The sequence below is a fragment of the Diadema antillarum genome, unplaced genomic scaffold, assembly GCF_040938485.1.
Source record: "Diadema antillarum isolate AM-2024a unplaced genomic scaffold, OU_Dant_1.0 seq00000031_RagTag, whole genome shotgun sequence".
In the NCBI taxonomy this organism is placed as follows: domain Eukaryota; kingdom Metazoa; phylum Echinodermata; class Echinoidea; order Diadematoida; family Diadematidae; genus Diadema; species Diadema antillarum.
Genome location: NW_027271147.1, coordinates 92102 through 225000, shown reverse-complemented (window position 1 = coordinate 225000; position 132899 = coordinate 92102). Strand labels below are relative to the sequence as shown.

The following is a 132899-nucleotide window of genomic DNA, read 5'->3' as shown; positions in this document are numbered from 1 at the left end:
TTGTCTTCCATGGTGCATTTCTTTGCAACACCTATGATGGATTTCATAGAATGCATGCAGGGCGTGTTCACCCTTTTCCAGCTTGCGCACATACGTAACGCAGCTGGAGAAAGTGGGAATGTTTGGGACGTGATGAGCCATGAGTAATCGGTGAGCCATGCCGCATCGTATCGCCATGGTGCTGTCTACATCAGCCCCACCTGTTTTGGATGGATAGGGGAGAGGGTGGCGGATTGACGGGTGAATAACTGGCACTCAATGTGCTCTGCTACCTCTGTGGTACAGGGGTAAGAGGGAGATTAGCATATCTTCCGAGATGACGCAAGGGTTTTCGGCCGTGCGATTAGGTAACCGAATATGCAACAAGTTTATCGGAGTCAGAACGGGAGAGTCGAATTGAACTATGACTGAGAGGTTTTGATTGACACGCCGTGGGATTGTTGAAGGCGCATTAAAAACGATGAAGGATAAGTGGATCTTGCAGCACTAAGATACTGCAAAGTGTGTGTGTGTGTGTGGAATTTACCCCTCAAATATTTCATGTTTTGGAAAACAGCAAACAAACCAGTGATAACAAAGATGCTCGTAGGCACTTGAAGATCGTGTGAACTTTGACAAACTATAGGCATAAAGTGATGGCTATATCAAAATAGGTCTATGTATTGCTTGTAAAGGTATGTTAGTAAATTACTTGGGAGTTAATTCAAGCTAAGGGCTTATTATCTTTCTTTTTTTATTTAATGCAAGAAGATAATTTGATGACTTTGAACCAAACAGTGGTTTGTGTTTTCTCTACATCAATTGGAAAACTTTACAAAAGTATTCTAGAATTCGCAAAATTATTATTTTTTTTTTTGGTCTTTAATAATGCACATAACATGCAAGCTATGTTAGCAAAATGAATAATCACCATCACTACAGTTTTGGAGGTGTGCCCCATTTTAAAATAGCAAGTGCTCTCAATATTTAGCACCATTGTTATGAAGACATGACCTCCATGAAGTGTTAATAGCAATAATTCCTTTGTTTTGTACAGCAATGGGCATGGTCCATTGTTGCCTTTGGTTTTCTCTTCGCATTTGTGCTATTTTTGATGCGGCCAGTATCATAGCTCCTCATTACCTTGATTTCAGAATAACTAGGGGCCTCATCGGGCAAAATCTAATCATTTTTTGGCCTTTCTCCAGCCAAATTTGTCCTCTGAGGCCCATGAGCAGGTCAACCAAATTGAGTTACATCGCTATAATGACAATGCTATCTACTTTTTTTGTATCAACCTTTTAAATCCAGTTGGCACTTTCGTTGAATCATTTGATTTGTTTTTTATATTAGTTTAGTGTGCCTTTGGTTACCCATGACATAGACACGTGGGGCTACAATGAATTTGTCTTTCCGTTTATGTCATTCTCTCTCACTCTCATTGTCTATCAATCTATCTGTCTACGCTTGTATCTATCTATCTATCTATCTATCTATCTATCTATCTATCTATCTATCTATCTATCTATTTATGTATTTATCAATCTATCTATCTATCTATACTAGCAATCTATCTATCTATCTAGCAATCTATCTATCTAACTCTCTGTCTATCTATTCATCTATATATAAAACATATCTCAGTCTCTCACTTTCTGTGCAGTTCTATATCTTTGCAGTTAGATGTATCATGATGTAGAAAAAATTGATAAAAAGCAGCTGTCAACTTTAATACTACTTGATAGTTTTTTCCATATTTCTCAAAATAAATAATACATTTTAGCAATATAGAATACATGATTTTTTTTAATGCACAAAGAAACAAAATTAAAAAAAAAATCACAAAAACCAATGCAGCAAATGTCATGATTAGTGTATGCAGATTATTGTAGGTGTAAAAGAAAAACATGAAGAAAACCTACAAAGAGAGTGAAAGCTTACAGCACCTGTTTCCATGAAGGACATCAATGACATCATGGATGACCTCACATCACATGACAAGATGGTGACCTCTTGTAATCCATGTAGTATGCAGATGTTATCCAATCTCTCGTGCAAAGCATCACTGAAAGTTTGTTTTGTTTTTTAAGTAGAAATCATTGAGCTTGTACTGAAATGATGTGCCCCTGTCCCCTCCTCTTTACCAGCTCATCTTAAGAATTGCAGTGAGATTAATAGAAGGTGTGATCACGCAGGAATTGTTGTACATCTGCTATGTTTTAATACTGTAAACTGTTCTTTTTTAGTGTTTTATCCTATTTTTGCGTCTGAATCACCCCTCCGCCCTCGTGCCGTGCAAATGATTGCCAGGTAGGGAGGGACGAGTACACCGTTATGGGCAAATTCATTGACACTGTTGTCACGTAAACAAGGACAACTGCCTTGTTGATGACTGTACTCAATGTTCGTTGGATGGTTGTGGTAAGGTTGCAGCACTGAAGATACCCACAGGCAGTTCAAAGGCAGGTTTACATTCAGCTGTATCCCTCAAATTGTCAGATTTTTAGATACCTTTCTATAACTGGGACTGGTGGTAGGCCAACATGCAGTGTAGACTCACTTCAAAACAAAACATAAATTCTAGTTAACTACAGAGTTTTTGTATAAACTGCCCCTAGTTCTTTCTCTCTTTTTTATCTCTCTCTCTCTCTCTCTCTCACTCTCCTGTCATGTATGCATAATTTGGTATAAAGCCACTTTGCCTATGACCAGATCAAACAGGCAAAATGGTAGTAATACTAATATTTTATGAGTACTCTGGAAAATCAATCTTGAGAATCATTGTTTATGATGCCGTTGCTGTGGGTTGTCAGACATCATGGAGCTAGCTTTATGTATACTGCTGTGCAAGCCCTGTTTTCCTACATGATGCATCGTATTCAATATGTCTTTGAGAAAGATGGAAAAAACATGCAAATTAGCCGCCGACAATCTTTGTTTCAATGCTCGACTTTATATACAGTGTTGGTCAGTTCTACTATGCACATAGAAAAAATTGAACTGCCTGAATGCACAGGCCACACTAAAAAACAAAAAACAAAAACAAAACAAAAAACAACCCACACATATATCATTCAATACTTTAATCTACTGAAAGCACAAGGGCACGACCGATTGCATGCCATGTCCCACAAATACCAGCACTATGAATAGTCATTCAGGTTGGGGCTAATGACAGTGATGGTGATAAGAAGATTGATATGGGATGAGATGCTTTGGTGCCAGGGGGCACAAAGGATTTTGATTTTATGATAATGGGAGAGGCCCCCTGGGAAATTTGTTGAATGCCCCAATCTAAGTAGGCCTACCTGACTTATTTGATTTCATACTTTTGCAAATTGTCAGAACTTTTGTCAATTTTTTTTTGGTCCTAAAAATACCATGCAGTTATTTATCTCAGTACAACAGCAGATGTAGACATAGTGTGGTTATTTAGTTTCAAGGTTAGGGGCGGAAATATGGATTTCATTCAATATGTAAGGGGCATGATAAATAATTATGCAAATAATATATTGGCATTGATCTTTATTTTCTAGAGGAGTAAAATCAGCTTTAACTGAGAGACATGGTCTTTTACAAGGTGAGTTGACAATAGTTGGATGGAACTGTTGCTTGACTCAAAGTCTAGATGCAAAGTTTAAGTTTCAAAATGTGAAAAAGAACCCCCCCCCCCCCAAAAAAAAAAAAAAAAAAAAAAAAGAGAAAGAAAGAAAGGAGTTGACAGAACTTGGAAAGTTGAAATAGCCTCACACTGCTAGAACTAAGTTTAAATTCAGGAGTGACGACTTGTTTAAACACAAATCAAGCCCACAGTGAGTTGGAAAATCTGTATTACACATACACAAATGTGGGGAGTAGGCAGTTGTTTCGGCTCATGATTCATCCCAGGAATATATCACGCTATGATGATGTGAATAACATTTTTTTCTTTTTTAATCATGTCTCAAAATAAAAGAATCTTGGCTTGACTTGAGGATGATAAGCTAGGTTTGGCTGCTATGGAAGTTGATATTCCCATTGCTAAGTTGTTGTTTTTTTCTTTTTAACTGACTGTCAGCTATAAACGATTGTTTATCATGGCAACAACCCTGATAAAAACAAACAAAGACCTCTCCAAGGTAACCGAGGGAGACTTGAGTCGTCACCCGATAAAGGTAAAATAAGAGACGGCAGCTGGGTTTTAGACATCACCTGAAACCAAAAGGAGATTTAGTTGTAACTTGCAAATGACAGCAAGTCATCCCACAAGAGGAAATCTCGTCTTTCTTTTGCGGAAGAACCATTACCGTGACTACCCTTGAAAGGTCTCATAGCTCTAAATAACCTTTTAAGAGACATCTGTAAGATATTAAGAAAACAAGCAAAAGAAAGTTTTTTTTTTATCCAAGCAGGCAAGCATATTTTATGCCACATATAAGATTTTCAAGGAATGTTTCTTTCCCCTGTAGTTGTTTTGTTTTGCTTGGGACCCTTAAAGAGTAACTGAACATTTGATTAGGTTTTGGTTTTCATCCCTAATTTACAAGATGGTTGTTTTTTGGGTTTTTTTTTTCCTCTCTCTCTCTCCTAGATGGAAATATTTGTTTCCATGTTTGGAGGAAAACAAGTCCATCCTTTTCTTTCTTCCCCTCCCTCCGTAGGAGGCTCCTATACTAGTAATATACGAAGTAATGAGGCCCCAAATACTAAGCTCGGCTTACTTGGGATCCTCCTGTATGGTACTTTGATTTGTTTTTTCTTTTATTATATCCCTGCTTTCTCTCACAATGATTTCCTTACCTTTCATATGTGCAAAGTCAGCCATGATTAATGATGAATCAATTGTATGTTTTTGAAAGTGATTCATTGATTAATTGGACCATGCAGAAACAATAAATGAAATGAAACACACCCTTTTGATAACTTGCCCTGGATACCATTTGCTCGAAATAGCGTCCACAGTTTGGTAGAAATTATAAATGTCAAGACATTTCTCAAAAGTTTAACTTTTAGTCACTGTTGAGAGTTCACTCATTCCATTTCCTTTCACCAACTTCAAAGATCAGAACAGGAGTTCAAGTTTGAGCCGTTGTTCAAGCACTGCTTAAATTATAGCTTTGTATCTTTTAATTTGTTTGCTTCTTCTTTTAAATGTAGTTTTGTTGTTGTTATTGGCTACCAAAACCACATTCTAGTTATGAGTGGGACATAAAGAGGATATTCACATCTGCAAGAGACTTTAATACACATTGTAAATCAAGAGGACAGGAAGTGTTTAGACTACTTGTTGCCATGTCAACAAGGAGTTCGATTTCATTTGACACCGGATTTGGAGGATGTGGCTGTCGAGTTTAGGCAGGATATATTTTTTTTTCTTTAAAGATTGGTGACATGTTTAACTGCAAAGTCAGCAAAGTATGCCCCCCACCACCACCCCCCCCCCCATGATATTTGTGATATAATTATTCTTAAAGCTTGACTTTCAGCTGTATACAAGCAGTTGATATTGCTTATGACTAGTTTAAGACAGAAAACATGAACCTTTACTACCATTGGGGTTAATTTGTGTAGTTTATGATCAATAAAGAGCTAGCTATTCTAGCTGTCTGGATGGCTCCTGTGATATGGTGTGCACTTAGGCTCGGAGTACCAGAATGGATGGCACAAATGTGGGGAATTGTTTAGGAATAGGCACCCAGTCATCACAATTTCTCACCAGACGATTCTCTGCTTCCATTCTGCTTTGCAAGTTCAGCGCCGTTTTCTGATTCTGGGTATTTTCCCGAGATGAGAAGAAAAAAGAAAGAAAGAAAGAAGTAAAATGGGCAGCTGTTTAGAACTTGGGCAGATGCAGACTGATACAGTGTGCATTTTGCTGCTGTACGTTTCTTACGTCCTTTTGGTGCTAACCTCACAAAAGCACACCAGTCTTGGCACAGGTCAGTCAACACGATACAGGCAACATTATGCATTTCTCCTTGAGAAACTGACCTTTTTCCATCGCCTCCATGCAGTAGTCAGCCCCTACAAGTTTCATAGCATTACAAGGTGTCTCAGTCGGTGGACGCGCCCAGTCGTCCATCCTTCAAATCTTACGAGAGGAGACCGAGCGAGACACCCACGGACGACTGACTTCACGGTCTACTTCCATTTTAGGGTTCTGTTTCCTCTCCACGCCAGGGACGTGTGTGCCATTTGATGCCGATCTCCGCACACTTGATCATGAATGTAGCCATCAGCTGGCACTCTTGTGTCAGAAATGCAGTATTTGAGTATCTAGATCCATCCCCCCAAATGCTTTACACTCCTCAAAGGAAGGTACTGTTCATACAGGCCTTTTTTATTATCATTTTATGGGGGTATGAGGGTAGGGGTTCAAGTATACTCCTTCAAATTTGTTTACTTATTTACATTTGTAACTGTCATTACAGAGGTTGCCATAGTAACTGCCAACGTTCTTTCTAAAATATGCAGGAGACTTGCCTGGCATGGCAGCAGATAATGTAGACAACATAAAGTCCAGCAGTGACTGAGTGAGCAAAAACAGATTCCATTTGGTAATAAGTAACAGAACTGGTACATCTTAAATCCAGGAACACTTATCACCATTTCATTTTTTGCATACTTATATTCAAAGCTACTAAATATACAGTACCATACCATTTCGCCACTGCAGAACTTGAGAGATGACAAAGTCCATAGACTTTGTACAGAGGTAACGCCTTTCTTTTATTCTACATGTACCTGATGATTAGCAAAACAGATAATCCACCATATGGAACAGTGTCTCACTTGGGTGCACCAACTTCAAGTTCATAGCACTTAGCGGTTTCTTACAATGTCAACCTCTACATATCATTCATATATTTCACACTATGGAGTAGTTGTATTTTGCATGGGTTTTAATAGACAAATCAGAATTATTTATATTATCTGTTGATATTTGCTAGTCATAATTGTCTTATTTATGAACTATAAAAGCAGAGATGCACACATATGATGTGACAGATTCCACCCCTCCCCCCCCCCCCCCCTCACACACACAGCACAAACTCTGGTACATGAAAACATATAGGGCAGCAGTGCATGGCTAATTGTATCTCATTTATACAGGGCAATTAGAACACTCCTAAAGTGCCCTAAATTCTGTATAAACAGACAGAGTGGTTCTGAAGTGCTCCAAAATTATGCCCCTATTTGAGGCTCTGTTCAGGAGCGCTCGTAAAGTGCTTTACAAACTCTCTATAAACAGTCACCAACATTTGGAATACTCCTAAAGTGGTATGTAGCGGTCGCTGTTCATCAAGTGTAGGCCTATATGATATATGTTCGAAGTTCATACAATTTGTATGCTTGCATACGTTACCATGACAGAGTATGCCTCCCTCAGTCACTTTGTGTACTGTAAAACACGATATTTTCGCGGCATGAAATTTTCGTGAATTGGAGTCGATGATACATTTCGCAGCATGAAATTTTTGCGAGTTGCTTCTAATATGCAGTGCATATAGTGTAGACAAGAACTTTTGTGTGCATTTTAATTTTGTGAATCGTGGCTCTCGCAAAATTTGCAAAATTAAAATGCACGCGAACATTCCTCGTTTAACAGTATACTGGTAGTCTTATGGACAGTGACTCTCTTTATGAACAAACTCAAGCTCAAAGGAGCATATTAAGTGGAAGCACTTTATGTGCAAATGGGGTGTTGGTGACATTTGAGGGGTATCCACAACTAGACCAGGCGCAAAGTTGTTATTTTCACGAGGTTGTAATTTTCGTGAATTTTGCAAATTACTGTTGGACCATGAATTTAACAACAGGCAAAAACGTCGCCATGTGCTAGGGTAATAGTGCACTTAGGATAGCTGTGGTGTCAATTTTGCGAAAACAGCATCTCTTGAAAATGTCTGTAACCTCCTCATTTGCGAAAATATTTATCGACATGAAAATAATGACTTATACAGTACATGCCTAAAAATTCAGTGCATTATATCAAAATTCACAAGCAAACATTTCTTAGTTGATAGTAGGAAGGGAGTGAGGGTTTGTATTACAAGACAGTATAAAAATGTTTCTTGACAGCGATCTTTGTCCCAATTACAAAAGTGTAATGCACATACATTTAATATGCACTCTTTAATTTACCGATATCAGGTAAGGTCGCATGTTAAAAAGGGCTTCCTTTACAATCTGTTGTTCTTGGTTATCTCTTGTAGACACACCTTATCATCAAACAATACCCAATTTGTACTGGGTAGTCAGGTATTGGTTTCTGGTAACCAGGTAATAGGGTGTGAATGATGTTTGTGATGTTGTAATTTGAGTGGTTTGGAAATCCTCAAGTTTGTTTTCAGGCAAGAGGAATAACATTAACGAGCAAACAATCTGGTTTTGGTGGTAATCTTCAAGATTTAGGTTGAATTTTACCAGAAGTGGAACAGTGTAAATGAGAAATCCTTTGATTTTTCTTCCTTTCTTTTCTTTTGGCAGGCTTGGAAATGTGTTTCTTGTCTTTGTAAGTTTTGCATCTCTGCTTGCAAGAATGTAAAACATAGATATAGATTTATGATTGTCTGTTGTGGAAGCGGACTTTCTTAACAAATGTCTGCTTTGATCAATGTATTTTCCCAACTTTCTTTCATGGAATTTAGTGAGCATAGTGATTATGATAATATTAGCTGATTATTTGTATCAACTTGTTTGTACCATTCATTTACACTCCCTGTAATTCCGTGATTGCTTGTCTATTTTTCCCAAAAAATAATGCGAATTGGACCAATAACAGTTGATTTTTCCAGTGAGTTTACATTTCATTGTAACAAGGGACTGGTTGCTATAAATTTTGTCTCAGCTCTTTCATGAAAGTATATAATCCACAAGAGATACCAATGGACTCAGTAGTCTGCAGTAGCTGCATGACAAATTCTTGCAAAAGTTTTAGTGACCAGAAAGTCACCACAGGCATCTGAGTGTACATACTTAACTGTGATGAGTTGAATTATGGGATTAAAAAATATGTTCCATTCACTTGCACACCGTACAAGGCAAATTATCATGATTTGTTTGAAAGAGTGAAAAAAAAAAATTGCATGTGGAGGGAATGACAAATAATGGTTTTCACGCACGCACACACACACACACACACACACACACACACACACACACACACAAATCCATTTTCAAACACAGTTAATTTGAACTCCTTATTCTGTGTGAATCATGTCTACAGCAATTTATATTACTCTGTCAAAGATATTAAGAAGGGTTCTCTCATTTGTCATCCCATCACTTATGAAGCTGTTAAACATTAATCTGAAGGATGTTCTTACCCCTTGGGGTATTAAGTCATGCTACCTTCAAGCTCAATTCCATTCCCCAGACAGAGAGAGTACGGAGCTAAGTCTTTTCACCTGTTTCCACAAAGACCCAAGGATACATCAAGGCAGAATATACATTGCAACTGATTCTTAAAGTAATTAGCAATGTCGCGTTCTCTTTCTAGATTTCCAGAGTTAAAGGTATTGTTTACCGTTGGGAGCAGTGATTAAAAATATGTTTGATACTGAAACATTAATCATACTGATACATTTGTTGTTTCTATCCCTAACTGACATTTTAGAGCTATTTTGAAGCACTAAAGCCGAGTTTTTGTTTCATTTGCAAATAGTAAAAAATGCCTTCAAGGCTTGGTGCACATTGTTCAGAAAACACACACACACACACATACACACACACACACACACACACACAGACTGTCATACACACACAAAAGTTTCAGTGGTGGGAAATAATGCCATTATGTCTTGCAAAATAAAAATATATTTCGCAAACTTCCCTCTTTGATCTGATAGATGCATCTTTTCAGATTACATTTAGCAAACTTCCTTTTTCGTTAAAAGAAAACGACAAACAAGGAAGACCACATGAAAAACATTACCAATAAAATGTTGAACCCAACCGAGATTTTTAGCTTTATTTAGTGGATTATAATTGACAAGAAGTATTCATTTTAAATGGATTTTCCCCTTGTGTCTTTCAGTGTGTAGCAGGATAATGGTGTTAACAGGAAGGCCAGACCAAAAATCTTATCAATACTTCTGTTTCAATTAAGCTGTCAGTGCTAGAATGTCCCAGATAATTTAAGATGTACTAATTCCTGTATATGCTGCTACTCATACTTGTTACAACAGGAAAACTTGGACCCCCAGTTCCGTATCATATACAGTTTATAGCAATATATTGGCCAGCACTTAAAATGGATCAAATTACCTAATATTGCATTGTAGGATATAGTTGTCTCTGTGTTGTGTGCATGGCTGTCATGCAAGATATTTTAGGGCCACAGAAAACAACATATGGCCTGGTATTATGAGCTTTGAGGAAATAACAAATCATCTACATCCAATTCCTCTCTCAATTTTGTAGCTTATTCTCATGACAATTTTATGATACCACCATATCTCGTGAAGAGCAAAATATAATATGTGCTCACTTTAGATTTAGTGATGTGGGACTACACGCGGAGTGTGTGGACAGACCTTGCTTTGTAAATCTCATCTGGCCAATAAAATAATGTCATCTTTTCCTCGTCTTTACAAAGCTGTTACTTACAGACTGGCAACTATGATATATATTGAAACTTTAACTCATATTTGATCAAAACCTTGATGTCCACATTTTAAGCAATCATTTCAGTACCTGTGCATGCAAGTCATACAAACTTCTCACAAAATGTTTTATACGTATGTTCTATGACACCGAATATTTGATATTGATATACTTTCAGTTTGAAAGCGCAGTGTTCAACATCCTAGTGTGAGCTCCTAGTAAAATGAGCACTGTTTCTATTAACCTGGAAAACAAAAGTGATAAGAGTTTATGGGCAATAAAAGATTTCAAGTTCTAATCATGCTGTAATTTCATAGTACAAGTATATTTCAAAGGTACGTAGGAGAAATTTACTGGTATTACAGTATGTACTTGTATCTGTGGCAGCGGCACCGGCGAGAGTGTGTACACTGCCATGGTGCCGTAAAGATAACCACTTATTGTGAAATAATTGAACGTACAATGGATATTGATTGCATTGTGTAGTAATGGACACCCTGTCGTACAGGTGCCAGCAGTTGTAGTTTATCTCAAAACTGTTTGTGGGTAAGTGTGTTTTCAGTGTGTGTGTGTGTTTGTGTGTGTGTGTTTGTGTGTGTTCGCAATAAGAAATCTATGAGGTTTCATTCCCATGTTTTGTGTTTAATGACTGTCTGTTATGGACAGTTGCTGGTTGTGCACAAATTAAGAACATCCCCTGCATGTGGCATATATATAATGGATGTTTTTGAAGGTTATGACATTTTGCAGCAAAACGAACTGATCATCACTGTATGGTACATAGAAGATGGAAAGAGAGACTTTCTGTTTGACATTTTTAGCAAAATATGATGCCGAAATTACTCAGTGCCATTTTTGGTGTTCATAGAATTGCATCAAGCCAAGCTGTTTAATATACTCCCTCTCCACATGCATTTAATTTTTAGCGTATTTCTTTGTGACACTTTTACATACAAGTGTTGCCCTTGCAAAGTGCAATTAGCAATGATGAAAATTGCCTTGTGAATGTTGGTAGCTGGCTGTAAAGACTGAATACTCTACCACCAGAGTTTCCATGGAGAAACTATTTTGCTAGTTACATTGAAACTTTGAATACTCCAAAGATCATGTTCATTGATGTAAAAAGTTCAGAAAAATAGTTAATAGTAATGTCAGTGTACTCACTTATTTGACTAACTATTAAGCCTTCTGATGGAGGAATGAAGTAGTTGTGGTGTCATATGCACTGTTGATGCTTTTGGTGGATTTTTTCCCCCCTCAGGGCATATAGCAGCTTTTCTTTCCCATCTATTTGCCAGTTTCTAAAATACACTGATATCAAAATTGATATGCTATTAAAAGTCAGTACATGCCAGCACAGGTAATTCCATTAAATAGATCCATGTTTATACTCTGTACAAGCTACGTACACTTAGATCCGTGTTTCATCATTTTAGCGGGTATGCATATCTTCTTGCTGAAGCACTTTTATGGTGCCTAATTTAATTCTTAATTGCAGACAATATTTTATTGGACAGAAATTATTTCTGTTCAGCTTTCCTCCCCCATTTTACTGCCTACTTGACGCTCGATGGTTCTCTTTATGGTTGGATATCACAGCAGTATTTGGAAATGGTATCATCCTTTTTGGAATAATGCAAAACGTCTGAAATGGAGACTACAAGTCTGTTGACCAGATCAGAAGTCTGTGTGTTTTTATCCTGAACCAAACACTCTGGAAGTTTATTTGAATGAGGTTAGAATATTTGACTTGGAATGCACAGTTTTCACGTGGGAGGCTTGACTACACTCAATTTTCACGAAGAGGAAATATGTATTTTGATATTAGGCAAAGTGTCATTCAAACAGAGGCTTCTGACAAATATTTTCTGGATTGTAGAGGGACGTATTTGGCAGGAGCAAATAGCAGCAGGCCTATCAACTCTCCTTTAAATGCATGTTGGGGAAGAGAAATGAAAAATGTTGACTTTTGTTTGAAATTATTCCATACAGAATCGTGCCTTTCCTGCAGAAATGCAGCCATTCAATGAACAGTCAGACCACTCTTTCTTTTTCAATCAGTCAATCAGTCTATCTATCTGTCTATCTGTCTACCTAGTCTATCAATTTATTGATCTGTCCATCTATAGCTATCTTTCTCTGTCCATCTGAGTCAAGTCTGTTCGTCTAAACGTTTATCTCCATAAATATCTGGATTACATGTTGGAGGATGGTGCAGCTATTTTCAAAACTATATGTACTGGGTAGATGGAATTTGCAAGTGGATCTCCCGAATTCGCACAAAGCCACGCATCGCTTCGAGGGGAGCTCATTGTCGCCCCACACGAATTTGAGGTTTGGCCAAGATCCAGCCATATCGCTGCCTCCGACTCCCAACCGCAAAGGAGGGAAAGATTTCATTCTCAGCCAAGTCTATACCAGCCAGCTGGTTCTCAGTCACTGTCTGTCATGACGTACACGCTCCTCATTAATGTCTCGCCAAAGTTTTCCCCATGTGTAGATGCTCATGGCTTTACAGACCGCAACATGGATTTAAAGAGAGAACAGTGGCAGATCCAGGGGGTGGGCACACAACCCTTTGATTTTGTATTCATTTTTTTTTTTGAAATAAAAGAAATAGAAAAAAAAGAAGAAAATAACCAGGTGCACCCTTTTAATTTTTTGTTTTTTGTTTTTAACAAAAGTATACATGAAATGGCATGATGATGACTATGGATATGAAAAAGAAATCCCTACTGTCCCTAGTTAGGCGATTGCAGTGGCACCAGAAAATTGCGCTTAATTCTTTGTTTTGTTTGTATTTCTTGTATTTCTTGTGCCACTTCCGGTTTCATCAGCTGACAAGCAAAAACAAAACTGCTTTGTCCCCCCCCCCCCCCTTTACAGAATTTCTGGATCTGCCCCTGGAGAAGTGGGTGGGGATACTACACTTTCTTGGCACCAACAGAAAGTTCCTTATAGAGTTTCATACATATCTTATAGATGTTTTTTTTTTTAAGATAGCTAGATAGATATTGTAGATAGATATCATATCTTAATATCAATTGATGAATGTCATCAAAACTAGCTGAAAGGAAAAGCAAAGAATGGATAAACTAATAGACGAACACTAGACCACGGAAATTAAAGCAAGACTGGACCACTGCTCACTTTAAAGAGATGGTACAGTATTGGTGGAGATGAGAATTGGGCTTCTAACTTTTTGCGAGGTACTAAGAAAACACTTGAAATAGTACAGAGCATACCATTTTAAGAGGAATTCAAAGTTTATTCGATGAAAATTGGGTTTAGAATGACTGAAACATCCAAAAACAAAGTAAAACAAAGCGATCATAATAAAATATGGGTCCCACACTTTATTAGAATCGCTCTGTTTTGGATGTCTCAGCCATTTCAAAACCAATTTTCATCAAATAAACATTGAATTCCTCATGGAATTACATGCTCTTTCATATTTCATAAGAGGTTTCTCATTATCTCACCAGAAAATGCTAGAAACCGGAAATTAGGTCTCAACCAAAACTATAAGATCCCTTTAAATTTGTCATTGCTGATAACTACTACACTTGAAGTGTTCCAGGAACTTTTCACAGAATAGAACTGCACAGCATCAGTATAGATGATATGCTGCATGAGTCCACTAGCTACATTATGTACACTTTGTATTACCTGAAGAGAATGCGCATGACCAAATGATTTGGATCCCCACAAAACGTCACTTTTCTGAGAATCATACAGTTGGTTTCCGGGAGTAATACTTGTATGTGCCAGTTGGCAATTAGCTTTCACGTCTCATGTACCAATAAAATCATTCAGAAGTCTTGAAACAGGAGGAAGTGCAAATGTAATGTGCTCTTTAATTTGTTTTTCTGTCTTCCAGTGCCAGCAGATGCTTATTTTAATCCAGTACTTTCACTGTTTAAAAGAGAACAGAAACTATCCCATGTTATACTGATGACTCTTGAAAGTATGATCTTGGACATTGTGTGTCTTCACGTAGTGATTTAGGTAGTAATCTCTGTATTTTCTATGCTTTAGCATTATTTGACATGTGTGTCCAAGTACAGATACTCATAAACATTAGCATGATGCCCAAATAGAGTGTTTTATTTTTTATCATAGATAGTGGATAGAGGCACAGAAATTTTTAGATTTTCAGGGTCATAAAAATGTTTCCAGTGGATAAAGTAGATACTTTAATCTACATTGTATGTGTTATAAAATTGCTTTACAACCTGTTTTGGCAAGGAAATTACAATTACGTCGCTTCTGAGGGTCACTCAGTGTGTGCAATGTGTCAAGGGAGGCTGTCATTGAGTTGTCATCCTAAGTTGTCAGAAATGCTTGCAGGTTGTTGGCGGCCGACTTGTCAAGAAATCCACACATGGTTTTTTATTGCTGCCAACCAAGTCAATGCAGGACTCGACTGCCACACGGAGGATGCTAGGCTAGTGAAAGTATTGAATCATTGATAATGAGCTCCAGACCTACAATTGTATCTCTGCTGAAATACTCTTAAGCCTGTCGGTGCCACCAGTGGCCAGTTCCTGCACGATATCATGGGAATTCTGAGATGATGGTAGTGAAAAGGTTAAGGGAGGTCATGCACCTGTTTTTCACTCAGTTACTGAGGGCAGCCAGCCAGCCTGGACTGGGTGACTGGCTGTAGCTCCAAGGGTCCGCATGAACCGGCAATTGAATGGCCTGCTGCACATCCAGGGACTGTTGATCACACCCTCAGTCGTTCCACGCCAGAGATGCAGGGATACACAGAGACTTGCTTGGCATCCGTATGGCCTTTAGCCCTCCTTGCTCATATGTACAGTTGTAGCCTGGTGCTATTTGCTCCTTACACATTTACTTACGATTTTGGTACATTTTCTCATGACATCATGATGGTTAAAGACAGTACGTTCAGATATGTCTAGTCTCTCTGATGTTTTTGTTCCCTCCTATCAGTAAACTATTTCTTTCATGCCCTAGCAGAGGTATGTTCTGTAGACGGGTCTCTCTGATTGGGTGATATCATTATTGTCACCTACTGATGTTCATGTGGCATGTTTTTATGCATTTCATGATGTTCTTACTTATTCATACGATTGAATTTGAACAGTGCTTACATCATTTATTAGTTTAGAGGAATGTCATTCATGTAATTTGCAGTTTTCATGCAAGTACTATGTGTCATAACGCTTTCACATTAAACCTGCATTTAGATGTAGTATTTGAATATTTGCTTTTAGCATGAAGTAAGCCACATAATTAGCCAAAATTGTATTGATTTAGTTTATCGTCTTCATACTGTAATTGGCTGGTTTACTAGCAAATGAATGTGCAAATCTGTGAGTGTTTTCCTAAAGGTGTGATAAAAAGCAAAACAAACAACAATCTTTTTGATCAGTGCTCATATTTGCATTACATGCTGTTTTGATGAAATTCTGATTGCCTGTGTAATTCAATGCTATGTCAGGCAAGTCTCGGGCAAGTATTTTGATTGTCAGAAGAAAAAAAAAACTTGCCATGAAGGTATACATAGAATCGAACATTATAAAGTAAACTGGTCAATTTATCGTCTAGACAATTTGTGTTAATCATTTCTTATGGATAATTCTGTTTGGTTTTTTGCTTGCGTTAAGACTGTTACATAATTTTCTTTTACATGTATTTGAAAGCCAATCTTGTATATCTATCATCATATTGTTCATATACTAACAAATCAATGTAATATTGTTCTCTCTCTCTTTTCTTTGCCCATGTATTACGATATGCATGGATTCTACCATTTCATCCAACCGATTATCTAATATTCTGCCCCCCTCAGATGCCAAATTGGGTAAATAGAAGGCACTGCACAAATTAGTTTTGTCTCGTACCTCAAACACGCATCACCCTTTAACCCTTCCCGCTATTAATTGTAACCAGCATCATCTGAAACTAATGCATTCTGTGCATATTTCATGAGTGAAGTAACACCACTTACAAATAGCTTGCATCATTTCAGGCATGCAATATTAAAAACAAAATGTACGTCATTAAACATGCATTTTTCAGTGTCATGACATCATTTCTCAGTGATTTCATGTTAGGGTAGATACATTCACATACTTCCCATGTTCCTAGTCTAATATGTATATACATTAGATCCAAATCTTTTTTTCTTTTTTTTTATGTATGTCAATTGTTGCAGTAAAAAAAAATTAATTATAATTAAAAAAAAATGAATAACTTTTGTTTCACACCTGGGCAATATAACACAGAAATTACCAGTCAAGAGAATGTCACAGCGATTGATTGTAAATGATTAATTTATTTTGATCGGTCACTTTGACCTAGCACTTGAATAAGTATTTGATCATATACTTAAGGATACTGCTTGCCCTTTAAAATCTAGACCATATCTCTATAAATATTATATAGACAATGTCTTTCTCCTTGTATGATCTTGGGTATTATTATACAATAGATGGCAAATGCATCACCCTTCTTCAAGATCAAAGTTTTGGGATCATCATATTCACATTGTGTAGTGTGAAGCACATGCTTCCATGAACAAACAGTGCTATACGTTACCTCACATGCAATAACCGCAAACATGGTCCACCTAACCCCTGCATTGATAGTGCATACACCCCGCAGAAAGTGCGCTGCACCAACATGAAATTGAACCTGAGGCTGAGTGCTCCCTTTATCAGACCCCCTCCCTGCCCCCACCCCGCTCATTTTGTTTTCAGCATACGTAAAGTAGTGTCTGCCCATCAAACTACTTGTTTCCCTGATTTGAGAGTAGTAGCCCCACCCAATGTTTGATTCATCAGAAAGATTTTCCAAGAGGAAAAAAGCCCGCATTTACAAGCTTCAGTTTAAACCCTTGCCAGAGAAAAAATGCTGAGTATAGTGCTATAAGGAAAGTTTGAACAGGAATAAAACACTTAAACACGTAAACAAAATCTGATGCATGAAGGATATCCTAAAATGCACATTGTACTCACCTGACCTGTTACATGATCTTGTACAATGCACTGATATTGCTATTAACCACCATGCAGATTAAATAGACAGATCATGAGCCAAGAGAAAATGTTATGCCGCAGAAAAGTGGTATCGGAAATCTGTCATGTGAGAAACTAGTTAAATACTGATATCAATCGGTGCACAAACAAGCTGTTCCTCTCTTGAATCTGGCAGAATTGATTGAATTCTTTTGAAGAAGATAGCTTAAATGCTGATGACTTATTATGCTAGAAATCACTAGCAGGATGACACACATTTGCTGATCTGCTCAATATCTTGAATTCATGAGAATCATCAAAAATATAAAGATCAAATTTTTGGCGTAAAATTAATTTCCTGTGAAAAAATAAACATGTTACTCCATTCTTTTTATGTCTTCCCCTCCCTATATCACTATAGAAAAACGGCTATACCATGTCTGTAGGGCTCCCTATTAAAATGCTATTTTGATATCAAGGAGTTACAGAAAAAATGTGATAGAAGATTTGATGCAGTTTCAACTGACAGAGGGAACTACATTTGTTGATATGACAACTAGCCCCAAAGTTGCAATGGGCCACAAATGTAAAACATTTTGGCAGACTTGTTGATATTGGTGACTCAATATTCTGGTGTAACAATTAACAAAGGTCAGACCGTGCCTTAAAGGTTTTGCCAATTAAGATAGCGCCCCCACGTTATATTTTCCGCCTCCTCCATCCTCCTCCTCCCCGCTGCCTTAACGTGAGATTAACTCTCCGAGGTATGCCCTTCCCTCGCATAAATTGATTCGCACTTGCTGTAAAGCTGTTAGAGGTCACCGCCCTTCTTCCGACCTTATGCCGATAGTTTTCCCTCCCGTGGAAAAGACTGCATTTTGCGCTTTCCCCAGGATGCTGTGGATGTTTGTGGGCGTGGCAGTTTTGATGATGGAGCCATCACTGGCAGATGCTTTCGAGTTTTTAGGGTTGTTGTGATGTTTTCAAGCAGTTTGCAACATTAAAGGGGGAAGTCATATCAGAGAGAGCTAGAGAGTTGCTCGTCCACATCATCAGAGCAGATGATTGGCAAAATTTTGAGCAAAGTTGACCTAATATGAAGTTTCAAATGTGTGTCCATATTATACTTTATATAACATTAAATCACAATTGTGTTTGGAAGAATTTGTGATATTGAATGTAAAATTTTAATTGAAATTGAATTCTAAAACAATTTGACTTAAATTGAAGAAGTTTATAAAACTTTGGTTGTCAGTTTGACATTTTAGTCACAGCACCCCACGTTGACCTTGAAAACCGACTATCATGGTCATCACAGGACTATATCTATGTCAATTCTTTTTTAATTTGTGCATCCTGGAAGATCCCCCCTCCCCCCCCAAAAATGTAATTTCTTTGGAATCTGTGAGGGGAAGTTGGTTCCACCTTTATGGAGAACATGTTAAAACATGCAATTTCCTCAAGACTTAAAATTCTTATTGTAATTTCTGGCCATTGAACCAAGCAGTGAGAATCAACCTCAATCTATCATTGCTTTTGAATTTGCATTTTAATACTGCATTGAAAAACTGCCAATCATTTTTCATAAGATGCCTGAGGGAAAACAAAAGATTCATTATGTTTAACATACCTCCATCACATCCTAAATTGAATTCCTGTCACCATTTATATACGCTAATTCCTCAGCGCAAACAGTGCTTATATAAATGTGAATATGTGAGTGTCAAAAGCCAATTAATCTTCATGCAGCTCATTTGCCAATTATAACCTATTCATGTTAAGCAAGTGCAATTTATCTCTAACTGCTTCGCCACTGGAAATCGAGGCAGTTCATTCCATCATCTCTGTTTGAGGGCCTTTACATGTACCATGTGATTTTATTCGTAATCTACTCTTTTCTTGTTTGTTTGAGAAAGGAAGTTTGAAAGAAAAGTATGGACACCAACAGAGTAGCTCAGTGAGAGTCATGAAAGCTACCTAGATGTATTGTGACCATTTGTTATCTGTTTCATTGCTCCATTGATTCATCAGCAATGGAAGACTTCAGCCGTCATGTCTTGTGAACAAATCAAGATTCAAAACCGTGATTCATGGGAACGACTTTCATATTTACCCACGCCGATGAAAATCGGCAGGGGGTTATGTAAAGGGTTCCGTATGTTTGTTTGTTTGTTTGTTTGTTTGTTTTTGTTTGTTTGTTTGTTTGTTTGTGTGTTTGTTTGTTTGTTTGTTTGTTTGTTTGTTTGTTTGTTTGTGTACAAGATAACAAGAGAACGGGTAAACGGATTTGCACGAAATGTTCAGGGGATGTCTGGATAATGACAGGAAAGAATCGATTAGATTTTGGTGATAATCGGTTGACCCTTGCAAATTCTGTGCGACCTTTAAGTTTTGACCCCATGGTATAGTGACCACTCCGAAAATTTCCCGTTTCTCACTTTGCGATTTTCCGCTACCATACGAAAACATAAACTCCCAAACGATCGGACTTCGCTGCTCAAATGTTCGTAAGAATTCCGAAATTTACGTTTAGGCCTATTTGAAGGACTATGTCCTTCTGGATTTATGAAAGTTCGTTCTCCGTCGTCACAAACTGGCCCGTATTTTGATGATTTTTCAAATTAAAATTGATTGTTTTTTTTCGTTGGAGGAGCATTTGCTCGGTCGCAGTCACACTGCACGATATGCGCGCTCAATGTCAATGCGTGTGCAAGGCCGCTGAAAATGCATCGCGCTCTACCCTGTTGGTGCAAAATAGCATCGGGGACGTTGCGGCGCTCGTTGGTGACCGAATACTGGTGCAGTAGACATTTGCATTTAACCCTTGCATTGAATAATTCCCGTAGACACTAATCATAGGGGTAATTGCCTAGGGGGTACGTAAATTTTGTTTTTCTTTTGCGCTTTTGTGGATACCATCAGAGATCGTACACTCATACGACCTTTGATATCAACACACTCTCGGCTTGCTATGAGCAAAATATCCCGCAAGAAAATGGCGTATTTCTCGATTTTTAGCGCTTTTTCGGCGACCCGTCGCGTAGACAATACTCTTAAAACTGGACTTAATTCGCGCGCGCTTGGAAAAGTTCCGAATCTGCACTTTTGACGGTGGAATTTGGGATTTTCGATGGATTTTTGGAGGAGACTAAAGGACTTTCCTGTGGTGAATGAGTGTTACCGTATGTGAAATGATGTGATTTGCGTGTGATGTGACTGTAGAACCAAAGATCGTACACTTCAGTGTACGATCTTTGGTAGAACGCACTGGCTGGTGATAAAGGACACTGGCAATTAAGTGACCGAATTCTGGTAGATGACCGAATGCACAGTATGTTTACCCCGACTTTGTACAAGGCGTGGGTCTGCCGCCTTTGACGGCCCCTCTCTAGTTGTGTATGTGGTTAGATCCTGGAAGATGCTGCAGAAAGTTTTGAAAGAAGACAACAGTCAATCCTGTTGCAAATTACATTCAATTTGATTGGAGGAAGATGCCATTTGTGCAGTCATGGGTACCAGAACATTACACCTTCATTGTTTGTGCTTTGTGTCAAAGTTCAGTCATGTTTTAAATGGCCTGAATGTTGTCTTTAACTCTGAAGTGAGTTATTGACAAATTGAAGAACCTTCCACTCGAGATGAATTAGTTTTAGCAAAAATAAGGCCTAGATTTGTAAAGCATCCAACATAGTTTTATAGTAAAATGTGCAGTGTTCAACTCAAACTCAAAGCAGATATATACTTGAAAATTATAAAAATCTCTGAAATTTAGGCAATTTTTATCGGAACTATTCAGAAAACTATAAATTCCCTTTCATTCATATAATGAAATGAGTCTTACTTTACCAGCATGATTTATCAGATTCCCGAGTCCTGAATTTTGCTGTGTTCACCTGGATGAGGGTAGTCACTTGTGAAAACTTGTTCGAAAAATTATGTCTGGCTTATGATATAATTGGATCAAAATGACCTGTATCCAAATATAATAGGTTTGCCAACACTGGTGACCCCCCCCCCCCCCCCCCTGCTTTGTGTGTTTCACTCAAACTTTTCCCCTTTTGGGGGGGGGGGGGAGGGGGAGAGTATTGGAAATTTAAGCTTGGGCTTATTTTTTCGTGGCTGTAATTAATTTGATGCCAAGCTCCACATATCTTGTTAGAAGGTCCATTTTCATCTTTAGAAAAAAAAAAAATCACTGGGAGATTTTGAAGTAATTGCAGATACTAATTTGAAACTGCAAGAGCCTACTGATAACATTTACATATTAATATGTTATGGATGCTGTTTTGTATTGCATACTCTGATTTCAATCAACTGTCTTTGGTGTCTTTCACACATTCTACTTCATTTTCAAATTACACTCAAATCACAGATGCACCCGCTCTAGGTTTGTATTCAGACTATGTTACTTAATGTTGAACTGGCCAACTATTTTCTGTTTCCTTTTTTTTTTCTCTCTCTCTTTTCATTTCTATTTGTTCATATGTGTGTTAATGTTTAGTATAGTGTATTGCTCTTCTTTTTTCAAAGTCCATTTTTAGAGGCCTAACACAGCTCTGTGAATTTTATGTGCAAAGCATCGATGACTTCGCAAAATCAACAAAATGTCAGTTGCCGTGGAAATACAGGAAAGAAAAAGAAGAAAGAGAGAATATGAGTCAATTTGCTGGTTGTGAAGCCATAGGCGATGTTTTGCACATGGTCGTTTGTGCATGGAGGGCCCTCAGCTTAATGCATGTCGCGTGCAAACCCCCGTCTGAAATTATGAAGCAAAAGATCATGGTTCAAACAGTGTGCCTCTCCCCTGTCGCAGTCTATTTGTTTCAAGTTGTAAGTTTGATTCTTTCTGTACATAAAATTTCCTCAGTGCAATTTGCCGCAATGTATTTGATGTATCAGTGTTCTTTAAGACCAGCCTAAAAGTCAAAGCAAAGTTAAGCCAAGTTAGACATGTGTGCATGAGTCATATAAATCCCCCTCCCCGTTTTTGCTCAGATTGCTTGCAAAAGTAATTTTAAAGATAGAGGGGGGAATGACGGAAAATTTTGCCTGAGAAATTTTGTCCAATAAATCTTACTTAACCTCTCTATTTCTTGGTGAGGCAGTGGTGAGGAAACTCAAATACTGTTCAGGTCAACTGAATTTCATGCAGAATGCATAAAATAAAGAAACATCTATTGGCCCAAAGGACCAAGAGAATTTTTTTTCTCTGAAAGACATATCTTGAGAAAAAAATGAAATAAATTGAATGTTTTTATTATGATAAGTCTGATATAAGGTAGTGTAAATATGTTTCATCAGTGGTGATACAATCTCCCTCTCTGAGATAAAAGCTCCCAAATGGTTGCCATATATACCAGGTCTGCCAGCTATATTTTGGTCAAATGCAGGTATCCATTCAAAATATTTGTGCACATGGTAACATTTTTTTGAGAATTCATATCATATGCATAATTGTTTGCACAGAATTAGTTTGTTAGCTTTCCCTGATATTTTGGGTTCTTCCACGATATTTAGAGGTAATTAAAAAAAAAAGTTTTGTACTTACTGCTCATAGCAACCCAGTAGCTCTTTTTCTTTGGATAATTTGTTTATTTTCTTTCTTTCTTTTTTAATGAAAACGTATGTTTGATTTTTGCTCTTTTCATCTGATGAAAAAGCATTTCTCTTCTCAGTGGACTCATATTAGATGGTAGATTTACCCGCATGAGGGCCTTGCAGAAGGCATATAGTGTTCCTGCATGATATACTTAATTGTAATTTGCATGTCTGTTTTGTATAGAATCAGTCAGTGGATGTATGACCAAGTGAATAAGTCACGCAAAGTTTATATTCAGTTCAGAGTATAATTGGAAATAATCGCAAAGTTCTATTCAAGCAGTTAAACAAAACCCGAATTAACAGAACAAGAAAAACACCAAACATATGCATAGAATATGCAGCAGGCATTCTTTGACCCCACCCCCTGTTTTGTGTGTTTCACTCAAACTTTTCCCCTTTTTTTGGGGGGGGGGGGGGAGGGGGAGAGTATTGGAAATTTAATCGCAAAGTTCTATTCAAGCAGTTTAAAAAAACCTGAATAAACAGAACAAGAAAAACACCAAACATTTGCATAGAATATGCAGCAGGCATTCTGACTTGCAAGCCAAAAAATGTGAGCGTGTGTGTGCCATACAGTATTGATAGGACTCGAGATTGAATTTGAATTTGGAATTAAACCTGCTCCAAACTCAAGTGGCAATAGAAGTACAGAAAAGTGTAATTTACTTCTGTCAGCAAACAACGACTGGGCGACATCCAGGAGGCAGACTTGTGTTGACGTATCTCGTCACGTTTATGTGCACATCTCTTTCCCATCCGTAAAATCAATTTCACAAATTGTAATGTTGCAGTGCTTTCCTCTATACATTGTACATGTCTGCAGTATGTCATCAAATAGAATTTCTACCCCATTATGCCTACTCTGATGCATTCAAGGTTGTTCTTGTTTGAACGTGCAATATCATGTTATTTCTATGTAAATTCATCAGTTTACTGTCAAAGTTAATATTGTGTGCGTGTGTATGTTTTGTTTCTGTTTCACGAATAGCTTTGCTCTCTTACTTTCAGTGCCTTTCAACTGTGTGTGTGTGTGTGTCAGATGACAGAAACATGACAACTGTTTATCATTGAGTTGCAAAGAGTACAATAACTTTTACTCCTAAATAATTTCTTTCATTCACTGGCAAGTTGCCATTTTTCATGATCATGTCACACATTGTATCTTTTGTTTTTCCATAAAGCTTTTCAAAGTGGATGATTACGTATAAATTATTTGCAGTGTTTATTCCATCTTTACCAGCTGAGTCAATATATTTTACGTATTTCTTTAATGTTATCATTTTGTTGTGCCTCCTGTCCAATTAGTTGCACCATTGATATGTAATGGTCTGATCTATTTCTGTATTGTAGAAATGAGGTGGGATGGAAAAGTAATGCAAGAATGTACAATTGAGTTATGATTGATACATTCAGATTTATATTCAAAGATGACACTATAAAAAAGGACTACAAGAGTATATTGATGTCAATAATGCCTGAGTACCATAAGGTAAAAAGTTAAGTTAAATATTACCAGTATCTTTATCACCCTGGTCTTTTGAGTAAAAGAAAATAAGAGAATAAAATGAATGCATGGTAAAACCTCCCCAAGGAGTGCTGTAAAACATTTTCTGAATGCCTAATTGGGCAATTTGTTCAAAAGAAGTTACCTGTAGCTGGAATTGAAAAATTAACTTGCCCATGTGAAACAAAATTTGCATCTTGATGTATCTTACTCGTATTATTGTCCTCAGCTTCCACTGCACAGCTGATAATTTGCATTCACCCCCAGCCCTCCTTGCGATGATATCCCCCATGTCGCGATAAATCTTTTCATAGATCATCACACTAAAATATTCTGTCCGGTATCTCCAGATTTCGCAGATGCTCAGTCATTGGGCGAGTTGTCATTGAATTATACCTGCCCATCTGCTAGTATTAAACTTGAATTACCCCGGGCAAGTGCATAAACATGTTCATATACACAGCATCATCGCCAACATACTTGACCATTTTTGCTTGCTCCCAGCCGCCTCCTTATGTCAATTAAGTCTGCAATTACGTTGTCACGGAACAAGCAAATGTCTGGCTGGCCTCATCTTAGTTAACACGTTAATTGGAAGGCAAGTGTCGAGCAAAACAATGACTCTTGCTGTCAGAGTGTCAAGAGGAGCACCAAATGACTGGCTGCCGCGGTCAACTTCATTAAGAACTCAATGGCACTCGTCTGGTGAAAGTGATCAAGTAATTCCCTATAGACACAGTGAGGATATCGTGCCATTTGAGTATTTAAAGGGGCATTCCAAACAATTCATATATAGATTCTGAAACTTTATACCCAGTATAACCAATTTATAGATGTTCAAATGCAAAAGTAGTTAATTATCTGGAAGTCTCCGTTAAAGTGATGAGAGAGAGGGAGTAAATTATTGTCTATCGTGTATGTGAAATTCAATCACCAATGCAGAGACCAACTTCAGTCATACCATGCCTCGACATTTGTGGAAGCCACCCGAGGTTATTAGTTGTGCAGCATTTTTGAACAACCTGGAATTCTCAGAATTGAGCACTGCAGATTAAGGAATGTGTTCATTTATTGGTACTAAATATTTGTGCCAATATGAACTTGCATATTGTATGTATGCGCTGATAGGTAGGGCTTTCACTCATGGATCCATTGCACCCTCCATCCTTTTCTTGGGTGATGTTCATTATTCTGAAGATCATAACATGAAATAATGTTTGTTATTCCAAAACACACAAATTCCCCTATACCTAGGCAGATGTTCCGTTTATAATCCAAAAATTAAATAGGGTTCGTTAATCCAAATGTTTGTGGTGTTATTTTGAAGGCTCCCTAGTTGGAAAATGAAAGAAGGTTTGTTATTCTCAAGGTTCATTAATCCAGAAATAAAAAGAAGATATGTATACTAAAGAACCTTTGGCATTACGAACCTTTTTTCATTTTCACATTAACAGACCTTTGGAATAATGAACCTTATTTCATTTTCAGATTTACAAATCTTCGAAATAAGATATCTTATTTCATTTTTGGATGAAAGGACCTTCAGAATAACGAACCTTGAGAATAACAAACCTTTGGATGTTTGGATGAACTAACCTTTGAAATAACAAACTTTCGGATGAATAAACCTTTAGATGAATGAACCGACAGAATAAAGAACCTTGAGAATAACAAACTTTAGAATAACAAAACGTACCGGTATTTCATTTTCCGATTAACGAGCCTTGGGAATAACAAACTGTGACCCTTCTCTCCGCCCTGAACAGCTCCCGGGATGAATTATCTGACGGCGGGCAACGTAGACAAGGAGGCGGTCGGGGAATTCATGAAGGAGGTTGGCAAGCACCCAGACCTGGATGAGAACACCATCGCCAAGCTCCTGGCCCTCGAGGCGCAACAGCACGAGCACCACTCCCGCGGATGGTACCGCATCAATGCCTCCCGTGCCATCGCCGGTCGCCAGAGGGTGTCGCCCCACGTCGACCCCAACGTTCTCGAGGTACGCCCTTCTGTAAATCCTGTGCATGGCTGCTGAACAGTCCAAGTTGAGCTCCAATGAAAAATAGCACATGATCACAGATTAAACCACTCCCGAAATTGTTAAGCAGTCCCATTTTGCAAAAAATTGGACTCACTGAATATATTGTATATACAGTACCATAATCATAAAACTAACAAGGACACAGCAAGAGTACATTGAAGGTGAGATGAAATGGGGGGGGGGGTGGAAGAGAGAGAGAAGACAAATGAAAAAAAAAAAAAACAACTTTGCAGACCTCAGGAACTTTCCTTTGTAATTTTGTGTCTTTTTTGTATTTTTTTCTGCATTCTTCCTTTTAAAAGCATGTATGATGACTTGAAAATTTAGGACTTTTTTATGAACTATTAAACATTCTAGTCAGGAGAAAAACAAAATGGAAACACAACTAGCATGAATTGACAAGCTGAAGTGAAGCACAACCCTGTTTATCAGAGTAGAAAGACAGCAATTTTCCGTGAAACATCATCACATCTTGTCAAAATGAAAACAGAAACGATAACATCGCTCTATTGGCGAGGCAGCGCTTGAGTAAAATATTCATGATGCGACACCTTCCACGGCGTAAGGAGGAATCAGCCACATCGCTCTCCGTGCTCACATCATACCAACCAATCTCTTACGAGCCACAGATGGTTGGTGTGGATTGCCTCTGGATAGCTTTCTCGTCAAAGTCTAATTATGCCTTTTGAAGCACTTGATTGCCATTTACAGAAATGAAAACAAGCCGAAGACTCAAGCTTTTACCACATAATACACTGAGGAAGACTTATCAATACACTGGGAAGACTTAGGCAGTATAGTGCACTCCTGTATTTTTAGGAACAGTGTGCAAAAATGGAGTTGAAAAAATTTGTGAGGCCGCAGGGCGTGCCGGAATTGTCATGAGGTATAGCTAAATTATGAAATGAATGCAACAACAGATCACAATCTTGAGTGGAAATAAAGTGACAAAACATCTGTACAGAGGCGGCAGAATAACAACTTAATGGGACTTAAATGTCCACTGACAGTGTGTTCCCTTAATCAGACTCTGGTCTAATGGATCATCATGGACTATTATCTGTTTCAAACTAATGTTGTCCTTCGTGCTTGCTTTCCCTACCTGTTTGTCATTTTGCCTCTGACAAAGAATTCTGCTAGAATCAGAAACTCAGGCCCCTTTTGACTCCATTTGACTCCATCTGCTTGCCACTATCAGATTTGAAGCAGTTTTCAACAGCCTTTTTGCTACATTCATATTACTGTTCATTAGGTTATCTATTATGCTCATTTTACAATGATATGTTTGACACAGGCCTTCCTTCTAAATTACAGTGTAGGTCTTTAGGCTGTTAATGAGGCTACACTGCAGAAATGAATGAGATAGATTCATTTTTTTTTTGGTTAATCTTGTGCAGGGAATTTGAGATGCAGCGTCTGTGTTTAAAGCAATGCAACCACTACAATAACGAGGTCAACCATCTTAAATGGATTCAAAGTAAACATAAAGTTGAGTTGGTTTTGTCTTGTCAAAATGTCCGCAGCTGTACCACAAGATCAAGAACAAGGAGGTTACAACCTACAACCCCGCTTCGGACCTGTCGAATGGCGGCACCCGCTCGGTCGTGGAATTTGCGGCAGCCTCCGTCGCCGTGTTCGAAAACGAGAAGAAGGTGAACATCGTGGTCAAGCGCTACGGCCTCATGAGCACTCAGCACATGGTCAAGTACGTATACAATGCTTCTATTCTAAATCTTCCTTGATACTCCAGTATGCGATATGACCGATGTATATCTGCATTGGTCTTATTGGCACTGTTGTGTGTTTGAGGTATATTTAAAGGCATACAAAAGTGGCACCTGCTAAAGGTTCTCTTTTAGCCTGTTGAGGATGGACTGATTTTGCTACAACTCGCATTTCCCACAGACACTTGCCCGAGTATGCTCGGGACTCATCTTCAACGGATTAATAGTGGATGTAAATGAATAAGTCAGCAATAATGGTTACTTATGCACAGCAACAACAATAGAATCAGAGTTATGGCTTTGTTCTTACTTAACACAGCTACAAAATTTAAATATTTACAGACAGATGTCATTTCTTTAGTTTAGCCAGCACAGTTCAAAAGATTTATTTTTGTTTCTCTTTCTTGTTTTCATTTTGTGGTGAGTCTTCTGTTTTTCAAATTTTGTGGCTTTCGCACAGCATCTCACCAATGATTTATTTCTGTAAGAATTCATCAATCTAACGCAGTGTGTAATATATCATATTGGCACTCATGGAGATGTTTGTGTAATGGCCAGAAGAATGCATTATGACAGGCAGCGCAGTGCCAGCTTAGAATGGTAGAGGCATGAGCAGCCAGACTCAGTGTCTGCGCATTTATCATACCGAATAGATAATCAAACGAGTTCAGACAGACGGTGAAAATGCCAGGCACATTTTGTGTAAAGACACCATGTATGATACTTTCCAGGCTTTATGCAGGACTTTTTTTTTTCTTTTATTAAAGGCACTCACCATAGCATATTTACCACAAGATTTGGAAATTTTACATTTGTATTATGTAAACTGATATCGAAACAAAAATTATGATGATTTGTGTGTGTGTGTGTGTGTGTGTGACATAGGACAACCTTCTATCACAATTCTGTTTGATTCAATAGTGTGTATCATCTCCATTTCATAAAAAAGGCATGATACTCCAAATATCTCTTGGGAGAAGGGGGAGGAGGATGGATGGGATAACTGCTGATGTTTTCTCTTCCCCCCCCCCCCCCCCCCCACCACTTACTGTCCCAACCAGGGAATAATGCAATACCAGAGGGGTTGTCACATGCGGTATAGTAATGATGGCAATATAATCCCACAAAGGAGAGAGGATAGGGTTCAGTAACTGCCGCACTGTCTCCCCCCCCCCCCCCATCTCCGTGATGGAGGAGGAAGAGTCTTATTTCTCACGATCACCCCGCCCAAACCCCATACCCTCCCCCAACCTCATACCCTCCCAACCAAGGACCGATGTAATACCAGAGTAATTTTCACATACGGTAAAGATGGCAGTATAATCCAACAAAGATGAAGAAGAAGACAAAAACAAAAAGAATGGACCTAGCAAAGGAAGTGATATCCATGGTGATACTCGAGAGCTCCGAGGCTTTGTAGATCTCATCAATGTTCATCACATGACTAGTCAAGAGTAGCAGAGCCATGCTCTGTAGGTTTGCACCGCCATGATGTCATTGTGATTGATGAAAAGATGATTTTTTTAATTTTTTTTTTAGCTATCTTTTTATCTCTCTGCTGAACAGTGAATGATGTTGAGAGAATAGGTCCATTAAGGCCATTGTAAGGGAGTTCTGTTTGCAGTGTGATGCCACAGTTTGAAACAAGATCACATCTTTTGTTACGATCGAAACGAGAGTGAGTGAGTGATGATTTTGTTTTTATTTTTGTTTGTTTTTTACAGTTGTGATAGCGGAAGAGCTGTAAGAGAGTGATGCTACAGTCTGTAGCCATGTTACGAGCTTCAACAAACCTTATCAAGCATACCGAGACTAACTTGCAATATATCTCTCTTGTCCAATTTTATATTCACTCGTGACGTGCCCATGACTTTTGCCAGTGTATTTCAAATTTTGGACACCCGACTTTCATGATAATTGCTCATCATAGCTTTTTTGTGTGTGTATGTGATGAGTTTGGTGCGTGATATCTCTTGCACATTTATGATGTTGTGCTATGGCAAATAATTATATGAATTAAGAGCCACTACGAGTTGCCCAATACAGCGTGCCGTTTTCTGATATCATCATGCTTTATAGTCAAGGACGTGGAATGAGCCGCGACGCTCTTTTGCTCATTGCTCGACGCCACGGCATTGCCATTAATTCTGTTATGCATGGTGAACCGCACACACAAAGAAGTAATGGGATAATGCACTGTAGTGCGTGGCAGTGATGCAGCTAGATAGACAGGGTTTGGCCTGTATATATGATAAAAGCATTTGCCATTCCAATCAAATATAATGTGCTGATGGCATTATGAATTTCGTTGGGGTTGCTGAAAAGTAAAAAAAGCTCCCATGATCAAAAATTGTGTGTCTGTGTCAGAAAATGGTAGGAGAATAAACGATGAAATTCATACACTGTATGTATGTTACGCAGTTGCTGTATATGTACATGCACAACTATACAATCAGGGGACCTACCATGATGGAGTCAGTTTTGTAACTCCATACATGGTTGATGTGTACAAATGTCCTATGCTTTTTTGTGTAGACTATAGACTAGCTTATAATGTATTTGAATAGTGTGTGATAATTGCCAGAATACACACATATACACACACACACTACACACACAGATGCAGAGAATATAGACCCACCATTGTCATTGTTGCAGGTAGTGGGTTAGTACAATGTCCAAAGCAAATGATCGTTGGGGACATAATATTATCAGCGGAATCATAATTTTTCCACCCCATTACCCCTCTCTCTAGGTTCGAGACATTTGATGGCACTGCGGAGGCGGGCCAGGACTACATCGCCAAGAAGGGCCAGCTCATCTTCGAGCCCGGCGAAACGACAAAGAACATCGAGATCGAGATCATCGACGACTACGAGTGGGAGCCGGATGAAACGTTCTTCGTCAAACTCCAGGTTGACACCAAGGGAAACGCGATCATCGGCAAGAAGAGCATCATCGAGGTCACCATTATCAATGATGATGGTAAGGTGGCTGTAAGGGTCAAATAAAAAAAAGAAAAGGCCATGATTCAATGCTGATAGAGACTTGGGATTATACTTATACCTATTCATAGAATCTCTATGAAAACATGATGTATAGGCAAGAAAGGCAAGCATAATGCATGAAATCATCTTGTCCTAGGTTTAACAAAATTAAAGATGCACATTAATTCATTCAATTAATTTTCTGTGGTCTGAGGAAGAGGACCTGCCTTAAAGTGCATTGAATTCCAGCTTAATTGCACATAATGAAATGAAGCCCCTGAGCATTTGTTTCATAATTTGTATTAAAAGTGGCCAAACAACCCAACTCATGATCAGTGCAATATCGCAGTGCTGTGAAACAGTTCTAGTGGCCTAAGCCTTTGAGATAGCTCCTTAAATGACTCTAAATGAGTATAGGTAGAGATAAAACTAAACAAGATCTACATGTGCATGGTGTTATCCACCACTCAGTGGATACTGGTACTCATATCAAGCATATTAACTATGTGCCCAGGCATTTTGCTGTAACTTGCTGTATTTTTCTTTTTAAATAATCATCAGTATTTTGGCTTCTGGTCAATTCCTCCAAACTTGACCCATTTGTAAGCTGGCCTGCCCACTCAGGCTTAACAATCTGCCTCAGTTCAACCAGGAGTCCATGGTGACACAATGGGGTTTAACAGTGATTAGGTAATCCCCATTCATTGACAGTTAATAGTCTCTGCACATCTGTGCCTGACTGGATAAGAAAGCATTCCAAAAGAGGCAACGTCGGTGAATAACGCATACTTGTTGTTAGGGTTAAAGCCTGTCATGCCTCTCAAATGTCTCTGTTTGTCCACATCCCTGAAATTTTTTTTTTTTTGTCTCAGAGCCCGGCACCCTGGAATTCACCAAGACCAGTTACATCGTTAAGGAGAGCATCGGCTCGGCCGTGCTGCCGGTCATCCGCAACCAGGGCAGCGACGGCAAGATCGAGGTCAAGTGGAAGACCAAGGACATCGAGGCGGTCAATGGCCAGGACTACACCGGTGGCGAGGGCACCCTGGTCTTTGAGCACGGCGAGCGGGAGAAGTTCATCGAGATCCCCATCATCGACGACCAGGAGTACGAGAAGGACGAGAGCTTTGAGGTGGAGCTGAGCGAGCCCACCGGCGGCGCGCAGCTGGGACGCCTCAAGAAGACAGTGGTGACGATTATCAATGATGACGGTGAGTACTTTATCAAACTGATGTGGCTGATCATTGACAAATTAAATTCCTTACTTCTGACCACCGTGGATTTACTCTAGACTGTTTCTGTATACAGAAATGTGGAAGAAAACCCTCATTTTGTGGAAGAAAAATTGCCTGTCTCGGAATTGAAATTTCCAGTGTGTGCTGACCACTTTGCAACCCTCAGAAAAAACAAAAGGCTCTCACACTTAAATTGATGTTAATGATAAAGAGACCACTAAATCTGACGTCAGTCATTTCTGTCTTACGGAGCAGTTGCTTTTTTTTATCAACATGTAGCCTATGTTCAGTTGATGACGCTTGCGTGTACATTTCTCTCTTACAAGCAGTGCCACTCATCTACATGTATTTAAAGCAGTATCCAGGCAATAAACACTCTTTAGAACTAGTTTTTCAGACTAGTTTTTATTACTATTTTTTTAAACAAGTTTTTCAGGCAAACAAATTAAGATGACTTTGTTTGACATCCATATTCTAGACCAGTTTTGCTTAATTTAGTTGGAGGCAGCATTGATATGTATTGAGATGTATAGAGCTTGTTTTTTGCTTTACGGACCAGAATGTTTGAACCAGTAAAAACAGTCGACTGCCGTATTGCACTTTGGTTATTCTGTGATGCCTTATTACCTTTAATGTTTGCCATTAATTAATTTCCACCTGAAATGACTACTCAATGTTGGGTTAATAATTGCATGTACCCTCATTTGTCAGCCAACTTCAGTGGTAGAATGAGCTGTGGCCCTGTGTTTGCAGTGTTAAGAAGTAAATAGCCATTAGAAGCCCAGTAGTTAAAATCCCTGATCATGTGTAATGGATAGAGAGGCATTTGACCTGAAAAGAGACTGTAATGTCACACCAAACAAAAGGGTCATCCCTGGACAAAAACTCTGTGAGTTCAGTTTTTTGTTCAAGTAGATGTCAATGAATACAACCCCCCCCCCCCCATAAAAAAAAAAAGGGAGAAGAAAAGACGTAAGAATACAGATCACCCACTTAACATGGTAAAAGTGTCATCCAAGCTGCATGTGAAATGGGAGACTTATTGAATGTTAGATTTTTACATGTCTTCACCAAGTAGTGGTGTTGTTTGTTTGTTTGTTTTTTGTGACCAAATATGCCAGTCATGTAACTTATCAACTTTCTAGGTTCTTGTCACATATGACAAATATTTGATGCAAAGTATGCAGGGTTTTTGTGGTAGATTTCACGTCCAAAATAACAAGAAATTCAGTGAAGACTTCTTTGTAGGTCAATTTGAATCTTGTTATACTATGACATCATCGATTCATTTAATTTTCATAATTATGCAGTTCTTGCCTCGAATATTACTATTTCATGCCAGCATGTGAAGCTCTGAACTACTCCAACTTTCCATTTGTTAAGGACGATTTGGATAAAAAAAAACCCCTATAATATTTACCCTTTTATCTTAATTTATTTTATCTATTAAAGTCAAGTTGAATGTGGTATGGAATAGTGCTTGAATGCCATGGGAAAGAAAATACAGAAGTAGATAAATGTTACACATGGCTTCAGTATAGCTGTAGCGCTTTTACCTGAAAATTGAAAGAGAAATAGTGCATCTTGTTGGTGGTGTTATTGGTGTTTTTGTTGTTATTGTTGTTCCCATAAACTGTGGTGAACTGCTACTCTTAGGTCATATTTCATGTGTGGCTGCTTTATTTATGTGAGGATGAAATGTTTCTGCTGGTCCAGGCTCCTGTATCATATTACAATGTACTTCCACTGACCCGTAATGGGTAAAAGGATAGTCGCACTGAAGATCTCTCATCTGCTCAAATAATAGTCTTGATGCCAAACTCCTATCTTTAAAGGATTAACCTTCTACCTTTTTTTTGCAAAATAATTAGAAGCCATCTTATGAAGTGTTCAGGAGCATACAGTTCTAGAGGAATTTGAAGTTAATTTGATGAAAACCGGGTTTGAAATGACCGAGATATCCAAATACAAAGTTAAACAAAGCAACCCTAAGAAAAGGTGGGTCCCACCTTTCAAGTTTCAGGTTTCAAGTTTCAAGTTTCAAGTTTATTTCATATTTCCACTTTCTCAGTGATGGGATTACAAAATGATTGACAATAAAACAAAAGTACAAAATATATACAACCATATCTTATGTTTGAAAAAAAAGACAAACAAACATTACACACAAATATAAATGGTCATTATCATCTGAGGATATCACAAATAAATGTCAGAAATATGATGGGGCCTACATAAAAGCAATGATGCTTGTAAAAACTGTAGGTTCCCGAATTTATAGGCGTGAAATTATACGAAGAATGGACATGTTTATCTCGACCAACTTAAATTGTACCAGTGCAAAAACAGTATTAAAAACTTTAATTGGGATTGCTTGGTTTTGGATTTCTCAGCCATTTAAAAAAACCAATTTTCATCAAATAAACTTTGAATTCCTTTTAGAATTATATGCTCTTTCACCTTTCATAAGAGGTTTCTCATTGTCTGAAAAAATAATCATTAAAAAAAAAAACATTGGAGACCTGGAGCCCCATCTCAATCAAGACTGTACCATCCCTTTTTAATGCTACTAATTGTGCATTCCTTGCAGATTACACTAGCATGCTGGACAGAGTTGTGAAGATCACCCATGTCAACCTCGATCGCCTCAGGATCGGCAATGCGACCTTTGCCGACCAGTTCCGGGATGCCATGAACGTGAATGGTGGAGATGTGGAAAATGCCACTGGATTTGACTACGTCATGCACTTCCTAACATTTGGTTTCAAGGTACAAACGGAAACTTGTTATTTCATCACAGGGAGTAGTTTTACAGAAGTTAGTTGCATTATAATATATTTTACACTTTTGAACCAACCTGAAATTATGTCCACCATGCTGAAAGATTCTGCCTTCAATCAGAGCTAGTGTCCGACCAACCTGTACAAAAAATAAAGTACCTACCATAATCCACTGTGAATGTCATCAACTATATCATGTTTCCTTTGCACTGTTTGGTCAGTAATAATCAGCAGAGTAGATTAGCTATCTTATTTGTACAAGAGCAAACAGATTTTGCATGTTACTTAATCTTGTAATGAATTTTACTCAGTTAACCAGTTGAGGATGAGTCCCGAGTATTCTCGGGCAAGTGTCTATGGGAAATGTGTGTTGTAGCAAAATCAAACCATCTTCGGGGAGTACTCCATGCGTAGTTTAGCTCACAGCTGCAGTCTTCTGTCGGTGTTAAGATGTTGGGAGGGGAACTGGAAGTTCCTGGCAAAGATATTTGTTTGCATTTTGTCTCTTTGAAGTTGACACTCCATGAGACATCGTAGAACCTTGTTGAGTGTCCTCAATATCCCAGTGTTTTAGTTTGACTGGAAGTGTGGGCATGAGCCAACAGTGGTCAATTTGCAGAAATCCACTGAACTCCACTTGTAAGCTTCATGACCAGCGGTCTGAAACGATAGCCCCAAATGTCACAATTTTCATTAGAACATAATGTATTTGACATGTTCCATCTTTCTACATATACACAGACCCTCAAGAAGAAAGTGCAGTGACAATACACTGTCTCATTGTCTCCATACGGCAAAGATCCGTTGCATGATGTTTGCGGAATATTTTGTTATGCGTAGTGCACCTTTTTGGTGAATTGAAAACTTTTATTTGTACCACATGCTCTTGGATAATTTATGTTTTCCTGTTTCTAATATTCTAAAACTGATATTCTGACGATCTCTTGTTTTGAACAGTCTGATATGTTGTCTTTGAATTTCTGTGACTACTTGGAGTAAATTGAGGTGACACCAATCTACTACAAATGTAAGTGAAGTTGTGTCATATTCTGACTGTAGCTTTTGCTCTCACCGCCCTACCTTGACGCTAGGTCATCTTCGCCTGCGTGCCTCCACCAAACTTCCTGAACTCGGGCGGATGGATCACGTTCGTTGTCGCCCTGGGATTCATTGCCATTTTGACGGCGCTGATCGGCGACCTGGCCAGCATCTTCGGGTGCCTGATCTCGCTGAAGGACAGCGTGACAGCCATCACCTTCGTGGCACTGGGCACCAGTCTGCCCGACACCTTCGCCAGCAAGACGGCGGCCAACAACGAGAACTCGGCCGACAACGCTGTCGGCAACGTGACGGGCAGCAACTCCGTGAACGTGTTCCTGGGCTTGGGTCTTCCGTGGCTCATCGCTGCCATCTACTGGGCAGCGCAGGTTAGTGACAAATTTTTGATTTCGTACGTTTCCTTTGCCCTTCTGCTGTGAAAAATGTGAGAGGCTGAGGTTAGACTTGATGTAGTAGAAATATGGGGGAGGGGAGAGATAGTGGAGGAGTTGGGAATCAACTGGCAACATTTTGTTTGTCAAGCTCAACCTTGATTATTGAGGAATGCATGAAAGTGTGTAATATGATGGTCAGCCAGTCATGGCTTCTTTGTTACTTACTACATGATGCATCTGCATTTTATGTTGCCCAATTCTGTTGCACGGAGCTCAAAACTCTTGACGACATGTTGTGAGTTGTGGCAATTCCACAAAAAAGTGCAAACATACATACAAGTTTCATACAATAGCATACAATTGTATGTTCACATATTGGAGTGTATCAGACTTTGTTTATATATGAATGGAATGGCACCCAAATGTAGATAATCATTGATCGCAATATACTCTTACTCCCATGCTCTTCCGTGCATTTTTGTACGTTTCCAGGATGACACCTTTGCCGTCCCCGCTGGCAGCCTCGCGTTCAGCGTGGCCACGTACACCGTCTGCGCCATCGTCACCATCGTCATCCTCATGATGAGGCGGTACTTCGGCTTCTTCGGCAAGGCGGAGCTCGGCGGACCGCCGCTAGGGCGGTACATCACCTCGGGGATCCTTATGTTCCTCTGGGTGCTTTACGTTCTTCTCTCCTCCTTACAGGAGTATACCATCATCAAAATATAAATAGTGAAAAACGAAATAACACCAAAAAGCAAAACAAAAAGAGTCGTTGACTGATTTAAGGAGAACTAGCTCTTCGCTGTATTCATTGCATCACTCGCCATCAGACTATGATAGAATTTTGCAGGGCAAGACGTGAGTCTGTGTTGCATGACTCAGAAACAATCATTGAAGCTAGGCTGGTCCGAGAACATCATCAATGTAACGTCTGACTCGATGAACGTCCTACATCAAATAATGACAAGGATCATCAATGAAGGTGATTAATGTCACTTCGTTGTTGTTTAGATATATTCTCATTCTTGCTTGTGAAAGGGATCCAGACAAAATAAGGGCATTACATTAGTTACTGTATACGCCATACATTTTATGAAGTTTTTATTCTCACAAATTCCGTGAGTCAGGCGCTATTCACGAATTTAACAACATGAAAAAAATATCAACTCTAACCCGAACGTTAATGTGACATGCATACATACATTTCTCCTTGCATTGCGCTACTTCCTGACTGCGGATTCAACCACTCGCAAAGTTTTTAGAGAGTCCCGATTCAAAAAAAAAAATGACTCGCTAAATATATGGCGTATACAGAAGATATTCAAGTTTTGTGCACATGCAGAAACCAGAAGAAGTGTTTTTTCAGGAAGTTGAGTCTCTGTGAGAGAGAAAGAGAGTGGGAAAAAGAGTGAGTGAGAGAGAGAGAGGGAGAGAGAGAGAGCAAAAGTGTAAATTGTATATCATGTGATCAATCAGAGAGGTTAGTCGGAGAGACTTTTTTTTTACTGACAGCTGTCTTGTGTCAGGAATGGTAGTAGTCTCGCTGTTACAAGCCTTCCAGTCTCCGACGATTTCTGAATTACCACTGGCAGGTAGAAGGTGTGAGTCTGTACTCCATAACTTTTTCTGCTTTTGTAAAACAGAGAATGTAAATAATTTCTTCCGCTTCCAGTCTCGGTTGGATCGGAATGCTTTCATTCTTCAAGTTAATGTTTGGTGGGGAGAACACGAAAATGGAATTGCATTTCACACTCTCTGCTGGGCTAGTCTGTGTTCTTCTGTTTTCATAGAACGAGAAGGTGACTTGTTGTACGTAGTGGGAGTTTTGGGGCTGTGCGCAATCCTTTCGTTTCTTGTTCACACTTATATGCAACAGTGAAATAGAACTTGCCAGCTTTTTTAAAAGGGCAAAAGATGATTATTATTGGTTTCAAAGATGTTAACGTGAACTCCCAAACAAACGAAACACTCGTGTTTGCATCAGTGGTATCAACAGAGTAGATTGTTTTTCATCTTTGCTTTGCAACTGTATAGATATTTATGTTTCTTGTGTTGTTAGCAAAGACATTGAAACTGTCAGTATTCCGTATTCTACTGCTGCGAAGTAAACGATATGTGAAGAAAACCGACAGTATGTGTTGCAAAAGTAAAGGAAGAAAGAAAAATGTAAATAAAATGCTTTCGTTATTGCTAGAGAACTCCTTTGCTGTTCTTACTGCATGCAATCCTTTTCATTGCAGATTCTGCCCCATCTTTATATGTTTCTGCTTGTTGCTCGCTCATGGTTTATAACTCTCCAATCCCTAATGTCCCTGTCATCTCAACTTTGAAATTAACAACTTCTCAGAAAACCATTTCCTGTCAGCTGAGTATTTTTGGTATTTCATGATACAGACATGAAATACCTGGAAAGTAAACAAACAGACATAAAATTGCACTCTAACACAGATTGATGAAAATAAGTTCATTTTTTTTTTCATGGAAAGTATATAACCCATCAATGATTTCTTGAATATACTCTGCTTATATATATCCAGTTTGTCAGATTTTTCAAAGTAGAGCAACATTTAGATTCCCATAATGCCAAGTTGGCATCACTGAAGCGAAATATAGAGACCACCAGTGCCAAAAAAAGAAAAGAATAAAAAGAAAAGAAAGTACATACTAAATGTATTAAAGTGACTGTGTATAAACTGTGTTGTGAAATCCTCCTCATTCATCTCAAGAGTGCAAATGTGTAACATTTTGCACTGAACTTTGTGCATGTGAAACTAGAGTGAGCCCTCGCAAGGTGCACTTGAGGAATGGCATACAACTGATGGGAATGGAATGAGAGCATTGTAGTGATTGGTTCATCAATTCAAGCGTAAAATGCAAACAGAAATGTAGCAGTCCTTCAAATAGTTCAAAGCCGCATGGCCTTAAAAAAAAAAAAAAACAAACCCAAAGTGTTGACGCTTATCAAGGGCAATTCACACTGGAGGATTTCTTCTGTAATGTTCAATGCTGTAAAGATTTGATGTCTGTTCCAAGGATCAGAGTAAGGGTAAATGCTTTCATCACATGTGTGCTCTTTGTTTTTATGTCTCCCCCTCAAAGATAAAGATAGTGATACCCATTAAATTTCTTCAGGATGTGTTTGGGATCAAATACCATTTCAAGATGTGTGATACTTGGCTAGTTTTTCTAACACCAGTATTTTGTACTCTTTTTAAAAAACCAATCATAACCTGATAACTGTTTGGACTCGTATGGTATTGTGTGGTAAGGGTTGTATGTATAAAAGTTGGTGTAATAATCACTTTATTTTATGGAGAGAAGTGCTAAATTGTCACTCAAGAATGGGAATGTATAAACTTCCTGAGAATTAACGGATAAATGGTTATATGATATGAAATGTCGAAGACTTGCTATGTAATGTTGACTTCCTCAATCATGAGAAGAAAATGTACCACGTTGCAATCTGCTGCTCAAAATTTGAAGTCAAAAGTTATTGCGATTATAATTTGTCAATGAAGCTTGTGAGATCTTGCTGTAGTGCCATCACATAGTACATGGCTGTATAGAAGATGAAATAAATTGATTTTCACACACATCTCCAGTTGACTTGAATTAGAGAAAGGGATGTGATCTTTTTTTTTCTTCCATTTTTTCTACATTTTTACACCCTTAAAAATGCAGACCACACGTGTCGCTTATCATCCTGCTCGTTGATGCAGTGTAAGTGGTATGAAGCTGCGAATCTAATCTTGTCGTGTCCTCCAAAAAAAAAGTCAGCTATGCCAGTGGCTGTTTTTCCCACGACTGTTCTTGATTCTTCTGAGTGTATTGAATATATGCAGCCTTTATCAGGGTTTATCATTTGTGAAAACTGTCCATACCTGTGGACTCTATGCTGTTTGGTACATCAAGCAATATCGTATGTGTGAGGTTTTGTAAATTGGCATGTTTCAAAAAGTTTGGATCATAGAAAAGGACAGGTGAATTGAATACTATGCCTGCATTAATGTGAGGTTTTATTTCATTTGTTTAGATTTCTTCATCATGGACTTCTTCCATTTAAACCTTTCAGTGCATTCTCTGTGTCATGACATGTAATATTGCAGAGAGTTCTAACCATTTGTATTTTGTACAGAAATTTAGACTCAAAATGTTTGAATATCCTGTCAATCATCTGTAAAATTCTGTAATTTTATGTGAATTGCAAGTCATTGCTGGATCTGTTCTTGTTTTATTATTTGTCTATCAAAGAAATAAGCCATGTCGATAAGCCATAGATATCAAACATGCTTATGGCAACCTAGCAGGCAGGGTTAATATTTTATGTTCTACGCTGACTCATGTTCAGTGTTGTAATATCTTACCCACGTTATTCAGTTGATTGACATGAAAGTCATTGAAGATGATTTTCTTGTCCTGGATCAAGTGATAGTATATGTATAGTGTCTACTGAATGGCACTGCAAGTTGCTTTGGAACTGACCAGTGTTAGTTTCACATCAAGAGGATAATTACTTGAATACTTTCATTGAATACTTGATCAAATTATGACCAAATTAATTCTTTTTGCAATATCTTTGTATCTTTTACATTCTTCCATCACATTGTATTTCCACAATGGTCTCAGTAGGTAGTGAGGGGTTCTCCTGCACACGTTTCCATGGCAACAGTCTGGATATGCAGCGCTCATTGTGCCTGTTTAAAGATGACCTTGTTCGTAGCTATCTCTTTTGTGAGAGTACATGGTAATATGTGACAAGAGAGACATCCAGGGTTCAAATTCATTGTGAAACTGTTATATTATTATGATTATTGTTGTCATTATCATTATTATTTTTGTCATTATTTATAGTACCAGAAAATAACTCTTGGATGTCACATAACAGCTTCATACTGACTTGCAATAAAAACTGTTACTGTCTTTGTCAGTTGCCAACACAAGAATGCCCAAAGTCTTACATTACAGGGCTTTTAGTTTTTACACATAGGGGATCTCCCTCAACAAACTGTATGCCCAATAGAGGGCGCTCGAGTCCAAGTTTCACTGACACACCTTATAACATCGTGCCTTCTTTTAGCAATCTCTTTGTAACATGTGTTGCCAGGGGTTTGTTTGCAAGGTGCTGCATTGGGTTTTAAGACCAATTGACTGGAGCAGCGGTTACCATGTTTACCGTCTGGGATCATACGAATTGTGTGCAGTAGTTGAAGATGAAGTATGACCTGAATATCAATGCGTTAGTGATGGCTAGGCATAGGAATTAAAAGGTTTGAAAAGCTGGTGAGGCTGTTAATCTTTCTTACTGATACTGTAAAACCAGGAATATTCACGGCATGAAACTTTTGCAAGTTGGAGCCATCGGCCTTTTTCGCGGCAGGATAGCTTTCGCGGATTGGCAACTGGCATTCAATGCTTCGCGTGAACAAAAACTTTCTTGTGCACTTTGATTTCACAAATCTTGGCTTCTTGAATTTTTTTCAAAGTTTCCGTGCTTGGAAAAAATGTTTGGTTTCACAGAAAACGCGACGACTTGCTGTACAGAACAAACGTATGCATGAAATACTCATAGATTGAAACTTAAATCTCCTGTTCTATTAAAAACTAGGGAGATGCTCATTTTTTTTTTCTCCAGATGTCAGTTGAAGTTGATGTTGATGTTGGTTCAGGGCAACTGAGATTCAGTTTGAAATAGTGAAGAAATCTCTTACCACTGAAATTTGATACTTTTCTCTGATATTTTTATTTGTTATATCAATTTACATGCTGTCTTTCATGAGCAATAGGTAACACACTATGCCTTTTGAAGTCTTACATACACTCTTTCTCACCACTTTCAGCTCTGAAATCTTTTGGTATATTCAACACAGTCACATAGATATGTGTGAACTGGATATATTATGCTATATATAGGGACTGCTCATAAGAATCATAAAAGAAATTAGATACATTTTTAGTATGGCTTTCTAACTTTGTATGCAATAAAAAGTATGTGATTGACAAGTAATTGACTGGAATTGATCAAAGCTTTACTTAAATTGTTTGAGTTTACAGCTTCAAATGTGACATTACAGATTTGAAGTGGAATTTAAAGTGAAATAGTCTAAACAGTTATGCATTAAACAGAGGACTGCGAACGGAAAAAAAATCTTTATACAGACTGAAGGGGCAGTTTTATTATGACCCAGTTATACATAACATTCACTACATACCATGGTTGGTTGAATTGATTCAAGGGTTTGTGATTGGTCCGCTAATGAGTGGATTTGCCAGTTTGTAAAACCATCGTATACAGTATGAAGTAAAAATTGTACAGTGCATGATACTGGGCCTTGTCTGCCTCTGAAGATGAAAGTGTCTCTTCGGAGTGTTTTGCCATTTTGAATGCTTTCAATTTCTCCTATATTGCTTTCAATTTTCATGACAGTTAAGACTGAAGCTGCCTGCCACATACTGATTAAGTTTTTATGCATTGTGCTCATTTATTTCCTTGGAAACCAACTGAGGAATCGTAGGTATCAAACAAAAAAGAAGTGCGGGTAGATTTACATTTTTTGCAATTCATGCGCTATATCAATCATTAACATGCACTGCTCTGTTTCCATTCTGTAAGCTTGTCCATACTAAAACATAACGTTGTATCATACATGGAGGTGTTTAGAAGAAACTGACTTATATATTCATTCATTTGGCAATATTTATGGAAGAATCAGTAATATATGATCTTGTATTAGAATTATCATCATTTTTAGGTGTTTTTTATATATGTAGATTGCTCATGTGGCATTGTGTTGAAAACAGACTCAAACTTTCCTATTAATGTCTGGTGTATCTATAGATAAAGGGAATTGTGCACAAACTCCGTTTAGAGGTGCGTGCACTATGTCAATATTTAGAAATAAAATATAGGTTGTGAAAATCTGTAAAAAGGTACAGTAGTGTTTGCTTTTGATTTCCTTTGGTTTCAGACATAAAGAGTGGTGTGTCATTAAATGAAACCCAAATATTATATGCAAATCGAGGGAATGCAGCAATATTAGCAGGACACTTCAGCGAAGTCTGGAGAAAATCTGTTCTTGACAATCTGTTCAAAAGTTATAATTTTTTTGCTGTTTTGGCACAGTCTTTGCTGGATGAAGAGTCTACAATAGGCCTACTTTGTGACATCATGTATTAGCAAATAAAGAAATATGAAGAAAATTCAACGTATTTGCAATTTTGTGGTATGATGAAAGAGAACTTGACTTACTTCTCTCAGAAAGTAAGGGGAATGATATTGCTGTAACATATGTCATTAACAAGTCGAAGGAATGTGAACCTTTCACATAAAAATGAAATTTTGGGGAATTCTCTTTATATTTTCTTTATATCATGATACATACATGACATCACACACTGTAGTAGTCTTGTCATCCAGCAAAGGCTGCACCAAAGATGTAAAAATTCATAACATTTTTATGGATTGTCCGATGTTCCATGAACTTTGCTGATGTGTGCTACTAAGATTGCTGCATTAATTCAATTGACATGTATACTTGGGTTTCATTTCTCTTTAAAAGTACAAGTGTACGTGGTAGCGAGGATGGGAAAGTGAAATTCAGAGAGGAGGAGGAAAAAATAGACAGACAGTGTGAGGGAGAAAGAGATAGAAAGACTTGGACAGAAAGACAGAAGGTAGGAGAAAGAGACAGAATGGCAGGGAAAGAGAAGAGAGAGAGAGAGAGAGAGACATACCTAGGGAGAGAGAAAGAAAGAGATACAGACAGACAAAGGGGAAGAAAGATACAGAGAGAAAGAGAGACAGAGAGATGTTGAAGGTTTATTTTACTCAACAACCCATACTCTTGGTATCAGAGTCCGATGTAAAGACATAAATATCACCGTATTATCAATTCAATAATACAAAGTTGCAAATAACTTAAGAAAAATACAAAACAGCTGTAACAAAGTAAATAAGAGTGAAATATGATTGATGAAAACAAAGAAGAGAAAGGGAAATGAAGAGATACAGATAGACTGAGGGACAGATAAAGAAAGAGACAAGAAATGGGGAGAGACAAGCAGACAGGGAAAAAAAGAAAGCAGATAGGTATATGGAAAGAAAGAAATACAGACAAACAGAAACAGAGAAAGATAGAAAAGAGAGAAAGACAGAAAGAGTGAGAAAGAGAGAGAGGGAGGGACAGATAGAGGGAGAGTGAAAGAAAGAGATATACATAGACTGGGAGATAGAAAGAGAAAGACAGAAAAAGGTGGAAAAAAGAGAAATCAGACAGAGAAAAGGGAAAATAAAAATACAGACAAATAGAAACAGAGAAAGATAGAAAAAGAGAGAAAGACAGACAGAGGAAGAGAGAAAGAGAATGAAGAACAGATAGAGGGAGAGGGAAATGAAGAGATACAGATAGACTGGGAGATAGAAAGAGAACAGAAAAAAAAAGGTAGAGACAGAGGTAGAAAAAAAAAAGAAATCAGATAGGGAAAAGGAAAGAAAGAAATACAGACACAGAAAATAGAAAAGAGAGAAAGACAGATAGAGTGAGAGAGAGGGAGAGAGGGAGGGGCAGATAGAGGGAGGTTTAAAGAAAGAAATACACACAGACTGGGAGAAAGAAAGAGAAAGAGACAGAAAAGGGGTAGAGACAGACAGAGGTAGAAAAAAGAGAAAGCAGACAGGTATAAGGGCAGAAAGAAATACAGACAAATAGAAACAGAGAAAGATAGAAAAAGAGAGAAAGACAGACAGATAGAGGGAGAGAGAGAGAGAGAGAATGAAGGACAGTAGAGAGAGAGGGGGGAAATGAAGAGATACAGATAGACTGGGAGATAGAAAGAGAACAGAAAAAAGGTAGAGACAGACAGAGGTAGAAAAAAGAGGAATCAGACAGGGAAAAGGAAAGAAAGAAATACAGACAAACAGAAACAGAGAAACATAGAAAGAGAGAGAGAGACAGAAAGAGAGAGAGAGAGGGAGAGAGGAGAAATTATAGAAATCATAGGTATTAGGAAATGTATGATCACAATAATGCTAACTGTGTAAATAAAAACAGTTCCGCTGTATTTTGTCATTATAGTTAAGATATGATGATGATGATCCATGCTGATGTTGACATGATGATGATGATAATAACAGTGATATTGATTATCATTATTATCATTATCATTTAATGTCTAAATTATAATCATAGATGCTAGGTAGTTACAGCAGCTGCACGGTACATGTGATATTCCGGATGATGCTCGTTCAAATTCCGTGTGTACTGAAACTTTATCATAATGTAAAATATGTATACGTTAGCTTTATGGTGCGGTATCTGTTGGATCACTTTGAACCTTGAATGACGCGCCTTTATTTGCACAACAAAAGCAGCAATTCATGTATGGCCTAATGTGCTGATTCATAATTGTCTGCCGTGTACAAACAATTTAGTGGACGCCAAAGAGCTTTTCCCCAGTAGAGGAGAAAAATTTGTGGACGCGATCTCGCGAGAGAGTGTAAAGTGTACGAACAGCCCGAACAACGCGAAGTGAAGGAGCGCCTCGTCGGGGATGATACCGTTTAGTGGACGCTCAACAACATTATCACAACAAAGGCAAAGATAACGGATATGAAATATATCGAAAGGAAGTAAGTGCACCATGAAGTATCTTCTTCTGTGCATACTCTTGCAAACACAGTCATTTGTATTTGGTATTCTAGTATCTTTTTAGATGACTGGGAAAGAAATCGAATGCTGTTCAGTCCCACGCATCCATATTCGTGTGATCGGATCTTGGTACCGCTGTCGGTTTAAATTTAGATCTAATTGCGGTGAAATTTATACACACATAACTTCTAAAAAAATATCTTATAAATTTACATAGGACTAACCACAGTCAGTGCAGTAGTAGGAGCCTACTACCACCAGATCTTTTCTTTTTTTATCATTATCGTTATTATTATTACTATTATTGATGGACTTGTCAGTTTATTGGTTACTTATTTATTCATTGGATGATGATTACTACGGCAACTACTTGAACCCTTTGAAGACTTGTACAACTTAGACCTCCCCGAAAGTGACAGAATAATCAGCAAGTTGATTGTGGTCACTCTTACGGAAGAAGAAGAAGAAGAAGATCGGTTTTCTTGGATTTCCAGAAGGCCTTCGATCGGGTGCCCCATCAACGTCTGTGTACCAAGCTTCACTATTATGGCATAACGGGCGACACACTAAACTGGATTATGTCATTTCTCACCAACAGACAGCAAGCTGTGGTTGTTGATGGTTCCAAGTCCACATGGAAGAATGTCATGTCTGGAGTGCCCCAAGGCTCAGTACTAGGACCAACTCTTTTTCTCCTCTTCATAAATGACATACAAGATAATATCCAGTCTAATATCCGCCTCTTTGCTGATGACTGTGTCATTTACAGAGAAATAAATGCAATCTCAGACCATCACATACTACAACAAGACCTCCTGCAATTATCCACGTGGTCTTCAACTTGGCTTATGAGCTTCAATGTGAAGAAATGTGCCGTCCTATCTATCACCCGGAAACGTAATCCCTCCGTTTTCCAGTATCATCTCCACAATGTCCATATACCGAAGGCACAGGAATACAAGTACCTGGGAGTGACAATCACTCATGACTTGAGCTGGAACAAACATTGCCAGAACATCAGACACAGAGCAAGCAAGACATTAGGGCTTCTCCGCAGAACATTATCCCCATGCACGAAGGAAGTAAAGGCCAGAGCCTATACCGCACTTGTCCGGCCCCAACTAGGATATGCATCAGAGGCCTGGAACCCACACACAGCTACAATGGTAAACTCTCTTGAGCAGGTGCAGAAAACTGCTGCTCGGTTTGTACATGGAGACTACAGGTATTCAACATCTTCCTCAACGCTGGTCTCTGCTCTTGGTTGGGATAGTCTCCACACACGACGCCTCCTTGCACAGTGCACCCTCTTTCATAAGATACACTACTGTCAACTTCTACGTTTACCACATGTGATTTTCCCAGCTACCTACATAGGAAGGCATGATCATAAGCTCAAGTACACAATCCCAATCGCGACCATAGATGTGTTTAAATTTTCCTTTTTTCCCCGAGCTGTTAGAACCTGGAACCAACTGCCAGGACCTGTGGTCACAATTACCAACCCATTAACATTCAGAGAGGCTGCTCTTCCAGTCATCCGAGTGATGCAGCCTCCTGTTGGGTCACACATGCTCTAAGAAAAGATGCATGTTTTTTTTTACTAGCACTATGCACCGTCACTTTTATTGTACATTAGTGACATTTAAAATCATCCTGTTCACCATGTCACCTCTCACTGACGCACGACACTTCTACCATCCCGGGATAGTTTCAAGGAACTGCTGAAAGGGATTACTACTTCAAGGTTCAAGGTTCAAGGTTCAAGGTTGGCCTACCTACAGTGTAGACAAGACACTATTGCGACAAGGCTGTGTATAGTTGAATTTAGATGTCTTACTCTTATTCTAGCTAGATTAGTAATTAGTAGTAGGGTTGGACCTACTACTCATCGACCGCCTAATGTTTATTTGCTTGATAAGAATATTTAACACTGAAATTCACGTAAAAAACTTGACCTACGTGATTGAGAAAATCCAGCTCTATCAAATGCCGTTGTTCCCTTTTCGATTCAAAGTTTCAGTGCAAAAATATCGCCGACGAACTAGCGTGGCCTCGTTTCAGCTCCCCGCGGTAAATCTCGTTATTAGGATCGCCCGCTGTTTTTGCATTGACAATGCACGCAAACCGAGTTGTATTGAACACCGTGTTGTAGAAAACGTCTACGAAGCTTTTTAGAAACTTCCATGGCATAGACATTACATTGTGCTGTCATTACGATTCGGTGAAAATATTCATTTCCAAATTTTGTCCTTGATTAAAACCATTAATGAACAGTGAATTATCGCGTTTTCCCACACCATCCTCATCTACATTCAAAGCCAATCAATTTTTATGTGCTTTGCGCGCAGAGAAGTGCGTACTAAGTGTTCAGTGCACCAATTATACGCGGTCGGTTTAAAAGAAAGTGGTCGATATGTAGTAGGGCTACCCTACTAGTAGGCAAACCTATTAAACTTTCGCAGTGTTTGAAACTTAGATCTGAATATAGTTGAATTAACATTCTTTGTTCTTTGGAAAATTTAATTTATAAATTTCAATGTAGGTCCTAAGATTCTATTTTTATCATGTAACGTTATATGCATTATTGACCGTAAGGTCGGTCTGTATCTTGTCGGGGATATTGAATGATATTTTAGAAGAGTTTTGCACGAAAGCACAATGTAGTACTCACCTCTAATATCTATGTATTTACTGAATGACAAATTTTTTCTTTCAAAATAAGTGAGAAGCAGATAAGTTTGCCGAGCAGTTGACATCACAAGGAGAGGTCTATGAAACACTTTGGTGATAGACATAATGACATCAAAATTATCCTAATGCGCTTCCAGTATTTGTGTGAATTTGTTCAAAGTTTTGTGGACCTGTTTCTTATCTTTTATTGCGTTTTTTACAAAATACTTGTATAAAATCAAAACATTTTCTTTTCAAAAGTGATCATGATTGATATCAAATGTATAAATTTACATGTATCCCAATGTTAGGTCAAACATGTAGATGGCGATGGCCTGACCCAACCAGTACCACAGCCCCTTCTCTGATGGACTACCACTGCTCCATTTTTGGCGGGAGTCAAATGTTTTCCAGTCTAGATTTGCTACGTGAACACATACAGTCTGTTCATCGTGGAGATGTACTCTCTTCATTCAGGTGAGGATGTAAAGAGGAATAAACCATCCATTGATCTCATTGTTCATTCAGATCACATCTCCTGTTTGACTAAATATAACTGCAACAATTAAGACACAAGTATGGCAGTACCAGGGGCCCGTTTCATAAAACTTGTCATTGATCAGTGACAAGTTGTCATAGATGTGACAAGCTACTGAAATCCTTGCATCTGATTGGCTGAGAGCAAATTTGTCATAGAAATGTGGCAATTGTCACTGATAACAAGTTTTATGAAACGGGCCCCAGGACTACCCACAGGAACTTGTGGACACAAAAAGTAGAAACAAAAGTCATAGGCTACTTCAAATTTGCAGATATTGTAATGATGATATAAGCTTATCGTTTGGACTATCAGAAGTCATTTGGCACCTCATCTATCTTTGTCATGTGCATGCTAAATAAAAAAAAAACAAAAACAAAAAAATGTTCCAAAAATATTCTTTGTGAGGTGGGAGAGGAGGGCGCCCCCGTTTGTGAGAGATTGAGACATTGTCACATTCAAGGCACATTGTCCCTCTTTGGTCTCATGTCTGTGTCTGGAACAAGACAAGAAAAACAAATGTCATCTCAAGGCTGGTGGCAATGCTAAAATTTAATAGTAGATGTGGTATGACATTTCACCACTGCTAAGACATCCTATCCCTCAACAAAGTCAGTTAGTGACTTGTGCATGAACTCACATCTTGCGTACTATGTACAGTTAATTCATTTTTGGATGACAATAAAACCACTTCTGCAACATAGCTTCTTTTTCAGCCTCTGCTATATATTCTATGTGCTTCATTTTTGATTACTCGTCTACTAATGCAACCATGCTAATGCTGCTTTATAATGCTTGCATTACATCGTTTCAAATGGTCTTTTCACCTGCTAATATTTTTATATCAGTGATGTTACACATATGTGGTTTTCCAAAAGTCAGAATGTTCTGAGGTAAATTTTAGCTAAGTTGTCCTGTCCACAAATTATACCGGTACACTCAAATTAGGTCAAACTATAATCCAGTGGATTGATAAAATACAGATTGTATTAAAGGACAAGTTCACCTTCATAGACATGTGGGTTGAGTGAATGCAGCAATATTAGTAGAACACATTAGTGAAAGTTTGGGGAAAATCCAACAATCTGTTCAAAAGTTATTAATTTTTAAAGTGTCTGCGCAATCACTGCTGGATGAGAAGACTACTACAGCGTATGATGTCAGATGCGTACAACGATATTATAAGGAAAATAAAAAGAGAATTTCACAAAACTTTACTTTTTGGAGAAAGTGCACATTTCTTCAACTTGTTACTGACGTATATGAAGGGTAATATATTACCCCTGCCTTCTAAAAGAGAGAAGTTAAGTGACCTTTTGTTATGCGAGAAAAGTGAAAATATGTTGAATTTTCTTTATACTTTCTTTACATCGTTGTACACATGTGACATCACAAGCTATGGTAGTCTTCTTATCCAGCCGTGACTGAGCAGAAACTTAAAAAAATCATAACATTTGAACGGATTGTCCGATTTTCCTCAAACTCTCACTGATGTGTTCTACTATAATATTGCTGCATTCACTCAACCCTCATGTCTATGAAGGTGAACTTGTCCTTTAAAGTATATGCATGTCTTCCCTGTATTCCGCATGTTCATGGCAGAACAGGCACGCACGCTCCCAAGTATGTGGCTAACACGCCCTTTTATCAGGCAGCCGAGCCCGCCCGCCACAGCGGCCTGTCCCCCAATGCGAGGGAGCTGGCCCGACAGATTGCTCTGGCACGGGAGCTGATGCACAAACAGAGGTGTGCCGAGCAGAGAGCAAGCAGTCTGGTGACAGACCGTGCTCGTGGTACGGCAAGGCCATCAGCTCAGATCTATCCCATGCGACAAGGTATACAACATTACATGCGTATTGCATGTGATCTCTAAGATTGCAGAGATACAGTAGTTTAGTGAGGCAAAATCCCGGCATGATAAAGTTCTAACAAATCAAGGAAGAGAGGTTTGCATTAACATATTGTCACTAATTGAATAAACATGATTACAGTACAAGTACTAAAGCCTCTTTCTTCTTTATTTAATCAAATGTTTTCCCAGATTTTCCCTGTTGATGGCATCTTCCTTCCTTTTTCTGTATGATGTGGAAATCAAATACTAAACATTTTTCTTTTCTTTTTTTTTTTGTTTGATGTATGTGAGCAGGGATAGTTTTCCCAGTCCCCTGTGAAAATGAGTTTATTATGGCTTGCATGAAAGTGTCAAGGAATTGTAATGTGTTGACCTGAAAGACCCAGATTTTATGCTAAAGTCAGAGGTTTTTCTGTTCCATGCAATTCTGGTGGAGGCCAGAGGAGGTAGCTGCTATACATTTCAACACTTTTAAATTTGGATTTCATTTATGTATGTCCAATGATAAAGAGATGAGAAGTAGGTTTACTTGGTGCAGAAGTACAAAATATATCAACCACTACTGGACACGGGCAAGGACCCTATTGTTTGTTGTTTAGCCCAAATTAGGTCAGCGCACGTACCTGCACAAAGACCCGAAGAGACCAGCCATTTTTCCACATTCATGAGTGCATTCAAACCAACAGCTCTAAAAAAAAAAGTGTTCTGTAATGGTACACAAAAAGTGAACAATGTGCAAGTTATGTATCATTTCAAAGAGAAGAATATTGTCTTTTTGATTCATTTAGAGGCAGTTATTGTATTCAACAAAGTTCTCATATATGGGTGCATTGCTGCATTTTCAACTCCGAAATATCTCGTATGTGGCCCATGCGAGGGTTTGCGCCAACCAGGAAATAGCCCATATCTGGCTGATATGGGTTGATAATTGCTGTTGATAAACAAGAAGACGTCCTCCATGCAGGAAATATCATATGTCCACAAATCCCATTTCTTGCATCTTGTTCCGTGCATGTACAGTCTCAAATCAACATCACAAATCAAGCACCTCTGCCCGTTTTGGTGATGGTGTTGATGATGACGATGATGATGATGATGAATCGCTAGTGCAGGATCCGCTGTCACAGACATCTTCCCTGAAGTCCCACCGGCAAGATTCAGTGATCCATGATAGCCTTCGTTCAAGGACTAACTCTCGGTCATCAATGATGCAGAAAAGTGAGTGAAGCCAAGTGTGCTAGTTGCTGTTAATAGTAGCAACTGTATTTTTAATGAGAGAAGTTTTCAATGACAACATAGTTTTTATCTTTTGAAATGAATCAAACTGATCTTTTGATTTTCAGGTTTCTTATTTTAAGTTGTGGCCTTTTTAAGCACATCAGCAATTTTGACTTTCCACGTTTGTAAATCAAACAATCCTCCATGGAACAAAGTAGGACCTGGGGAAAAAAAAAATGTTGAGGAAAAGAAAGATAATGCCATTTAGTATATGGGCAATTCCGCGGTTAGTAACGTTACATTTTAGGGACATTCTCATGATTTAGATTAGACTCATTTCTCTATCTGTGGATATGAAGTCTCATTAATGTCACCAGAGATCATTCTAGTGTAGACCTAGAACAGAGCAAAGAATGAAATCATTTCATGAATTATTTTAGAAGAAAGGTCTGCTTTTAATGCCGGTTAGTAACGTTACAAAAAAAGGACATAAAAAATTGATGAGCATCTTTGAACAAAAAGTTTGCTAAAACTGGTACAGCTTGAAATATATCAACACTTATTTTTCATTTCTAGCTTTAAGGGCAATGTCTACCCCAAATATCCATTCTCATTATAACTTTGTTTGAAAATTAAGTACAAAAATCATGGTTAGTAACGTTACGGTTAGTAACGTTACGGTTTGTCCAGTGATTACAGAATAGTGTGTTAACTCAAATCATTACATGTTTCCCCATGAGAATGCAGAGTTAAAGCTAAGAAACATCAGATATGACATGAAACTCTTATTTCAATCATCAAACTCATGCAGTATGGTACCATTGTACTTGTATGTTAAAAAAGACTAGAAAAAAAGTTTGCATAAATTACAAACTAAAAAAAAGTACCACTTTTAAAGGCTAGGTCAAGTGATATCCACAGTTTCATAACTTTGCCAATCACTGTTTATCATGACTCACAGTAATTCACAAAAGCAGCCTGTTTTATTGAGCAAAACAGTTAATGTGTTCCTCATCAAGAGTACTTTTAATAAAGAGGAAAGAAATCAAAGAGCAAAAACTAATGTACCGGTATGTACTGTAGTATGTACAGTGTATGGCCAATTGTGGTGTGCGTAGTCATTGCACAATAGGAATCCAGCATAATGCAATGTTTTATATTATTGTGAAAGCAGTTTAAGTCATATGACATTAACTCAAATAATACAGTGTATTAGTTGAATTCATGTTTATTCAAGTCTAGAGACATGTATTTTTTTTTCTTTTAGACCGGTTTGAATGCCTAATCTCTGCATTGTTCTGAAAACAAAAGTCTGCTCGCTGTACCTGAAGCGTAATTAACCCCGACAAACCATTGTATGATAATTTCAAATTGGGACAGAAAATTTGAAGCGATGGCCTCAATTGTTTTTAACACTACTTTCCACACAAAATGCTCTGCTGGCCCACAGATTCCATCAATTGCCCCTTCCCATGGGAAGTGGTTAAAAAAAAAAAAAAAAATGCTCAATGTGCACCTTGTGAGCCTTCTGTAGTGATGCGAATGCTGTAGACCCCCCCCCCCCCCAACATTTCCCGCCACGATTCCGTAACGCGCAAAGATTTTGCCGCATCATCTCATGACTTTTTTCATTGAAGTCTCACGCATATTTTGAGACCAAATTTGCGACTTCCAGGTACACCGTTCTGCAGTTATGTAATATTTTGCATAAATGCATGTCGACCTGAAAACAGCTCAAATTCATGATATCGTGTGCAAATCCAATGCAAATTGTGTTTTTTCGTTAATTTGATATTAATTAGATTGTTTCAACCTGTGACCAGTGAAATTAATCAATTGTAATGTAGATAAGCTTGAAAAAGTGCCTGCAACAAATTTTGGCAGAAAAACCCAATAGAAAACAAAAGGTAAAAAACATTAAAGTACATAAGAAATTAACAAAACAATAAAAAACAAAAGAAACTGATTTTGATTTTGCTTTTTTTTTTGCAAGAAAATTGTTTGATGTGTCTTGAGGAACTCTTCCACAAAAATTTAGCAATCTTTCAGTCTTTTTTATGGAGTTATAGGTGAAAATATGATTTCATGCGTAAATTTGCATAATTAATTTACTAAAAAAAGAAGCCAATATCTTTTTACTGTATGACCACGTAATCTTGTAGTTGACATCTGGCTCTATCATCAGGCAGAATTTTGCCAGACCAGGACCTGTCCATTGGAGTCTTATTCACTTATTTCATGGTTAGTAACGTTACAATACACACAGGCTGTGGTTAGTAACGTTACGTGGTTAGTAACGTTACACATTTTGACTGCTGTTATTTCTAACTTCTATAATGATTAGTAACACTTATTTTTATATTTTAGTTAGTCATTGGACACAGCAGGAAAAATTGAAATATTATCATTCATAGACACTTTATACTCTCTGGAGGTAAATAATTTCACTTTTTGGTTAGTAACGTTACATGACTGTCCAATGGTTGGGGAAATGCACACATGTTTGCATTTCGAAGACATGTAAGTTGATTTTACTTAATCTATCCATGAAAGCACTGCATTGCCTCTATGAATTAAATATTTGTGGCTAGAAAATGGCATTTACCTTGACTAGCTATCTTCTTTGCCATTATGGAGATTTTGCTGATGAAATTCAATCTGAAAGATTACTTGTTCAAAATTGGTGAATTCAATACCTTAAACTATCAAGATACCATGAAAAATAGTTTTTCCTGAATTATCAATGTGTTCTTTTTGAAGTCAAACATAAAAATCAAGGAAAAAAACAAATTGAAATTTTATGGTCATGTCCCTCTAACTGCGGAATTGCCCATATGGTGGGAAAGAAGAAATGTGACTGTGTTCTCGTTTTCATTCCACATAATACAAATATATGATGCTGGAAAGCAATGGTAGAAATACCAATGCTCAGCATTGCATTGTGGGATATGCCTGGTAGGTAAACCTGTAGCACACTCAGGGGGAAAAAAAGGATGATCTATATTGCTTCTATCTCTTTTATATCCTTGTTTTCTTTTTGTCTTACCTTTTCTTTGATTTCTCTTTTTTCTTTCCTTTTTTTTCTTCGTTATTTACCTCAGTCAGTTTCAAGAGAGGCAATGGCAGGTAATTCAGATTTTGAAAAATGAATGCTTTTAACCTTCTTTATCGTTTGTGCTAGGTGAACACAAAAAGACCGGCGAGGACCTCATAGACAGGTGGAAAGCTCAGAGCGAGATACGAAAGCTGGAGGCCAGACTCCAGAACAAGACCAGGGAGGTGGCCGACCTCCAGACAAGGGTTGACCACTCCCTCCGTCTGACTCGGCAGAAGGAAAGGTGAGGTGTAGAGACTGCAGGGATCCCTATTGGTCGTTGCAGTAAAAGAAGATGAAGTGAAATGTAGAATAAGAGATGCTACTATAGTGTTTTGGCTGCCCTACCTCCCCCCTCCCCCCCCCCCCCCCCCTGACAGGGGTTGACCCACCCTCTTGACTCTAAAAGTATCCCCCCCCCCCCCCACAAGGGTTGACCACGCCCTCTGTCTGACTCTCAACAGAAGGAGTGATGAGTTATAGAGACTGCTGTGATCCATTTTGATCGTAGCAGTTACAGAAGATGAGGTGAAATGAAGATTAGGAGGTGTTACGATAGTATTCAGGCTGTCCTACCCCCACCCCCAGTGTAGTAATACTACAAGCCATCGTGATAGCCCAAGTGCCTGTTGATTTATTACTTACAGTGAAGCATGGTAGCAAGCACAAAGCTGTTATGAAAAATTTCAGCTCTCAAAACGAACCCAAAGCAGAATTTAAAGATTGCTACTTCGTGTTGTACTAAATAAATTTCTGCAAAACCTCAGCCAAGCTCTTGAAGTTATCATGGGAATCATCAAATTTGGTTTGGCCTCAGATCAACCTCTTCTCAATATGGCATCATTTTAGATATGGCTACCGGAAATTTCATCAACTCTACAGTGACTGTAGGAATACAGTTTTGTCACTGTCTAAATTATAGTGATGAACATGAATGCATTACTAAAAGTTGAATAATTCCCACCTTGTCACCTCTCAGGAGTATTGCGGACATGCACACCTACCTGGAGGAAACTGCAGCGAAGCAGTCGGTGGCCAAGAGGAAGCTCCAGAGGTACGTCGACGGTCTCCTAACGAGGGCAGAGAGGGCGGAGTATCAGCTGGAGGAGATGAAAAGTTCTTTGACCCCATCTCGTCCAGCCTCTTCTTTAAGGTACGAGTTTGATAATGCCGAGAAAACATTCATGATTACGGTAATTTTTCATACAAAAATGAACCTGTTTTTGATGAACACGTGCTGCAATGAACTTTATCATGCATAATCTTTTTTTTTTCTAATGTGTATTTGTGACTTTTTTCCCTCTTACATCCATGAAACATAGATTAAGATGTGAAGATTAATTAAACTGCTTTGTCCGCATTTATAGATGGTTCAGCAGGTTTCATTTCTTATTTGGTGTCCATCAAATCTGAGCATTTTGCTGCAACTCTTACTCCATCGTCCTCATTCTCCCCCTATGCTTTGTGTGGCACAGTTACTGAAATAGCAAAGTTTTGAGTAGTTTTGTCTTGCCCAGAGTTAGTAAATTAATCTGTATATATTACATTAATTGAGTATGAATAGTCTTTAACTTCCCCTCCCTCACCACAAAAAGGTCGGACTTGCTAGATGAGCACAGGTCTTCAGCAGCGAGTGGACTTGAGAGGAGAAATGACACTCATCTAATGGAACCGAAGAGTGAGAGTGTTTATTCAGGCAGCACGTTCTCCAGAAGTAAAATTTTTCCACAGAAGGACACTACTGCCAGAGATTTGCTCTCTAATGCTACACTGGGAGCTGACAAGATTTCTCTTGGTCCATCTGAAAATGATCTGAGATATCGCCCCAGCATCAATCAGACTTGCATACCTAATGGAGAAGGACGTGGAGGTTACTTTATTAAGCCAGCTTTGAATCGGGGTGGTGACACCGATCGCACCTCGTCAAGCTACGCCCCTGCCCAATCTGTGCCTGAAAATGCCCCTCTCTATCACACCCTGGATCCAACGGAAGAAGCCATCTCCGCCCAACTGGTTTCTCCGGCCTACGAAACGCCAACATTATCCACATCGCAGTACAACAACGCATCGCTGCAGAGCACGCATCCCAGCCTACCCCACTCCATCCTCAGAGACAATGCCCCCGCAAAGATCCTGCAGACAGGGTCATCGTACTCACCAAGATCCCTGTCCAACTATGGTCAGCAGGGAGGTTGGACCAGAGACGGGACCGGGAACCAGCAGGACTGGGACCTGGACTTCCTCGAGGGGGTGATGAAGGACGTGCTGGCCCAGCGCGAGCACAAAAGCAGACTAGGGGAGGTAGACTCTCCTCTCCTCGTGCCAGCGTCCATCAACAGAGAAAACAACCCCACCCATCATGCTTCTCAACGTGCCGAGCTCGGGACACAAGGTGGACACCGGTCAATCCTTGGGCATTTGGATGATGGGGACAGCTCAGGATCGGACATTTCTGTCACGTCGGTCTCTCAGTTGTCTGAAGAAGGGAGGAGACATCTAGGTATTGTGGAAGGTAGGTTGCTGACCAAAAATTTCATTTGTACGAGTTATGTCATGCTCCTGTTACTCAGTAGCCATCACCCACAAGCGATTTAATAACAGGTCCTCAAGCAAACCGTTACTTTGCAACTGTCGTTGATGTGTAATCAAGTAGTGTTTTTTCAGTCGTGATTCACACATCTTTCATGATCAATTTTTCCTCCCAAGGTTACCTGAAGATGTGAATACATATTCAAGCAGTAAATATTACATTTCAGGAAAATTAATGAAAATAAGAAAGAAAGGTGAAAATGACTCTCCTAATAGACTTGAAGATAGTCTTTGTATGTCAATGAGTTCTTCTATTGTAAAAGTGTTTGTTTTGTTTTTTTCGCGTGAGTAATTTTTTGCGCTTGGCCGGGTTGGATGAGTTTTGCATGTTTTTAATTCCACGGAATCCAGACCTTAACTACTGGAACATATGGCAAGCAAAAATATTCATATGCTTTTATTTTCGCGCTAGTTTTTGGTAATTTGAAATGCACAAAAATTTCAACATCTTGAAAATTTCCACTTTTACATTAATCAGCAACCTAGCATAAGGACACAGGTTAGGAACATAGATGGGGGTGGGGGGGATAGAAAAACAGTGACAACAACAAGAGAAACAACAACAACAGCTGAGGAACTTAAATGATTATTTCACAATTCTCTTTTCAGGAGGAAGAGAAGGAGCCCTGCAGAGGATGGAGGCGAGGAGACGTAGGGTGGCCCTATTCCTGGTCTTCTCTCGTCTGAACACACCCACCCTTCTCAAGTGTGCAGCCGTCTGCAGGGAGTGGCGGTCCGTCAGCAGGGATCCAGCTCTGTGGCAGTACGTCCACCTCTACAACAGGAGGATCTCCAGCAAAGTGAGCTTAACTCATTTGCTTTATCTTTATTCATTCATTAAAATGTAATCATTTGTTTATTCATGTTTTTATGTATGTATGTCTGTTTGTATGTATGTACATGCATGTATGTATGTTTTAATAACTTATCAATTATTAATTTGTTTATCAGTTCATGTATTCTTTGATTTGTTCATTCATCTGTTCAATATGCATTCCTTCTGTAATTACTTCATTTACATTTTTATTTGTTTATCGATGTGTTTGATTCATATTTTCATATATGAAGAGTTTGTTTGCAAAAACCGATAAGTCCATATTTGCCAAATGGAGATATTTGCGATTAAAGGTCAAGAAAAATAAAGAGAATAATAAGAAAATTTTTGCTTCTTTTGACCATAACTTCAAAAATGTACCTTTATATGTAGTGACCAATATATCATTTAAAAGGTATTATTTTGTACTTTATGACAGATATCGTACTTTAAAATCTTTAAAAATGGACTTATCGGTTTTCGCGAACAAACTCTTCATATATATTTCTTTTTTTTATTATTCATTCAATTTTTTATTTATGTATTTGATCAATCAGTCATTCATTCATATTTCTGTACTGAATATTTGAAAAAAAAAAAAAATATAGGTTTGTTCAAATCTATGAAATGTTTCAAGCAAAACAAGAAGATTTTCCAACCTTAGTGTTGGCCAGAAATAATGTCTCTATGCCCTTTCCTGATATCATATGCCCATTTGTATTTTTGTTTATTTTTAAACAAATGTTGAATGAAATTAACATCTGCTGTATACTGTATATATCAGAATGACACCTTACAGCATCATATGTTCGTGTGACTTTTTCTCCCTCCTCGTGAATAGTTTCTAAAGACTTTGGCTCAGTGGTGCAGCCAACTAAAGTGGCTAGTGCTGGAGAGGCTCTCTCCAAGAGAGAGGAGGAAAGATGAGAGAGTGGACACGTATCAGAAGAAGATCAGGTAGACCAACAAACTTTACCAGTATTGAAAGAAAGATATTATTCAGAGGGGTGAAGGCTCAGGTTTGAGTTTCTTCAGTTTGTCTCCCTCTATAAATGAAAATTTGTTAAGATCGCAACTGCTGATCTGTAAATTAACAAATATGTTGGAAAAAAGGAACCAGTGGGACTCGAACCTGTCATCTACTGCTTTTCATTTATCCTATGCCTTGTCCGCCTTGAACTACTTAACATAACAATGTCGGAATCTCGGAGCTTGGGTATTTGTTCCATGTTCATCGTGTCACTGCCGGCAACCAGGGACAGCCTGGTGGTAATGTCGCTGCCCGGAAAGCAGTAGATGACAGGTTCGAGTCCCACTGGTTCCTTTTTTCTGACATGTTTGTTAATTTACAGATCAGCAGTTGCGATCTTAACAAATTTTCATTTGTAGAGGGAGACAAACTGAAGAAACTCAAACCTTTACCAGTATTCTTTGTTGTATTAAACTCAGGTAGGATGCAGAGTGCCTTAGTTCTTTAGTGGATGATCCACAGTCACCCTCAACAAGGAAGACTGCAGGAAGGTAGTAGTGCTTATGAAAAAACTGTTCAGAATTTTTCATCGCTGTTATCAACTGGCTGTTTTTATGTCTATGATAGTGACATTTGCTATTGTCTTGCCAGTTGGTACCCAATGAATTTTGCGGAGACTGCAATTGAGGACTTGGAACATAGATTGTAGATTGTGTGCTTTGCTTGACATACAATGGAAAATTGCTTCACACACAAAAGAAAGAACAATGCTTTTTTTCTTGCTCTTTGAAAATGCTTGACCTCAAATGTTCTTCAGCTGTCAGTAGTGGAACTGTTGTGGTTTCAAGCATAGTCCCACAGATAAATATTTGTGTATACCTATGCCAGTGATGTGAGATGATATCACATATCTTTTCAATGATTGGCAAAAACAAATTGTCTGTTGTTTACACCTTTTATTATACACATAAAAAATGTATTTTGACTTTGTTACTATCTTAAATTTTATCTGTAAAATAGATTCTATTGTAAACGAGTTCATACAAAATGAAATAAATGCTATTTTGTAATGTTCATGACGTACAGAAGGAGTATCTATGTGGGATCATCTTCCCTCTATCTTACCTCCATTCTATCCTATGTTCAGAGGAACTTTGGAGCCGGGACTTGAGGAACTCCTACAGGCATCTGGGGATGAGCTACTCACCATGAAGATTGTGGACTGCCCCAACATCGTCACAGAGCGGTGAGTGCCAGAAATTTGCCTTCTTTTCCCATGCCCATGGCTGGATAAATTTTGAGCTTGAATTGACTGCTTGTGTGGTTACATCTAGATTGACGATCTTGAATGGATTTGCGTCATGAATAAAGATGGCACAACCTCTTGTGGCATCTTAGTCTTTGAGTATGATAGCAAAAACATGAACATGGATTTTGGTCATGAAACCAAGTTTCCTTCAAACATATATGCTATATTTTACTAGAGATTATATATGTCATTTGATTTGCTATTTGGAAGTCAATTCAGGGCTGTGTGCATTGATGTTTAGAGATATTAGTTATAGATAGTAGGAGTAGAATCATATTTTCAAATCTTTTGGTGGGATATGAATACCTTACATCTGAATGAAATTAATGTTAAGAATGTCATATCCTCATCAGCTACAAGTTTAATTCGATTTAAATGTGATTTGTGTGACTCTAAACGTTTAAGATGAAAATTAAGAAATACAAGGATTTTATAAAGTTGACACAGCTTTTACATTTTTTAGCTCACCTGAGCCAAAGGCTCAAGTGAGCTATTGCGATCGCCCTTCGTCCGGCGTCCGTCGTGCGTCGTGCGTCGTGCGTCGTGCGTCGTGCGTCGTCCGTCGTCCGTCGTCTGTCGTGCGTCGTGCGTAAACTTTTTACATTTTCATCTTCTTCTTGAAAACCCCATGACCGATTTTCATCAAACTTGGCAGGTAGCATCCCTAGGGGGTTAGGAACTCAATTTGTTAAAATGGGCACCATGCCCCACCCAGGGGGCCCCCAGGGGGGCCCAAACCCCCCAAAATTAAGGAATCTGTAAAAATCTTCTTCTCTAGAACCAGAAGTGATAGAGCGAAGTTAATACTATGAGTTAGTACATTGATGACTGTAGTTTCAAGTTTGTTCATGGCAGAATCAGGGGTGCCCCCCTTGGGACCCAGGGGAGGGGGGTGGGGAAGGGTTCTAATGGGGCCTAAATTGTACATTTTCATCTTCTTCTTGAGAACTCCATGACCCATTTTCACCAAACTTGGCAGGTAGCATCCCTAGGGGGTTAGGAACTCCATTTATTAAAATGGGCACCATGACCCACCCAGGGGGCCCCCAGGGGGCCCAAACCCCCCAAAATTAAGGAATCCGCAAAAACCTTCTTCTCTAGAACCAGAAGTGATAGAGCTAGGTTAATACTATGAGTTAGCACATTGATGACTGTAGTTTCAAGTTTGTTCATGGCAGAATCAGGGGTGCCCCCCTTGGGACCCAGGGGGGGGGGGGGGGGGGGGGTGTGGGGGTGAGGAGGGGTCCTAATGGGGCCTAAATTGTACATTTTTATCTTCTTCTTGAGAACCCCATGACCCATTTTCACCAAACTTGGCAGGTAGCATTCCTAGGGGGTTAGGATCTCAATTTGTTAAAATGGGCACCATGCCCCGCCCAGGGGGCCCCCAGGGGGCCCAAACCCCCCAAATGAAGGAATCTTTAAAAATCTTCTCTAGAATCAGAAGTTATAGAGCTGAGATAATACTATGAGTGAGTACATTAATGACTGTAGTTTCAAGTTTGTTCATAGGAGATCCAGGGGTGCCCCTCTTGGGGGTAGGGGGAGGGGGGTGGTTGGAAGGGTCCAAATGGGGGCCTGAATTGTACATTTTCATCTTCTTCCTGAAAACCTCATGATGGATTTTTGTCAAACTTGGCAGGTAGCATCCCTAGGTGGTCAGGATCTCAATTTATCAAACTGGGCACCATGCCCCACCCAGAGGGCCCCAGGGGGCCCCAATTCCCCCAAATTAAGGAATCTTGAAAAAATTGGGCCCTTATTGTACATTTTCATCTTCCACTTGAGAATGCCTCGTCAAATTTTGGTAGAGCTGTGAATAATTTAGAGTAGTGACTGCGTGAAAGGTGAACTTGCGATACTCAGGTGAGCGCTAGACCCGCGGGTCTCTTGTTTTTTTTTTTGTTCCAACTGTGTGAATGCTGTCTTTCCAGATTCTAGATTCTTGACTGCTATCGGCCAGAGGAGGTACTTATCGAAGCTGTTGCCGCTACATCATTTCTTATCCTCTTTCTTAATTCCATGTCGGTAGATTTGGAATGATGGTGCTTTCCATTTTGTCATTTTTCATTTCACTTCTCAGGACATTGTCCGTTGGCCTGTTGGACTGTTTGATGCTTTAACAGGTTGTGTGGATTGCTTTGTTGCGGTACACTTTTTTTCGCGTCTGCATAGGAAAGATGTTTTGTGTATCGCACACTTTGTAGTTTTCACATTCTACATACTTTAGGCAGCCTTCATGTATGGCTGAGTGATTTGGGCTACGTCATACATAAATTGATTTGTCTTGCTTTGCAGTCATCAAAAGAATAAGGACATCCACAATGCTCACATATTTGTGTTTTTAAAGTGCAAGAACCTTGGTTGTGGTTCAAACAATGGCGTTCAAAGTGTCTGATTGGATCAGTGTGGTAATAAATGGGGATGTTAAAGAATTTGTCACAGAGATGCAGCTTTTTGCAGTGAAATGAAAGCAGAACAGACCCAATGGCATACAGAGCCCTATTATTCACAAATCTTTCCTCTTTTCCACCTCCTGGTCCCTGAAATTGTATACAAATATTTTACGCTATAAACCTTGCTTGTTTTTGGTGTGTAACACCATGTTCAATGCTGTTAAAAGGTTCACATCTTTTCACAAACACTGAAATCCCACGCACTCCGTCAACTTTGACTCCTTTTGCACAGGTTCTCATGTGATGAGGAGTGTAGAATTTTTTTTTTTTTCATTTTATCACAGAATGCACCTTCAACATGTGCATTTATATCCTGTTCAGATTGAATGGGATTCAGAAAACACATGCTCTCTCTATCCAAGGCAGAAATTGTGATTGTACACTTCTTTGTATGGGTAAGCTGTGGTTGATGATTTGAGTGTTTTGATTGTTTTATTTTATTTTTTATATTTGATTGTTTTATTTGATTGTTTTATTTTATTACTTTAAAAGAAAAAGAAGAATTTTTAGCAAAAATGGATGAGGAACATCTTGGTCTTGTCTTACTATTATTGTGGAAGCCAATGATTCCTTTTTTTTTTTCTTACTTCTTGAAAGATTAAACTTCTTAATCCAAAGTGCCTAGATTGCGGAGGTCTGTTGTTTGGACATCACTACCATGGGTTGTGGAGTGGGCAGGTCAAATGTGACCACTGTAAAGCAAGATATATTCACGGCATGATATTTTTGTGAATTGTAGCTGATGGCCTTATTTGCATCATGAAATTTTCGCGAATTGCCCTTGGTACGCAATACATTATAGGGAAGACAAGAACTTTTGCATGCATTTTAATTTGGCGAATCTTGACTCTTGCAAAATTTGCAAAATTAAAATGCAAGTGAACCTTTCTGGTTTTATCATACTCTTTAAAGAGCATTGTGGTTAGGGGAAGCAAGAAAAGCTATCTAGGCATATTCCTCATATTATGCTTCCTCCTCTAATTGGCCTGACATTTTCACAGATTTTCGGTTTGGGGGGCGGAGGGTTGTCACACATTCTCATTTAGGCCCCAGGTAGCCTCGGGTAAAACAACAACAACAACAACAACAACACAAATGAAGTTGTTTATTTTGTGAAAAGCATCAAGAAGGCCATTATTTCCATACAGCTTGTAAAGTCCTTGTAGATGCTACCCTATAAAGTGGTAGGAGACCAACTAAACTATATTAGCTTGGGCATACCTGTCTGCTTCCAAACTTTCAGCTTCACTTTTCCCCAGAAGGAAACTCTTATTATGGTTATACATTTTTTTTTTCCCCCAGTATGCAGGTCAGGACTCTATAGTAATCAAAGTCAATAGATTTTAATATAGATTCCAGATGACCAGCTGAAAAGGATCCAAAATCTAATCACACAAACGAACGTGCATTGTCCATTCAGATCCATCTTGTCGGTATAGTGACAGGAGTGTGTGTTTCTTGTCTTGCTGGTTGGCAGGGTGCTGTGGTTGTGCAGCTGTCATTGCCGGAACCTGCGAAGCGTGACCTACATCAGCAGCTCGGATCCTGTCGGGCCCGAGGTCGTCTGGGCGCTCGGAGCTGGTTGCCGCCGCATCGTGTCCCTGAAGATTCCACCGAGACATCCGTGGTAAGTGTGCAGGATGTACTGCAAAGCAAGATATTTTTGCGGCATGAAATTTTTTCGCGAATTGTCACTGACATTCAATGCATACTGTGTAGACAAGAACTTTCGTGTGCATTTTAATTTTGCAAATCTTGGCTCTTGCGAAATTTGGGGAATTAATATGCTTGTGAACATTCCTGGTTTTACAGTAATTTTCCTAAGATTTCAAAAGATGAAGGTTGCATCATTTCAAACTTCAAAAGGAAAGGAAAAGAGATATCATTAATATGCTTACCTTGACACTGAAATTCATTGATCTGTTAGTCCTGTTGTGTCTTGGTATCACAAATGATCAACCTTTTTTTTTCTTTGTCTTATGCTTGAATTACCGTGTTAGATTCAAGCATTCCCCAATGTGAATACCTTTTGTACTTGTTGGGAAGTTGTACTGGTGTGAAATTGATTTTGAGTGATCTTGTAGTATTGTAACATATTCATGTGCTTGTTTCTGTTTTGTTTTTTGCTAAACCTACTGATTATCCCTCCCTTTATCACTGAATATTATTCAAACATGATAGTGAGCAAAATTATTAATTTCAGAAAAAATGGTGTCTTTTTAGACACCTTTTTTCTTGATGTATATTGTATTGAATTCGAAAAAAAAGTATGATGTTATTTGAAATATGTTGTAATATGTGTATAGATATGTGTATAAATATCCCAGTGAGGGGAAAAAACAAAAAACAAAACAAAAATTATTAATTTGTATATGTGTTGCAGTTTTTATAGTATGGTTGTCTCTTTTTAAAAGCAATTATATGTTTTGTTTGGACTGTTGCTGGAGCAAGATTTTCAGTGTTTATCGGGCAGGTGTTACTGATGAATATCAGTAGATGAGAAATGTTCCACTGTGTATCGTCATATCGCTTATTGTATTTTGACAGCGAGAAGGCCAAGAAATTCGGCAGCTCCTGTGTGTCTATGATTGGAAGATGCTGGAGCAATCTCCAGGCACTCAGTGTGGGTGGTCAGTTTGTGAAGCCAGAATCACTGGCCATCGTTGGTAAGTACCTGTGCATGGCATATGCCCCTCAAGGTTGAATTCCAGTTAAAACAAACAAACAAACAAACAATCAAACAAACAAACAAACAAACAAACAAACAAATAAACAAACAAACAATCAAACAAACAAACAAACAAACAAACAACAAAAAAAACATAACAAACAAACAACAAACAAAACGGAAAGTGATGCCTATATAGACAAAGGAAGGGGGGCATGTGTGAGTCGTTTTCTCAATTTTCTTCATAACTAAAAATTTGCTCATAGTATTTCTTGGCCAATATCCGAATTGATGTCAATATCACAACATCAAATACATGATGTATAAAGAAAAGGCACTGCAGTTTGTAGCTGTATCCCCTTCTTTATTTTACATAAATTTAAAAGCAGAAATAGAAGTGTGTGAGAATCTGGGATACTTGAGTATTACTGAGTTTTGTGGAATATAGTGGACAAATGTATCTGCCTGTCTATCTATCTATCTATCTATCTATCTGTCTGTCTGTCTATCTATCTATCTATCTATCTATCTATCTATCTATCTATCTATCTATCTATCTATCTATCTATCTACCTATCTATCTATTTATCTATCTACCTACCTACCAACCTATATACTCGGTCAATCAATATGATAATAATGATAATAATCTTTTCTTTTTTTTTTTGAAATGCATAATACCAAAAGATCTATCCATCCATCTAGGATATTTTAATTGTCTGTTCATCTACCTATTTTTCTATCCATGTATCTTTTCATCCTTCTCTCCATTTCTCTCTCCTCTTCCAGTGAAGTCCTGCCCTAAACTCCAGGTGTTAGAGCTTGACCACATGGTGAAGGTGACAGAGGACAAGGCGGTAGTGTTGTGCCGCAGCGGACTGCGTGGTCTCCACACACTCATCCTCAAGCACACGCCCATCACCCCATCTGCCATCATCCACTTCAACGGTAGGAGACGGGTCCCCTCGAGTAGATGAGCAACATCCTTACGCCTGAAAAAGTTACAAATTACTCAGTGTGAAAAGAGTATACAATTACGAATTGATATTTGTTTTTATGCAAGTCTCCGTAATTTTATTGATTTCTGTGAGTAGCAATTGACAGAATGAAAAAAAGAAGAAGACAGAAACTATTTTGGGTTCTTTACCGTAACATTAGGTGTCACTTATACATTTCAAATATACATATGTTTTGTACACTTTGGTGAAAATGAAAGAGAATAAATGAAATAAGATGAAACATAATTCTTGTGGCAAAAACAGATAAGTGTATTCATACTCATTATATTTCTTGCATATTTTGTAAGGATGAAGGTATGGTGTCACCAAAAATAAAAAATAAAAAGCAGATAGATAAAAATTAAGAATGTAGCAATGTAAAGTTATCGGTTAGCTGTAAACATAGATGAATAGTGTGTGACATCTGTGTAACTAGGAAATGTTCCACAGGAGGGTCACTTACTGCATTGTCATTTATGTGTATGTTGATTCCACCCCTTTTTCTTTGGCATGTGAACCTTGTAGGAGCCTGTCCTCAACTGACCAAGATCTCCGTCTACCTAAGCCTGTCGGATTTCTTCCAGCCGCCTGCCAGTCCCGGTCAGAGAAAGGAGTACAGTAGAGCCATAGAGACCCTTCTGGTAAGACCTTTGAATGCATCATCTTGGAGGCAGAAGGGCTTAACCTCCATCAATCCATGAAAGGGATTGAGTGGTGCTTTTGTTTAGGGTTCCATGCATCTGACACAAATGGTTGCTGGAGGCATTATTGTTTCAGGTTGGGGTTTAGCAGTGGTTGAGTTTGATTTCTGGAATTTGATTTCTACTTAAAAAAGCATGCAAAACCATCGTAACATTTCAGATAATGGGTGGATTGGTTAAATATCCATATTCATTTATCAGATCGAAAGATTTACATGCTGAAACTTCTAAATATCTTCTCCTTTATTCTTACACATAACGATCCTTCCAGGGGGGAATATAAGACTGCAGTACAATATATTTGTGGTCTTGTCTCAAACCATATCCCTCAGATAGAGAACATGGGCAATATACTGTTGAGTTTTTAAAGGCTGGTTAATATTATTACCAGTCATCACAACTTTAATTTTGTTCGTAAGAAGAAAAATACTTCCTTAAATATAGGACTGATAATTCTTTGTATTTTACAGGGGGGGTTGTTGATATGAAAGATTTAGTACGCTAGACCATGTGCAGGCGTAATGACCATGCATGCAGGAATTACTTCGTCTAATAAATGTGTCTCTTCATTTCACCTTTTCAAATCTCATTTTTTCTGCAGTCATGATGTTCACCTAAATCATATTAAGTGATCATTGCTGTTGTTTATGTTTTTGCGAACATGTGATTTCTATAGTATCAACATTTTGTTTTCTTTTTCATCTGAAAATATCCTCTCTTGTTGTATATACCTGATAATTATTTTATAAGTATCAATGTTTATTGGTTAGTTGATAGATTAGTTGATTGATTGATTGATTGATTGATTGATTGATTGATTGATTGATTGATTGATTATTTGATTGATAGGAAGATAGATAGATAGATAGATAGATAGATTGATTGATTGATTGATTGATTGATTGATTGATTGATTGATTGGTTGATTGATTGATTGATTGATTGATTGGTTGGTTGGTTGGTTGGTCGGTCGGTCGGTCGGTTCGGTCGGTTTGGTTGGTTGGTTGGTTGGTCGGGTTGGTTGGTTGATTGATTGATTGATTGATCAGTTGATAGATTGATTAATTGATTGATTGATTGATTGATTTGCAGGACCTCAGCAAAAACAGGATTCTCACCGACACACTGCAGGTCAGAGCTGACTACAAGTAGCCACGTACATTGCAGCAGGACTGGTTGAGACATGGTTTAAAAGGATTTGTCATGCTCATTGTATCCATATGGCATTACAAATATGTACGGTGCTCACCCTTAACATTCCCTCCTGAAATATGGAATCTGTCCTTAACCTGGGGGGTGTTTCATCAACGTTTGTCAGCGCTGACAATCACCATAGTAACAGTCAGTGACCAGAGCATCTTTTCCAATCAAAACCAAGGATTTTGCTGAAACTGTCAGCGCTGACAAACATTGATGAAACACCCCCCCCCCCCCCCCTGTAATCTATGAAATATCTCAAGGGGCAGTGTAAAATTGATAGTATTCATCCAGGGTGCTTGAAACTGTCTTGTCATTCATCATATGGTGCTGGTTACAATGATGTGCACTTACAAGAAGATGCCTATTATCAAGATACCTCTTGATACTGCAGAAGATTACCGATTATGATGTAAGTCTTAAATACACTTAAAGATGTTTCAAAACGTGTCTCACAGATACCAACTAAAACCTTATACTTGTCACAGAACAGAATCTGTTTTCTTTAGGTCGAAATGGATCTTTATATAGCAAAAAGACTATTCCCCATGTGATATTCATTTTTTTTTTTCAGTGATTGGAAGACTTGGAAATTCATTTACAATGATTCTCTGTTAATTCTCCTTTGCACCCCTTCCCAATTTGCCTCAGAAGTTCATATCAAGATAATGATTACTGCCATTATTTTTAAAATAGCCTGTTTAGATTCTAAATCAAACTTCTGTGTATCAGAGCGAAACAATAAAAACTTAACAACAAAATACAATTGAAAAATGCCACCGACTAAGTCTGTGTTCAGGTGATATTCATTTGACCATCAGATTGCTTTCAAAAGAGGGCTACCACCCTTTTTATGTGCATTGTCTGATTCTTATAAGGTTATTACTTGTTAGATATATGGTAGCAAAAGGTTTTCTCCGTTTATGGTGTTTTTGCTACAACATATGATTGATAGCCGCATCTCACGTCCATTTCTCTTTGGTGTGATGTCAAAACAAATGTGTGCTATACACGCCTTTGCTATTTCAATATGTTTTGAACTGCTGGTAGTTTGTATACACTGTTGTCATGTCCTTCCACGGAAAGAAATAGTATTAACTGGTTAAAAAAAATGTACATATATAATATCATTACTTTTGACTCCAGCAAGAGGAATGGTGCCTCGGCAACAAATTGACAAAAACTGAATACAGTTTTGGCATGACAGTAGTTTGGCTGCAGCCTGTGATATTGTGGTCTGCATTGTGTCTCACCAGTAGGCTAGTCTTTGTTAAAGTCTAATCATCATCACAAAGACCTTACACTATTCAACACACAGCCCATATAAGTATTTAAGATAACATGTGCAATATATACATGTATTCACTTTCAAGGAGGTATTTTTTGTTAAATTCACTTATTCTCATTAGATATTGTAACATATTCATATTCATATGTCACCGCATTGCATGATTAATGTTTTATATATTTTGGTTTGCACATATATGATACTTATGCAATCCTATAATGATATCCTTTTGATTCTCTCAAGAGACCTATCTTAACTTTTCAGTCTTATGTACAAAAGTTGTGGTGAGATATGGTATATATTTTCCAATGTAAACTGCAATAATTGGTGTGTAAGTACATTCAGAACAGATTTAATTATACAAAATTGTTCAGATCTAAATCACATTTATAGTACATTGTACAACAGATGTTTTGTTACTCTGTATGACAGAATTTGAAGCAACTTTGATTACAGGTAATTTCATAAATGTTTGCGATTACAAGTATAAAATTTGTAAAAAATGAAAATTGAAACCTTTTGCCTTAAATTGGATAGTTGTCAGTACTTTCCAAGGTTTAATATATTAGAGGAATGAAAAGTATTTTACCATTACATTAGTGCACCAAGGGACTGATGGTGCCTAAATGGAGATTGCTGTTACAGATATCTATGGCATATCATCATTGAAATTGCCCTTATCATTTGAACATGTCTGTGTAGGCCTACGTCAGAATTTAATATTTTATACATTGGATTGATCAAACAAATATTGTGATACTAGTGGACAATAAAATGATTGAATTTAACTGAATTGATTTGAATTGAATTGATAATATTGTGTGTGAGATCAGAGTAGTGCATGCATTCATGGGTTGAATTACTGCTCCAGAATTCAGGCTGTGTGTACATGTATGTTAATTGTATTTCTTATTTATTTATTTATTTATTTTTTAGCTCACCTGAGCCAAAGGCTCAAGTGAGCTATTGCGATCGCCCTTCGTCCGGCGTCCGTCGTGCGTCGTGCGTCGTGCGTCGTCCGTCGTCCGTCGTCCGTCGTCCGTCGTCCGTCGTCCGTCGTGCGTCGTGCGTCGTGCGTAAACTTTTTACATTTTCATCTTCTTCTTGAAAACCCCAAGACCGATTTTCATCAAACTTGGCAGGTAGCATCCCTAGGGGGTTAGGAACTCAATTTGTTAAAATGGGCACCATGCCCCACCCAGGGGGCCCCCAGGGGGGCCCAAACCCCCCAAAATTAAGGAATCTGTAAAAATCTTCTTCTCTAGAACCAGAAGTGATAGAGCTAAGTTAATACTATGAGTTAGTACATTGATGACTGTAGTTTCAAGTTTGTTCATGGCAAAATTAGGGGTGCCCCCCTTGGGACCCAGGGGAGGGGGGGTGGGGAGGGGTTCTAATGGGGCCTAAATTGTACATTTTCATCTTCTTCTTGAGAACCCCATTACCCATTTTCACCAAACTTGGCAGGTAGCATCCCTAGGGGGTTAGGAACTCAATTTGTTAAAATGGGCACCATGCCCCACCCAGGGGGCCCCCAGGGGGCCCAAACGCCCCAAACTTAAGGAATCTGTAAAAATCTTCTTCTCCAGAACCAGAAGTGATAGAGCTAAGTTAATACTATGAGTTTGTACATTGATAACTGTAGTTTCAAGTTTGTTCATGGCAGAATCAGGGGTGCCCCCCTTGGGACCCAGGGGAGGGGGGTGAGGAGGGGTCCTAATGGGGCCTAAATTGTACATTTTTATCTTCTTCTTGAGAACCCCATGACCCATTTTCACCAAACTTGGCAGGTAGCATCCCTAGGGAGTTAGGATTTCAATTTCTTAAAATGGGCACCATTCCCCCACCCAGGGGGCCCCCAGGGGGGCCCCAAACCCCCAAAATGAAGGAATCTTTAAAAATCTTCTCTAGAATCAGAAGTTATAGAGGTAAGATAATACTATGAGTGAGTACATTAATGACTGTATTTTCAAGTTTGTTCATAGGAGATCAAGGGGTGCCCCTCTTGGGGGCAGGGGGGGGGGGGGGGGGGTTGGTTGGGAAGGTCCAAATGGAGACCTGAATTGTACATTTTCATCTTCTTCCTGAAAACCTCATGATGTATTTTCATCAAACTTGGCAGGTAGCATCCCTAGGGGGTCAGGATCTCAATTTATAAAAATGGGCACCATGCCCCACCCAGAGGGCCCCAGGGGGCCCCAATCCCCCCCCCCCCCCAAATTAAGGAATCTTAAAAAATTTGGGCCCTTATTGTACAGTTTCATCTTCTACTTGAGAATGCCTGGTCAAATTTTGGTAGAGCTGTGAATAATTTAGATTAGTGACTGCGTGAAAGGTGAACTTGCGATACTCAGGTGAGCGCTAGACCCGCGGGTCTCTTGTTATTTTTTTTTATTGCACAGTTTCGTATATATTGTATGAAAGCAAATGGTCACGTGGTTTGTGTGTTTTTTTTTATTTCTCAGTGTAGTGTGTTTATTTCATCCAGTTTTCCCACCATGGAAAATTCTACAATAAAATTCTATGATGTATCAATGAAATTGGTGTGATCAAATTCAAAATTGATGGTGTGCAGTTATTTTTGGCATGAAGATTATGATATAATCATACATCTGCTAATTAGATGTAATAACTTGTCTATTGTGCTTGATATGTCTGAAAGGTTATTTATTATGTTTATGCATTTAATGGGAGATTATTTCTGGATAACTTTGTTTGAGTTTGAGTAGAATGGACATTTTACTGAAATATAAGTTATAATTATTTTTAAAGATTTTGAGCTTACGGAAATGACCTGTCCAACCCCACTAAGTAGGAAAAATACAGTATACCTTAATAGGGTGATAATGATGATGATGATGATGGTGATGGTGATGATGATGATGATGATGATGATGAGTGGGATAGATTGGAATGACAAAATGGTCTGCCTGAAAGGTCCCCTGAAATCAAGTTGATTTATATGAACAGAAACTATGCTAATTTGATCACACATTACACCATTCTTAAAAACCAGTCATTGTGTTGTTCAATTTTGCTGTTGACCACTATGAGATTTGTGTTGATGACAACATCATTTTTTTTTTTAAATGTTTGGACATCAAGATCATGAGTAGATGGATGGATGTATAGTGGAATAGACGGAAAGATGAATTAATGAATGGATAGATGGATGGAATAAGAGAGGGAAAGACAGGGGAGGGAGAGAGGGAAAAAGTTGATTATCCAAAGAGTGAATTTATGATGATTGTAAGAAAATGACAAGACAAACTTCAAAAAATACACCTTGATTACTAGTACATGTAAGCAATATCATAATAAAATGTCCAGGGTAGTAGTGTCTGTTCACAATCGTGATAAAATACTTTAGAAATTTAGAGTGAACAGCATTGCTACTCTCTATATGAGTGATAAGCTGCACCCATACGGAGTTTGCCCCTCCCCCCTCGTTCACGGCAGCGTGCATAGAGGTACACAGCTGAGCTGTGGCATCAAACGGATCGATCGGATCCCAGCCCTGCCGCCGATCCCCGGGTGCCAGTGGCGGTTCGCGCCATACCGCTAGCTAGCAAGCTAGCAAGCTCTACTCTTCTGTACTTTGTACTTGTGTGCTTGTGTGAGCTACAGTGTAGGATCGCGAAATCATTTCCTTCGGTGGCACTCACTCTACCGCAAAAGAAGCTATGGGGCGCAATAATGTCATCGTTTGCGGCATTGTTGCTGCATTTGTCATCGTCGGCATCTACGACGTGCTCACAAATTTTGAAAGTAATCGATGTGCCATGTCATATATGTGGGAGACGCCCGAATACATAGTAAGTTAAACGGCAAGTTTAGCTTTTGTCCAGAAAGTTCTCGTTTGAAATTATTGATCGCTTCACAGTCACGCTAGTGGTAACAGTCCCAGACGTAAATTTACATGTTGGTCAATTGCTTACTTATCACATGTGAAACCAGTGGCTCAGTGCTGATAGTAAATCATAAATGCACTTTCGTGTCGAGGTCATGCTTCACCCTTTGTATCCCATCAATTTTTGTGAAATTCGGCCACAATGTAGATGAACATGTTATAGATCACTCACCAAAATTTGAGCGCAATCAAGCCCCTGGAATCCTCCCCGTAGCACGAGGCAAAAACCCTAAAGGTCAAATATCAATGTCGGACAATGAGCTTTTCTTCACTGTTGTAACTTCTCAAAAGCTTCACAATAGTGTGCATCAGGGGCCGTATTCTGAGAGCTAATTAAGTGTCTGATTAGCACTTAATTACCGAATTGTTATTCTGAGAGCATGATTACGTAGGGGGTATTTTAACTACCATAGCAACAAGCGTTTTGGCGGGAAGGACCTACGCGTTTGCGCGTATCAATGCGCGTGCACCTCTGAGAGGACTTAATCACAGAGTTAATTACGAATCGGTATTCTGAGGGTGTAATTAAGTATGAAAGTTAATGGAAAACTTAATGATACAAAAGAGTGTCATTAACTACTCCGATATTACGCATTACATCGTGTTTTCTCTGCCACAACGATGCTTACTGTCTTCGGTAACCGAGGAGCGGTTGAATCTTGTTATCATGGTATCCGTAGAATTCAGAGAAAAAAAGAAATAGATAGCCGATCTTCGAGGAATTTTGTCATTTTATGTGAGCAAGGAGGTTGAGATCTTCGCGTGCGTATTTGAGGGGTTGTAATCAAATACCGGAGTGTGCACACGGAGCTCTTGGGTTGTAATTACAGGGGGCGTGCAGGAGTGGGCATTGAGGGCATATTTGCACGTGTAATCATCATTTTGGCTTCTAACAATGCGTCTGATTGGATGGAATAACAATTAGATGGGAGGGACCTAAGATAATTACAAGGGTCTTAATCATACCTTAATTACGTCCTCAGAATACCGATTTTGCCCATGATTAAGGGCCTATTAACTTCACAACTTAATCACGAAGTTAATTACAGACTTAATTACGACTTCAGAATACCACCCCAGGAATAAAAATTGGGTAGGCCTACACCAACTTTAGATAAATTTCAGTTTTGACATATCAAAATACTCTAAAACAACTCATTATCCTAGCATCAGCCAGACAAGTTTCTTAGTAGAGCATTTCAGTGTGTATTGCAAGCAAACTCTAGTGGGAGATGAATTTGATCCTTTCTGAAATTTATGTTTTAGCTTTAGAATGTCCTCTACTGCGTGCTTAAGTTACACAGAACCCCCCACCCCCATTTTGTAGTCATGCATACATGTATATATGCACAAAATTGGATTATATTGCGGGCTGCACAAACATGATATTCGATCAAATTGCCATTTTCCTTTTTTCAAACATACACTGTCTGTACGTGATGTACAATTGTGAACCAAAGCCAGTTCAGTATCCTTTGAGATGATCCAAGGCAGCTGGTCAAATCAGTTCAAGAGTGCAGCACAGCTGTGCATTCAGACTTGTCATTTTCTACAAATTGCCTTTTGGCATGCTGATTTTGATTTGGAATGCAATCAATTGTAAAGTACTTGGTATGCATTTCACAGATGAATGATTGCTTGGGTGAATGTTGTAAGACATTTATCATTTTCAGGATCACTTGTGAGTTTTTGCTGAAAGCAGTGATTCAAATTGTGACAGTTCACCTCTCTCATATCATTTTTCTATCAGACGGTGTGGTAAAATTATAATACCTCACGTCTCGGTAATTATCTTTGCTAGACAATTTGGTTTTAATGATTTGCTTTGTACAGGTCAATGTAGGCAGCCTTAAGGGTACTAGTCAGGATTTGCAAGACCCCCATGTTTGCTCTCTTATCAATGATGATGCATACAGAGTAAAGTCCAAAGTCTGTGACTGAAAAAGAATGAAAAAGAAAGAGAGGAAATGTGAAGAGAGTCATAAATGCAGCTCTCCCAGTGAACCTTAAAGGCCAGCCTGTACATTCTGCAATATACTCTACTGCAGCTTTTCACACCTTGATTTGACTTCTTAATAGCTTTTTGGTTTGATTGGTTGAGACACAAAACTGGGCTTTATGAATTTTGGTCTTGGTATTTACTCTTGAATTGCATAATCTTTGACAGGGACATTAGTTTTTTTTTGTTTTTTTTTTGTAGTTGTTGAAAATTTGAAAATATCACATGATAGTTCAAAAGCTGAATAAAAGAACATGGCTCAAGTACTGTACACTTATGTTGAAGACATTCCTTCAGAATTCAAAGGAGATGTATTAGACTAAAATATAATTTTAAAAGACATGCAGCATAGGATGCATTTGCATACCAATATTTCTGCTGCACAATGCTTATTGGTAATTACAGCGGTTAAATTCTAATTTCAATTTTATTTGTTGTTGTTGGTTTTTTTTATTGATAGTTGCCATATCCAATAACAAATCTGAGAATGCCTTGAAGCAAAGCAAGACAGTACTCAGACATACAGTGCACATACGTGTATGTAAAATTCATTTGAAGACTTAATCAATGCAGAGACACTGGATGAAAGCCAGAATTTTACTGCCACAGATTCACTGTAGTAGAAGGTCACGCAGAAAGGGATTTTGATGTATAAGTTTGCAGCACAGTGCTGTGATGCAAAGAGCTGAAACAGGTCAAGTCACACAGAACGTTGTTGGATGAAGGTCAATTTTCATGGTCATATGGCTTCTGCACAGTATGTTTAAAGGACAAGTTCATCTTCATAGACATGTGGGTTGAGTGAATGCAGCAATATTAGTAGAACACATCAGTGAGAGTTTGAGGAAAATCGGACAATCCGTTCAAAAGTTATGATTTTTTGAAGTTTCTGCTCCGTCACGGCTGGGTGAAAAGACTACTGTAGCTTGTGACGTCACATGTGTACAATGATATAAAGAGATAATAAGAAAATTAAACATATTTCAATTTTTCTCGCATAACAAAAGAACACTCGACTTCTCTCTTTCAAAAGGCAGGGGAAATAATATTATCCTTAACATACATGTATGTCATTAGCAAGTCGAAGAAATGTGCACTTTATTCAAAAAGTAAAGTTTTGTGAAATTCTCTTTTTATTTTCCTTATATAGTTATACGCATGTGACATCATACACTGTAGTAGTCTTCTCATCCAGTAGTGACTGCGCAGATTCTTAAAGAATTCAGAACTTTTGAACGGATTATCCGATTTTCCTCAAACTTTTACTGTTGTGTTCTACTTATATTGCTGCATTCTCTCAGTCTTTATGTACCGGTATATCAAGGTGGACTTGTCCTTAAAGACAATAATCTGGCAAATGTCTTTATTTCTTAATGGAAAATTATCCTCTGGCTACTCACTTTGCACTAGTTGTGCATCCACTCTATAATGAGTTAAATATAGGATAGGCCTCTTTTAATTTCTAACTTGTATTCTTTTTGATATCTTTGATGTGTTTCTGTGAATTATGAATGTTGTTATTAACCAAATGGTGATAAAAAGTCCTCATGATCATATGGTGCTGTTACTATGCACCTTGTTTCTTGTTGCTTCTTTCCATAACAGCCCGTCCCTCGTGTGAATCAGACTGTCCAGGACAAATATCCGCAGTATGCCCTGACGTTGTACGGAGAAGGCAAATATGCCAAAGAAATCAAGTAAGTCGTCTTTATCATGATTGTCTTGTGAAATTCAGTATGGGAATTTGCTTTTCATGACTCTACTTCAGTGTCAATGGCAAGAAAGCAGTCGATGACCATTAATTAATTTACTTGGGGGGGGGGGGGCGGGGGCAGCGAGTACTTGAGACTTTCTCATATTTTTTGTGCTTAGATTGAGGCTTGTATGTGTGTAACAACCACCTAATGAAGCAGATCCTTTTGTAAAACAGTGTAGTGCATCTGCAGAGAAGCAGTAAGACTTTGTATGCATGACTTGAGATGATTCATCTGTAAAATCTTCTTCTTTGTTAACCAGGTATCCACTAGTTGCTTGGAATCTGTAGTCAAGTGTATTGCATGCTTTATGCACACGTTGTGACCGACAGTGTGCGTGAAAATGCTTTCATTTTGCAAGGTAAAAACAGGCAGCAAGATTCTTGTTTGTCCTGGAATTTGGACCTTGCCGGAAAACTACCGGTATATAGAAGTGATCTGTACAATAGTATCCCATGATGCCTTTGCCACTTGAAGTATGAGTCTGAACTGATGAACCAGCCAACACTTAAGAAACAAAAAATAAAGATAACAAATAAAATAAAAGATAAAAACCCTGAATCTTCAACCATGATATCCAGCTTGCCACTGTATGGATGCTGGAATCTGCAATATGTCGACACAGTTCAGCAGTAGCATGAAGTCCAGGCAGGCTTTACACTGACAAATACTTTCAAACCGTTTAATTGATTTGTGCCCTGCAGTACTGTTGACCTGTGTATCTTACAAACAGTCACGTGATCAGCTTTAGTGGTTCAGAGTAACCCATACAAAGTTCTTAGTCTCGTTAAAAAGATACCAGCACATTTCCCAGCCATCAAAATGAGTTTTACCTACCTCAGACTATACAGTAGAATGGAGGCAAGGAATTTAGTGTGTCTTGGCATGGATTGCTTGTCGATATGTATGAACAGTGGATACACTTTGGTGTTAGCTGTGGCTGTCGATTTACAGTATGCCCTGACAGTGATTCCAAATGCTGTAAAATCTTATTATGATCTACAGTTTATAGTGTTAGAATCACTCCTTGAAAATGATTTTAAAAAATAGTGAGTGCCCAATAACATCATATGTCTATCAAAGAAAGGAGAAACGTACCAGTAGATGCAAAACGAAAAGAAAAACAGGAAATGAAAATGAATGGAGATGAAAATCTAACTGGGATGATGCCCATGTTATGACCTTTTGTATTTTAGCTTTCCTCGTGACACAATTCTTTCTAAAGAAAGTGTGAAATGTCCCTGTCAAGTGTTATTCAATCATGTAATGTATGAGAAGCTTGTACACTGTCATGTGATTTCTGCAGGCAACAACAACAGCTACATCCTGTAACTACATCCCGTAATACAATAGTTTATGAAGTGCATACAAGATGCATGTATACACAAATATGTATAAAGTGCATGTGCCATGTCATTGTGTTGTATATATTGGTTTATATGAAAAGTATGCGAACAAAATCATATCAAGAATGAAATCAGCAGTAATTATTCCTGTGTAACAATCCAAATTGATGTTAAATGTGCAGTTGTTTACATTAGGATCATTTGCTAAAATTTGGTAACCAAGCAACCACATCCTCTCATAGTTTATGAAGTGCATACAAGATGCATGCATACACAAATATATATGTACCTTGTCATTGTGTTGTATATTGGTTTTTGAAAAGTACATGCAAACAAAATCATATAAAGAATGAAATCAGCAGTAATTATTCATGTGTAGCCTACAATCCAAATTGGTGTTAAATGTGCAGTTGTTTACATTAGGATCATTTGCTAAAATTTGGTAACCAAGCAACCACGAAGCAAATGTCCTCTACTCTGAAGGCACCAATACAATGGATGATTTATTGTATACACTGAATATTTTGTAAGGTTTTTATTTTCGCGAATTTCGTGAGTCAGGCGCTATTCGCGAAATTAAAGACATGTGAAAATATTGACTCAATGTGAATCCCGCTGTGAATGTGACGTGACGCGTGTACACTTCTCCATTTAGTGAGGACTCCACGTTCGCGAATTTAAGCACTCGCGAAATCGTCATGAATTCCCGATTTGCGAAAATTTAGACTTGAGAAATATATGGCGTATACAGTAGTTTATTGATCTCTCACTGTATTCACATCACTTGTTTCTAGGAATATGAAGCTGACTGGCGTGCCAGTGTTGTTCATACCAGGAAATGCCGGGAGTCACAAACAGGGTAAGCTGCTTTCAACTCTCAATGTAAGGACAAGACAGTGGCGGATCAAGGGGGGAGCACACCGGGCTAGCCCCCCCACCCCTTATTTCTTTTAAAAAACAAAACAAAACAAAACAAATAAAAAGAACAAAATGGAGGGGGGGGGGGTGCGTGCACCCCCCTTTAATTTTTTAAAGGCGCCCCCTCTTTACAGAATTGCTGGATCCGCCCATGCAAGAGATGAACAGGGTGGTCCACAACTTGAACATTTCTGTGTGCTGCATAGACATAAGCCCTTGATATTTGTGCTTGAATCTCTGTTTGCTCGTAAACAGATGACTTTTGTTTTGACAGGTCTGATGAATGTGAAGAATCATTCTGTAGTTGCATTGTTGTGATTTTGTGGCAGTAAGTCTTTGCTTGTACATGCACCTTTTATTGCTGTTGCATACATTATGAATGCACCCAAAGCCTCAAGAAACCAACATTTGCTTCCTTGTTTGTACTGTTATGTACTGTCCTACATGTATTGTCTGATTGAATTTTATTAAGAACAACAGACGACATTAAGTGAAACTGAATATGCAATATATTAACTTTGGAACCAACTTGTACTCTCCAGTCATTTGAACCCCAAGTATTGCAAGATCCAGTGGAAACATATTTCAGTTGGTGGTGAATGATATACAGTGTAGATGTTTGGTACTGGAATTTCAGTATTGCATAAATGATCCTTGTTAGGCTGCTTGGGTGAGACTCAAACACACTTATTTTGCTTTATTAATGTGTCACATTCATAATTACATTTACCACAGTCCGTTCGCTCAGCTCTATTGCGCTGCGGAAGTCGGCAAAGTATAATTTCCACTTCAACTACTTCAGCGTGGACCTGAATGAGGAGCTGAATGGAATGTACGGCGGTGTACTAGAGGGACAGACGGGTGAGAGGGCGACATTAAAAGTTTGTTTTCAGAATGAAACAAGACATTAATTTGTCTTTGCAATTCAACATCACATCCAAGTTGGTTTCCATAAATAGTATTTTAAACTTAGACCAACAGAATGTGAGAAGTCTTGTAAGGACAGTCTCTGAGTTAAGAAAGTTGATTAATATTGACTTCAGAAGTTTCCAATGATTATGTTTGCGGAGTGGTACAATGTCAATTTTGATGGTGTGCTGAAGGAACAAATAGATGAGTGAACATCAAAGTTTGTTTGCAGTTCTGATAAAACAATTTAACACTATTGTAGCATTGCAAATCATTGCCATAGGTTTATGTAACATGTTTTGATTGCATGTTTAATGAAAAAAACAAGCATAGTAATTGAAAAGTGGTGTGTAGGGTCAGTGGAACACTTTCAAGGCTGTAACATCATCACTTCATCCAGTTTTTACATTTGTGCTCGCTATTACTGTTTCACAAAAATTTGCAAATTTAAAGATAATAAAAAGTTTTGGTACCTCAAAAGTTTCCCTGAATTTCCTTGTCTCGGTTTGTGTTTCACGTTAAAATACGTTGTCTGTGAGAATTACTCGCTCCAAAGTGCTCTCATGTCTTAGTAATCATGCAATAATGGTTTCGTACCAGAACCATCGCCGTACAGCGTTGATAAATATTGTACGAAACCACTGACTGCGACCAGCAGCGTGCAGCCCATTGTACGCATAGCTAACTGCGACCAGCAGCCCCATACGCATAGCGTAATGAGGCTTCGCATTGTAGCATTCAGGATCATGACAGAATTAGTATCGAGGGTAAATGTCAACTTAAAATCCAAAAATTTCTTCGATTTAAAGACTTACAGGTGTACCAATTAAGTTGAAGTATTGAAAACAGGCTTCGAACAACATTTGGTTCTGCCAATAGTCCCTTTCTTTTCGAATTGATGACTGAATGTGACTCGGTCGAGAGGACCTTGGGAGAGCTACATACACTGACTACTACGGCCAGCGCATGCGCACACAAACATCTTATCCGTTGATGGATTTGAAATTTGTGCGCATGTGATGTGTTCGCATGCACTGGTTGCAGTATTCAGTGTATGTAGCTCTCCTAAGGTCCTCTCGTCCGAGTCACATTCAGTAATCAATTTGAACAGAAAGGGACTATAGGCAGAACCAAACGTTGCCCGAAGCCTGTTTTCAATACTTCACCTTAATTGGTAAGTCTTCAAATTGAAGAATTTTTGGGATTTTAAGTTGACATTTATCCTGCGATACTAAATCTGTCATGATCCTGAATGCTACAATGCGAAACCCGATTACGCTATGCGTATGGGACTGCTGGTCGCTATGCGTATGGGGCTGCTGGTCGCAGTTAATTGCATGATTACTATGACATGAGAGCACTTTGGGGCGGGTAAGTCTCACAGTGTTAGTTATATGAAAGGTACTTTAACCTGAAACACAAACTAAGACAAGGAAATTCAAGGAAACTTTTGAGGTACCAAAACTTTTTATTATCTTTAAACTGATGTGTGAATGCAGGCAGCCCTGCACTGCATGACACAGGGAAAAGTGACTATCATTCATTTCCATTCATTGACGGACTATTTTTCTTTCATCCATTAGAGTATGTCCAAGCCTGCGTAGAGCGCATCCTGGAGCTCTACAGCGGCCGCAAAAATCCCCCAAAGCAGCTGGTCATCATTGGTCATTCAAAGGTGAGATTTGGACCACATCCACATTATTTGGAATCCCATATTCCTTTTATTTTCAACAAATAGTCAAAAACTCCAAAGGGCATAGGGGATTTCTCATTTCATTAGCCCATATACCAGGGTATTCTTATTCTCGGTCATGATGAAATAAAAAAAAAAATATAAGAAGTTGTTGAAGCTAGATATTGTTGCGCAGTTATGGTCCCTGGGCTCTATTGCATAAAAGTTAAGATGGAACATATGTCAGAAAATCAAACAAGTCTCTGAATACTCAATTCTGATTGGCTGATACCTGACTTATGTTTGATTTTCTGACTTATGTTTGATTTTCTGACTTATGTTTGATTGCATCTTTTTTACTCAACATGACAGTGGAAAGTTATGTTGGGCTACCAATAATTATGGCAAAGAAACAAATTGTCACCAGCACAATAGAGCATTATGCTTTCAGTCCTGTTATTTTTTTAATCCCATAGTTTGCACAGACTTTAAAATAGCATGTTTTGAGTTTTTAAGAGTTGACACAATCTCCTTCTCGGCCAGCATGAGAACAATGTAGCTTGTATGTTGTCGGTCTGATATTTCCCCAATTCTGACTTAAGGTAAGGGCAAGAGATGGACCACTGCGGTATTTAATCAAATTTAGTTATGGCCACATAACTAAATCAATAGATTTCTTGTAATCTGAGATTTTGTGAGCTTATACCATGAGAACAAGTCCTTCATAGCAGTGTGAAATTTGCAAGCACCAGTGATTTCCTCTATCCTGTAGTCAAGACTGTGTCAGATTAGATATCGTACAGCTTTCATGACAAAGGGAACTTATTCAATTCAATTCAATTCAATTCAATTCAAATTAAATTTTATTTGCAGTAACACGTTTGTTATCGATACAGATTCAAAGAAAGTAGAACATACAATGGCAGCAAGAAAATGATTTTGACTTGAACCCCCCCCCCCCCCCCCCCCCCCAAAGAAGTCAAAACAGTTTTCCTTCAAGTTGTCCTCTTTTGCTCTATGAGATGAGATTCTTGCTTCTCACCACTTCTGTTGCTTCTCCATCTCCAGGGTGGCCTGGTCGCCAAGGCCCTGTTCTCCAGACCCAACTTTGATGCCAGCCAAGTGAACTCGCTCATCACCATGGGAACCCCTCACGCGGCGCCAGTCATCAAGGCCGACGCCTACATAGACCAGTTCACGGCCAGAGTAGATAAGGTGCGGGGCGACGAGTGCGGCTGGTCACTTAATGGGTCACTCAGTGACCATGTGCTGTCCCGTGGATACTGGACACAGCTGTGGTTCTCTTCAGAATCTCCACCGCTGACCTGTTATGTTGTGTATTGTTGAAAGCTTTTGTTTTGTTGTGTTTGTTTGTTTGCATGTTGAGATGATATATTGCAGCCGATCTATGGAATGCCATCTGTAGTAATATTGAAAAAATGAAAAATTGTTTGTATTTGTTCCTGGTTAAAATTTCAAAAACAAAGCAAAACAAAACTGAACACATGCCCTGGGGGTCAATATTTTAGATTTTAGCTGCCTGTCCATATCAGTAGAGTCAGTTTTTAGTCAAATGAATGAAATGTATTCATTACATGGATGACATAATATAGTATTTCATGTTGTTAAACACTATGTCTCATTGCACTCCGGTGGGCACCAAAACACAATGGCATTTTTTTTTTGTGTATGATAGTGCCATGTTTCTATGGTAATTTCTCTACAGACAGGAAAGTAATAATTATTGTCTTGGTTTGCTGGAATCTAAAATAAAAGTTAAATGGTGTTACTTATTTATCACTGCAGTTGTTCTCACAGTTGAACTTTCTGTTTGTTAGATATCTTTGTGAGCCATGGTTGGAACATATGTCCTCATTCACTAGTATCAGCTACATCTTTGCAAAGCATCAATTTTGCCACAGTGAACACAATATTTGTTTGAATTGTTTGTTTGTTGCTAGTACAAAAGCACAAGTGTTGCAGGTCATAATTTCGTCTTTTCTGCTTTACCCCGTCAGTATTGGGCAGAGAATATTGAGTCACCAGCCATGCGCGACCTGACTGTGGTATCCATCGGAGGCAGTTACCGTGACAACATGGTGCGGTCTGGGCTTACATCAATCAACGGGATGGTACCCCCGGACAGGGGCCTTAGTGTGGTTGTAAGTAGAGTGTATAATCTTCTTGACATGACCTCTGACCCAGTACAATAAAAAGGAAAACTTTGTTGATGAGTGAAGCAAATACATTTAATCGAACTGTCATCTGGCAGTCAGTAGATTGTAGATGAGAACAGGACATGCCTCATTTTGGGAAGGAAAGGAATATATGCCCACTGTCAATAAAGCTCAGAGTTATGATTGATCGTTTGTTTGTTTTTTGTTTTTTGCTTAGTGTGTGATGTTGTGTTAGAAGTTCTAGGTGTGTGTCTGTACACAGACAATGTTTGTGCACCATAGTTCAAAGAAATATTGACCATCTATTTTCTCCCAGCACACACACATGCACACAAACACATATGTACACAAACACTTGCTCAAAATACACACACATACACACTCACATGCACACACTGATAGATCATAAATCAAAAGGTGAATGAGCTCTCATGTTATTAAAAACAGGAGCTCTTGTTTCTTGATGTTTCAACAATGTTTGTGTATTTTCTAATACAATTTTTGTTCTTCCTGCTCCCCTCTTTGTCTGTCTGTCTGTCTGTCTGTCTCTCTGTCTCTCTGTCTCTCTTTAACTCAGGTCGGGTCAGTGCCGAGGGTGTGGCTATCTACCGATCACAGATGCATTGTGTGGTAAGTTAGCAAGTGAAGAGGGCACAATCACTTTGTGGGCAGTACTCTGAACTATCAAGTGTATATGTAACCTGTCATTTCAAAAGACTGTCAAATTGTAGCTTATAGATTGTTCTATTGTCCTGCTCTTCAGCTGTGAGCCTTCAGTGATATCTAATTTGCCCACTTTTACCTAAAACACACTACCAAAGGAATGGTTAGATAAAAATGTGTAGGTATTCACTAAATATTTACAGTTTTGCAGTGGAAGATCAGGGGTATATCTGACTGTGCATCACAAAACCAGCAAAAAGTTGCACTCCCTGATTTTGTGTAAAAAATTTCAAAATATGTGAAATGGGCGAACATAGTCAATCTTCTGTTTTTTATATTTTCAGGAAGAGCAATTCTTTTCTATGTAGTGAAGGATAATATAAAGTTTGAGTTTATAAAACTAATGTGAATTGTGTTTCTAGCAGTTCTTACAGGACAGTATTTTTTTGACTAGTGTGATTAGGTATATGTTATAGGCCCCTTTTAATTTCTTAAACATCCTTTTATACACACTGTTCATTTTCAACTCTGATAGCTTTTGAAAGGATAGTGCTACTGCATTTAAAGTTGGTATCAGTCATGAATAGAATGTGTGTTCAAGGAGCGTAGAAATTTTCAGCTTAATCTGGCAATCCCTTCATTGCGGTTATCTCGAGTATTACATCCTGTTTTTTGTCCCATTCATTGCACTGAGCCAAGCGTGGTGAGATTAAGTACAATTCTTGAATAGACCCTAAACTTCAAAGCCTCTCTTCTCAGTAAACACTCTTCCAGAGTGTATACTTTATTTCCATTATTTAGACTGGTTAGGAAGGTCCAGTTGCTTTGAGTTATACATCATTTCAAAGCTTAGAGTCTGTTCTGTCAGTATCTGCCCTTAACTAAAGATCCATGTCCGGTGACTTATTCTTGGTTTTGTGATGTAGGGTCACATGTTAAAACTCAGAGATCAATTCACAATACTCTTGCATAATGCATCCAAACAAGCATCAAATTTTGTATGTCTAAATATTCACATACTTTTAAATTGGACAGGAGGTACTGAAACTTTTATTTCCATCTATTTTCTTCCAGCCAATCCATTTATTTTGCAATTATTTTGACTTTTAATGCCTACAAGTTAACCAGGGTATTGTGATGACAACTCATACATATTTACAAGTCATTTTCAGAGCCTGGGATTTCCTTGTGATTACTCACTAGGAATTACCTCAAGAAGTACCATATATGCAGTTTATTTTACAGTATTTTCATTTTCACAAATTTCAACAAAATTAGCAACTTGGACAAATATTGCTTCACACAACATAGTGTGTTGTATATTGTCTTGAAGGTGGAAAGTCACTAACAGTTTTGAAAAGCAATTATGTGAACATCTCATTCTGTCACTGAGGTTCGTTAGCATGAATTCAACCAGTCACGCAATTGTCTTGCAGGTCCCAATTGTCAAAATATCATTCTCGTAAAATATATCGCATATGCAGTATGCTGCATATGCAATGACTTTTTGCTTCTTTTTGTCCTTGGCTTTGAGAATGACTGTTATGCTTCAGAAGTAATAATGTCATTTGTGGTCTTGAGAAATTGTTCATAATTTATCGTTTTATCCAGGTGTAAAGAGTTGGTGTTGGCTACGGACAGAGCCCTTTTTGACTTAGTGGACAGGCTTACACGGCAGGTGAGTTACCATGGCACTTTTCATGCTAGGAATCATGCTTTGTTGAGTGCCTAAAGCTCTTGATGATATGACTGTCAATGTAATGTTAGTTTTTAGTTTGTGTCAGGTGAATTATTCTGTGCAGTGTTTGATTCTCTTTTGTGTGCTTTGGTATCTAATTTCTGTTGGTTTTCTTGCAATTCTGTTTAACGTAATGCTTTGCCTTGAGATAAAGAATTATTATGCATATCAGAAGAATTTCAGAGGTATGAAAATTTGCAAGTGTGTATATATCTATGAGAGGATATTGAAATAGCTTTGGCCTATTCTGTTTTTGCCATTGCATCTGTAAAGTTTGCAGCATACCTGCGTATCATTTGTGTGGAAGTTTCCAGGTGAAGTACAGTGTACTATGCATCCAATGTTGAAAACATTTGGCCTTTCTGTTGAGAAATTACTAAGATATGGATGTTCACATACTGTAAAACGAGGAATTTTCGCGTGCATTTTAATTTCGCGAGCACCAAGATTCGCGAAATTAAAATGCACGCAAAAGTTTTTGTCTACACTATATGCATTGAATGCCAGTGGCAGTTCGCGAAAATTTCATGCCGCAAAAAAGGCCGTCGGCTCCAATTCGTGCCGCGAATATATCATGTTTTACAGTACATATTTTCTTGTTTTCTTTCTGTTTATTACTACTGTTATTATGATTGATATTATTATCGTCATTATAAATATCACATTGTCATGGTCATTGCCATACTTGTTTTCACTGGTGATGGGTTTTTTTGCTTTGCTTTCTTGTTACAATTGTCATCATATTTATGATAGTTACTGTCGTTTCTAATCAAAATCTAATAGGTGTCCGTCAATCCTGACTATCGCATGAAAGTCTTTCGGCATCACTTTGTTGCTCATGATGGCAGGAACAGCTACTCCCCCCACACCGAAGACGTTGTTGGCTTTGCAGGTAGGATGTGCTCATCAGCTCTTGCTACCCTCGAAAATATTTTGAGTACTCCTGAAAAAAAAGAAGAATAATAACGATAATAAAGTAAATTTAATTGAATGATGATATTATACAATTTACAGTGTAGTGCAACATGCACTCGGCTTCGTCTCGTGCATGTTTCACAATTGTAAATACCCTTGAGTGCGCTACATCTCCACTAACGCACTCTATCCTGTGCATCATTTGTTTTATAAAATGGGTCGAAAACTAACAGCATTTTTCACGTACCTTTGTGGGTCAATACCAGTCAGCTACATGTAGCACTCGCTCAAGAGTCAAGATGTCCGAAGATGTTCGTCCCAAACATTTACGCACGTCGTACTCGGAAATTCCCGCACATATAAGTACTGTACATATAAGAGTATACGTACGCCACACATGTTATGCACACAAGAAAGGCCGGCCGGCAGCCTGAACTAGAAGTTGTTTACAGAATTGACAGCGCGTATAGGAGCACGCGACGCACTTGTAACAACTGATTGAGTGCGCACTGCTAGTGTAAACATTTTGACGTCAGGCCGTGTATGTTAGTGAGAAATTAATGCACACACACGTGACTCATTTCAGCGCTTCCAATTGGCTACATTCTTGAACCCATTTTATAATGAGGTTTTAATGCTGTGTCTGTACAGCAATTTGTAATTGTAATTTCAAATCTGTTTTTTTTTCCCCATATATTCCTGCTTGCACCATGCAATTTGCTTGAATAATTTCTTGATAGATTTCTGGAAGAAAACATATTTGCCTGCCTACAGTTTGCAGTTTGTACATTACAAATTTGTATGTAGAATGGACTGTGAGCTATCTAGGACCCTGTCCAATGATGGATACAGACCTACACTGCTATGCTCCTATATGAGGGGTACCCTCGGCTTGTGGTATTTCAGATTGTGAGAAGCAGAGCCCCTTTAATGCATGAGATTTTATAGAATGTATTTTTCTACTAACTGGTAAAATGAGTACCAGTCTACAGATCTTGGTTTCTTTTTTTTTTCTAAGTTTTGTTTTGTTGTTTTTTAAGGGGGAAGTGTGAGAATGAAAATGCATCTCATTTCCTTGTTATTGAAATGTTAACACAGACGAGAACTTCAAGGCCATCACAACAGGCTTCCAGCACATCGCTGGCCGCCACAACCAGGGACCCGTCTACTACACCTTCCCGCTGGACGCTGAGGGCAGCGACCAGGACGCTTTCGCCATCGCCGCCACTGTGGCCTCAGAGAAGGCGTGGCTCTTTGTCTGCACCCGCTCCTATGAGGAGCGCTGCATCAAGGGCGTGGACATCTCCCGGCGCGCCAAGCTCATGCCCCCTCTCAAGTCCAACATGCGACTGGCGCACCTCGACCTCGCCGACCTCGGGATCGCGGGCCCGAAGCAGATTGTCGTTCGAGTGCCCAAGTCGAACAAGGTGAGCATTAGCTTTTAGAGTGATTTCACCTTGCATGCTGGATGTACATATCTGGAAACTTTATATTAACAGATAAATGTGCATGTCTTGAATGCCTAGCAGAACATTAACTTGCCAGACTTTACTTTGTGGAGTACTGTATTCATATCCCTCTGGGCAATATTGTAATGAGCCTATACGGCCATTTTGTATAATCTGAGGTTGACCCATATCCAAAGTTGCCAATTAGTATATAATTTTTGCTGTGTTTTTATTCAGCAAAAATAAGAAAATATGTTGTATGAGTAAAAAAAATAAAGCTTTTTCTGTGTATTTGATAAAGCATGCTTAGTTGGTACAATATTTCCATTTTTGACCAAAGTATAAGTGTTTGCTTTCAGACTTTTTGTCCCCGCCGAACGAGTTCGAGTAGGGGACTATGAAACGGGCTCCGTAGGTGTGTGTGTGTGTCTGTCTGTCTGTCTGTCTGTGTGTGCGTCCGTGTGTGATCAAAATCTTCAATTTGCTACCTCTCTGTCATTTATGAGCCAATTTTGATTCTGTTTGCTTTATATGATAGCACTACATGGGAGCTTTGAAATTTGTACACAGAATTTCAGTTGTGACCTTTGACCTTGACCTTTGACCTATATTATACAGTTTGCTACAAAATGCTACTCCATCGCCATTTCTAACCCGATTTCGATTCCGTTTGCTTTATGTGATGGCACTAGGTGAGGGCTTCAAAACTTGTACACAGAATTTTGACCTTTGACTTCTTTGACCTTTGACCTTGATTTTTGACCTATATTGTACATTTTGCTACAAAATGCTACTCCTTCGCCATTTCTAACCCGATTTAGATTCTTTTTGATTTATGTGATGGCACTGGGTGAGGGCTTCAAAACTTTTACACAGAATTTTGACCTTTGGCCTTGATTTTTGACCTATATTGTACATTGGCTACAAAATGCTACTCCTTCGCCATTTCTAACCCGATTTCGATTCCGTTTGCTTTATGTGATGGCTCTAGGTGAGGGTTTCAAAAATCGTACACAGAATTGTGACCTTTGACTTCTTTGACCTTTGACCTTGATTTTTGACCTGTATTGTACATTTTGCTACAAAATGCTACTCCTTCGCCATTTCTAACCCGATTTCGATTCCGTTTGCTTTATGTGATGGCACTAGGTGAGGGCTTCAAAACTTCTACACAGAATTTTGACCTTTGACTTCTTTGACCTTTGACCTTGATTTTTGACCTATATTGTACATTGGCTACAAAATGCTACTCCGCCATTTCTAACCCGATTTCAATTCCGTTTGCTTTTATGTGATGGCACTAGGTGAGGGCTTCAAAACTTCTACACAGAATTTTTACCTTTGACTTCTTTGACCTTTGACCTTGATTTTTGACCTATATTGTACATTTTGCTACAAAATGCTACTTCCGGCGGGGACATATATTATGCACTGCATAATTTCTACTTTTCCTTGTTTTTTAAAATTTGACCAAATATTAGCATGTTTTTAGATATAGAGTTTGGCAGACTGGTAATGCCTCATGGATAAAGGTTGTTGAGTACACACTTCATTCTCTGTTACACACTGCCCATTGTGTGAATTGCATTAACTACCTTTTCTTTTGTCATGGAATGTTTTACTTCCAGATCCATGTGATAGTGGATGCATACAAGAAATCTGAGAGAGTGATGAGTGCCAGTCTACCTGGATTTTTCTCCTACAGTAAGTTTTATCACTTTCTGTGTCATCTGAGCTTTTATCTGCACACTATTCCCACAATGAAACACAAAACTTTCACATATACCTTTTCTCTTTTTTTTTTTTGGGTGGGGGGGGGGGAGGGGTTACTATCTGTGCAAAATAATTCTCAAGGATTTTTCCTATCCATGCAAATAATTTGACAGCAATGATAGTGGAAAAATACCCCCAGCATTTTCATTATGTGTCTAATTTAAGCAGTCTAGGTAAGTTGCATGCATTTTTCAATCTTACCATCACAGAAACCGAAATGCTTATAGATAGCAAATGTCAGATTTTATCAATTCTGTCTGATTTAACATGTTTCCTGTTATTTTCTGTAGTGTCCTTTAATATCTACTGATATGTTGCCGTACACAACCTTGCATTAAAGTCAGACGTATATTGCTTTTCATGCAATGTGAATTCATTGTAGAGATACAGTACTCTCCGCATAATCGGGTAGGCTCGGGCAGAGCGTTTCTTACCCGATTAAGCGGAGTACCCGATTAACAGAAGAACACGTCTCATTCACAATTGACACACACAATGTGTATGTACATGCATTGTACACTGCACCAAACACCTACACTGTATGCTTAACACGCGTGCTTGTAAGGCACATTCGGAGCACAAGTGAAGTGTGTTCAACTCCTGTCTGTCTGTGCAATTGTGAGTGCCAGCTACATGTGTTTTCATTTTTAATCACTCCCCAAATGATCGTCTTCTTTGCTTAAGCAGAGAATGCCATTAGCCGTGGAAAATTTGACATTCATGATTTCTTAAAGTGTCATATCTGCGATAAAATGTGGGTAGAAATTAGATTAGAAGAAAATTATTTACCCATTTATGCGGAGAGGCAACCCGATTATCAGGTAATTTTAATGTGCATCGGAACTGATTTTGACATTGCTACCCAATTAAACGGAGTACCCGTTTAAGCGATACCCGATTACGCGGAGAGTACTGTATTTGACAAGTTTGTAATCAAAATGTGATGTATTTTTACAATTCCTTTGGACAGCAGCAAAAGCTTCAGTATTACGCTAGGTTTTGTGTTTGTAGGGATTTTGAGAATGAAACTCAAATGATGCCCATTACAAGCTACAGATTGCTATATGTGACGAATGCAGCAGGTGTCTCTGCTATTAAAGAAGTTACCTTTGCCCCATTAGGTAGGATTATGACTACCAAAATCTTTACTAGTTGTCATCTCTCTCTTCCTCCGCTTCCTGCTCTTCCTGCTCTCTCGTCTTCCTCCTCTTCCTCCCTCTTTCTCCATCTTTTTCTCTCCCCTTCCTTCCCCTCTCTCCTCCTCCTTTCCTCTTCTCCTCCTCCTCATCCTCCTCCTCTTCCTCCCCTCCTCCTCCCTCCCTCTCCCTCTTCTTCCCCCACTCCTCCTTCCTCCTTTTCTTCCACTTCCTCTCTGTCCTCCGCCCCTCCTCCTCCTCCCCTCCCCCTCTTCTTCCTCGTCTCCCTCCTCTTCCCCTCCTCTATTTCTTCCCCTCCACTACTCCCCTTGTCTTCCTCCCCATCCTCTACCCTCTTTCTCTTCCTCCTCTTCACCCCCTCTCCTCCTCCTCATCCTCCACTTCTTCCTTCTTCTCATCTCTCTCCTCCTCCTCCTATCCCTCCTCCTATTTGTCCACAGAGCCAAAGACCATCATGAAGCAACACGACTCCCACTCCCTCTTCTTCAACATCTCGTTGCCGGAGCTTGACTCAGTTTGGAAGGCTTACACTGCCATCCTTGAACCAGCCCATTGCTTCGAGCCAGTCAGAAGAGGTAAGGGTGTAATTCAACACCACCTTGCATGGTGTAACAAACTGAGTCCAACATACTCACAGAATCTATCAGACTTGCGTGGACATTTAATTGAGTTTCCAGTACACTCAATAAGCTCACAAACTTCTGTTTTACTCCCTCAACTATGAGTATTTCTTCTAGTGGCCCCAGGCTGGCAGGCACATAGACCTGTAGAACATGGTTTACAGTATTTTGTGATTTTAGTATCATGAATTAACCCGTTGAGGATGGTTTGATTTTGCTACAACATGTATTTCCCATAGACACCTGCCCGAGTGTACTAGGGACTCGTCCTCAACGGGTTAAATTTCCTGAAAATACATGTAAGTCAGTGTTGGGTGTGAAGTGTTCAGTGTCTGGGATTCAGTTTCTAATTGTTATGGCTTGCAGAGGTAGTGAGGTGTGTGTGTCATGTGTTGAGATTAGAATAACCATCATCATGTATTACTGTTATCCCATAGCCAAGATGAAGATGTCCAGTAAATGTAAAAATGTGAATATCAGGCATGAATTGTGGCTGTATCCAGGAATGCACAGGCATTATAACCTCAGTCTTTACAACTTTAATTTTTTGTTCAAAGTGTAAAACATCTGATGAAGTGAAAGGGTAAAATTCAGTTAAAACGTATAGAATGTATTTTTGGAAAGCTTTCAAATTTTGTAATCGATTTAATTTTTGTCCTCACACCTCTCCTTGTAGATGGCAACACCACCCTCCATCTCCACGTCCCCTGGTTCCAGGAGGATGAGTGGTCCGTTGCCAAGGCGACGGAGAACAATGTGATGTCCCTCAAGCTCCAGAGTGGGCGTCCGGCCGGGGACGAGCGCCCAGTGCAGCTCCACGCCTACGTCTACTCGAGGTGTCACTACCGGCTGAGGGTGGCAATCTCTCACAGGGAGATCCCCGGACAGGTGAGGGGTCAGGGGTCATGGGAGGGGCAGAGGCAGAGGTTATGTGGTTGATGTTATGTTTGCTGATCATGTTTGTTGTTGTTGGTGGTGGTGTTTGTTTGTTTTGTTTTTTTTTGTGCTGATTGTTGTGTTCACTGACTGTACTTTGGACTTGTCAGTATATGTCTGAAGGATGGAAGCCCTCATTTGAAAAATTAATACAGGGAGTACATGCACAAATTGGCTTTTTGTTATGGCAAGAGTGGCAGCCTTTTTCTGCAGATCAGATTCTTAGAGACTTGCAACTGCAGATGAATTCTTCGAGACTATCAAACTTAAAACTTTCAAATCTGCTACAAACCATGCAAATCCGCACCGTACAATAAAGATTGAGGTATATTTGGTAAAAAACAAAAACAAAATGTGGTTGCACAAAGTAAAAAAAAAAAAGAAGATGTGTGGAAGTTCTATTACCAGCAGTATTTTCCGGATGTTTAACTCATGTTTACTCACTTTGCATGGATTTTCTCTTGAAATGATCTTTATGTTAAGACAATGTTTAGGGAAAAAATGAGGGGGAAATGAGGGGGATGGATCCCAAATCTATTCGTAGACTTTAGGAGCTCTTATCTGGCAGTGAAAGTGGATTATCAGGCCGGAAAGTTTTTGCAGGTTGCGAATATAGAAATGCAGAGAGCCATCCACAGAATAGCTTTGGTTTATTCTACGAAATTGATGATTCTGCATGGGAGTAGTTTGATCTGAAATTCCAGCATGGCCTCAAAGTCTTTTTTTTTTTTTAAGGGAGACTCTACCTTCACGTATCCGAAGATTCAAAAGATAAAATAACTGAAATGAGATGAAAGGAGCAAATCAGCAAATTTTGAGCAATATCAGATATTTAGGGAAAAAATGTGACTTGTAGAATAATGGTATGTCATCTAACATGACTTCCTGTGTGGACTGACTATAAAGATAAGAAACAACTTGAAGTTATGTGGCCATGGCATTACTAGCAGAGACAGTTTTATTTGTTTTGATTTAAGAATATGCGAAAATGTGTAATATTTCTTCAAAGTGTATTCAGCATATCAGCACCTCTGTGCTGTATTTTGAGTAAGATTATCGAGAAGAATGTTGTTTGGAAGACTGAGGTTATGAGAGAAGTTAATGCCTCTGCATAAGCCTTCTGTGATGGTGGACTGGTGTTGATGACAGTATTTGTGCAATGGTGAATGTGTTCTCATTATAAAGCTTTTACCTGTATGTGTCTTTGTGTGCAACTTGTCAGCGATGACGATGGCTGTGTTACTGTTGTATGGACTGTAATTGTTCATTTTTTGCGGTGTGTCTGCAATACTTATGTTTTGTGCTTAGCATAATAGAGTTACATGTGGCAATGTTTGCTCTATATGCTGAATACATTGTATTTGGCAGAATTTCTTCTTCAGTTCTCATTCTATTTATGCCACCAGGAAGCTCTTTCATAGTATTTCATTTGTTACTGTGAAATACAGGTAGGTCAGAAATTCTGCACAAATTGTAATATGACAACATATTTTTTGTTGAATTTGTTTGATTGTTGTAGCATTGGAAAACAGAGTATAACTCATTCCCTTTAAGTTCATGTCAAAAAAAAAAAAAAGCAACTCGGAAAGGATAGTGACATTACCTGCCAGGAATTGCATAACAAGGTTGTGACTCGATTCCCAGTTATTGAAAGCGTGAAAAAATAATGATGATACTGGGCAAGATCTCTCTTGTTAATCACAGGTGTTCATCTGTTACCATAGATAGCGGTTTCCGGGGCAACTCTGCTAATACACCTATTATTGTATGTGTACCTTAATAATGTGATGTTGATTGGTTTATATACAGACTCAGCCTGTGCCCTCTTCTTTACCCTATGTTGAGCATAAAGCTGCTTATTGGACATACATGATATTATTAGGCTGTGCTATAAACCTGGCTGTTTCTCATCTTGAGATTGGTCAGCTCTTTTTCTTCATACACTTTATATTCTCCCTCTCACCGAGCATAGTAAAAAAAAAGATGGATAGAATGAATTTCGTAGGATTACAACATTCCTTGGTGTGTGTGTTTTGTTTTACTTTGTTTTGTTTTGTTTTGTTTTTTCCAGTGCTGAATGCTGGGTGATATGCAAATGATTTATCATTGATGTCACATTTTCCAGTGCTTTATTTGACATTAGAGGATTTTTGTTTATTTGTTTCCTTTGACTGTCCTTTGGTACTGTGCAATCCGCAATCTGTCATTCAAACTTCAAGCAATTTGTGGGATGCATGCTAATTGTGCACAAAAATTTAGTATGTAATGCTTCAAGTCAATCTAATACAGTATTCATCTCATAATCGGGCATCTGATAATCGGGATCCTCGTTTAAATGATATACGCTTCCCAGAAACATTTCCAACGCACGTTATTTTCACTGGATAATCGGGCGGGGACCTCTGATAAACGGGACAATTTTTCTTCAAGCGATCTTTGATTTTGTTAATATTTTACACAAAAATCTACCAAAATACCACAGCAATATTTCAAAGATTCCGTATCAGTTGTCGTTTACAACAAACTTACAAAGCAAGCTTCGGATTGGTGTGTTTTGACCTCCGTCCATCCAGTACATGTACATGCATAGCCACGAAAGCGCCGTGTATAAGTATCCATGCCATTGCAAAGCACATGCCTTCGCAAACATTCTTCTCCCCTACATAAGCAAAGCCATGTGCTCGCTTGCAATTCCTACTCGACTCACATCCAATAAAAACATGCCTCGCTCATACAGCCCAGGCTGTGTGCGTTGTTTAATCTCAGTCATACACTCTGAGGGCAAAGTCCATTGTTATCGCGCGCCTTCGTATCTTGTTATCTACTGTCTTTGGTTTCAACTTTCAATACAGCTGTACACTGTGATCTGTGTGTACATCACAATCTTCCTCAGTTGTGACTGGGCAAAAGTTACGTGATTGAAATGAGGGCTATGAACAGTTACGTATTCAGTGAAATGGGGGAGAGAGTGGGAGGGAGAGCGTGAAAGATGAGAAGGGTTCAATGTATGTGCGAATACGTAACGTTTTATGAATCTAGACTATGAGCTGACATTGATTACGTGTACACGCGTGTTTGACAGAAGAATCGAACCCGGTTGCGATTTCTCTACATCATTGCGAGAATGCAGGGAGAGCTGGAGGGTCGCACCGAGGGGTAGCGTGTTGTGTATTCATGTACATGTACAGTACGTCAGTATGCATGTGTGTGTGTGTGTGTGTGTGTGCACTACATGTACATGTCGTATGCCGTTAGTGTATGGTGAGTACTCATCGCGAAATCGGGCACCTCGCTTAAAGGGGCCGTGTTTGCTACTCCCAACCTGTCCCGATTATGCGATGAACACTGTATTACAATTCTATTGACCGATTCGGGTTCGTTGAGGGCAGCAGACATTTCACGGCACAGGGCGCAGCCATAGTGGGTGTATCAGCCGACCCCCCCCTGCTCTCCCCCACCCCCGGGCAACATGTTTATCACGCACTTGTAACAAAGGTTCGCGCACTAGCAAGCATTCGCGCACTCAGTACGAGACGCCTATTGGCTAAAGCAGTTTTTCATTCTGGGCGCGTGCTAATGTAGGGAGAGGGGTGGGGGAGTGCGGAGGGGGGGTCGGCTGATACACCCACTATGGCTGCGCCCATACCAAAAATACACATAGCGCGTCACAGAATCGGTCAATAGAGGCAACTGTCAGTTGGTACCACAAAGAAGCATGTATCCCACATAAATCTAACCTCATTATAAAGTATTGATAGCCAACATCGACGCAGCCACATTTGAATTCTTTCGAACTATTATCCTAAAAATCTTCCCACAAATATCCCATGCAGACAGGCCAGAAAGATTACCTGTGAGAGGCCAATATCGTTTGTTTGTTTGTTTGTTTACTTTATTGTAGTAAAACACACACACACACAAACAAACAAACAAACAAACAAACCATCAATGCCACTGCTGATTTGGAGTTCATTGGGGCATTTTACGAAGCATTTTCTTCTGACAAAGTGTTATAAGCTACTGAAATCTTTCCAACTGATTGGCTGAGAGCAAATTTGTCCAACCAATTTGTCAGAAAAAAAAATGCTTCATGAAATGCCCCCAGATATGCCACCAGCTAGAAGACATTGATGAAAGAAAAGTGGAGTGTGTGAATGAGTGAATGAATGAATGGTAAATACTGAGTGACTGGCTGACTTTGTGGATAAATTTTTTTGATGGATGGATGGATGGATGGATGAATATGAATAGTGTAGCGGATTGCTTAATGGATTAATGTTTGTTCAGAATCGAAAGTATCAATAGTACACTAGCAACTCCCACTGTGCATTCACGGCTTTATTTCTGCCCATCTTGTTGTGTTCCATGGAATGCATTTTCATGTAATGTGTATATTATATCACATCTTTAGTGAGTGAATCAAGACTTTAGACTTTTTGTCCCCGCCGAACGAGTTCGAGCAGGGGACTATGAAACGGGCTCCGTACGTGTGTGTGTCCGTCCGTCCGTGTGTCCGTCCGTGTGTCCGTCCGTGTGTCCGTGTGTGCGTCCGTGTGTGATCAAAATCTTCAATTTGCTACTTCTCTGTCATTTATGAGCCAATTTCGATTCTGTTTGCTTTATATGATAGCACTACATGGGAGCTTTGAAACTTGTACACAGAATTTCAGTCGTGACCTTTGACCTTGACCTTTGACCTATATTGTACATTTTGCTACAAAATGCTACTCCTTCGCCATTTCTAACCCGATTTCGATTCCGTTTGCTTTATATGATGGCACTAGGTGAGGGCTTCAAAACTTTTACACAGAATTTTGACCTTTGACTTCTTTGACCTTTGACCTTGATTTTTGACCTATATTGTACATTTTGCTACAAAATGCTACTCCTTCGCCATTTCTAACCCGATTTCGATTCCGTTTGCTTTATGTGATGGCACTAGGTGAGGGCTTCAAAACTTCTACACAGAATTTTGACCTTTGCCTTCTTTGACCTTTGACCTTTATTTTTGACCTATATTGTACATTTTGCTACAAAATGCTACTCCTTCGCCATTTCTAACCCGATTTCGATTCCGTTTGCTTTATGTGATGGCACTAGGTGAGGGCTTCAAAACTTCTACACAGAATTTTGACCTTTGCCTTCTTTGACCTTTGACCTTTATTTTTGACCTATATTGTACATTTTGCTACAAAATGCTACTCCTTCGCCATTTCTAACCCGATTTCGATTCCGTTTGCTTTATATGATGGCACTAGGTGAGGGCTTCAAAACTTCTACACAGAATTTTGACCTTTGCCTTCTTTGACCTTTGACCTTGATTTTTTACCTGTATTGTACATTGGCTACAAAATGCTACTCCTTCGCCATTTCTAACCCGATTTCGATTCCGTTTGCTTTATGTGATGGCACTAGGTGAGGGCTTCAAAACTTCTACACAGAATTTTGACCTTTGCCTTCTTTGACCTTTGACCTTGATTTTTGACCTGTATTGTACATTGGCTATAAAATGCTACTCCTTCGCCATTTCTAACCCGATTTCGATTCCGTTTGCTTTATGTGATGGCACTAGGTGAGGGCTTCAAAACTTTTACACAGAATTTTGACCTTTGACATCTTTGACCTTTGACCTTGATTTTTTACCTATATTGCACATTTTGCTACAAAATGCTACTTCCGGCGGGGACATATATTACGCACCGCGTAATTTCTACTTTTCCTTGTTGTTGTTAGTGGTGGTGGTAATGGTGATAACATGTTGAGAACCACAGCAATTGAAAGGCTGTTATTTCTTTTTGACAATCAAAGTTTGTATGGATTGCCCCACATTGGAGATGATGCACTGTGTTTGTGTTACTGGAGGCAATATTTATATAATATTGGATGGCCTTGAGATTAATACAAGGAAATATTGGACGAGCTATGCACAAATATTGGACGAGTGGAAGACGAGTCCAATATTTTGCTTAGCGAGTCCTATATTTCCTTGTATTAATCGAAAATAGGACATCTAATATTATCATTATTATCCTACAGAGGATTTTAGAAAAGAATATTTTCACTTACCCTTTCTGTTTCAGAGTGCTGTATGGTCTCCTACTTAGCTACTGTACTTGATCCTGACATGGGGTATGGTACACTCTTCAGTGTTAGTTAATCTACTTCATTCCCTGATAAAACAGTGATCTATGTATCCATGGTAGCAGTCATGTTACTGTTAGGCGGAGATCTAGCTAATTTACACCAGAATTAGATGTTCTTGTATCCGAGATCTGAGACACAATTCACGCCACATCTTCCGTAGATCGTGAAAGATCGAATTACTCGTACTGTAGTCCTATGGCCTACTGTACTTAGTATACACATAACGTAACATGCATGCAAATGCAAGCGGCGGTGGCCGGCTACATGTATTTGTATATCGCGCGCGGGCTATCTAGCAGTACTAGCGCTGAGCTGATCAATCGTCGCCTTTGTTTTCATCAAACCTAAATTTAATTTCCTGGTATGAAAGTGATATTTTGAAAAATTGTATGCAAAACAATTTCAACTAATTGATATATGAAATTTGTTTGTATTAACACAGAATTTTAGAAAAAAACGATATTTTAGTTAATTCGTGATTGACCAATCACAGACGTTTTTACTTCATATTTCAGGTCATCTCATATATATCTCAGCCAATCACGGTGCAGTTTATAAAAAACTGTGGGGAATCCCCCTCTTGCCGTCCAATATTTTAAATATTGGTCGCCTCGGCAAAAAAATATTGGTCGAGTTCAACAAACTTTCTAAGTGGGTCGGAGGTTATGATGTTCGTCGACAAAATAACACTTGTATTTGGGCTCTAAAAATCCTCTGTATGGATAATAATTGAGTATATAGTCAGTTTCGCAACTATATTAGTCCTCTTCTTGCACTATTTTTGCGTCATATGGTACATGTTTATGTGGTGACAAATGAGTATGAAACAAAAACAAATGGTTGGTTAGAAAACGAGTTTTAGCACACATTTAAGTTCTTATACATTCGTAATATACTGAAAACAACAACAATGTTTATTTTTTCCTGACTCTGTACATATGAACATGATCAACCTTATTTTACTTTAGATCATACTTCTTGGTTATGGCACGTAACATGGACATAAACTAATTCCGTACATGTATGCATTGTACAATGTACATGTACAAGTATGTGACTGAAAAGAAATCTTGCGCGAGAGAGGGTGCAGACTGTCAAAAGGAAAAATGTAATGAGATAATTAGCCCAATATTGCATACATGTATGTGTTGATATCCCACCATCAAAGTACACATACTATGAAAACTGTAAGCTGCCATCTCATCATAGTCCCATATATATGTAACCATGGCAACCTCACGGAGTGCAGTGTGGGACAAAGAAGTTTGGATGTTGACTTTGCCCCTGTTTAGGGCAGTGTGAATACCAATTTGTTGACTTTGTATCAATATTTATCCGACCCGTCAATGGGATCGCATTTGTTTGCAGACAAACTCTTGACATCAAATTTCCATCGTAAATGGCAGATTGATTTCTACTCTAGGGGGGCTGGGTGTTTACTGAAGATATGCCATTTATATTTGGTTAGCATCTTATTTTGCAAACTGATACTTGTAAGGCAGTCCTGTGAGTCGTTAAATTTTGCTCTAAAGAACCACAGTAATTGAATGAAAATATCATCCCTTCTCAAGAAGCAAAGGATGCAATTTCCTGCCCTTTTAAAAAGAAAATACTGTAAAAGTGGAAATTTTTGCAGTGTTGAAATTTTCGCACATTTCGTGCAACCAGAAACTAGCACGAAAATAAAAGCATGTGAATATTTTTGCTTGCCATATGTTCCAGTAGTTGATGTCTTGATTTCGCGGAATTAACATGCGAAACTCGTCTTACCCGGCCGAGCGCAAAAATTAGTCGCGCAAAAATATCCACTTTTACAGTATGCATGGCGTTTGTGTTCCATGAGTCAGTATTTTAGCATGTTTCACTAACATGACTGGTCTCACAAAATTCACAAAAATAAACCAAATTAGATGGCATGATGTTCAATACAAGGTAATTTTCTTCTTTTTTTGAGACTGAAAGTAACCTACATATAAGGTGAAGCATTGCTTCAATGATTTTGTAAGTATGGGATAGACATTTGTCTTTATTTTGAATAGTTATAAGTACAATCCTGAGTTGATATGCAAGAATCAAATGTAGCAGATTTGTATGCATCTGTACTTTAAACATGCATACGTACAGATAACAAATGATTCATGACAAATAGCTCATAACTTTACTCGATTGCCACACGTTTTATATCCAATTTGTGCTATGAGCATGACGTCATAAATGAAAGAGGCCTACAAATTGTAGTATCGCACTCATGTAATGCCATGTATTACAATTATTTCATGCTAGTTGAATTTTTTTTTAATTTTGTAAGTTGTTTGATTTTCACAATACCATTGGTATTTAACTACACATCAAAATACTGGCTCCTGTAACACAAATGTAACGTATATCAATTTGTGAAATTAAAAACTTACTTCTTGTAAAGGGACTATTTAAAGCTTGTTCATCATTCAGTCATTGTGATTCTTGATAGCAGACTTGATTACTTTTACTAAAACTCTCCTAAAGACAGTTTACACTTGCATATGTATGCTGTTTTTGCAAAATATGCTTTCAAAATGCATGGCATTCATAGCAATACCCTAAAACACTTTTACACACCTCTAACCTTACAAATACCAGGAGGCATATGCACACAAAAAGTATAAAAGAATTTCAAGTAAAAACAAAAAGAAAGATCTGTTTGTTTGTTTGTTTGCTTGTTAGCTCACCTGAGCCAAAGGCTCAAGTGAGCTATTGCGATCGCCCTTCGTCCGGCGTCCGTCGTGCGTCGTGCGTCGTCCGTCGTCCGTCGTCCGTCGTCCGTCGTCCGTCGTCCGTCGTGCGTCGTGCGTAAACTTTTTACATTTTCATCTTCTTCTTGAAAACCCCAAGACCGATTTTCATCAAACTTGGCAGGTAGCATCCCTAGGGGGTTAGGAACTCAATTTGTTAAAATGGGCACCATGCCCCACCCAGGGGGCCCCCAGGGGGGCCCAAACCCCCCAAAATTAAGGAATCTGTAAAAATCTTCTTCTCTAGAACCAGAAGTGATAGAGCTAAGTTAATACTATGAGTTAGTACATTGATGACTGTAGTTTCAAGTTTGTTCATGGCAGAATCAGGGGTGCCCCCCTTGGGACCCAGGGGAGGGGGGTGGGGAGGGGTTCTAATGGGGCCTAAATTGTACATTTTCATCTTCTTCTTAAGAATCCCATGACCCATTTTCACCAAACTTGGCAGCTAGCATCCCTAGGGGGTTAGGAACCCAATTTGTTAAAATGGGCACCATGCCCCACCCAGGGGGCCCCAGGGGGCCCAAACCCCCCAAAATTAAGGAATCTGTAAAAATCTTCTTCTCTAGAACCATAAGTGATAGAGCTAAGTTAATACTATGAGTTTGTACATTAATGACTGTAGTTTCAAGTTTGTTCATGGCAGAATCAGGGGTGCCCCCCTTGGGACCCAGGGGAGGGGGGTGAGGAGGGATCCTAATGGGGCCTAAATTGTACATTTTTATCTTCTTGAGAACCCCATGACCCATTTTCACCAAACTTGGCAGGTAGCATCCCTAAGGGGTTAGGATCTCAATTTGTTAAAATGGGCACCATGCCCCACCCAGGGGGCCCCCGGGGGGCACACACCCCCAAAATGAAGGAATCTTTTAAAATCTTCTCTAGTATCAGAAGTTATAGAGCTAAGATAATACTATGAGTGAGTACATTAATGACTGTAGTTTCAAGTTTGTTCATAGAAGATCCAGGGGTGCCCCTCGGGGAGGGGGGGGGGGGGTGGGGTGGTTGGGAAGGTCCAAATGGGGGCCTAAATTGTACATTTTCATCTTCTTCCTGAAAACCTCAGGATGGATTTTCGTCAAACTTGGCAAGTAGCATCCCTAGGGGATCAGGATCACAATTTATCAAAATGAGCACCATGCCCCACCCAGAGGGCCCCAGGGGGCCCCAATCCCCCCAAATTAAGGAATCTTTTAAAAAATGGGACCTTATTGTACATTTTCATCTTCTACTTGAGAGTGCCTGGTCAAATTTTGGTAGAGCTGTGAATAATTTAGATTAGTGACTGCGTGAAAGGTGAACTTGCGATACTCAGGTGAGCGCTAGACCCGCGGGTCTCTTGTTTGTTTTTTGCTACTCAATAGAGAACCAATGTGATGTTGTCACAGTCTTTTGTTATAGCTTGGGTTGGAACAAGGTGCATGCATGGTTAGCAACAATAGTATTCACAGATATTTGGGCCAGGTGTGATTCTTTACCACCAGTTTCCATGGTAATGAATGGTTGTGAGCCATCACACTTTGATACTCTTATGTCAGTGTCACATGGTCACTTTGAGCTCCAGCTTACCTCTTTAATTTGTACATAGTGCCATCGCTAAGAAAATTTTGCTGACAGTTAGAAAACTTAGATGAGGATGATACAACTTGTAAGAAAGCATTGACTATTAAAGCATGATGAATGTCTGTAAGTCAGCACAGTTTTTGTCTGGGCTCAGTCATATCGGGCAAGCTCACACTCGCTGTACCTAGTTGACACAAGACATGTACACCTTGTGTCATTGCTGCATGTAAATATGTTGGTTGTTTAGTTGAAGCACACTACATCAAAAATTGATGCTTAATGGATTGAGTCCAAATTTAATTGCAGCAGTGATAATACAGTACACTGATTATGATTTCCTCAGTATTAAACATTCCTTTCACACTTAATTTGCCATATTGTCTAGGTTTGGTTCCCATGATAACTGCTTGCACACATACACTGTACAGCTTACACTCAGTCCTGTACCAGTGACCTCTGTAACCTGCCTAACAAAACTGTATACAGATTGAGTATAGCTACGCACAAGTGCAATACACATAGTTTATGTTCATGGGGAAAATTTATAGCACTCCATTAAAAAAAAAAATAAATTCTACCACTCTTTGGAAGATCAATTCAAGAGGTCACCAGTTGTTGTTTTTTTTTCAAAAACCTTATCTATTTAGACTCTTCTTTTCTGAGGTAATAGGCAGGTTGGTCCACAACTTAAAAATTATGGCATGCTGCATCATAAAAGCTCTTGAAATGATGTAAAAATCTATGAAGACAAAATCTCTTGTGCCTAAAGAGTTAATGTCTTTGGGCATCAGCAGGCATAGAAGTTCTTGAGGGATTTCCATGACCCACCGATATTGACCGCTGCAAGGCATGCTTTGGTTTTGATACTGGTAAAGGCTTAGCATGCCGTGGACTCGATGGTACATTTGTCACACCAGTGGTCCCACTGCCCATCCGATGTGGATTAGTGAATTGTGGTCTCATGGCGTTGATGACCTGGAGTTTCATACCAGCGGTGTGGACACCCGGGTCAGATGATGGTACCGAGCTGGTCGTTTGACGGCGATCACTGCTCGCAGAGAGTGTATTGGGCGGATCCAGCCTGGTCTTCGTTCCAGTCCTTTCCAGCCGGTGACCGGTGTGGGAAAGCCTGCGGGCAACCCCTGGTCGCTTCTGCAGCTGCGCAGTCTCGTCGTTGCCGACAGAACTGCGGTTGTTCCCATTCTGACTGGACTTTGTTTCCTTGTCCCCTTGGTACTCGCCGATTTGCGAGCCATGTTTGCTCCCCCTGCGCACCAGCGAATGAGATTCGCCGCCTTTAGCTCCGGCTCTCCCCTTGTGCACATTATTTGTGACAGAGTGCTTCTGTCGATCCTTCTCACCATGTCCAAACTCGTACTGGTACATCTGAGGGAACAGACCCTGGTAGGTGTTGTCGTTGACCTTTAACCTCCGCATCCTTCGTTTCATCATGATCTCTTGGTACACCTGCTCTTCATTCACTACCTCCTCTGGCTTCTCGTCATCGCCCTCGACCTCGTCGGAGTCCTCACCCAGGAGTTTTCGCTCCATTGCGATGGCTTCCTGCTGCTTGCGCTGATCCTCGATCATCAGCTCAAACTTGAGGATCTCGCGGTTCTGGTCCCGCACGAACTGGTCACGCTCGCTGAAGACCTTCCGGCTGGGTACGTAGTCGTAGTACGACAGCATCCGTCTGGATTTTGGCTCGTGCTGCAAGAGCAGGGGGGTCCTGTGGTCCGTGAGGGAGCGATATGCCCTGGAGACCACGGGTTCCGGCAGCGTTCTGGAGCCAGTTACCAAATAATTCAGGTGTTCTTTGTCCCTTGCCATGATGAATGGACAACTGGCTCTCCTGTGATAAAGTAACTGAGTGAGGAATGGAGGAGAAGTTGAGGAATCACCGAGAACCTCCGCAGAATGCGTCGCTGACTGCTTCAAACTCAGGTCTACAGATAATTCCGAGTCATTACTACTCAAGACCGATCCACCCTCTGCCTCCAATGTAGAGTCCTTATCACCATTATCTTGTCCAGTGGCCATGCTGTATCAACTTGTCAGGGGGACACTCGGAGTCATAAGCAAACAAATGAACAACACTGGGGCAATATATGGGAGATATCGACCCTCAGATAAAGCGTGGATACCGCGATTCACATTGCGTCACTCCTCGAACAACTGACCACAATGGCTTCAAAGTCCATGTTTATCACTTCCATTCCAAGTATCTGTCCTCTCAAACATAAATGTCAGCACCAATATTTGGCCAGGCAAAGATGTTTGTTGGTCTACACTTCACTCCAGTGATAATGTTTCTTTCCTGTGATAATAACAGCAATTTTAAACTTTTTTTTCATCAGTTGTTATTGTGGCTCCACAAAAAAAAAATAAAGTAAAAAGAATCCACTGACATATTGTATACACTGCTGCTGCAGATGATGTTCAACAGTTGGATTAAAGTAAGTTTGTTGGCATCCTCAACATCAACGCAGCGGTTGATGCCTCCAACTGCCACAATGATTTATCAATCTCACAGGATGCTGGTTGCCCATCAAACTGATATTTTCACACGCTTGTGCGTAAAAGTCATGGTTTACCAGGGCGCGAACTTGATATTTTTAGCTCTCATATTGGGAGGAATGATTTATGATTCTTCTGTGAACTGACATTTACGACTTGATGCGCTGTTCTGTGTAACATTGCACACTCCGCATTGCAGAATGTCGTTTTGCTGACTTCTTTTGTTGGGATTTGGCAGAGGTGAAGTCGACTTTCTCTAATCGTCGAATTCCAGATCCATTCAAAAGTTTATTGACAGCAAATACCGGTAGCCGGTTACCGAACAGTCTCTGTAAAGATGAATGACTGCATACCTGTACAGGAGACGTAAATGTAAAGAATGTGTACAGAAATGAAATACTTGGTATGTGAGAATGAAATCACACATTGTCAGTACAGCTGACTAATCAGTTTTGTTTTTCAACCATATCTAGTGTATTTCTTTCTTCATCCAAAAGGAGAAACTGTTATTTGTGAAATAAAAACATATGATTTATTTGAAATTTAATATTACATGTTTTGTGTTTACCATTACCCCATCTCCATTCCATTTCTTTCCTTCAAAATAAGTCTTTTTAACATGTTTAGAATCTTTTTTAATGTACAGATGTTAGCAGCTGTGCATGACTTATAGAGCTGAATACAGCTAGCCAGCCCATTTCTCTTGGCTTTTGTCAAGTTTTATTTCATAAAACATTGACAACTAAAATCTGTCGCTACAAATTGTTTCAAGTTTGTGTGTGTATGTGTGTGTGTGTGTGTGTGTGTTTAACAGATTTGCATGATGTAACTTAAATTGTCAAGCAATATTCCTCATGCTCTTCTATTCTTGTTAAAAAAAAAGAATTGATTGAACATTCTTTATAGATGTTTCATTGTAATACTATTCAAATTCTTTTATTCTACTGAAAAATATCAGATTTGCCCTTCTCATGAAGAAGAGCAGAGCTGTTTTTCTCTTCCACACTGCCTTGACATTCGAAGGAATTTAGACAGTCTTTTTGACTGCAGAATTTGCATTTCTAATGCAAGCTTGATTGATAAAGTTATGTTTTGTTGACAAGTAAAGATCTAGGAGTCATGAAATTCTGCTTCATATTGAATATTTCCTAATCAGATTGAGAAATAAGATAAGAAAGGAAGTCCTAAGTTGGAATCAGTATTTTTTTTTAAATGAGAAATATACAGCACTTGTAATCTTGAGGATGCTGTGTTGCTGTTAAAGGCTATCAATATGGTGATATGTTCTTAGTCACCGTTGAGAAACTTTTTTTTTTTTTGCTCTTCTGTAATTGTATACATAGCCTTCTACAAAACTTGCCCATCATAGGCGCTGTTGAAACAAACACACAAAAAGTGAATAAATGACATAAAATTCAAGATATCACAAAGTAGAACACGAAATATGTTTTCAGAAAGATTATAGTTGTGTCCATGACTCAAAGGTAGTTTGAGTAGTCCTAGTAAAATGATTTGAGCAGATTCTTACCTCTTGCTGTTGTCAAATCAAGCAGTCTTCCCCGATCAGAGTGAGCAGATTTGATTTGATTTAATTTGATTTAATGAGAAACACAACAAACTTCTGTCTCCAGTGAAGTTGCTAAGATGCAGTCAAGCTCCAATTTGTAAAATGTCTGCAAGCTTTCTCCCGAAGAAGTGTCCGCTAAACATCTTCCAAGTACTTCACTAATCCTCTACAATTGTTGGTGGGGCGCTAGCCCAGGGGACTTCATAAGTAGCGGCAAATCTGAGGCGACAGTTGTTCGCAGATACCTCACAGTATACCTCAAATCACCGCCAGCGTTCTTCCTTTCACTGCCGTCTTTCAGGGGCCCGGCTTAGGGAGTTCTGCAAACAGATCGTATTCATTGCTAAGGGGCGGATTTGGGGGAGTTAAGGGTTGAGTGGGCACACAAAAAAGAGAAGGGGGTCTGGACAGAGCTATGAAGACGGTGATGGGGTTGGGGTGGGGGTGGGGAGTGAAGGGCGGGGGACCTTGGTGAAAAATCCCTTCTGCTTTGGACACTAGATTCCACTGGACTGCCCTCCAGCAGTCCTAGACAGGGGGCTTTCCAATATGCCTCAGGAGTGGATGGATGATCATGATGGGATATGAATGTGTAGGGGGAATTTCCTCTTCACAGCCATCAGCAATTCACTGCAACAACTCGAGGGAAATTTACAGACATTGTAAGCCTGAGTAGAAAAAAACACAACAACCAAACTTTCTTTTGATTGTAATGACCATGCCTACAGTTCCTCTCCATTGGTCCATAATAAGATCTTTTCTTGCCCTCTGTATTGGCCCCATCTCAAGGTGGTAGGAAGCTCACTATCTTTCTTTTCTTTTATATGCAAGTCATGCAAATTTACTGAAGCATCAACTCTGATAAACCTGTCGATGTGTTTCGTAGTCAGTCACTTTCTTCTTTTAGTTCTAAATTTATAGCAACCTCTTGTACTCCTTACACAACTGAAGGACGGTTTAACAGAAAGTACCAGGGTACCTTACAATCGGTACCCTCTGATTCTGCAATCAACCATGGTAGTTCCAGCTCTCATGATCTTTCGGTTTGGTCACTATAATTGGAGTGTCAGGTGAGGGTGATAATGGAGATTTCGATTAATGCTGCAATCCCGGACCACCAAGGATTATTTCTTCTTCTTCTTCTTCTTCTTCTTCTTCTTCTTCTTCTTCTTCTTCTTCTTCTTCTTCTTCTTCTTCATCTTCTTCTTCTGCCCACTTCTACCAGTTCTGATGCTACTGGAAGTTACACTGCATAGGCGTGGTCAGACAGGCAAAAGATCGAGAAGTTTAAGATCGCGAAGTCTTTGCGATCTTTTGTTGTCTGGTCACACTGGCAGCCAAATATCTCAATCTTTGGATTGAAAAATTTGGGTCACTAGTGTGCATGCACAAGAAAGAAAGAAAGAAAGAAAGAAAGAGTATGCCGTCTGATGGCTAGTGATTGTGACGCAACAATGAACACCTGTACAGCACAGTAGCCGTGCACTTTTGAGGCACCGCCCGCAATCAGGTGGTTGACTGGTCACGTGACAAAGATCGCGAAGTTTCAGTTTCTCAGCGGTCGCACTGGCAAAAGATCAAGAAGTTTGGCAAAGGTGGGGGAAATGTCCCTAGTTGGAGTGGGAAGTTTGCAGTCACACTGACAAAACTTCGAGATTAAAAATCCTTAAAGGACAAGTTCACCTTTATAGACATGTGGGTTGAGTGAATGCAGCAATATTAGTAGAGCACATCAGTGAGAGTTTGAGGAAAATCAGATAATCTGTTCAAAAGTTATGAATTTTTGAAGTTTCTACTCAGTCACAGCTGGATGAGAAGACTACTATAGATTGTGATGTCACATGAGTACAACGATATAAAGAAAGAATAAAGAAAATTCAACATATTTCCATTTTTCTCGCATAACAAAAGAACACTTGACTTCTCTCTTTCAGGAGGCAGGGAGGAATAATATTACCCTCATCATACGTCAGTAACAAGTCGAAGAAATGTCCACTTTATTCAAAAAGTAAAGTTTTGTGAAATTCTCTTTTTATTTTCCTTATATTGTTGTACGCATGTGACATCACACACTGTAGTAGTCTTCTCATCCAGCAGTGACTACACAGATATTTTAAAAATTCATAACTTTTTAACGGATTGTCCAATTTCCCTCAAACTTTCACTGATGTGTTCTTCTAATATTGTTGCCTTCACTCAATCCACATGTATATGAAGGTGGACTTGTCCTTTAAGATTGTGATCTTAAACTTCTCGATCTCTTGCCAGTCTGACTGCACCTTATGACAGCACTCTGTGGTATGTTGGGTTCATTGCTTGATCTGGGTGATAAAGAACATGGTGATTGTAATGATTGTCGACAGCAAATGTCATTTTGCAATTCATACACACGTATTGTTTGTCCGTCAATATTTATTCAGCACATTTTGCCTGGTCTAAATGCGTGCTTTAATAGCCAGGAAGATCATAGTAGTAGAGAAAGATGATTGGGGGAAATAGTAGAGAAAGATAATTGGGGGAAAGGGCGGGGGGGGGGGGGGGGGGGGGGGGTGAGAGAGAGGGAGAAAGATAAGTATATATACACACATGTATATATATATATATATAATTTTTTTTTCTTGAATGACAGTCTTGGTCACATACATAAATTGCATTATATGCAGGTAGAGAAAGATAATTTGAAATTTGAATAGCAATTTTGATCAAATACATAAATTGCATTGTATGCAGATAGATTTAGTAAAAATTTTGACTGTATTTTGATATTGTAGATGTGATGAAAACCATGAATAGACCCTAGACCCTGAGACAAACCTTTTCAATAGCTCTCCTTTTTGTCCCCGCCGAATGAGTTCGAGCAGGGGACTATGAAACGGGCTCCGTACGTGTGTGTGTCTGTGCGTCCGTCCGTCCGTGCGTCCGTCCGTGTGTGCGTCCGTCCGTGCCTCCGTCCGTGTGTGCGTCCGTCCGTGCGTCCGTCCGTGTGTGCGTCCGTGTGTGATCAAAATGTTCAATTTGCTACTTCTCTGTCATTTATTAGCCAATTTTGATTCTGTTTGCTTTATATGATAGCACTACATGGGAGCTTTGAAACTTCTACACAGAATTTCAGTTTTGACCTTTGACCTTGACCTTTGACCTATATTGTACATTTTGCTACAAAATGCTACTCCTTCGCCATTTCTAACCCGATTTCGATTCCGTTTGCTTTATGTGATGGCACTAGGTGAGGGCTTCAAAACTTCTACACAGAATTTTGACCTTTGACTTCTTTGACCTTTGACCTTGATTTTTGACCTATATTGTACATTTTGCTACAAAATGCTACTCCTTCGCCATTTCTAACCCAGTTTCAATTCCGTTTGCTTTATGTGATGGCACTAGGTGAGGGCTTCAAAACTTCTACACAGAATTTTGACCTTTGACTTCTTTGACCTTTGACCTTGATTTTTTACCTATATTGTACATTTTGCTACAAAATGCTACTCCTTCGCCATTTCTAACCCGATTTCGATTCCGTTTGCTTTATGTGATGGCACTAGGTGAGGACTTCAAAACTTCTACACAGAATGTTGACCTTTGACTTCTTTGACCTTTGACCTTGATTTTTTACCTATATTGTACATTTTGCTACAAAATGCTACTCCTCCATTTCTAACCCGATTTCGATTCCGTTTGCTTTATGTGATGACACTAGGTGAGGGCTTCAAAACTTCTACACAGAATTTTGACCTTTGACTTCTTTGACCTTTGACCTTGGTTTTTGACTTATATTGCACATTTTGCTACAAAATGCTACTTCCGGCGGGGACATATATTATGCACCGCGTAATTTCTACTTTTCCTTGTTGACAATGAAAGCCCTTTAAATTTGTGTATGTAGATATGTACAAGGTAAAACTTTCTAACTTTCAATTTTATTCATATCTCTAACTTGACCCATTGATATCTTTATTCATTAAAGGGTGCCAATTCATTGAATCACATAACATCTTTCGTGAAAGATGGCTAAAGAAAATTGACAAATAGTTCTTAGTTTTTGTCCTTTTCCTGACAAATACCGGTACATACAACATGTGGTATGACCAATCATTCCATGGGGATATTTGATTGCTTTGAAAAAACAAAAAACAAAACAAAACAAATTCAGCTAGATGTTCTCAGTGAAACATTGGTCTGTAGTTTACAATTAGTGAAAATTGCCTGATTTATAAAAAAAGTAAAGTTGTTGTAAAGAGAGGCCTTCAACTGAAGAAAGCATGAATTTTTGTGCCTCCGCCACGAAGTGGTGCCGGAGGCATTATGTTTTCGGGTTGTCCGTCCGTACGTACGTCCGTACGTCCGTCCGTCCGCTTTCGTTTACGAGATAACTTGAGTAATATTTACTGGTATTTTACCAAACTTGGTCCAAGTATGAAGTATGGTAGGGCAATAATTTGATTAGATTTTGGGTGAAATTGGCTAAAGGTCAAAGGTCAAAGGTCAAGGTCAAATCATGAAATTGTATCCGTTTACGCGATAACTCAAGACTGGATGGAGTAAATTTCACCAAACTTTGTTGGAGGATGATGTATGATGGGACAATTACTTGATTAGTTTTTCAGTGAAATCAGACAGAGGTCAAAGGTCAAAGATCAAGGTCAAATCCTAAAATTTATCTGTTTACGTGATAACTCAAAACTGGATGAAGCAGCTTTCACCAAACTTGGTCCAAGGATGATGTATGATGGGACAATTAGTTGATATGATTTTAGTGACATTGGCAAGAGGTCAAAGGTCAAAAGGTCAAGGTCAAATGCTACAAATGTTGCAATTTCCCCCATATCTATGCAATGCCCGAAGGTATTTTCTTGAAACTTGGTGTGGACATGTACTACTGTGTAAAGATTCTCCAGAGAGAGTTTCATGTCATAAGGTCAAAGGTCAAAAGGTCAAAGGTTAGGTGAAAATGTTGCAATATCACTTTTCTCGCAAATGGTTCAATATATCTTCGTGGAACTTGGTACTTACGCATGTACTGACTGGCAGGGATTATCTAGGGAATTTAGGGGTCATGGGTCAATAGTCAGGGGTCAAAGGTCAAGTTCAACTCCTCAAAATTTTACTATTTCCCTCATATACTAGTATATGCAATGTTTGCATTATTAGTTTCAAAACCTATTACATGCATTACCTAATGGAGATTCTCTTGGAAATTTCCAGCCAGGAGGTCAAAGGTCAAAGGTTAAGGGTCAAAGGCCAGGTTTCAATGCCCCCCCCCCCCAAAAAAAAAAAAAAAAAAAATCCATTTTGTACCGTCATTACACTCTTTCTTCATACCTTGGAAATTACTCAATGCATAAACTTATAAAAAGGTCTTTCAGAATTCAAGTAAAAATTCTCAATTCCCCAAATATGTGTACCTGCACTCTTAGAAAATTAAAGCAAACCCAGTTCAATATTTCAATATTTTGCCAGTTATGTGAAACTGTCATGGATCACACATTGTGAAGACATTGTACTATACGCCTATTGGGAGAATCATGCATTATGGCGGAGGCATCAGTCGCCATAGCGACATTTCTAGTTACATTTTTTTTTTTGAGAAGGAGGATCAAGCTGATTATAAAAACTTCCAAGTTCATGTAACACCAGTGTTTGAAGGTTAATGAGGTGACCCAAGTTCATATAGTACTGAGTTCATAATTTAAAGTGAAGAACCCAATCGGATAGGACATAAAATTGAGGTCCTGTGTATGAGAGAGTCACAACTCATGCACGTAAAAGATCCTGCTTCATCATAAATCATCATTCATCATAAAGAGCAGGGTGTTTAACCCGGTGAAGTGGTCCCGCCTCACATCCAACTGGACCTCATGGAAGACCAACTTAGTGTAGCTGAATATGGGATATCCAGCCATCTTCTCAGATGGAATGGAACAATCAAAACAAAACAAACAAAACATATTGAGTCCTTTTCATCAGTGCATCATTGATTTCACCGACCAAAACATCAAATCTTGTCGCAGCTTGCACGTTTTCAAGAAACCAAGCTCCAAACTATTTAATGAAATCTTGCTCGCTTTGCCAGGCACGGCCCAGTTGATGCCATAAAAATGGTTCCTCAAAGCAAACTTCTCTGAAGCAACGTCTGATCCTATGAGAATCCTGACCATTTGCTTCAACTCTGAAAGATTAGGAGAGAGAATAATCTTTGCCTTCTGGAGGGAAAAAAAAACATGAGCAAAGTACATGAAGATGCTTAATGACCTTGATGGATATTTTGTTGGTTTGAGGGTTTGTAAGGGATATTGCACAAGCCCCTGCAGTTGCCCATATCAACCCATTTCACAAGTCAACAGAGCGCTGGAAGATCATCAGCAGACAAAAGGGGCAGCAGTGGTCGAGTTGGAGGGTTTCGGTCAAGTGATAATTTCTTGCATACCCAACCAGAACGGATCACCGTCGTTTGCGGGGCTTCTGGCTATTAGGGACTTTGCATGTCGAAGAGAGAGATAGAGTGAGGTGTCTTCCACTCCTGAAATGAACAAATATGCAGACAAAATCCTCTCAGTTAAATGCCACGATCTCCAAATTTCTTGGCGTACTACTGAATGAGCTGTTATTTTCACGAGGGTTTAATTTTCACAAGTGTAACAACACACAAAAATGTCGCTGTGCGCTAGGGTAATAGTGCAGTAACGACAGCCTCTGTGACAGTTTGCAAAAACAGCATCTCGCAAAAATGTCTGTCACCTCAATATTCACAAAAATATCTGTATGAAAATACAACAGCTTATACAGTAGTATTCTGACCTAGTTGTAGGTCATTTTCCTTTGTTTGCTCACAAACAAACTGAATAAATAAGTTTTGAAAGCACTCACCAGCCTTCAGGGATAATTGTGTTTCAGCCTAAGATTACTTTGTGCTCATATTACTGTAAGAGTGAATATTTGTGCTTAAGTAATATTTCACACTCAGCTGGGTAAGACGAATATCACATGTTTTTAATTCTGTGGAATCAGAACATTAATTACTAGAACATATAGCATACAAAAATATTTACGTGCTTTTTTTTATGCGCTAGCTTCTGGTTGCGCGAAATGCGTGAAAATTTCCACTTTTACCGTAATTCATGCCCTTGATTGCAGAGCTGCCATAATGCCCTAGCAATTTTCATTTATCGCTCATTTTCCCACCTCGTCCCCCCAGATGATGCGTTTCTATGGCACCCTGCTCCCAGGTTTCGTTGTCGTGGTAGCACTGCTGGCAGTATCTTTCCTTCTGAGGAACATTGATGCAAAGAGTAAGTAGAACTTAATTTGTTGGCCAGTGTGGCATGTTGATGCAAGAAAGAAGTGTTCTTCTGAAAGAGAGGTACATGTTCACATGTGATTTTGATTATATTCTCTGAGTTGATCAGTCTTGTATTGAAACTATCACCCTGACCATTCGCTAGAAATGATCATTAAATGGATATGTGAACTTTACAATGCCAAAGACTAAGGTTTGTTGTTGTTGTTGTTGTTGTTGTTGTTGTTGTTGTGGTGGTGGTTATTATTGTTGTTGTTGTTGTTGATGTTGATGTTGTTGCAGGAGGGGCCTTTTGATAATCCCATTGGTTGGGATGGTGTATGCCATGCTGTAGATTGCATACAGCCTCTTGATATTTGGTGGAAATCTCAACTAACATTCCAGGCCAGTTGGAAAAGTTCTGAAAAAACAAAACACATTCAGGCCAGCAGTACCTTATGTTATCCACCCTCCTTTTCAGTACAAACCTCAGTGGTTGAAAGGTGTTGCTGTACAAGGCATCCCTACTACAAGAAAAAAAAAAACATAACCATGGTCTAGTATGTAGTGTGTTTTAGATATTACTGCTACTGTATAAGTGGATATTTCTGTGCGACTAATTGTTCACGCCCTGCAAGGTAAGAAGAATTTTGCATGTTTTTAATTCCACGAAGTCAAGACATCAACTACTGGAAAATAAGGCAAGCAAAAATATTCGCATGCTTTTATTTTCGCAGTAGTTTCTGATTGCGCGAAATGCGTGAAAATTTCAACACCACAAAAAATTTCCACTTTTGCAATATACTTTCATTGTAGCCCAGTTTTTGGTAAAAATCTATGAATTGTGACAGACTGTATCTCAAAAAGAAGATAAAAAATGAATATAAAACTGATTACAAGTATTTGAATTGATGTTCATTTGTGTGTTGTTAATTTCAGAGGAGTGAATGTTCATTAACTCTATAATGTCATCGTGTGCCTGGGAGAACAACACAACTCTGGCGAGACTCGTATGTATAACATGCGCCTCATGTGTGTTTATGTCGTTCTCCAGGCACACCTTCAGTGAAACACATGCATTCGCATCATTCTCCCAGCCACATGATGATATATATTTTAGAATAGATCATTTCGTTTCATCTGTTTGTTTTCTTGCCTTGTATAGAGAAACTGGAAGTGTACACGGATATTCTGTCGACGCATTGCAAGCCATACATGGTTGCCCCTTTTGTTGCACTCGTCAAAGCCCTACTTCCACGAATGTGAGTTTGAAGATGGATTCCCAGCCGTCACACTCTGCATAAACATTTAGCTTTTTCCAAACATATACTGAATTTTAAGCAAACAATTAGACAGAAATTTCATGGTTTACCTTCAGTCAGTGATTTTGTATCTAGAGCGCTTGAAAATTTATTTATGATTTATTCAATTATCTTATTTTATTAGAATTATTTAATTTATTGAAGGGTCATGTTCTGATATCATAGATACAGGGATTGCATGAGAAGCATTTGGGCATCTCAGTTGACTGTGTGCATCAATTGAATTAGCTTCACAACTGTCATACTCATGTACATTGTTTTCAATTAGGAAATGTACAAACATAGTTTCAGATCATGTGATTACGTGTAGTCAATGTCCGGTATGTTTTGGATGCAAAGAGTTACAGTTCAAATCCTTTCAAGAATATTTTTTCTTTGAGTGTGTGTGTGGTGTTCATCTGACCCACTGCTATTGCACTTTTATATGTCCTGGACAGACTTCCAGATTTGGCTGCAGCCCATGACTTCAACATTCTGGACAGGCAAGGCATCAACTTTGGTCTCCTCCCGATCCTGTTCTTTGTGCTCGGGTACGGCATTCTCAGCATCCTGGGCGGTCTCCTAGAAATGGATGTGCAAATATTAGGCCGGTTTTTCTCCCTCTTCAAAGGGTAAGTATTTGTTTATGTGTGCTTTGACTTGCTGCCAGGTGATTTTATGAAAATTGTGCAGAAATATCTAGGGCTTTCTATAGGTCAGACGGTAGAGCACCGGGCTAGCATCCGGAGGTCTCTGGTTTGAATCCCGATGGAATCCCATTTTCTTTTCTCATTTTTCCAATTAAAGAATTTGTAACAAATCGTCTTGACATGTGTCCAAGACAGAAAGTATGCAAACAAAATTCCTTTAGTGTGTGATATTTTTGTTTCGTTTTGTTTATTGGTTTGTTTGGGGTGTTTTTTTGTGTGTGTGTGTTTTATTTTTACCATCTTTGGTCTAGCCTTTAGATAAGGCATTGTGGCTGAGGAATGAGGTTAACTCGCCACACAGAGCACTGCCAGAAACGGATGAAAGTGAGAGCGAGTGGTACAGCTGCTAAGCCTTTTTGATATATTTTTTTTCTTCCTGCACGATTTCCTCTGTTCAATGCATGTAGATTATGAATTATCCATAGCTGTATGCAAAGATACCCGTACCAGCTCAGGCTCAATTAAGACCAGTCCAAAACTATGGCTGATTACGACTGTAAAACCAGAAATTACAAAAAAGGCCGTCAGCTCCAATTCTTGAAAATTTGCTGCAAAAATTTCTTGCTGTACATTATAGCCTGCATGTAGCATCCTGTGCCCCATATGTGATTTCACTTTAACTGTTCCTTAAACCCATCTCCTGCCCACCAGCACCAGCATCGCTTTGGATAGCGACCAGTCTGCCGGAAGCCTTGGTTACTCCCTGCTGCTCTACGCCATCCTGGGAGGACTGAGTGGGGTGTGCCTTGGTGCCTCCAGTACCCTTGTGCTTATCATCCTCACCGTGCTCTACCTCCTGAAGGTCATTGCACTCCAGGCCAGAGCCCACCTCCTCAAGACCTGCCTCAACCTGGTATGTTGCCATGGAGATTAGATGTCACTTTATACAGTGACTCCCATTATAACAAAGTCCTAGGGACCGACAGTTTTCTTTCGTTATATCAAAATTTGGTAATGACCGACCGAACAAATAAACAATGAAAAAACATAGAGCAAATAATTTTGCGACCTCGATTTTTATTTCGTTGTAATCGCAATGTTGTTATAACCGTGTCCATTATAACGGGAGTGCACTGTATAAAGTATTCACAAGACTATTCCAGACTGTCAGTGTGATATCTATTGTGCAAATTGGACTCCAGGATAACTCGCCCTTTTTATAGCAGACTCCAACTATCTAACCTCAGGCTTTAAGGGTCAAATGTTGGGGATGCTACATAATGCAAGTGTGACTTACACATATGAAAGTTTATCATATCTCTTGATAAGGGACACTTTGTTTTGAGCAAGTCTTGTTATGGGGGAAAATTTTCCAGGGAACAGTTGTATTTAGGATAATTGTTGTGGGATTGGAGGTCATTTGTTGTTTCTTTTCTACTGTCTCTTCAGTCACAGAGTACTTCAGAACAGGACAAAGATTCACAGCAGGAGAAGGAGCAGACCGCAGAGACTGATGCCAAATCTCAGGAGAATGGATCCACTCCATCTGACAAGGAAGCAGCTCCCCCTACTCCACTAGATGTGGCAAACACCAGTCTCTCTTTTCACTTCTCTGTGATGATCTTACTGCTCCTGCTCACCCTGCTCAATGTACCGTCGTTAGCTGTGTGGGTGAAAAATATGAGGTAAGACTGGGTACCTGAAAGTACAGCATAAACAGAACATCATTGGTGTGCCGGCTTTTCCTTACAGCTGTAACTAAAAAGGTCAGGTTAAAAAGAAACAGCAGTAATGAAATTGTGTGTCAAAGTCAACAAGTATGTCAACAAACTTGGACATACCATCATAGTACTGATAGGAAGGCATAAAGCTCTAAATTTGGCCAAGGACATGCTTGTCTAATGTATGAAGGCTCTCTTGCAATTATATTGTCAATTTTTTGTCATTTCGTTCCTGGTGACGGTAAATGTCGCCACATGGCTATTTTCAATGATGACGCAAGGAAACAATGCTTTTCTTTTCCACGGCATTACCGAGTGTGCGCTATTCTGCTAGGCATGTGGCAATCCCACTGAAAAGTGATGATGCTTTCAGTCTTTGCGTTTCATGTGATATTGTGTGGCGTGTGATGATAATGCTTTGTGTGTCATACAAAAGAAGAAAATAGAGATTCTTTGTAGTGTCTTCTTCCAAAGAGACATATCTGTGCTGGAGGATATGACAAACATAAAGAAGGTTGACGTTGTAGGTAGAAACGAAAAAGATTGCATTCTCTTTGTGCATTCAGTTGAATAACTTTTCAAATTACCTACGTCTAGTCATTCATTGACATGTTTCACCATTTGTCTGATTCTCAGAAGAACAGCTTCTTCATCACCTGAAAAAAAGTATCTCTTCAGTGATGCAGCCCATTTGGATAAAGATATGATACACATTCCAGTTATTGCCCTATCAATCTCTCCCCTTTGATTTTGTGCAGAGTGGGTAGGTACAAATAAACACCAAAAATACTCATGGAATATTATTCAATGGAAAAATTTGCTTTCTTGTGATTCATGCTCAGCTTATCAGGATGAAAAGAAAAAAGTTTGTAAAGTGTTGAATGGCTTTATGGAGACTACATAGAAACTAAGAAGGAATTATTTATTGTGTAGCAGAAACTATGAGAGTGCATACTTTTGTATACAGTGTAAATGTAAACGACTACCAAACAAGTACCAGAAATTGATATGTTGATTTTGATGTAGTGATAAAGCCTTCTGGGTAAATTTAACGTCCATTTCATCATTGCAGACGTGAAGTTTACAACCTTGATAGAGATCCAGCACTGTACCCCACCCTGGTTGTGCTAGCTGCTCTCTCTGTGCTCCTAGACCCAGCTTACACGGTTCCCAAGAAAGGGTGAGTACTAGTATTTGCAGGCCAACAGATGGGTAGCCATTTTGTTTCCCTTTGTACATTGGTCTGTGATGTAAATTGCATCATTTGAAAAAGAGCCAGTAAGAGTTTGGGCATGATACCTAAGTTCATAGGATCAATTAATGTAACTTCATGCAATAATCACAAAAGTCACATGCTAAATCTTCACAATATTTAGAGAATCTGAAAGCATATTATTAAGTACTGATACAATTACTAGTAACTTTCACACTTGAATATAAACTTTATCTCAGGTCAAATCATATTTTCCCAGGGAACAAAAAATGAATGCAACCACAAATGGCTTGTTTCTGCATACATAAAGTTATAAAGGCAAACTTTTGAGAATAATCAATCTCAGCAAACCTTTGAGAGCAAGTTACAGTACTGTTTTGACATAGATTCAGAGTACTGTATACGCCATATATATCGCGAGTCTAAATTTTCGCGAATCGGGAATTCCTGACGATTTCGCGAGTGGTTAAATTCGCGATCGTGGAGTCCTGCGCTGAACGGAGAAATGTAGACGCATACAGAGTCAATATTTTTGCGTGTTTTTAATTTCGCAAATAGCATCCGAATCGTGAATTTCGCGGAAATATTCGGCGTATACAGTTTATTTTTTCACCAAAACCTCACAGGAAATTTGGGATCAATATGAAGTATGAATACCCATATCCTACCATACATATACATCATTGACTTGGGACCAATTATGAGTGGGCGTGTCTACCCGTTCCATTTCTGCGGAGATCTCCCTTTACATTCCAGCCAATAGCCACTGTACATAGCTTCAAATGTGAAAGAAAAATGTATTTGTATATTACGTATTTGTCATGAAATTGCAGAAATAAATAGATATAAAATATCAAAGATCACATCTCACATCTCACCACTGACACCCTCATGACCGGTCCTTCATTCCTTTCAGGCCGCTGACCAAAGCGATAGCCCTGACCGTCCACGTCTTCTGCGTGGCTGCCTTGCTCTTCGGCATGGACACGATGTACCGCCTCTCCTACTACATCGCTGCCACCGTCCTCCTGGTAGCCGTGAATCAGGTCTTCTCGTCTTGATGATGCCTTCTACGTACCTACCTGCAAATAATTGGTGCCCCACCCATATTATGCATAAAAAAGGGATCTTGTGCCAGCTCAACTTCTGTCCAACCGTGGAGGCAGACTTGATTAATCATCTCGTGACCAGACAGCCAATTTTCCTTGTATGCTCCATATGCTTTCACTATGTGTCATTTCATACAAGGCAAAGAATACTATCTAGATCAAAGAAGGCAAATATAAAGCAGTCATCCCTTATATACTCAATCAAGTGTACATTGTAGTTGTCTTGGCAATTGAACCAACTGTGCTGAACTCACTATGGTAGCCTACAAACTAAAAAAAAAAAATTGTTACATTATCCTAAAATAAATGGTCTACATACAACTATAAGTGCTGGTTTGTGATTGGTCATGATGCAATCACGTAACTAATGCAGCGAGGATTGAAATCATTATATTGCCTGCAGTGATGTCACATCAGGTAATGTAATTCCAGAATTTGACTGGCTGCTATTTGGCAGGTCTAAAACAAAATGATGCATATTTATATAGACCATATAATATGATAGATATTGCCTTGTCTAGCATTGTAATATAACGCTTGATAGTCCTATGGGAGATATATTTCCCTCAAGACAATATTTTCCCTCAGCGCTGAGCACTTTGGGGAAATTGTATTCTCTTGGGGAAATATAACTCCTAAAGGACAGCAAGTGTCAAATAAAACCTCAAAAAGGGCAATATTTGTATGATAGTCTTCACTGCCATGGCTAATCCAGTGTATAATTCTTGTACGTCTGGCATATCCCACACGATATAGCTTCCAGTGTATGCTGTATACAACATATCAAATCTAATTCTTACAAAATACTTCAATGTCCCACTCTGATTATTTATATGTGCTTGAGTTGGCATATAGTTCTTATTTTCCAGAATCACATCAGTTGGGTTCTTTATCCACCGCCTATCATTTTCCTCTTAAATTTCCAGCTTTATAATAGATTGTCAAATTTCTGCCCTATGACTTTCTTTACTGACTGTCTGTGGTGACAGATTTTCTTTTTCTTATTAAAGTGATCAGTTCTTCATCGCTATCATTGCTTTTTAGTAGTACCAGCACTTCTACTGCTTACAAGTGTGAATTAAGTGATATATACACATATTTGCCCAAACCTTTGCTTTCAGAACCAGTGCATGAGTTGAGTTATGCCAGATATTTGGTGAATATGGAATGATGTAGCCAAGGCAAAACACTTCTTGATTAGATTTCCCAGCTAATACTGGTTGTAATAGCTGCCATTTTTGCATAACAAACTGTCATTTTAGTTTTGTTCAACATTATTTGGTGATGTAGTCAATGACATATAATTGCTCTCAGTTTCCAACCTAATGGCTTCCATTTGTGTGTGGTTGTGTATTTGGTTTGCTGCCCTCTACTGTTCAATGATCAGCAAGGTTCAATGTCCCAAGGGTATCATAATGTATGAACAGTTCTGACATGTACCAGTTTACATGTTTGTCATTGTTCATCAAGCTGACTTGGCCAACTGTGCAAACGTTTGCCTTCATATAAATGTGTTTGTAGCATGGTTGGAAATTGACCATAACTTTAGCTGTTTGTTGCAACAGCCAACTAGTTTGTAGGTTTTAAGTGCTACTGCTGCAGTAGTTTGAAGTTGCTGTTTATATGTGGATATATTGTAGTGGTGTAGTGCAGGTACTAGTGGTTGAAAGCCAGAATTTCCTCCAAGTCTTCGGGTATCTTGATATGACATGAATCGTTAAGAATAACTTGTGTCAAATATGCCACTGTACACTCAGTTTATACTATTTGTCTGTGAGAAATGTAAAAGATATTCAATTTCCATCCATCATCCATATGATGGATGATTTCATGTAACTGTCATTATAAGGGTATAAGCCCCCCCCCCCCCCCTTTATATGCCAAACGTCATGCGGGGGGTCTCAATTTGACAGATTCTTTTTGTCGAGAGTTTGGCACCTTCTTTATATATTTATCTCCAAATATCACTCACAGAAAGAAATTTGGTGAAAATTTAGAAGGCGACTAGCTTCTTATTGTTTGAAGCTTTTTTGATTATCACTAATTTGCAAGTAATTTTGAATTTGTAACCTTGTTTCAAAAGCGTACACTTATTTTCAAAGGGAATCATTGTTGTGAATGTTAGTGATACATATATTTAGTCTGTTACCCTTCAAAATCGAATTGCCTTGATTCAAAATTTCCACCATATCTTGCATCATAGAGCGCATTCTTGCATTTTTTCCGGTGACTACCAGTATTCAGAAATGTAGCATTAGTATTTAAATTGTCTTTTTTTATTAAATAAAGAAGTTGATTCTGCCTTTTTCTGGACAGTAAGCATGAGAGCAAGTATATTAAATGATGTATATCAATTTTTCATAATTTCTTAGTGTAGATTAGATTCAAAGCATGGGAGGTGGAATACTTATTATACTTCATGGAACATTGTGTATCAAGTCTAGCTATTTAGAAGAATGCTACAAATATCCAACGTTTGTGTGTGTGTGTGTGTGCATAGGTGTGTGAAATTGTAAGAATGTATATTTTTAAAATGATATTCAATATGTGTCATACATTTCCTATCAGCATTGATGGTTGGTTGATTTATTATTACTATTATTATTTCTCAGTTTCAAACTGACTCATTTGTGGACGTCATCATTTTTTGGTATGAAAATCTGAAACAAAAAGAAAAAAAAAAATCCAACTATGCATTTTTTGAAAGGTTTGCCGCCAAGAATTGAATTATGCTGGGGGTGGTGACGATGTGAGGAGTGCACTGAATTATAACCATGTTATAAGCTTTCAATTTCAATTTCAATTTATTTTCATAAAATTTCTCGATGAAAAAAAAATACATCAAATATAGCAAAATTAAATGAAATACATGATATCCAGCTAGGAGACATACATAGAATATTGCAAATATATAAAACATATAGTGGTCGATCTATGAAAGTTGGAATCTGAGAATGAATGCTAAAGAAATGTGATGTGATGCCGATGGAGTTGGACAGAAAGTGTGGCCAATATTACTATACTCTTCACTTTTTTTTGTTGTGGCACAGATAGTACTGTAGCAGTTAAGTGTGCACAAGCAAAAAAACAAACAAATAAACAAACAAAAATAAAACAAATTAGTTTACTTCTGAAGTAAAGTATAAGTTACAACGATGTATAGTGTTTTATTCTCAAACCAAAGTATGAAACGTGAGTGTGCTATTACTACATAGTGCAAGTTTAATTTTGCCAGAGTCAAGACTTACTCTCCTGTTCCAGTGGATTTGGCTTATAAATGATTAAAGAGATGACCGAGTTGAAGTAGGAGATGAATTTCTGCATTCTAGAAAACAATGCAGTCAGCCATGTACTGTGTACCAAAGTATTTTGACTGTAGCATATGTGGCATTATGTGTTTATTACTGTTAGATGAAAATATAATGTTGTTTTAACCATATTAAGTTTTTGTAAATTTTTCTCAGGAATCTGTGAAAGTGAATTGATCTTTAATACATGATATGAACTTGACGTGGCAGACAGTGTGAAGAGGCAGGCTGTAAGGTATACCAGTACATGGATTTGACGTACTGTACAATGTATGTGTTCAGAAGTCACCATTTCAAGCTCAAGGGTGGAGGCATTTCCGTTTGAACAGGGCTGCTACAGTTACAGTGCATATATCATAATATCAATGAAGTTAATGTTGATTCTGTCATCATAGACAAAGAAATATAAAGTAACCATCAAGCAGTGCTGTCTGCAAGACATAGTATGTGTACATAATCTGAGTTATTTGATTGATTGAATTTCAAGGTTTATGTAATATTAGACAATGTTTTCTGCCACGTTGCTGTCAGTGGTGTATTTACAACTCGTCAGGTGAGAATGAGAAGGGCGTTAATTTGCCACTAACTGTATAAGGGCAATTCTGCGGTTAGTAACGTTACATTTGAACAAATTTAGATATTTGTTTTTACTACTAAATTACCATTTATTCATTTCAAGCCAAAATTATGTCAAAAACATGTTCATCATTCCCAGGTTTATGATACAGAAAAGAATGAATACAATCCAAGAAATAATAGCATTGCTATGGCAACTTAAAGGGCTGGTTAGTAACGTTACGAAAAAAGGACATGACAAAAAAATCAATGTCTTGTAACAAAAAGTGTGCAAAAATTCAAGTTACTTCAAACAAAGTGTTGCATTAATTTCAATTATTGCATCATGACAAATGTTCACACAATGTTTTTTTAGCAGTTCGACCAATAATTTCTTAGCTAGACCCCCAAAAGCATGGTTAGTAACGTTACGGTTAGTAACGTTACATTTGTCCGGAGTAATTCCGCAGGTCATTTCACCCTTTTGTAATTGACAAAATGTCACATGACTTCTGGAGTATTTAAATGTATTTATCTCTTACCCTTTAGCAAAACTTTGAGGAAAAAATTTCAAAGGAACCCACTGTAATTTGCATTTAAGTGAATTTCAGCATCCCCAGTCCCACATGTACATTTTAAATGATGGTTTTAGATCTCGCGAAATCAATCAATACGAAAGATAAAATCTACTGAATTTGAAAGACCTTATGATTGGTGAACATCCTTGGCATTAGTTGATACCTAGATTAAAGAGTAAGATAAAGAGGCACATTTCTTTTATCCATGTCATGTCCACCTAACTGCGGAATTGCCCATAAGCTGTTATTTTTGTGAGGGTTTAATTTTCACAAATTTTGTGAAGCAGAGTTGGATCGCGAATTTAACAACACGCGAAATTGTCTTCATGCGCTTTGTTGATAGAGCATTATTATAAGCGTCGGCATCGATTCGCGAAAACAACATCTCGCGAAAATGTCTATGATCTCGTCATTCGCGAAAATAACAGCGTATACAGTAACCCAGTGTTCCAGACATATTAACACCCTTCTCATTCTCAGCCGACGGACTATTCTCTTCAGTGTAAAGGGCAGATGTCAAGCTTTTCGTCATTCAATTAATAAGTAATTATAGATTCACCAAACTCACTCCTATGTCATCATTATGTCCAGTGTTATACACTGTAGTTTGCATCAAAAGGAAAGTGTTCCATTTTCAGTGGAGTTTTCCTCATTTTTTTGAATGATTATATTAAATGCATTCCAATTTCTTGTAAGTAGTTTGGCAGAGATACAGTACTGCTCTGGAGTCAAAGAATGCCATATTTGGACAGAAAACTAGAAATAGTGTGTGTATTGTTGCTATTTTGATTATGATTGACAATGCCACTTTGATTGGTGCAATAAACTGGTATGCATATTCTTAAAATATCTGCTGCTGATATGATGTGGCTTATTTCTATCTCGTATGAATGTTTTTGGTTTTTTTTTTCATGAATTCTGCTTGCAATGCGCTGACCCAATTACGGAAGAACGTGATAAACAACAAGTGCCAACAGCAGTCCCATGGTTCTTGCGCATGATTTCATGCAGCAGCAGGAGACGATGCAGTGATAGCTGAAAGTCTTGACGTAAGACTGAGAATCAAGACTAACTGTTCTTCCAACTTCATGAAATGCTTGTCCAAGAGGACGTATTCGCAAAGCGAGAAGTACTTGATTTTTCTTTCCAGCGCCTAGAAACATAGTACGATGGATGTTATTTAAACAGAAAGTATGAAAGTCATTGTGAATGGAAATTATTATTGCCATCATCACGAATCAGTAGGTAGAGATATAATTGTATATTCATATTTGCAACTTCACTGTATAACTATAAAGTTACGGTGCAAAATTGAGTTGAAGTCGAATGATGATGCAAAAACTTAGCCCTTTCATGCTATATGCTTTGCCCTATGTCAATGTTTGCATAACTTGTATTGAAATACTCAATGTGGCTTTGAATTTAGGTTTTCATGTTAATCAATATAGATAATCCTTTACTTCACAGCAGAAGACATGCTTTTTATCATTGTGTGTCACATCTGTAACATATCATTTTTGTGTGAGGGTGAGTAAAATGATTATTTTGGAAGTGCCTTGGAAGGGGTGCTTTACTCATTAACCCATAAATTTCCCCAAGACATTGTTTTGTGGTTTCATGTTTTGTCTTGTTTTTATTAAAGGTATTTTCTCTTCATCGTAAGCATTTTCAAAAAAGTAGAGTAAAACAGTGATCCTTCATTGGAGTCCTTTGTTATTCATATATTCCAGTAATTGTTTTTGTTACAGAAGTTTCAAAAGCCTATTTATTCCTAGATTTATTTTTTTTTTTCATAATTCTCAAATTGGCAATGCATTTGAGAAGATCAATCTTCTCTTTCTTTCTAAGGCTGGCATGTCTTGGTAAATTTCTTTCTGATTCCATGGAGATCTGATGATTTTTATATTCAGTTTCATATGAAGTTTTTCAGTAAAGCTATACAGTAAAAATCAGAGCTGCCAATTTGATGATGACAGGAGGATCATTTCTGCAGAGAAATTTCCCCAGCCTATGACGTACCGAGAGTAGATGAAATTTGTTAGTAATGAGCTTGTGGAAGTGAACATATTTTGTATGTTCTTGATATTAATCATACCTGCAATATCATATTAATGTCAATTCAGTTATGGACTTCCTTGTAAAAATACATGAATATTTGTACATACCTCGTCTCAAATTTATATAATCTTTGATACATTGTGTAAAGTGCAGGGATAACTTATTCTCTCCTGATTGACTGGTAGGCCTATATTGGACTATGGTGATGGTGGTGATGATTAAAAAAAACAAAAAAAAAAAGCAAACAAACATGGAAAGAGATGTTATACAAAATGCTTCTGATGACCAGTGACCAGCATATTTATAGTAGAATTGAGAAAAGCACTGCTCTAATTCTGGAGCATTATCATTATGACATAATGTAAATCCAATCCACTAGCCAGAGGCAGCCAGAATGGCTAGAAATTGCAGATTGGTAAGGAAATAAGTGTGCAAGTGTGAAACACCTCTGCATGGGTTCCCCATAACTGAGGATATTCATATTGATGCAATGGTTTTGCATATGTTGAGGTAATGAGCAAAGGGTCAACCTCTGAATTAATACCAAAAACTCAATTTTTTTTTTGTTGTAGTTGAAAAGAAGTATCTGTGAGTAATTAAAGATACAGTCTAACAGGAAATAATGTATATCAATATTTAATGGCTGGGTCTGTATGGAGTAATGGTATATATACAACATATTAATAGTGATGTAAGGCTTTCTTAAGAATAGACCACCACATGTAATGATGCATCAGTAAAAAAGGACTGTGTGAAGAGACAATATGGCTTGTAATTCAAGCTGCTGTATATAACCACTCAAACAGTTCTTACATGTCTAGTGGGAGAAATAAGTGAACAAGGCTTGATTGCAATGGTGGAGAGGTTCTTAAAGTCAAAGAAACCCTGTGTGCGACAAGGATGCATTTTTGTCAGCAAGACACTACGACTTTCTTAAAGGAATTGACATACCCTTTGTTTCTTGCTGCAATAAATGTGATTTTTTTTTTAAAGATCAATTACAGTCAAATTTGTGTTCTAGTTGTCTTGAATGTGAGAATACTTCAGTTTGCTCAAGGAGGTTTTATACATTGGAGTTCCAACTGGCTGTAATTATTCAAACAGTTGTCAGATTTCTATTGATGTACAAAAGAATTCCACAGGTGCACTTGTGCCTTTGATGATCGATGTTCCAAGCCGCCGTTTTGCTGAGCAATCTGAAGATTCATTTTGAACGTTATCATAATGTTGGCCATATTTTGCTTATTTATTTATCAAATGAAATGAAACTTCACTTAATAATAAAACACGTAAAACAAAAGTCAATTCCGTTCAGAAATTTGCGCAAAAGTGTAAATCAGAGCTGTATTATGTGAAAATGTTTAAAACTGTACCATCCTGGAAAGCTGATTTTATCATTTTTCCACTTAATTTCCACAAATGAAACTAATATGTAAGAATCTACAAGTATAATTCTTTATTGATAGATATATCAGATTAGTGCCCTGGTATGCCCAGTCGAGTAATTTTCATCTTCATTTCAGCATTTTTTCCTCAATTTCTGTTCGCGCATCCTCGTGTCTGTACCACCTACCTTTTATAAGAAGGGATAGCGAAAAGTAATTACCATCAAAAAGACATATCTTTCTTTGAAAGTGGCTGGTGATTATGCAATGAGACACGAGTCAATTGTCTTCGTATCGGCGCGGCAGATCCTGTTTGGCACATGCTTCAAATAGTTTTGAGCGGCGGCTTCGAACATCTAGTAAAGGAAATATGACAGTTGTGACTCCATTCTCTTGAACCTCCTTGGTTTGCTGAACTTCACAATTTTTAGTGTGAATAATATTTGTGTGTGTGTGTGTTTGTGTGTGTTTGTGTGTGTGTGTGTGTGTGTGTGTGTGTGTGTGTGTGTGTGTGTGTGTGTGTGTGTGTGTGAGTGAATGTAGCATTGAAAAAGGAAGAGTTGACCGCAGGTATTATGAGGTGGTTTGGACTGCTTCATAATGTCATCACTATAAGAAAGCAAATCCTCAGGACGTATGCAATGAACTCTCATCGATCAGTGGGAACATAGGAGGTATTTATCATACTCCCTTGATGTGAGTAAATCTACAGACTACAATGGTACTTTCGTATACAGTGTGGGTACATACATGTCATTGATCTGCACACACACACACACACACACACACACACACACACACACACACACACACACACACACATATGCAAGCAAAGCAAGGGAGAGAAGGCTAGGCATCAACAAGAAACAGGTGTGCATACCAAGTAGTTTGCTAACATCTGTGACTATCACATAGCCATGTGTACTTTTTTTTGCCATGTCGGTATTGTCAAAAAACAATTATGGGATGAAAAGTACATGACAACAATCCTGGGTATGTACATGAAAACAAATACCCTGTGAGGAGAGGTCAACAGATCAATATCACATGTTACTCTGATCAAAGTAAGGCTGGGAGTTTGTTGACTTGGCTTTTGTAAGAGAGGCTCTGTTACTTCCAGCCTGGTAAACAAGCTTCATGAAACATGTACACGTACGGGAGCTTAGACCTTTTTTTTAAATTTTATTTTCTTTATTTTTCTTTTAGTAGACACCCCCACTCCACTCATCTGTGAAAAGTTATCGACACGCAATATTTGGTTTCTGAACTTCTAAATACAGAGGTGTTCCACCAAGTTTAACATCGTCTGACAAACATTAAATGAAAAAACATGGCAGTCTACCATACTTTCTGAGTTTAATTTTTACAAACTAGTGTAAAGAAGGAATGTAGAGGGAAACAAATTGAAGAAACTCACACCTGAACCTTCACCCCTCTGTTGTAGATTTGTGGATGCCATGGATGCAATTTGTTGCATCAATGACAGAGCCACCTGCATAGAAGCGAAGTGCTATGAACACTTGAAGGCTAGGTGGAATTGCCTGGTTCCTTCGTGTTCGATGTTCTAGTCTCTCCGTTATGCGGTCGATTATAGACAGGCATCCATGCCTGCTGAACCTGTACACCTTGAGCATTTGCTCGTCGGTGTACAGGTCCAGAGGATGCCTCCTATCTCGGAAAATCCACTCTCTTCTCATAGCACGGCGGTGCTCCAAGGCATACAATATGGCTGCCATGATGGAATGACATGGATACTGCAATTTTTGCCGACTTACCACACCCCTGAGAACTATGGTAAAGTTACCGCTGTTTTTGATAGTCTTACGGTCAAAAAATCAGCGGTAACTTTTTATGCAACGGAAAGTTACTACTGATTTGTGACTTACCGCTGATTTGTGACTTACCTTTGAAATTTTAGACTTACCGCAGCGGTAACTTTTTTATGCAACGGGGCAAAGATCTTTCTTTCATTTAGTGTAAAGAAGATTGTAACATGGGGGTTATGCACATACATGTAGTAGACAGTACACATTCTGATGTAGGATATCAGGAATAAAGATAACTGTAATGGAGACAAGATATACAGTAAAAATATCAATCTAATCAAGATTTCTCAGAGTAATTCATAATCTCATTGGTACCACGTATAGTTTGGTTCCATTTTCCCCCTCAAATGGTCTCAGACTGTGTGGCAAACAAATCAATTTGATACGACATGTAGAATGTACACTGTAATCCTATGTTGTCATTAAAACCTTTCTTGTTCACTTAAATCATGCACTGAGTGCATTCATTTGCTTACGAAACGGCTAAGAAAATATTGTGCATTGTACAGATGGACATACAGTCCACAACCAAAAACGCGTAGGACAAATTACT

The 132899-nt window shown here is 38.7% G+C and overlaps 3 protein-coding genes across 3 annotated transcripts in view; all 3 read left to right on the top strand.

The window, feature by feature from the left end:
• LOC139725304 (sodium/calcium exchanger Calx-like) overlaps positions 1 to 38348 on the top strand; it is a 59612-nt gene extending 21264 nt beyond the window's left edge. The window contains exons 4-10 of the mRNA XM_071636392.1: positions 26427 to 26659; positions 28225 to 28406; positions 31181 to 31410; positions 32285 to 32623; positions 35238 to 35416; positions 36519 to 36854; positions 37353 to 38348. Of these exons, the coding sequence (XP_071492493.1) occupies positions 26427 to 26659; positions 28225 to 28406; positions 31181 to 31410; positions 32285 to 32623; positions 35238 to 35416; positions 36519 to 36854; positions 37353 to 37589 (1736 nt within the window). The 3' untranslated portion in view covers positions 37590 to 38348. The remainder of the gene's footprint in view (positions 1 to 26426; positions 26660 to 28224; positions 28407 to 31180; positions 31411 to 32284; positions 32624 to 35237; positions 35417 to 36518; positions 36855 to 37352) is intronic.
• Positions 38349 to 47670: 9322 nt separating this feature from the next.
• On the top strand, positions 47671 to 69597 carry LOC139725303 (uncharacterized). The gene is made up of 14 exons (XM_071636391.1): positions 47671 to 47711; positions 51321 to 51553; positions 52591 to 52788; positions 55970 to 56126; positions 56862 to 57035; positions 57478 to 58394; positions 59081 to 59271; positions 60127 to 60242; positions 61403 to 61501; positions 65498 to 65647; positions 66568 to 66686; positions 67478 to 67636; positions 68212 to 68327; positions 69480 to 69597. Exons 1-14 carry the CDS (start codon positions 47671 to 47673, stop codon positions 69537 to 69539), a joined length of 2730 nt encoding a protein of 909 aa, XP_071492492.1. The 3' UTR covers positions 69540 to 69597.
• Positions 69598 to 74550: 4953 nt separating this feature from the next.
• Positions 74551 to 123008, top strand: LOC139725298 (GPI inositol-deacylase-like). The gene is made up of 21 exons (XM_071636387.1): positions 74551 to 74687; positions 78387 to 78478; positions 80676 to 80740; positions 81535 to 81660; positions 83292 to 83383; positions 84449 to 84595; positions 85399 to 85542; positions 86135 to 86187; positions 87832 to 87898; positions 88742 to 88850; positions 89972 to 90300; positions 91950 to 92025; positions 93692 to 93826; positions 94548 to 94759; positions 116562 to 116655; positions 117808 to 117904; positions 118402 to 118575; positions 119305 to 119506; positions 120043 to 120278; positions 121387 to 121494; positions 122444 to 123008. Exons 1-21 carry the CDS (start codon positions 74556 to 74558, stop codon positions 122586 to 122588), a joined length of 2835 nt encoding a protein of 944 aa, XP_071492488.1. The 5' UTR covers positions 74551 to 74555; the 3' UTR covers positions 122589 to 123008.
• Positions 123009 to 132899: the final 9891 nt, after the last annotated feature.

Bases quoted from the DNA above. Each gene is read 5' to 3' on its own strand.
- LOC139725303 (XM_071636391.1), top strand. From the start codon at position 47,671: ATGGTAAACTCTCTTGAGCAGGTGCAGAAAACTGCTGCTCG. The intron at 52,789-55,969 runs GTGAGTGAAGCC...CGTTTGTGCTAG, and splicing joins GTCATCAATGATGCAGAAAA to GTGAACACAAAAAGACCGGC. The intron at 66,687-67,477 runs GTAAGTACCTGT...CTCCTCTTCCAG, and splicing joins AGAATCACTGGCCATCGTTG to TGAAGTCCTGCCCTAAACTC.
- LOC139725298 (XM_071636387.1), top strand. From the start codon at position 74,556: ATGGGGCGCAATAATGTCATCGTTTGCGGCATTGTTGCTGCATTTGTC. The intron at 88,851-89,971 runs GTAGGATGTGCT...ATGTTAACACAG, and splicing joins AGACGTTGTTGGCTTTGCAG to ACGAGAACTTCAAGGCCATC. The intron at 90,301-91,949 runs GTGAGCATTAGC...TTTTACTTCCAG, and splicing joins GAGTGCCCAAGTCGAACAAG to ATCCATGTGATAGTGGATGC.